The sequence below is a fragment of the Protomyctophum bolini genome (assembly GCF_963924005.1).
Source record: "Protomyctophum bolini genome assembly, chromosome: 2".
Classification (NCBI taxonomy): Eukaryota; Metazoa; Chordata; class Actinopteri; order Myctophiformes; family Myctophidae; genus Protomyctophum; species Protomyctophum bolini.
This window is the reverse complement of record NC_137863.1, coordinates 11462256-11606434: the sequence shown is the minus strand read 5'-3', so window position 1 is coordinate 11606434 and position 144179 is coordinate 11462256. Positions and strand designations below refer to the sequence as shown.

General features: G+C 43.8%; 1 protein-coding gene across 4 annotated transcripts; it reads left to right on the top strand.

Annotated features, from left to right (window-relative positions):
* The first annotated feature begins 33098 nt into the window (after nucleotides 1-33098).
* Nucleotides 33099-141833, top strand: pdzrn3b (PDZ domain containing RING finger 3b). 4 transcript variants are annotated; one of them, XM_080778038.1, is made up of 10 exons: nucleotides 33099-33918; nucleotides 38248-38334; nucleotides 41200-41307; nucleotides 134758-135014; nucleotides 135961-136048; nucleotides 137428-137526; nucleotides 137641-137703; nucleotides 137996-138097; nucleotides 138799-138915; nucleotides 139475-141833. In XM_080778038.1, exons 1-10 carry the CDS (start codon nucleotides 33205-33207, stop codon nucleotides 140951-140953), a joined length of 3114 nt encoding a protein of 1037 aa, XP_080634164.1. In that variant the 5' UTR covers nucleotides 33099-33204; the 3' UTR covers nucleotides 140954-141833. The 4 variants fall into 4 exon arrangements, with proteins under 4 accessions (XP_080634164.1, XP_080634163.1, XP_080634165.1 ...); XM_080778037.1 differs by having other exon boundaries at nucleotides 139472-141833; XM_080778039.1 differs by lacking the exons at nucleotides 38248-38334; nucleotides 41200-41307 and having other exon boundaries at nucleotides 139472-141833.
* The last annotated feature ends 2346 nt before the right edge of the window (nucleotides 141834-144179 follow it).

Sequence of the window (144179 nt, the reverse complement as noted above, 5' to 3'; positions counted from 1 at the left end):
GCAAATTGGCCCTTAGATATCCTCCTGGCAAGTTGTCAATCAATTGTTATTGATCTATCTGTGTTCCCTGTATGATGCACGTACAATACCACAGTTATTCCTCCCGACAGAAAATAACACCATCACCACCATTAGCTGCCATTCTAGGACTCCCAAGTGCCTGCATGTGTTCCCAAGCACATCTCTGACAGAAAGTTTGGTCAAGAATGAGACAAATTTAAGTTCAGGACAATGAATTGAATGACACCTCCTGTGATGCTCCAGAACACATCTGCACAAGCATGACACAGACAGCTCATAAATCCCTATGGCCATGAGGCAGAATCTAAAGATGGATATGATGATAGACTTATGGACCCCTCAGAGGCCAGAAACCTAAAGATACACAGGTATTAACCACAAACCCTATAGGCTTGACCGGGGTCCCCCAGGGGTCTATACTAACCCTAACGCTATACCAAATATCTTTCGAAAAAAGCCAATCTACAAGCTCACAATGTGTTTTGCGAACTTCTTGCGTACATCTGCAATATTTGCTGAATGTTCACACCTATTATTCGTTTGGCATGCTTTGAGAAGCATGTCAAGGAGCTGATCAGTAGCGGTACAGCTTACCGGCAAAATAGATGTACAGTGTGAATTCTGTTTATAGACTACAGCTCAGCATTCTACACTATATAGTCTTCTCCAGTCTCAACACCAAGCTCAGGTACCTAGGACTCAACCCCAGCCTGTGCAGCTGGATCCTGGACTTTCTGTCAGATCGATGGCAGGTGGTGCTCTATAGCTGCCCCACTGACCCTCAAAACAGACGGGCGCTCCCCAAGGTTGCACTCCAACCTCTGAATCCTGGTGGTCTCTCCGTACAGTAGAGTAGATGAAGGTGAAGACCCCCCATGTGCAAAACCAGAAGAGAGACTGAGAAAAGACATGATTATAGACTGTGACGTAGTGGTGGATATTGCTTGCAATCTCACGATACAGAGGCCACGATACAATATAAATCGATATATATCGATTATACGTTTATTCCAAATTATGACCATGCTGCACAAATACAATAAAGCACTTTCAGGCCCACAGAGATCTTTAAATTAAAATAAAATGTCTAAACATCCTAACAAGGGGTCTGGGAAGGGAGTGCATTGCAACTTGCAAGGGGTGCTTTGATAACGTCAAACAGATGTATGTTTGTCAACACTGATCACCCAGATAATTCATGCCGCTTATTGCCATATCGTTAACAGCAGCCTCTCGATCGATTCACCTATCGTCCGGATGTTCTATTGATATATTGCCATATTGATTAATTGAATGCACCACTAGTGTGACGTGTGTCATGTATGTGAACAGTCATGTGTTTTTGGTTGTTTGTATGAGGACCAAAGTGTCTGAGCAGAGGTCTCCGCCAGGACAGGTAGTAGAAGTCAATATTAGCCAATCAGGATGAAATATGAGAAATCAGACAGGTCTGTCTTGATAACATGATTATAGAGTTAATGTGTACCGATTTGCATGATGTTTGGACAACATCTGTAGGAGTAATTAGCCTGGGAAGCATTCCTTTTCAGATTTATGTTCCGCTCAGGAGCGGATGATGTCTTACGTCATGTTGTAGTCACTGGTTTGTACTGTAGTTATCAGGCCGGAACCCTCAAACTGGAATAAGAGTACCAAAAAGAATTCCCCGCGATCAGGGCGTCATCATTTTAGGACCTACCGAATAAAAGCCTCGTCCCCCTGGTGGCACTATAACAGGCCAATGTGACATTGGCCTGTTATAGTGACATATTTAGTCCTGGATTTTATTGGGTCTTATTCTCGAATTGTACTAACCTGTGGTTATTGCTTTTCAAATCAAATCAAATGCGGATGCAAAAGCTAAAGTACAAATGGGAATAGTTCCTGTGTGTATTCGTAGAACTTCAGTTGCTTTAAGTGGCTGAGAGGAGTCAGGATGGCATGATCAAGTGTTAACCCCTCTCCTCCTGAACTCCAAGTCAACAACTTCAAATAATATTTGAATCATCTAAGGATAAAAACAATATGTTAAATGTAGCATAATTTACAATTTGGGCATTTAGGACACATTGTTATCTAGACTATAGAGTGAGTGACTCAGAGCGATTTACATGTGCAAGATTAGAGTAAATGGCTTGAGCCCTATCAACAAACGACGCAAAGAAAAACAATTTAGTGCTTCAAAGAAACTATGATACCATGTTAAACATCAAACCTATCAACCTATTTTTCTTTAAATGGGCATTTACACACTTTTCTAGTTTTTTTTCTTATATGGAAGAGAAGTATGCAAGGCTAGCCATTGCCTCAGGGCAGCTTTCCTAGAAGGTACAGTAATTATAAGATACACAGTTTACAGTTTTAAAGTGTGGGAGCCTTAACCTGATTTTTTATTTAGTCATATGCCGGAGTATACATTAGGCATTAGTATATTCAGTGGAATACATAATAGATCCATATTATGTATTTCTTTGCCTGATTTGCATAGGCATAGTCCTAGCCCCAATATGTTCCCTCAGTCCCTACGCTCATTCTGTAGCTCCGAGCTACAGAATGAGCGTAGGGACTGAGGGAACAGATTAGGGCTAGCATAGTCCATGCCTGTACTGGTAATGTTAGATTCCACACACTTTGTGCAAGAGGAATGCTCCATATCTTCAAATGAAAACCCAATGCAAAGTTGAGTAAATCCAGCCCTATATTTGTATACATTTTACCAAATACATATTTGAAGACTGAAATAGAATTTCCTTACATTTGATCACTTGCTTATCCAAAATTTCGTGTTTCTATTGTATATTCTTTTGGTTGGTGTGGGACTGGGACAGAATCTTTCCAATCAGTTGCAATGATGATCAACAATGTTGGTCACAGCCTGATACCCACTTAAAAAGTGACTTCCTTCTGCAACTGAAGTGATTAAGAGCTTCTCTCCTTTTCCTCTCGCCCAGTGTGGCTCTTCTTACAGTATCATTACAAAACGGTTGCTTCCTGATCAATGCCTCCTACACTGGACATGGTGATTATCAGATTTCGGTGTAGCCCCACTTGATCCTCATGTAACATATCACTGCAATACTGACACCAAAGAGGCCAGACATAATGGTTTTGAAGGACATCTGGGATTTTTGTAGAATAAACAAAGGACATCACTGACTCGATCAATGTAAACATTGTTGCAGGGCAGAAGTATGCAAGGTTAGCCAAGGCTGAGGCGGAACAGCATTACTACCTGTCAAGCTCAGGATGCAGTTCCCAGGGGTATGGAGATTGATGCAATGTGCATAAGCTTGTGAATGATAGCATTTAGATGAAGCAGGATACCTGATCATCAGATAACCCCAGAATCTGTCACAGTTCATTTTCCATGGCCTGGAAAGCTAAGAACCTCCCAAGTGAGAACAGAAGAGAAGTGAAGAAAACTATTGAAGCACCAGCCACAATGATGGGCTAGGTCTGAGCTTTAACTGTCAGAGTATCAAACACGCTTCCAGCCTTCAGCAACCCATCGCTCTTTTCTCTACTCCCTGACACTAAGTGGAATTTCATCTCACCCCAGCCTTGAATGTTTAAATAAAGCGGATGTATTCCTCCTCTCAGGAAGTGCAGTCTAATGAACTATGTGGAATGCAATGCTGGTCTAGTTTAACAGCTTCACTTGAATTCTCAAATTGAGAAATTAATGCAAAATTGTGTCTGTCATAATGGCCATTTATTAGGCATAGTGATCCACTGCCTCTGCTCCGATTTGGTTGAAATTTCTGTTGTAATAAAAAGATGCTCAAACTTTTCAGGCCGCGACCCCCCCCAAAATAATCATATTTGAACCGGGGACCCCCCAAAATAATATTTGAACAGGGGACCCCCCCGAAATAATTATATTTGAACCGGGGATACCCCAAAATAATCATATTTGAACTGGGTGGGTGTTCACCCTGACAAGAATTGTACCAATCAGGTTGAGAACCACTGATCTACTGTATGCACACTATCATGGATGTTGTTTGACTTTCCAGAGAGAGAGAGGGAGAGAGGAGGGGGAGAGAGAGAGAGAGAGAGGGGAGGGGGAGAGATATGTTTGTGTTTCTAGGCCAATGATGCATGACCCCTCTGTCACACCCAGCTGATAGTTCACTGGGTGTATGTACATGCAGAGGTGCTAAGATATACCCTTTATATGGAGCTCTTTCACTGCCCTCCAGTGGCCCTCTAATAATAATACGGCTTTAGTGTCACTGACATGCATGCTCCAGCCAGCCAGGATGCCACACTGCCCTTGTTGATTTCATCAGCACAGTGATGTCCCCGAGCCTCATGATGCTACCAAAATGACAGGCTACAAGAAGAACATCCAACAATGTTTACTTTTTCCAACACTATCATTAGTTCAAGTTGATCTCATTTGGCATCCCCGTAGCACTACATAAATTACATTCAATGTAATTATGGAAGTAACCAATTACAGTCCTTGTAATTTCGTCATACACTTTACATATAAGCAGCACAGCCTTCCATTTATTACTTGAAGACTATTTTTAAGACCAATTGGAAAGTGGGGAAAGATTTTTGCAAAGCAAAACCAGATGTGGTTCCTTGGACCGCTCCAAACCAAACCTTAAGGAATGCATGGCTCTGGCTGGCTTTGTGAGAGTAAATGTGGTGAGGAGGAGAGGGTCGAGGGGTCGAGGAGTTCATTATCATGATGGGTCTACATGAAGAGTGGATGAGTCGTGGGGTCACGCACCACCCCGAGCGAGGCACAAAGCCCAACCCAGAGGCATGGGGCCAGGCGCGGGGTTGGAGCAGGGGTGGAGACGGCTCTCAACAGCAGGGGGCGACATTGTTTTCCGATTAGGACAGGACTCAACATCCAACAAGATGCTGTATAGACTACAGGAGAGGGTTCATTCTGTGAAAGTTGGATTCAACTGCAACTGAATGACATTGGCAGTTACTATGAAGTAACTTAACTGACTTTGCTGACGCCAGACACAAACAAGAGGATTTGGGAAGAAAGGTCTTTTGGTCAGCATGATCCCATATCCTCTACACATCTATAAATAGATAAATGGTCTGAAACATTGATGGCATATGCCATTTCATTTAATGAGTGTGGTTGAAAATAAACACACACACACACACACACACACACACACACACACACATCTACGCACATGCGCACACACGTACAGCCAACCTATAAATGCAATTGAGGCTGAACATGTTGCCGTGAATGCCAGAATAGGATTATCTGGTTGGAAGTTCAATTTACCAACCCTGTGATTAAAAGATCCATTCAGAATTTCCAAAAGAGTCCCTTCCCACAGAGGAAAACATGCAATTTGTTTGATTTATCAAGTGATTTCTTAGGTCAGCAATTATTTCATCCTTTCATTCGTCATTTCTTTCAATGGCTAATGAAGTGGCATTCTCTTTTATACTTTTCAACATCAAATTAGCATTATGGAAGGTTTAACATGGGTTTATTTCTCAGCTTTCTTTGTTCTATCGTCCATTTAGCTGGCCTTCTTGTTGCAGAAATGGTGTGTAGCCTATGGCACAGATCTGGAAAATGTCAAAGCCCTCCCCTTTACTGATCTAAGGACTGCCAGGTGTTGACCTAGAATCCATTATCTCCTATTAGGCTCTGTCTCTCTTCTCACTTGGACGTGGTGTGTGTGTGTGTGTGTGTGTGTGTGTGTGTGTGTGTGTGTGTGCTTGTGCGTGTGGGGTGTGAGCGGGCGAGCGTATGTTTTAATAATGTAAGCATCATATAAGTTAGGCATAGTGATCCACTGCCTTTGCTCCGATTTGGTTGAAATTTCTGTTGTAATAAAAAGATGCTCAACCTTTTTAGGCCGTGACCCCCCAAAATACGTATGGGTACGCATGGGTCTCTATGTTTAGGCCAACATTGCACTTTAGTCTTTTTCTTTCTTTCTTTTTCCGACGGTTGTAATGGCCTACATCGGTGCAATTCTCAAAATGCTTACAAATAATATAAGCATCATATAAGTTTAACAAGATATGTGTTGCAATGTTTATAGGCTATCAAATATATGTTACTAACTTGTGTTAGAGGGAAGAACTGTCTCTTGAGCTTTTTCAATCCAAGTTTTCTCCCTGCACCTGGTGTCTGTCAAGCGAAGCCAATACAAAAAGCCAACTGATGCATATCCTTTTAGTGGGTCATGTGTTCAGATTTCCTTTCACTTTTCCCCCCTTGAACTTCTGAAAGGTGTGCCTAAAAGCCTCTTTCTGAGACGGTCAGTGTATGGAAGTTAGTTACAGTAGCCTATCTTCCATTTGCATTTGATCCAGCGAAGCATATTTGTGAGTTGTCAAACTAGTGAAAATATCTTAAAAAAAAAAAAAAAAAATTATTTTGTAATAAAAATAAATAAATAAGGAAACAGAAATGAAACGAAACAAAAAGGGATATTTACTCACAACCCATAAAAATGGGTCCGCGGCCCCAAAATGGACCCTGACCCATTGCTTGGGAAACAGTTCTTTACACTCTAATGTTTAGAGCAAGCCTGGGCCATGTAAAAGCGTGGCTCTGACAGGACTGTCATCTTGCTTGGCCGGAGAGAAGGAGAGGTGTAGGAATGTGGTGTCAGGAGGAGTTGTGTTGATTACAGGCAACAGCAGGAGATCCGCTGAGAGACGAGTGTGTTCCTTCATCACACACTTTCAATTAACTCTGTTGGGCTTCTCTTGTTCTTTGGCTGCCTGAAGCCAAGCCGAACAAGCCTGCCTTTTTGCACACCAAATAATGGGTGATGGCAAGCCAAGTTGAAAGAGCAAGAACCGTGTAATGTCCTCATGATTCCTTTGTGCCACGTCAAGTAGCTACCTGTGTATGTTCGTAATGAGAGCATTTGTGCAATATGTTATACCTGTTTCAAGATTAATTCATATTCAAAAGGTTTTGTTTGTCACTTTCAAGTATACATGTGCAGTGACATATTGACCTGCGCTACAGACAGTCATAACAATATTAAACAAGATATGGTATATATAATTATATATGGTTTCATGCAACAACAAAAAAATGCACCACTCTGTCCGTGTGTGTGTATATACGTATGTCTGTAATCCAGGCAACTCGAGAACCGTTCGCATTCAAATTTGATGGTGTTCCACACCACCACAGGGAGTGCAGTGCCCGGTGGCGAGTCCGTCGGATAGCCGGTTGTTCAGAACCAGCAAAAAAGCCTCTGCCCGGGCTCTGGTCAGGGCCCAAATTAGCCAATTGATCACACCTGTCCTATTTCCAGCCTCTGCCATGAGCCAATTGACTGCCATGGCACTGCCATTTGATTACTTAACCAATTACCAGTCCGCTTTTCACAGTCAGTTTGCACTCTTCAGACACAGGCAGAAAGAGATCTCCATAATCATATGGGCACAAAAGGGACAGACAAGGCGGTTAAAACGGGTATATGGCAATGGGTATTGCATCCCAACTTGCGTCGTTCCCAAATAGGCCGGTGGCCGACAGGCACAGGTCTAGTAGCAATAGCCCTCTATGACATTTTCTCTCAGTCTTTCTCTCTTTCAGTCTCATGCTCTGTTGTTGGAATATTTCTTGTTATTGGTCTCATTATTATACTCGTCCTTATCACCACTGTCATTTGATCATCATTACCCTAATCCTCCTTATCACCACCACCACCACTGTCCATCATTATCATCGCCATCATTGCCATCACTGTAATTTTGAACATAACATAATTGTACCATCATTTAATTATCTGCAGCATTGTCAGAGTCAGCAGGACCTAATTCTTGCAGCACAAGTCTGATGTTCACATTTAGCTTCCCTCAATTTAATGGCTTTCAGAAATGAAAGGATATTAAATGGCATGCCTAATAGATAGCCTGGGAAGTATTCCTTTTCGGGTTTATGAATCGGTCGTGAGCGTCATGTTGTAGTCATTGTTTTGTAGTCATTTGGCGGACTTGGCGAAAACTAGAGTTCACAACAGGCCCGGAAATTAAGCCCTTAATAAACCCTACCTGGGCCCTCATCAAACCCTGTACACTCAAGACACTTCCCCCGCTGCCACGCATAGATCTCCATATATGGATCTGACCTGTTCTGACATTCCATATGTTGCTCATCAAACCCTGTAGACTCAAGACACGCTCCATATATGGCCAGACCTCATCAAACCCTGTACATTGAAGAAACACTCCATATATGGCCATATATACATATATACATACATATACATGTATATATGTATCTGAGGACCAAAAACGTTGGGGAAAATGGCATTTATACAAGAGTGAATAGTGTGTATCTCCCCCCCTCTTCTGTTTTGCTTTTTGTATTGATGATGAAAAAATATATATACCCTTATCAGTCAAAAATCCACCAAACAGCAGAACTAAATACATTCAAAATAACTGATCTACTGTACAAGCTCATTACGTTCACGTTATTACATGATAAAACATCTTCGTGACATGGCAGCAAGCATCTATACACAGCAAATGTTTCAGTTTGAAATCTTTCCCACTCGACTTTTCCCCAGAGCCTTTAAACACAATCCATTTATGTTCAACTACAGTATATTTGGTACAACGCACACTACAGTATATTGCAGCCCTGAAGCAAAAAAGTGACACAGTGACTTTAAGCTGCATGTGTGCTTCTTCCTCTAACTTCTGTTCGGGCATGTTGCAATTTCTACCTCAGATCTGGCTATGTGCACTAGAGGAGATTCCAGGATTCCTCCCTCTTTCCCTCCTTCAATTTTTATGGATTCTGCCATCCTGTTCTTTGTGTTTTTCAGCCCAGAGTCAGGTCAGCGAGATGGATGTTGTGTAATGAGTGTAATTGCGCTAATCCTTCCGTTTTCACAGCGCTTTAATTTGTTCATGCTGTTACCTAATCTTTATAGGGCCATAATTTGTATTCTGTATATGATTGCATTTCCTCTACCAGTGGTTTGGCAATTATGGGGCTTGCGCACGCACGCTGGTATGTGCCGTACCTGGCATCGTTACTTTGACAGCGATTTGTAAACAACAACATGAAGATAGGTTAAGAAAGGGCATTGAGAACGATATTCTGTAGAAACAAATCAGTAAGAAATATCATCCACACATTTTCCCTTTACTTTGTCATTTGACTACTAAACTATAATGACATCTTTTACTTCTACTTTGTGTCTGCTTGTTTAAGCCATTAAAAATTTGCTGACTTATTTTCTTTTTTCAACAACTTCACATTAAACAGTCAAACAGGACAATTTAGGTATGTAATTTAGTGGTTTGTGGACTTCTGGGTTATGCCGTGTACAGTAAGTGTCTGAGAAGGCAGGGACTCGGGGAGCTTTTAGGTCAATAGTTTATTTTGAGAGATCTCCAAAAAAAGGGGGAGAGAGAACTCTGTCACAGAATCAGAATACGTGGCCGCGGATAAAACATCTTGATATTGTCTCTTCTCTCCATTCACCCTCCTTCATGTATACTCTTGCTTGTGTAAATAGCATCTAGATGTCAGTCCTGTTCTACTTCCGTGAGCGTGACACAGAATGTCACGTGTAATAAATTACTACAGAAATATTTACGACATCACTCGAGTCGGAGCGATAACACCACTCCTAAAGTATATGCTTTAGGTGGGTATTTTGGTCGCCCTTCCACCTCAGCCTGTACCTTGTTCTACCGATGCAGCAATGTATGGGAATGGGACAGGGTGCAGTTGATGCCCTGTTAGACTCATTATCATCAGAGGCACATTCTTCCTCAGCTGCGCTGGCTTCAGGACCACTAATCTACTCCATCTGATTCTCTGACTCCTCATTTCCCCACTGATTCCTAGAGGAAAGTCCCTCCAACGTTATCTACAGGCTCTAATTAAGCTGTCTGTGTAGTCCGTCCAATCTCTGCTCACATGCGAGCGACTCAGAGGAGGTGGCTGGGGCTGGATGAAGAAATGATTTGACCTGGATGTTCATGTACAAGGCAGGGTGGAGGAACAACATCAAATCTGCTTTGAATAATAAGCCGCTCTCGGCTTTAAAACCCCTACAAAGAGATTCTAAACTGGACCGTTCAGCTCGTGAAGAATGTTCGTTTTGTGTTTCAACTCGACTTTGCATTTGCCGACTAGCCTAATTCACAGACGCATGAAGTACATGTCAATTGAGTGCAGATTACGTTCAAGTCCTCCTAATGCAGCTTATGTAACACAAATAAGGTATTCAGCCAGCAAGGCGGCCTCCATCCACCTCCCAGTGGCAGTTTTTTAGCCAGGGGGCCAGAATGTCAATGAGGAAATGTGCCAGGTGCATGGTTTCTGAGAGAGAACAGCAAGCATGGTCATTCTTTTGAGCTTTACCTCATGAGACGGGTTAGCATCAGATGGATGGAGACCTTGAAGTCAAGAACAGAGGGTTTTTGGAGACCATCTCAGCCTGGTCTCTTACTGTAACTCCACTAACACGGTGCTTCTGTGAAATAGCACGAAGAGACCTGGACATTAATTGTCAGCATCGTGAAAGCACACAAAATCTGAAACCTCAGAGTTTCTGCACAGTTCTGTTTAATCCATTTAATGTATGTGCTGTATGTTTCCAGCTGGTTAACTGATTTTCAGAAAATATTGCAAATGATGTTACACAGCAGCACGATATAATACAAAGCAATAACATTTACACACAAGCATAATATAACAGAAGCCTGCATTCACTACACCTAATGGTGATTGTATTACTGTTTTGTGGCTTAATGGCTGACAGGACAAAGTGTTTGTATTTCTTGGTTTTAATCCTTGGCATCTTGAAATGGGTGCCAGAGGGTAGGTAGTCTAGGAGTCTTGAGATGCAAGAGATGGGCCATGTCCAAAATATACACAAGAGCTCTTCAAACGACACACGATGCCCATCTGCTGTAAGTGCTGTGTCATATTTAGATATGCGAGTCGCACACAGCCTTGAAAAAAAAAATATATATAATACCGTAACTTAACACAATATTTTTGTTTAATTCAGATGATACGACAGCAAAGAGGTCATGTGATATGACGCCATGATAATATGAAGATTTTTCCTTAATGGGAGTCCACTCACTTGAACGATGCGCTCCATTCTCGCAAGTGTTGATTCTAAACAGGACCAGATGCTGCTTTCTGATGCTGGAGGAGTTGACACTGGAAGCAGACACGTTCTGGTGTTAAGCATCATCGCCTTGCACTGGGAAGCCTGTAGGCTACCGGCCAGCATCAAAATGCCCAGCATCTGGTCTCTTATTTTATCATGTTTAAAGGGACCGTTTATGATTGCTTTCATTCTACTAGTGTTCACTCATCATTCTCCATATGCTTTTCTGTGAAAGTTATTGCTTTTCAGAAAGAAGACCTTCGTAGCAATCAATCGTTTAAAAAGCACACATCTCTTAATCTTACTGCAAATATGGAAAATCACTGTGAATCAGGTACCAACAAATGTGAAATGAATGCTAAAATGAGATGAAAGTTCTGAGATGGAATGAGTCAATGTTCCAAGGGGCTTATAGAAACCTTGCCCTTCACACACACACACACACACACACACACACACTCTCTCTCTCTCTCTCAACCTGTGCTGGAGGGGGGGGGGGGGCACTATTCTGTTTTTGCTCATCAACATGTCAGTAGTAAGTCTTTTGACCGTTGCAAACGATTGACCATGCAATGTGACAAAACATAAGAAAACATCTGCTAGAGATTACTGCCCCAGGGTGTTGATTATGACTGGCATTTCTTAAATGGAGACCATGATCAAAAGCAATCACATGGCTCATGTGTTTATATTTAGTATGTTGTAAACCCAGGGCTGACTCTTTATATTTAATGTCCTGGCTAGACATTACACTTCTTCATGTGAAAATGCAGCCAGTTTAGGATACTTTTATAATGCTTTGTTTTAAGACAAAATGCAGACTATATGTTATCTTATGCATAAATGAGAATAATTATTCAGTTGTTTCGGCATGGACAATGGATTCTCTCTCTCTCTCTCTCTCTCTCTCTCTCTCTGATTTCAAAAGATATCTACAGCCTATATAGGACAAATGAAAATATAACTACTCACGGTCACTACAATTTATCACTTGTCAGCCGAGGTGACTACACTACGTCTGTGTCTCATGGGAGGGCTGTGGGCAGTTCAGTAACCGTCCACCAGTGAAATCATTGATGGGGAATCCAAGCTAATAGACACTGCAGGCTTTCTATTCCTGATAAAGTTGCCTTGCGATAATGGAAGCCATCGTTCTCACGATAATATAATTCAAAATATTGGAGAAAATAAATCTGCAATATCACTGGTGGACAGGTTTCCGAACTGCCCAGAAAAGAATTGTGAAACTGAAAACTGTCCTCCCGCTTTCACTAAAAACAAGCTACCCATCTGTTTCGTGTGTATCACTTTCTTTCTGACAGAGAAAATGGTTCAAGTTTAGGATGTAAGGCTACTTATGTATGGAAAACTGTTGGCACTGATTATCAGACCAAGCTGTACATAAAAGCACACATGTGGATGATATTGATTTCTGGTTCAAATATGCCAGTGCTTTGTTTAAACATGTAATAGATGCAATATATTGCACAAAAAATGTCACCATTCAATTGTAAAAATGTTGGGCAGAAGCATGAAAATACGTTTAAGATATTTCAGCTGTCTGTGGCATTTCTTAAACAAGTTACATCTAGACACTGTGATGATCCTTAACCACTTAAACGTTGACCGGGGTACCCCAGGGGGTCGTACTTGGCTCCCCCATTTTCCCTCTACACCAAATTTCTTCAGTAAAGATAATTGGTGAGCATTCGTCTAAAATCTACAAGATCACAGACCGTCCCAATGCATCACACACTGTGAGCTTGGCTATTTTCGCCGAACGTTCACCTATTATGACATGCCCAGAATAGGGACTCTAAGGTTCATGTGGTTAACCCATTCTGACCTGAGATCAGATTCATACGAGGTTTCCACGGGACACACACTGGTCTGATTAACCCATTCTGACCTGAGATCAGATTAAAAAAATGTCAGTCGTTCTTCGAATTTTTCAAAAATAGCAGACCTACAAGCTCGTATCGCGCCACTCGGTGGCGCGATATGAGCTTGTAGATCTGCTATTTTCAATAGCTAAAGCATAACATGATGCCAACACCAAAATGGGTGCCCGGTCAGAATGGGTTAAGGTTCATGTGGTTAAACCCAACCAAACCATAGTGGTGTGAACTGTGAACTGCCCCACATTGGCATCCTTAGATTCTCACAGGCTTTAAATTGAATTATAAAGTGCAAAAGTCCCACAATTAAAAACTAGTTTTTGTTTTAAAGTAGATTACCTTTAAAAACAGAAAACAAGTGGAAATTCTGGCATAAGGGTGGTGCTAGAGAAAAGGTCAAGCGGTCCCAAAACTCTGTAGGAATTATCCTGCAATCTTTGTTAGATTATGAGATACAACGCTGACATTTTGTCCTGAGGGTGGTGTTACAGGTCATGGGGTCACTCAAATTATTAGGGCTCTGGCCCGGGGAACATGAATGCACTCAGTAAGTGTCATGGCAATCTGCCCAAAAGATTTTGAGATAAATATTGTGTGCAACTGGAAACTCTGGCCTGAAGGTGGAGCTACGGGAAAGGCCATGGGGTCACCAAAAACCAGTAGGGTTCATCCTCCAGGGAGCATGGCTGCGATCAACAAGTTCCACAGCAATTTCTCCAATCGGTTTTGAGATATCTTTTGTGCAAGTGGACATTCTGGCCTGAGTGTGGCACTAGAGGAAAGGCCATCAAAATCAGTAGGGTTCATCATCCGGGGAGCCTGAAAGTTCACACGAAATCCATTGCTATGCAAGGCAGTAGTTTTCCAAAAGTGGTGAACCCACAGCTGACCTTCCTACTGACCGATGGTGATGCTGATTTTTTTTTTTTTAAACATATGTTTATTCATTTTCTTTATATTACAGAAGTATTTTCAACAATTGACATATATTTTTCCCCCCCACATCCCTCTGGCAGCACAAATACAAACAAAATCTTAAAACAAAATGAATTGACAATAATAAATACAAAACAAAAATAAATAATGACAAAACAAAAAATAAAACGAAAATAAAACACATTACATACAGTTAAACAGATTCACAATGTCCATCACAGTTCCCTACCCCCACCCCCCAGCTGACTACTCAGATAACCACTATACATCCAAAGCCTCTTCAATATCACCTCGCCTAATGAAGTTCAAGAAATTCTCCCATATCTTATAGAATACCTCAGGTTTCTTCCTAATTACATAAGTTAGTTTCTCATGTGCCAAACTGGTTGTTAAATTCCTCAGCCAAAAGCCGATCGTAGGGGCATTGACATTCTTCCAACATAGCGCAATTGAGCGTCTGGCCTGTAACAGGCAGAGGTCGGTCATTCTTTTTTCATTACTATTTAGTGTACAATTTAATGGATAAATACTGAGTATACATAATTTAGGACACAGAGGAACTGGACCTGACGTAATCTGAGAGACATAATGGACCACGGACCTCCAAAATGTTTTAATCTCCTCACATTCCCATAAGCAGTGGAACAGTGTACCTTTATGTTCCCCACATTTATAACATAAATCAGGAATGTTTGGATCAAATTTATTTACTTTCTCCGGGGTTATGTAAGTTCTCATTATCCAATTATACTGAATTAGTTTTAATCTAGTATTGATAGTTTGCGTTTGTGCCTTGGAACATATTAAACCCCAATCAATTTCTGAGATTTCCACTTGAAGATCCTGTGTCCATTTTTGTCTTATTTTCTCCGAGTCATCTTTATGAAACCCTTCTAGTATACCATACATTTGTGAGACCAACCCCTTTCCTAAACAATCCTGTTTGGAAAACCTCTCAAGCACGGATAAAGGAGGTTGTTTTGTATTTTTGACACATGTAATAATAAAGTTTCTGATTTGCAAGTATTTAAAGAAGTGGTTTTGCGGTACATCATATCTCCTCCTCAGCCCCTCAAAAGACATTAGATTGCCATTCTCGTATAGATCCACCACTTTCTTTAAGCCTTTATTGAACCATAATTTAAATCCCAGATCCCTTCTAGCTGGAATAAAATGTTCATTTCCCCAAATCGGTGCAAAGCAGGACAGCTCTGGGGTGTTTCCCATGAATTTATGGATTTCAAACCATATATTTATAGTATTGATGACAAAAGGGTTAGACACACTTTTCCTTAGGTTTTTAACTGGAGCTGAGTATAGCAAGGAATCCAGAGATAGATCTCTTGCGGATAGGAGTTCAATTTGGACCCAGGATGGCTTATCATTTTCAGTGAACCAAAACATTGAAGCGCGTAGTTGAGCCGCCCAATAGTACCACTTGATGCTGATTTATACTTGGCAGTGGCGTGTTGCACTCGAAAATAGCAAATCTACAAGCTCACAATGCGTTGCACTGACTACTGAGGCGTGTTGTGAGCTTGTAGATCATTTTCGATGCGTTACTGGCGCATAAATCAGGTTTTGAAGAATGGTCGCTAGTGAAGAGAAGCTAAAGTTTTCTGCCTGACAATTAAGGTTTTCAAGAAAACAAAGACGTTTGATTGATTGATTGATTGTTTGATACTTTATTAACAAGTTTGCAAAAAATGATATGTAGCTTACAGAGTTAGTTTAGTCAGATATACTTGAGGGGTTTCGTGCTGTGCTCAAGGGCGCATACATATACTCAAGTCCCCTTTTTTAATCTAGCTCCTCACCACTCCTACACACTTCCACTTGGTTTGGGCATAGACATATAAATAATAGAGACGGCACCGGAATTCCCCTCCCATCCACTTGCATTGCATTGTGTCTCTATTATTTATATATCTATGCTCAAACCGAGTGGAAGTGTATAGGGCGAGTGGTGAGGAGCTAGTTTCAAAAATGGCCAAGGGGTTAATATGCTGCATTACTATGTGGGTGTATTCAGTGTGTGCAAGACCCACATGTCATTCGCTGATGTGGCAAGCTATCCTAGACTGCATGCTTCTTCCTTAATTGGTTGCAACCTGCCATTAAATACAAAGAAGAAGATGCTTCTTCCTGCCTTCCTTCTGCATATGGTTCCTGCAGGTTGTTGATATATGTGATGTTTGCTCCCACCACCACCCCAGCACCACCGGTGGGCTGTGTTATTTCTGTTCCCCATGGGGGGTTGTTATTGTATCTATCTCCCTGCTCTTAATGTTTAATAATGGTGTTTAATTGTGCCGAGCAGGGAGAAAAATGTAGCAGAGCCGAACGCCAAGATAAAATATTATAATTATGCACACTTGCATTCTCATTCTATAATAAATATTGGTTAAATCTATTCTATCTGACTGAAGTACAATAATGTTAAAAGAACACACAAAGCCCTGCAGGCTTGTTTCCATTATGGTCCTATTCAATTAATCTAATACTATAAAATAAATCATCAATGCTAGGAGCAGTAAAAGTAAAACAGCAAGGGGTAATTTCTAGGTGCAGTTGTAAATTGCAGACACATGCTTTTTTATGGCGGGTTGGGAGTCACACTGTTTGATGGCTGGTAGTCGGGCATGCCACATTTTGTTATAATGTGGTATAATAGTAGAATGAATTCATCCCCAAAATTGTGCCCAAATGAAATGAGAATGGAATTAGATCAGTGGAGCTACCTCTGATGTTGTGCCTGTGGGCTTTTCTCACTATTTTGAAGTTGCTTGAATCAGAATCAGAATCAGAAGACTTTATTGCCATTACATGTAAACATGTTAGGAATTTGCTTTGGTGGACAGCAGAGTGCAGTTACAACATTAGGACAAGTGCAAAACAGGACAAGACAGTGCAAAAAACAACATAGTGAATAAATATAAAGTGCAGGTACAGGTACATTGGCACTGGTCACTTGATTATTTTGAAAACCAGGCCCAATGAATTGCATGAATTCTTCACTCCTAATGATAATGTTCAATGTCTATGAAGTAAATCATGGAATGCCTCTAATTAATTGTCCTCCTTTTGTTTTGGATAAACAACCATACACAAAACGGGGGGAAAAACAGCTATGACAAATTCTTTGCCGCATGCTTATATACAGGCACAATGATTAGTGTTCAAGTGACAATTTGGTTCTGCTGAGTGTAGTGTAATTGTCTTGTGCAGGACGTTAATCAGCCAAGGCTGTGGAGCATTTTATTCCCCATAGAACAATCCAAGCTTCCATTTCACAAAAATCAACCCCTTGTGGCGAAAATTATGAGCAAAAATAATTTTAGTGTTTTTCATATTAGTGAATAATTTGTATGCAGAAATGATTTCTGTGTATCATTCTCTGCTGTGGCCTATGACATCCCAACAGCCGCATTCTTTTTTGTTATTCCTAAACTTTAATTAGTCGACATCTGAAAGCCTGACTGTGACTCCACTGGTATCATCAAGTCAAGCACCTCCATTATGGCTTGTCACCTGGGACAGTAGTGGTTACTGTAACTGTTATTGTAGGACAGTAGTGGTTACTGTAACTGCCCAGCAGCCCCACTAACCAGGGTAGTTTTATGAGGGCACAAATACATTCTGGTTTATAAGATCAGTGGTGGAAAAAGTACTCTGTTTTACTGAAGTAAAAGTATCAATACTGTAATATAGAAATACTCCATTACAAGTAAAAGTCCAGAATTCAAAATGTACTTGAGTAAAAGTATACTCTTGGTACTTTTTTCAAATGCCTGAAATGTACTGTTATATAGCGCTGGAGTGGTTTCGTTATAATAATCAAAATCTATAAAGTAACTATTAAATAAAGTTTTCAAATAAATGTAGTGTCGAAACAATACACTATTTGCCTCTGAGATGTAGTGGAGTAGAAGTAAAAGTACTGGATATTGGAAATGGTAATAAATAACTCAAAATAGTACTTAAGTGCAGTACTTAAGTAAATGTACTTAGTTACTTTACACCGTATAAGACCACTACTAGTTAGCATTATGGGGGAAAGAAAGTTAATTTGGAAGTAGGCTAAATATTTTACATCCTGTTAACATATTCTGTCAACATCTAGTTCTTGGAGAATAGTTTCTCATTTCTTCAAGCAACCAAGGCAACCTAGAGTTGTGCATAATTGAAGGTGAATTTCAAAATGCATCATCTCTTTAACACGACATTGCGCTTTGTTTTCCAAAATCGGCGCAATGATATTGGACTTTATTCTTCATTTATATTTGTGACACCTTCTCTAGAACAGAAAACAAATGTCTCATTAGACAGGTCAGGGCCTGACTGATGGCTCCTTGTCTCCCAGGATCTCTCTTACCTGACAAGCAGCTTTCAGCCTGCAGGAACAGACGTGCCCCGATTGTCCCGCATGCATCCTTGCGTCTCTGTGGATACCATGCAGTCAGAGGAGATAAGCCATTTGATTTTCTGGCCTGGGAACAAGCGAGTGCTGATGTTTCTCAAAACCATGCCGCGATAAGGACACGCGATAATATGAAGCAGCCATGAGAAATGGTGATAGATTCCTCTCTACCACACCATGCCCTCTGCAGAACTTGACGTAATTGTTTTCATCTCATGGATTTGCAGAAGAATGCTTCTGCAATTGATCTCTTTGAATCCATATATGGGTATTTTACAATACCACAATAGCATTTCAATGAAGTTCTCATTATGTTGCATCCATCAACTGACTTGACAGCAGACTAGAGTGTGTCTCCTCTCCATTACTCAACTCAAATCCCCCGGCAGTTGGTCCCTCTGAGTAGTTCACTGAGCTAAGCTTTGTAGGAAGAAAAGTTGTGTTTGAACATAGTTTATATATAATCTACAAACCCAGCACCGTGCAAGGCAATAGGTCATAGCACGAGGGGAGACAAACACCAGGGGATGCTTCAGATGTGGCTTTGATACACTGTATGAGTTCTCAGTAGAGGACGGGTTCCATTTCCACATAACCTGGGCCCCATCAGCGGGGGTCTGTACCGCTTGACCAGATTTCCTCAGCTCAACAGAGATGTTTTCTGACCGACATACTGTTTACATTGTACACTTCAAGTAAACTCTTTCCGTGTACCACTTTCCTTTGCAACCTGTGATGACACCCTCCACCTCTTGTTTATGTATACTGTATTGTTCCAGATGTTGGGAAATGATTGAGAATCGGTGTTCTCAAAAAGCTTTTGCAATACAGTTATGTGGGAAGCTTTCAACAATGACACAGATCATTACAGTTGCAGTTTGCTTCTGTATCAACAGCAGGACATGAAGTTGTAGCAAAAAAAGGCAAAGGGATGATGATGATGATAGAGAAGGATATATCAAACTGATATGGCTATCAACAAATTTCAGAGCCATAATGCAATTTGTCAATGTGAGCTGTTGAATGAGACTCCCTCGGGCTATCGATCAAAGGAGCAACAGCTCATTTCGACCACATCAAAACAGCCAAGGCAGAAAGATGATTTAGGATATGCTGTCGCCTTTATCTCTTTGTTCTTTGTTTGCAGAGTCTGTTTTTCGGACAAATAATTGCCATTAAAGGCATTGGAAACCTACGTCTGTGATCTCCTTTGTCTATTCCTGTTACCACTCAGGGCTAGAGCAAACTCTAGAGAGAAACACAACACACATTAAGAAAATAGTTCTAAAAGACAGGTGACTTTTCTGCAGGTGGGTTAAACCAGTCTCATGTAAACTTGTTTTACAACAGTACAAATGTCGACCACATCACAGAGGCACAGACCCATTTGAGACTATTTACTTCCAAGGAACCTTCAAACTATGTTTAAGGATAGAGAAGGAATGTATGACCTGAGAAGGAAAGAACATTTAAAACAGCCATATGTCCGTACTTTAAAAGGTGTGTATTTCAGTCTGCAGCGTGACTCTTCTTAGATGAGGGCAATGGAATTTTTTGATGCTGACTGAAATGTTTGAGTGTGCATTGTGAAGTTCTATGTGTAATTTTGTTTCTTCTATTTTTGTCTCATAAGATTTGTGTTAATATCATGAAGGGGTGGTAAGATATTGTAAGCATTAGCTTCTTTCTGCTCCTTTTCAAACACATCTATGATTTATAGTTCATTGAGATTGTTGGATTCGTTAGTAATTTATTTTGTTACTTTTATTGTTTTTTTAGCCCACTATAGTATAAATCAGGTATGACGTTGTTCCCATTTGCAATAACATTAACAACACATTATCCCTCTTTTCAAAGCATGGGATGTTTAAAATGCACCGCTTTAGAGTCATTAAGAAGGTTTAGAGATTTTGATCAGAAGGCGTCGAGTTAGATAAACAGGCAGCCATTGTGGGTAGTGATACTGATTAGACTATACATTCTCTCCACAAACTGTATTATTACACCAGCTGTCATAAGTCAATAACAAGCCCACTAAGTATGGCAGCTAATGTCACTGTCTGTCCATAGCCTTTTTATTTATTTATTCCCCAACATGATTGTACGTGGCTCAGTCTGGATAATATCAATGTCTTTCGTTGGCAGATGTAATTAGAAAGACAAAGTTTAGAAGATTAACAAAATATAAAGAAAGAAAGAATAACAATTGTAAATTACATCTTTTGTCTTTTCAAATTTACCGGGTGGCAAATAGATATAGCCAATTAGCCATCTGTGATGAGAATTCTTTATTTTTCTGTGAGAGATTAAATGAAAGTGTTTGCTTGAAACGATGTCATCCTACACAACTAACTGAATGGAAGGGAAGACAGTTGATGCTTTGCTAGTGTAGCTGGCAGCTACACAGTGTTTAAAAGTATCCAGGCATGTGTCTGTTAAAGATGCTGATAATGGTAATCAGACCACCATGGCTGTGACATGTGTAGTGATATGGTTGAAGTCAGTCAGGCCTGTGTATAGTATACCTCTCACTATTCCATTTATTATGAAATAGTTGTGTTCCTTCTAAATTCAACCCTGAGGTTGTTTAGTTAATAATTATTCTTGAAACCAGCTTAGTTGGTGATAAATCTACATTACCAATATTTCTTGGCACTTTTCTACTAGAGAATGAGTGAGAATTATTACAGTACTTTGAGCACTGGATGAACATAATGTAGCATATTATTTAACAGAGGCAAGTTATCACATTTATTATGACTTTAGCTCTAATTAATCCTGCAGCCACCAACTGTGGTAGTATTAGTGGCTGAAATATGACCCATTTTCAGCCTCCCAGTACGGTCTCTGACTAAGACATTCTTTAGATAAATAGCTTTTCAAAGAAAGCTCCCCTTTCTGTGGTAAATCCAGCAGCACTGTTTTTTCCTTCTCTTTCTGACAACTTTGATGGTCAATTATATTTAATAAACAGTTATGGTGCAGAAATAAATCAATTTCAGGAGGACCTAATCCTCCTCTCAGGCAGACTGTGAAGCCACAAAACCTGAAGAAATGTTTGAAAACGGACCGTAATGGAACACATATGTCATGCAACAGAGGCCTCTGGGAGCCCCATATCCCTTACTGCGTGCTGCCTGCTTGAATTAAGCGAGCAAGGACCAGGGAGTTCTTTGTAACACACAAAGAAGAAAAAAAACAGGCTTCATTCATTCACCATTGTCTATTTTTCCCTTTTCCTTGAGCAGATTTGTCGTGAATTGCAGCCCTTGGTTTTGAATCCATGTCATGTGTTCAAAAGGGCCCTTTTAATTATCCTATCACCCGTGGGTTTAGCGTTTGCACACGACACCGCCAACATTTCAGCAGCAGATGCCCGACTCCACACGTGTGGTTGGGACAGTTTACAAACTGTTGGGCCAGAGGTTTAGTTCTTTCACCAGCCTGGTTAACCCAGGGTGGATCTGGTAGACACTCAAGTGACTCTTATATTGTAGCTCACATACTGTGCAGTCTGCACAGTATGTGAGTGCAGTCAAGGATTTCTGGAAATATACCCTTCGCAAATCATTGCAGCAAAGCTTTGCAGTCCTGGTGTTTTACTGTTCACTTTTCATTGCTTCTTTTTAAAACAGTTTTCAGAACCCTTAATCTCTTTGTTTATATAAGTATCCCTGATGAAGCCCGTACGTTCTCTGCATCCATAACAGTGCAAACGAATATGCGATTGATTTTGTGAGTATGTTTCGTCATGCTTGATTGATTCTCCATTGCTAGGCAACGATGGACAAGCAAGGTCGCGTTTGCTTGCTGGTAATGTGGTTCGAGGAGGTTAATGATGAGGCTTTGACCACTGGGACTCCACATCTTTCCTGCATGTCGTCTGTGGTTTTAATGCTGAAGTGGTTTTAGTGTGCACACTCAGATTAAAGAAGCACTGAGAGAAGACATTGAACCATGCAGCTGCCACATTTCAAACACTAATTGCAGGGCACTATGCACATTGAAGAACATTATGTTTTGCAGACATTCGTCTTTCCCCTTGCTCTGTCGCTCTTTTCCCCTCTAAATAATTGATGCATGAATGAATTATTGGTTTCCAGTTAATTGCCTACTTATATTTTTGTGGTTTCTATGACAAAGATGTGAAAATTGATTGAGGTTGATTTTAGTTCTATTGGGGATAATAGAAATAGTTGATTTGAAGAAGAAGAAACGCCTTTTCATTACAGTGACTAACACAATTTGTTCTCTTTTACATCAGGGGTCTGTCTTTGTTCACTCCGTGCACATACAATTTACACCAATTACATGAATAACATTTAGCTTTTTCTCAGAATCAGAAAAGAACCAGCATTTGCAGTTGTTAGTACTGATTTGCATTTACATCCTAGAAGACCTAGAGGGAGTGGAATGTGGAACATGTTCAAGTCAAATCTAAATTAATTCATTATATGAGCATCTTGTTCAAATTAGCTATAATTTGTCATCCAAAAATCTGTACTCACTGAATGTGCATACTACGATTTTCTAGTCTAGTGGGAATGCCTTCCCCAGATCCTTATCCTCTCCTTGACCACACAAGCCAATGCCTAAACTTAACCAACAGTTCCCAACCTTAAATAAATGTAATTAACTAAACCCAAGCATATCCATTCTAATAGTGTCAACCTAACTAAACTCAATTAATTAAACCCATGTCTAAAATAGCCATACTAGCAATGCCTAAGCTTAATTGTACCTGCAACCAATCAAAACAGTGTAGATGTGCTATGGACCCAAAATGTGAAAAGTTACATAATACAATAGCAAACTTTATTGTGGCCTCCTGGTGTTACCATAATAGGCCAATGTGAAAAGGTTGCCATTTCTTCTTGCGCCTTTGATGGCAATTCGACATTTAAAGTCATGATTTGAGGCATTTTGGTCCAGAAATGTGTTTTGTAAAAGTCCACCTGCTGGCGCTATAACAGGCCAATATAAAAAGGGTATTTATTCCTCTGCCTAGTAGTAATGTGCGTGCTAGCCTGACCCAGCCAGTGTCCTTTCTTGTCTGGAGGGGCGCGTGCGCATGGAGCAACCACTGGAGAATATTGGTTCACCGATCGCCCGCCCATGCCACCAAACGTTGGCCTCCTGGTGGTGCTATAAAAGGCAGATGTGAGGTCAAAGGTTTTTCCTTGGCCTCTAGGGATTGTGCAAATATACAGATCGGTGCAGTTATAGGTAAAAAGGCTGATGTGAACATTTTCAAGTGGCATTTCGTCCTCTGCCTAGTGGGAATGTGCATGCAGAATTTCACATAAATTGCACTGTGTTCATGATTTGAGGCATTTTGTTAAGGCAATCTTAGCCAATCGGAACGGAATATGGGAAATCGATCAGATCCGTGTTGATCACATGACTATAGAGATATTGTGTACCAATGTGTGTGATGTATGGATAAAATGTGTACAGGTAATATAAAGAAATGTGTTTTGCAAAAACACATTATAAAAACTTTGATACCCATATGCGTCTCCTCATGCCGAACAACTTTCATGTACTGACCCAGTAATTCACTTACAGTAAATTTTTCACCAAAGGTTTTTGGGATCTCTGACTCTGCTACAGCTAAATTTTTCACCAAAGGTTTTGGGGATCTCTGACTCTGCTACAGCTAAATCACACAAAACAATACAATCTGACCTGTCTGGGCACCTAGGCTGCTGAGCCAGCCTAAAGGGGTGCCGCGGGTTCGACAGCCTTTGCTGCGTGTCTTCCCCACATCTCTCTCCCCATTTCCTGTCAGACAACTTTCATCCTATCAATAAAGACAGAAAAAGCCAAAAAATATCTTTAAAAAAACAATACAATCCATGCCACATACAGTGAACATGTATTGCTTTATTTATCTATGTGGTTGTAGCGATTAAAGATAGTTTAATCATGATCTGGTTCTTATACTATCTACTCACAGATTGATAGAGTTGCAATACTTCCCTTGATTATAAAGAAAAAGTGTCACCTTGATGTGAGGGCAAACCCCTTTAATCTGTTAATTAGGTTCAGTTATTGTGTGCATTCCCTCCAAACTCCTAACATCTGACTCCAGAGGACTTCAATTCACCACAGCTGTCATGGTTGGGCGAGTATGCCATGTGGTTCTCTGCTGTTATATATTCAAAGAACAAAGTCTAAAGTGTTTGAGCATATTTGTAAGTGGGGGTGTGCAGTTGTTCTACTTTGTAAAACCCTCTTGCATGTCAAAGCCATACCTTTCTTGTGGTTTCTCTGTTCTGGCTAAGCAAGATATTGACATAGGCCTATATGACAAAAGCCCTTACTGTGCCATAGCACTGAAGAGTATGACATCATTTGCTGACTTAATCCACTGCTGAAATACTTCCAGATAAAAGTTCCAGGAGATGTGAGCCATTTAAGGTCTCGGTATGTGTCTCTTTTTATGTAGACTTAAGCTTTTGTTGTATGTGGCATGAATCAGGAACATATACACGTATGGCTAGAAGACAACATTCCATAATATAATGTTTTTTGGGGGGAAGTGACATTTGAGCAGTGTCAGTCTCCAGGATAGATACCATGGATGTGTAGGCTGACTGAGATCAATGAGCACAATGAAGCAATTTAGGGTCAGATTTCAGGACACTGGGGTGGATAAAGGACATAGACGTTAGTAGGCTATAGTGAAACTATCTACACTTGATTTGTGGGGTTTGGACGGAGTAATTAATTAATTACCTTGTGTAACCTACATTTCCATTTAGAAGAAAAAGCTGTTTGATTGAATGTGACCTCACTGACCTGAACGGCTGAACCCCAGCATTGGTACCATAATACTGAAAATACCCTGCTCAGGATTATCACCTGATGAAAGGCCCAGTTCTTAGCAAAGACCTGTTTGCTTTGTATCATTGTTTTTTCTTTTGTTTTTTAACATATTATTATTTGACATTGTACTCTTCAAACATAATTTGACCTTATACTGTACCATGACCAGAGTCTGTGGGGGGAAGAGCAATATTTCCAGATAACTGCTGTAGTCTCATCAATGGTCTAAAAATGAATACACATTACACAATGTAGGCTACTTTGTTAATGGTCATGCAAAGTAGCATTAATCACAAGCTATCCTCATAAACAACATGGATATAAATATAATTTCAACAAAATGAGTTAAAGACTATTGTTAGCTAATTTACTCCGTAGTAAGTTAATGTTTATTCTAAGGTTGACATTGAAGATACAAAACAAAGTTTCTATTCAAAAGTACATTGCCCTAAAATGATGAGTCAACACTACACTAGTTACATTGTGATTATGGTATAAATGGGATAATCCACCGCATGCCTTGTGGTTATTGAAAAATAATCGAAGGCAAACCCTCATGGAGACAAATCTGTGTTGTGTACTACTTTCCAATGCTCGTCATGGATGATGCCTTACATATAGAAGACTTTTGATCCATCATAGGTTTACATTTCATACAACATCCAAGAGCTGGATTAAACACTTCATTGCGACTGTAAGTCACAGGTTACTATGAAAACCTGCAAAACCCGTCCGTCGTTCCATCACGCCGCCATATGGGCATCAGTCCCTCATAACACGTCACGCCACCATATATGGCTGTCAGTGGCCGTCTCCATATATGAAGATCACAACACTGACCTCATCAAACCCTGGATAGCCATACATGGAGAAGACTGGATCTGCATATATGGAGCCGGGCAAACATTTTTTTCCTTACCCGGCCCAAAACGTAAACGACTCACTGGCCTTGGAACGTCTCGGGATCCCCCAGGAGGAAGTCACTAATGTTGCTCTGGAGAGGGAAGTCTGAAACACTCGCTGTTGTCCCCGCGACCCGACTACGGATAAGCGGTTGAAGATGGATGGATGGATTATGTAATACTGGTTTGAAAAGTTGGATATAAATAGTTGCAAAATGTGATGTACTGTAGAGTGATTTAGACTATAAGTCACGTCTGCTAAACCACCATTTCGAAACAACCTTAAGGCTAATGTTTTTTCATCCGTATCCTCCTACGCTTATTCAATATTCATTGTGTCATGTAGGTCTAAATTGACAACTAAATGGGATGAATTAACATATTTTTGCAGGCAATATTCTCATGCATATTATCATAAACCTAACAACATACACTACATTCTGTTCTGAGGTTTGTCGGATTGCCTTCTCCATTATCCTCATCAAAATAGCCTGCATCTCCCATTATCAAAATACTTATCTGAGCTTCAACACAAGCAGTCAGATGATAGAGAGAGAGAGAGCGTTCTCGGTAGATGGTTTACATGAGCGCTCTCCTCAGCTGTGGAATTCTGTTTGCTTTCACACTGCGCCTGACTGTACGAGCAGCAGATCAGTATCTCCATAGAGCCGTAGAGGTCTCAGTAGATCAAATGGAGGCCAGGTATTTGCCTCTTAAGGCTAATTTAAACTGAATGGGCGGCCATTTTATTATACCCACAAATACATAATTATTGTTGTATGATTGTGCGAGAAAGCAAAATTAACATTAGCCTTTAGGCATCATGCTCCTGAAGAGGTTTAGTGAAAGATATACAAATCTACAATAATTCTATTCAGAATGGATTAGCCTACTACACGTTTTCACAGTGTATTAACTAGTGAAAACTGAAATACAAATACAATGTGACAATGAAAATGATGCTAGGTGAAAATTACTACAATCATTTGATTATGTTATTGTCCATCACGATAAATACCACACTTACAGTTCTTGAGACTATAAATACTTCATTTCAATAACCATTTAGATTGAATCAAGCCTGGAGCGGCACTCCCCACAAGGGAAAGCAATAACTATGACCTCAGTCTGTTATTTTGGTAATGGCTAATTAGAAGGGGCTTGTTTCCGATTAGCTCCTAATGTTACTTACACAGACCATTGCCTTGTTTCCGTGTATATTGAATTATCCCTCCATGAGCCCCCTGTCAGTGGCCCACTGCTGGGATAGGAATACCTGCTTTGACTGTCTATTTCAATAAGGCTAGTGGGTTGTGGCTCTGATTCTTTACCACTGGAATTCGTAATCCCATTTCCAGCCACACAACATGCAATTTCCAATCAATAAAGTGGTTCTTTGAAACAGCATTGTGAAATTCTCTGGAAAAGAGATTGAGTTTTGGACGGGTGCTCTTGGTTGGAAAGAATCTTTTTTGCATGGCCCATAATTTAATTTCCATGCAGTATTTATTTGTAATGCCAGTGGTTTTATACATCCATATACTGTTTGATGAAATACAATTAGTATTTGCAGGATTGTCTCAGAGTTTGTAGGATTAGGCTTGAATTTATTTATTACACTACCACATGAAACTAACCATTGCAAACAGGTCACATATAATTGTTTATCCCAAGGGAAAGTGTCTCTTCAGATCTAAATTCATGTGACAACAATATTGCAGTAGAGACTAGACTAACCCCAACTTTATTTTACTTTAGCTTCATTCCTGTGGAATAGTACGCAGACAAACCCATGAGTAACCCATATTCATCATGAGTTGACCTATTTGTAAGATTACCATGTCATACAAAAGAAACTCAAACCAATGCAGTCATTTCATGAGCAATCTGGGATGAATGTGACTTTTCTCTGGGTTAGAAAGACAGATAATGCAATAACTATGATCAGATAATTGCATCTCGATAAAGTCAATTTGATAAATAATTACTTATTGTGTAGTATCGATTTTGAATGTCCAAAATGCTCCATTTTCAAGTAGTCATTAGTGGTGGCATAAAACGACAACCTCATAACAAAGCCAACCAAAGGACAAATTGAGGACAGCAGAGATAGACCACATGTATGCTATGCTGCTCTGCCTGTTGTGTTCACTGTGACACATCCCTTCCCCCGAACCTGGGCAAAGACCCAAAGTACACAGCTGAAAACTGGTTCAACCTGAAGCCTACGCTATTCCGCTCCGCTTGCCCAGTGCTGGACTGAGCAAAAAAGGCCTATGGGCATAGTGTGTTGTTTTGATTTGTTTTGTGTCATTACTTCTTGGCATTTCCAACACGTATGCAAACGATTAGCACTCACGAGTTGAGTTCGGATCATTTTCAAAACTAGGGCCTCATAATATACTGTTATGCATGGCATGTTGGTAGCAGTGAACAAGTGTGAACGGACCCCGTTTGATGGCTTGTCAACACTGCAGTCACGGCCTTGTTGCTTCATGGTCACTGTTCTCATTATCAGCAAGCTTTCAGCGTGGCAGCATATCTGCTGTGCCAGCGCTGCTGTCACCCTGTCTTAGGTGTTAGATGGTACCATGGAACAGCTCCCCCGACAAGGCCGACCAAGCTAGAGCAGATAATGTTCTCACCTCTCCCACTGATAAGTCGTTGCTCTGGCTGATATGGTTCCAGTTTGAAAGAAAGAATGCAGGATGCAGTGACACGCCCAATTCAGCCAATGTTTTTTTTTTAACTTTAAAATGTACTTTAATATTATGTATGACATTTTTTTAATTCGGAAAAGGCCGTTAATCATAACCTCATACTTTACTTTTTAGGTTTCCACATTTTTGGTATTTCACAAGTCATGACAATTCTTCACTTTGTGTGTTGTTATTATTATGTATGCTGTGTGTACAGAGCTCTCACAAAATCAACAATGACACACTTGTGCTTCATAATGGAACTTTTGATTATTTAGCTCCATCCTGTTTTGAATGGTCTTGGGTGTCCTTTGACGCTGCAAAAGGAATCATCTGTTTCTCATACTACACACTTGTCCTTTGGAAACCTCTGTAACTAATGCATTAGGCCTGTCCATCTGCCAAAATGCCAAAGGCTTTATTCAAGATCTACTCCAGATCACATTCTACAGATAAAGCTTATTTTATATGTAGATGTATAGGCCCAAAAACATTTTGTTATATGTTACAATATTGTACAATATGTATTATTATGATATATTCTTGACCTATTCGTTGTTTGTCTGACGACTCATGACCAACATTATTCTCTGTCTAAAACGCATGCGGTCCCGAAGCTATTCTCTGCTTGATCCGGACATATATCCTAGAGATTTAATTAGCTACTGTATATGTGGTCAGATTTGGTGCTTACACTGCTTAGACTTTGGGACCTTTCATATTAAATGGGGATTTTGATATCCTTTCTCGCATTTTTTAAAACTTTTTGGTGATGCTGCTCCTTGCATTCCCTGGCCTGTACCCAGTCTCTTAATAGGCGTTATAATAGGACAATATGAAAAGGGTGCCATTTCTTCACACGCCTTTGACAGTAATTGGACGTACAAATTCATGATTTGAGGCATTTTGTTCCAAAAATGTGCTTTGCAAAACTCCACCTGCTTTTGGCACTATAACAGGCCAATTGGAAAAGGGTAGAATTTATTCCTCTGCCTAGCTAGTAGGAATGTGCGTGCAAAAGTTCACGATAATTGCATGCTGCGTTCATGATTTCATGAAAGAGATAGTGTGTACCGATTTGCCTACCCAGTCTCACAGAAATACATAAATATGTACGGAATTGCAATTCTGTACGTACACTCCTAGAAAACCCAAAAATCCATACATATGACACTGAAATCCTCCCCATAGACAATGACGGAGGGGTGCCGTCTCTGCCGAACTTGAGCCACGGGAGACACCACAGAGCGGCCCTCCAGGGCCGTGAGCGTTGCGAAGTTCGGTAGAGCCGACTCAGACCTGCCCCCGTCCAAGTTGTAACCCGATATGGACAGAATAATAAATAATGTCAACCCCGAACTCACCCAGCCTAACCCAGCCACGGTGAAATAGCACTTCCGTACTAGTGAAAGCCTCCGTCGCAGTCAAAACAGTAGTCCTGTGCGGATTTTCCTCTAATTGAGAGGATAATGAACTGCTAAAGACATTGAACTTTCTATGGCCGTGGCTAGAGAACATCAACTCATGCAAAACCTTAATTCTGGACACTATTAGTTTTGTATGTGTGGACAAAATATTTATTGACCTATGTCCTATTAGCTCTTTGGAACATTAAGCACCTTTTAATTGCAATCTCTAAGGTGACTGTAATCACAGTGCAATCCTATTAACAATTGCAGTCTTTTGTGGAAATCAGTTGTGTGCTATTTTACAAAATCCTGATCCTGAGTCTAAATCCAGTCCACCACCATCATGTCATATAAAAAAAAATCTTTAATGACAAAAATACTAAGCAATAAATAGAGAATTCAAGGCGTTGTTGCTTCTAACACGCGTTGTGCAATCATTTCAACTAACGTGTTGCTTTGTTTAATGACTGTGAGGATATTCTGATGGTTGAGCTGCTGTTCATTGTCATAACGAGCGACAGGACCCGGATGGTTGTTCGGTTGGAACCATCTGTCAGCAGTGTCCTGAGGGAGGTGAGCGTGGCCTTGTCCATTCCCAGCCTTGACCTCAGCTCTCCTGGCTCTGCTCTGAGCTCTGCTCTGAGCCTGTCTGGTCACAAGGTTACATAGAGTTCACTAGAAACATGTTTTTAGAGTTGGATATTGGCCACTCAGGAAGCACATGCACACACCGCAAAACTGAAATGATCTTATGAAAAGGCTAAAGTGATTGTGATTTGTAAAGGGGCAGTGCGCATATTGTATACCAGTACCCAAGATACTACTCACACTGCGTTTGCAATGCATCGCAATGCGATGAGATTCTGAACATTTTTGCGTATAATGACATGGCAAAAAATATGGATGAAATTGTGAAATTGTACGGTGAAATTGTTTAAATCTTTCAATCTAATGTCTTAACCCACTGTTCAGTGTTAACACAGACAATACCACTGAATTGTGAGAGATTTGCTGGAGCATGGGAACCCACATGGAGAGGGGGTAGTGCGTTCCGTTTGTGAGTACACCATGTTTGAGTGTGACATGGAAAGACATCCCAAAAAGCAATAACTCATCATCGCAGTTTCCCTCATAGCCCTCATGTGTTTGACATAATCTGAAAATGGGTGGTGATGATTACCAAATGGCTCCAATCCAAAGCGTTAGAGAGCACCCTCATCGCACATGCTGAAACGTAGATCCATGTGTCGCTTTTTACAACAAAGGCATAGACGGAGAGGATTCAGCAATGAAACCCAAAAGTATTTTATCACTATGATGTAAGGCAATCATGCACCTCTTCACAGTCATATGAATAGCACACCTTTAACAATGTGCAAATTTCCAAGCCTCGGGCTCCCTTGATGACAAATAAAGCAGTCAGAATGATTTCTGCCTGCAAAGAGATCTGGGACACTGAATCATCTTGGATCATTAAAAAAAACAGATTAAAGATGGCTTTTAAATGAAGCAACCAAATAACATTAAAACACTTTCCTGTGATTCTGTAATCATTTTTGACCATATATCCAGCAGACCCCTGCCATTTAGCACATGAGTTGAATAAACCAATTAAAAATAATTTGACCAGTAAAACTGTAGCATGATTGGAGTCAGGTCTGGTGGGAGCAGTTCCAGCCTGTCTGCAGCCTTCACTCACAGTCAGGAGTTGGAGGTTTGGGATTACGTCTTATCTCCACTGGGGCATTGACGGTCTTTAGGCCCGGAGTCAACATGGAAATGTCTGAGCCCCCCTGTTGCCACCTCATCCAACTTCATGGGAAACGGGCTCAGATGTCGTCAACAGAGCATTCCTAACCGCAAGAGATAACATATTCATTTGATTTGGAAAAACTCCTATGTTTGCATTTTTTTTAAGTAGCCTATCACTGGTAATTTATATTGCTGCTGACTTGTGTGGAAAAACAAAAACAAAAAAGAACGACAATTTAAATTATACCAATACACATGCTGGTTGTCTGTGGGTTTTCATATCCACTTCCATTTTGAGAACAAATATTTCATTTAGGTTGGGATAAAAGACAGAATAAACATAGATCTCACAGTAAACAGCTACAGAGCCAGGTTGTTTGTTCCTGAATTGAAATAATAAATCATGAATGTCAGTTGATTGGTTTTGGTTTGGTTGAATAGTTGATTTGATTCCCCAGCACTGACTGAAGGAGGAAGCCTATTCTAGTTCTAGATGGCAACAGCGTGGCTAGTATTTACATGTAGGCCTACAACACCAACCGCCAACATCACTGAATCATCCTAGATCTGTAATAAGACTACTCTGGGTTTAGTTTTTGGTTATAGGCCTACTCACAATGCAGAGAGATTTTATTGCACATACTTTTACTTAGAATTAGGCTATTTGACAGTAAAGTGACAACCAATGGGGATTAAAGGCAATCAATAACAGACTGTATGGCATAAAAATAGACCACATATACTGTGTGTGTGTGTGTGTGTGTGTGTGTGTGTGTGTGTGTGTGTGTGTGTGTGTGTGTGTGTGTGTGTGTGTGTGTGTGTGTGTGTGTGTGTGTGTGTGTGTGTCCACTGTCTACTCCTGGTTGTTTTTTCCACCTAAAATGTATGAATTTGACAAATTAGTATAAGATCATTCACACATTTATTGTTTTATTATATGTATTAATTATATTTATGTATCACACATAAATATACGGTAGTCAATAATTCGCAAAACTATCTGCCAAAGTTCTAACATTATTCCTGCGCCGTTCATACGGTAGTTACGGTAGAGAATTCCTGCACATTTCCCCCCCAAGGAAGTCTCGGTCAATTAGTTTAGACACTAAGGAGAGCTTGTAGTCAGTCTGTACGCGCTCCACCAATGACAAGCTAAACAGCCACTGCTCCTACTTTCATTTGTGGGAATCCCGAATTTTCGGATTTTACTTAAAACATGGGATTTGAGCTGGACCGGTTTAAAGGGGATGTGGACCCAGATTTCAAATGCAACTTGTGCAATAAAGTTCTTGAAGACCCGCTCACAACTCCGTGTGGTCACGTCTTCTGCGCCGGCTGTGTGTTGCCGTGGGTTGTCCAGCAGAGCAGCTGCCCCGTCAAATGTCAGAGAATCTCCACCAAAGAGTTGAACCACGTCTTGCCACTGAAAAACCTGATCCTGAAGCTGGACATAAAGTGTGACAATCATGCAAGGGGCTGCGAGAAAGTGGTCAAACTGCAACATCTGGCAGAGCACACCGAGATGTGCGATTACTCGCCAGCCAAATGTAGGAATAAAGGATGCAACGAAGTACTGAACCTAAAGGACATGGATGCTCATATGCGTGAAACGTGTGATTACAGACCCGTCGGGATATGCGAGAATGGATGTGGATTGATGCTCACTCACAAAGAGCAGAAACTAAACAACCATTGTTGTTTGAAAGCCCTGAAGGCGCACAACAGTGCACTGCACGGGAAAGTTATCAGCTTGGATAAAGAATTCAAGAAGCAATCTTTGAAATCGAACAAGAGAGAGAAGTCGCTTCTTGCGCAACTCTCTGCGGTTCACAACGAGCTTCAAATGACAGCACTAAAATATCAGAAGAAATTCACTGAATACAGTGCAAGGATCGACTCGCTCACTAAAACCCTTGCGTTCCCATGCAAGGTAAGTAACAAAGTTTCGAATTTCAGGGCTTGTTGTTGTTGCACCCCCCCACCACCAAACCATGTTTATTCGTTATTTGCTTTTCACGAGTTGAGCTTTCTTCTCAGTAGTTTTGATATGATATTCTCTCCTAGCTGTTAGTTGGACCGTTACCTATGTACATTAGTTACTATGGAAATGAAAAGGTCCTGTTTGCTGACAGGGTCAGGGGTTTGCTATGCTGATCTTGAACTGCTGAAAAGTCTCGTGTGGTCAGTTTACATGAAGGAACTTTTGTTTTTGGGCCAGTCCCCTTTGAGGAGACTTCCACCCCCCCCCCCCCTCACAAGTTCGTTTCTTTGCTGTCTTCGCTGTGAGCCTGTGAGGCATGTATGTCAGCTGCGCTTATGGCCAGCTGGCAGTCATGGAGGAGGGGCACATATTTACTGCTGTTCTGTACACACCGAAAACTCAAGCCCCAATTAGCCTGCCTGCTAGTTTGAGACATTCTGTGATCAGATGTTCTTGGTTTCCCTGGTAAAGCCACAGACCTGCACGAATGTTACAGGCAGCAGTAAGCTAATGCCATTGATTTAATTGTGTTAATGCTTTTAAGGGGGCCCAGGCAACAAATTGTGTGTTTTGTGGTGCAATAAAAATATAATCTGGTCCTGCTATAATTGATCAATTCTAGACATTATAAAGTAACTGGAAGTTCACAAGTCTTTACTTTGTATTTGGTCGAACTTATTTTAATGAGCATAAATGCAGTGCCATATTTAACACACTGCCACAATGATCTTGTCAAATAGTAATTAATTACAGGTCTTTTTTTTCTATCTTTTTTCACATAATTAATTATCGAAGTCTCATTTGTATATTTGTATTAATCTGCACTTCCCTGCTAATGACTGACTTTATAAACTATATACTTTATCCAACTTTGTACAGTAGCAACACTACAGTAGTACAGTTCTGTGCTTGCAAAGCTATAGGCTACTGTACTTGTCCTCCCTTCTAAGATTTTGTTCCTAATGAACTACTACATTTGTTGTCATCACATTTCAATTATATTCTGATCACAATGCAACGCTAATGCATTGCGTTATACTCTATGTAGGCATAGTATAACTCATCAAAAGTGAGAGAGACAAGAAAATGGTAAACACTTATCCTGGGGTTTGAGCAACAACACTCACCAGGGAGCACCACTGTTCAACCTCATGTATTTGTCTGTAGATGAAAATAGTCAAAATACTAAATGATCTCTGCAATATTTTAATATGGATAATAGGGGATTTGCTTTGGACTACATGCTAGATTACTAAAGTATTCTCAAGGTCAATAGATGAATACACACACACACACACACACACACACACACACACACACACACACACACACACACACACACACAGTCCTACAACTCCCCTCCAAGAAACGTGGACAGGACATGGGAATAATTTCAGAAATGATCCGCGACAGAGAGGTCTAAAGAAAGAGCACATTATGTGGACAAGATGGTTCCTTTGAAGGTTGGTTTGATGGTTTGAGTCCTTCTTTCAAATCGATCTGCTCAAACAGTGGATTGCTTGGTGGGAAAACCTGAACACATGCACATGTGGGCTGTGAAATGGAATAACACAAGTGGGATTAGGCCGAGCTGTGGGAGGCAGGCGACGTGCAGACTGCATCTGTCTCTGCACTGGAACTCAGTTGGAGCCCTGGCCCATGCAGCACCATTTGCACTGCACTGATCAGTTCTTGGCTTATTTAAAATTTGTTATGACACATTTGTACCTCAATCCACTACTTCGTGGCAGGGAGGGGGCCATCAATTTGTGTAACTTCTGACGAGTAATCTACTTTTTTTATGTTAGTCCAGTCTGTAAGGGTCTGGGTCAGGCTCTGGTTTACAATGGTTGTCCTCAGTGGAGGGTTTCAATGTGTTTCTGTGACAGCCAGGTGGTTACTGAGAAAGACACATGAGGATGACCAGGCCATGTGGAATGTCTGACTGAATGGAACGCAGTGTTTTCACTAATAGCCCTACCACTTTTAAAATCAGCTGAACGTGACCAGAAGAAAACAAACTTGAGTTCCTTTTGCACGCACATTGTTGCATACTGCAGTACGGTAAACATTTACAATGTTGCTTTTCATCTATATTTTCCAGCGCAGCCCTATAATCTTTTGAGAGTACATGCATATATTTCTTACTGCAAAGATTACAGTCAAGCTTCCACAGTTTTGTACTGTACAGTTTTGTTGGTGACAATGTTTGTTGTTTCTGGATGTGATGACGAAGACATAAAAATAATGCCATTTTACAGAATCTGATTAATTAATCACAGACTGATTAGTTTAATGATGGTCTAATTGGTAAACTAGCCTGATATTAGACTAATTTCTGTCACATTGCCATGGGTGCCAACTGCCAATGAGTTGCGGCAGAGATTTGATTTTTTGGTTGTTAGCCTAAACAGCAAGGGTGACTGAATATAGCCTAAATCAATTCCAGGCACAAAATAAACACACAAAATAAACTTGAAATCGTATTTGATGGCCTGAGCTAAATTTGAAATTGACCACATGATTATCCCATTGTGTGTGTCAGCCTATTGTCTAGTAGCCTATGTGGCGCCCAACTAATTGTTCAGAAAGCAATCATGTAATGCCTTTCACAAGCTTTGTGAAATACATTAATACAACTATCTGTGTGGTTATTAGGTCGATATTTTTGTAAATCTATTTCCCAGACCTGTCTCATGCACTAGGCACAACGTGTCGTTTAAGTGTAGGTCTGTAAGTTTGTGAAACAAAAATATTTTCCTGTTGGACTATTCTTGGTTTCATTCAGCATTACCTACACTGTAATTAGACACGCTGTTTTAAAAAGACAGATGGATGGAAAGCAACATAATGGAGGTACAGACGGCATTGGAAATTGTGACTAGTAGTGAAGTAAAAGCTTGAGAAAGAAAGTGACCAAGTCATCGGCCTGTAATATGCTCTGATTCTTTTGAACTATTCTCTCTTTGCTCATCACAAACTCTTGACAATAAAGTAGTTGAAGTTGTCAAAGTTACATTAATTTATATTGACCTAATGATCTTTTTCTTCCACTTAATCAAAGTTGGCATTTTTCAGTGGAAATAATGAGTTTATGCTTCATGATTGATATGGCCTAAGCATGATTAACAGTTTTGTAAAATGGTCACCTGAACCTATGTCTTTCATACATTTTTCAAGGGATCAGATTTGAATTGGGGTGTTGTTCACAGATGTCCTTAAATGCTGACTAATTGTTCAGAATTCCCGTGAATGGCTGAAAAAGACAACACTCATCCAGCTCTGTTCTCTAAATCAATGGTTCCCAAACATTTCAGGCCACGACCCCCCCAAAATAATTATATTTGAACTATGGGCCCCCCCAAGCACTTGGAATTGTAGGCATTTCATTTAAGTTTGACTTGGTCCCCCCCCCCCCCCCCCCTCAGATTGCTCTTAGTGCTCTAAATCAATCCTTTCATTAACAATCAGGAATCAAATTGATGTGTCCAAACTGTCCATGATGTGTCTTTAATATCTCCTCTGTAAAAAGGCCATTACTACTTACAATAAATAATAGGCTGCCGTTATCATCGTCACATGGAAACATGTGCTGCTGATTTTGCTGTGACATGGTCCAGCCGTGCACATTCCTACATTGCCTAACATGCATTGCACAGCATGGTCTCAGCCTATATGTCAGTCACTGCACTGTACATGCCAATAATATCTGGTTTATATTTAGTTTCTGTACGTTAAAGAATACTGGAATGACAGCTGAAATTATGTTTCTTAGTACTCCCCCTATGTTTCCCCTTTATAAAAAGGATTAAGAGCTGACTACATTGGTTTCCCAGCATTCTTCATGTCAGCCCGCCATTCACTGAGAGGCCTACTGTATACACATAAGGCTAGTTTGTCTGACATTCTTTTTTTCATCTCTTTCACTGAGGAAAGGCATACAGAATGCAGTAGGTTAGCTTTCCAAGGATGAAAAATGGAAGTGAATCTACAAATATAGTAATCAGTGTTAATTTAACTGTTAAATTCAATCCTAAAGGATGATTTTTACTGTGTATTGTCCATCACTGCACTGACCTTATTACATTTCCTCCTGCTCTCGTTTATTACTTGGCTGTATTTGACTCTAATGGTTGATGATTTGTAGTTCTTTTCCAGTTCTGTTCTGGTTTATTTGAATCAGTCTAGAAATATGACTGGAACTATTAAAGATTATAGATTGTAGCCTATTGCTGTTTTCTCTGTTTCATATGTCTTTGTCTTGTCATGTCTCTGCAGGAAGGTGAGGCGAAAAATGTCACTGTAATTCTTCATCGAGAGGGTGGATCTCTGGGATTTAACATCATAGGCGGACGACCGTGTGCGGTAGGTCCAAAAGCGGAGACTCTTGGAGGTTTCATCTCAATGGTCAGCCAAGTGTCATATGGCAACCCAGGAATGAAAAGCACATACTCCCAAGCACCACAAACTTTCTCTGTACTAACATATCTCAGACTGTCACAGGCACGCATATGTTTTCAACTCCTGTGGATAGATGGACCACATCGATCACGTTTTATTGTGTTGGTATGTCTGTCTGGTTTAGAGGATTTGGCATTACAGATAAAAAACTATAATTACTTTTATGAGAGTCAAATCTAAGATTACGACTCTGACCACAGTTGTTTTGTCTCTAATTGAGGGGATTTTGATTTTGGTGAAGTAAGTACAGCTGTAAAGGGGGGGGGGGGGGTCTTTTATTTTTATCCCAGCCTGACGATGACCTGTCGGTCACAATCGGTGTCATACTGCCGAAGAGAACCATTAATGATGTCACAGTTTCTGGTTAGATGCAACTGAGAAATCCATTTTATTTCAACATACAACTGCATCTTACACACACACATGGTGTGTCTTTCCACAGAGCCATTAAAATTTGGTCTCCATATCGGTTTCACTGCCTTGCATTTGCCCAAATGTTTGAGAGGTGTTTTCCTAGAACCACAGTGACGCACTTTGCTGTCGCAACAAGGATTATTACACTAAAACATTTTATAGCAGGAAACTATAAAAAATGTCCCGAGATCTTTTAGATTCAACCATTAGTTTCTACCTCTTCTCACTGAACATCCAAGTCAGCCTCTACTCCTCAGATCAGAGTACAAGACCATACAAAACTTTAGTTTGCAGGGTTTGTCTTAAAAAGCGAATTGTTCCCAATTCCATGGCAAGAAACACTTGGTTCAAATGGAAATAAAAACAAAATAGGCCTCTCTAACTTGAGGGCTATAACATAAAATGTTTACATCAGCACTGTTGATGGGTTCGGGGGGTTTGACACAGAAGGGTAACTGGTACAGCTGACGTTAACAAACTAAAAAGGTGAACCTAATGGAAAGGGACAATCCGACACAATAACACTGGCTTTCATTGGATTTTATTTCACCATATTTACGGTTATGTGATTTTCCAAATAAAGGGGAAAATGTAGTATTTATTCTACAGTTTAGATATGGCTGTCATTAATCAAACTTGCACATTGTCAGTGGAATATTGCTGATACTCCCACGATAGCAACACCACATCCACGGTGATGGTTCAGGCTCACAATATTTGGGAATATCGATTCTGACAGGAGAAGAGGAGATTATGTGAAACTCAGCGCAAACACTGTTTATCAGTTAATTTACTGCCCTAAATCTAGAGGCCTATTGACTATTGCATGCGTGCACGGCTGCACGCCTGTGTGCATGCTTGCGGGCGTGCGTGCGTGACCCATTAAGACCTGAAGCCGATTCTACGAGAATTGCCTTCTAAATTGTAACAGTTTTATGAATAAACGTATGTTGCTAAATATATAGCTAAAATAAAAATGCTTTCTCGGTTTTAATGGGTTACGGTAGCTGCACCACACCGATGGTGGCCGCGGTAAGTGTTGGAAAGCATCTGTTGCTGAAAATCTGCTGTTGAATGGGCACACTGTCATGTTGGGTCGCAAGTTGTAGGGAAGCGTCAAATAGCAGCAGGCTTGTTGTTGAAAAAGACATCAAGGCATAGGCTATTTTTAGCCATATAGTAGCCGTCTGTCAGTGTTGGCTCTCAGGCGCTTTCAGCAACTTTTTTTCACACTTACAACCTACTGATCGTCCCGACTTCAGTGTGTAGTAGTGTGTTTGGTGGAGAGCCACCCTGGCTTAACGTCTCTCTCATATATCTCTCTCTATCATGGTCGTGTTACAAATAGTTTGAATGCACCACAGGCAACCTTTGGCCAAAAGGTCCAGGTTAAGCACTGCGTAAGATGCAAAAACAAAAGCATAGCTGAAATAATTTGCAGCAGTCACAGCATGACCTTTGAGTTAATTAAGTGCCCCATTAAAATGTAGCAGTTTTGCGCAACTCTGTAGTAGTGCAGGATGAATTTGATGTGGTTTTGAAGAGAGGAGGGGTGCATATCTTTGGTCCGACACGCAATACCCTACCCCACCCTACCCCAAATCCTAACCTAATCCTAAACGCACACGCCATTAAGCACTGTATACTATACAGGAGTAGGTAGTTTCGAGGAAGAAATCTGATTGGTTGAAATAGCCATCTACCCGTGCTTCAAACGAGTTCTATCGTACAGTATATCATAGTTACATTGACATTGAGTTGACATGTTTTTTTAGGGTAACGCTCGAGGCTGTGCTTTACTGAGGTTATTGGCATTTCAGTGATGCTTGTGGAACTCGGCGAAAGCCTCGTTCCTGACCGCATCACTGGCGTGCAAATAATTACGGTAAAGCACACCCTCTCGTGTAATATTGCTTAAACATGCACCTGCAACCACTTGTCAGCCACTGCAGGCTGTTGAGCCCCAGAGTCAGTGGTAGAGTTAACCAGGACATGTTGCTGACTGCTGTTTTGTTGTTTGTACATGTTTAAAAGACTCTGGGATTAGTCACATGCAGTTGGTTAAAACAGAAAGGTATTTGAATTGACTACATAATATCCTTGGGGTATTTACTACTAGGTTTTAGAGTTTTGATCAGAGTTTAATAGAAGGCAAAACCTTATTTTTTGCAGAATGCTATGTCAAGGTAAACTAACAAACACTCGGGAAGCAAACATATAATTCACATTTGAATATTCTTTGTATTATTTATTGTTGAGATGCGAGATTCCAGATGAGAATCTCTTTGGACAGTAGTTACAGTATCTTACCTGGCTAAACAATTATAATAATATAATAAGTGTTTTTCTCCACAGGAGGACAAAGACGGTACTTCTAATGAAGGCATATTTGTATCCAAGATCGTTGAGAGAGGCGCTGCAGATAAAGAGGGAGGACTTCAGATCCACGACAGAATAATAGAGGTATGTGGCCCCCGTTGGTGTGATAGAAAAAAGCAGGGTTTGGTCATGCCAGAGGTCTTGGATTATGAGACAGCTGTCGTTTTCCTAGTAAAGATTATGACTGCATATTCATAAAGCCTTACAGCCTTAATGCAGTACATGTGAACAACCATGGTGCACCAGTGACATCTGAATGAACCTTCAGTTCAACATGAAATGCTGACATGCTGTTTCAGCATTTATGTTTCAGTGTTACATAATGAATCCTATGGAAGAAAAACAAAACAAAACATATTTCTCTGGCATATAGTCCTCAAGCAAACGGCTATATATTAAGTAGTGGGTGAAATGAAATAAATCAGAGGCTTGGCTGCCTGTCTTTGGTTTTTGAGAGCCCATGGTTTACACCCTGGCTGACGAATCTCACATGACATGACGGCATTGTAGCCGCATCTCCCTTTGCCTTCAAGCTGAATGTCGTGTGGAAAGGCCATGTCACCGTGAGGTCAACTTGAGGGGTGCTTTTTTGGGGGAAAAAACATCATAAAGGCTCACATTATAGCAGAGTGTCAACCAGAGGCTTTCACAAAGGAAGCATTTAACTTTAACACTAAAGTGTATATTGCTGTATGCCACAAGATGACAAATATGGTTTGTCACAGGCATTATTGTCAAACCTCAGTTAAATTGTACCAGAGCAAGTTGACCAGCACAAGATTTGTGTAGATGTTTGTGTGCTTCCATTTGAAAATGTTGTGCAAGAAGAGAAGACTCAAACATCTGGACTATATCGATCACTGTATCGCTTTGCCTTCTTACAGATGAATGCCAGAGCTACTGTAATCACCAGAGTAATGATAAAACAACATACAAGCTTTCCTCTGTCTGTCTGTCTGTACTTACTCACTGTGTATTGTCAAAGCTGAACCTAAGATGTGATATATATATACTGTAAGTCCTTGGTCTTAACCTCTTCAAGTATCAGAATCAAGCGTCTCAAAAGGCCTCTGCTTGTTGACATTTGTCATAAGCTCCCTTAACAATGGCGAGATTGAGCCTCCGAAATGTGATTGTGATTCACTCGGCGCCTGGTGACTTAAGGCTGATGAGGCCTCCAAGTGGGCCACTAGCTGGTGTGGGAGAGGGGATCTGCTCATGTGTCATATGGATATACCACTGAAACTTTGTATAGGTGTGGACTGTATGTGTGTGAGTGTGCGTGAAGGCTGGAGTTTCCCATTAATGGACTAGATACTCAGTTACCTGAGAAGTTGAACTACCTTTAATGTAACCATTCAGCCTTTATCAGCTTAAAAGAATAGAGATTTAGCTTAAGGATGGTAGTGCACTTATGTGGGCAATTTTGTCCTCATATTGTCTTTGAGCCATTGTGAGAGAAGTCACCAAATATGTCCAAAGAACAGAAAACATGAGCAGAAAGGAGATATATTAGGCCTAAGGACACAGCAAAGGTGTGACCTTTAGAGGGTTTACTAGACAAAAACCATCATTAATCATTCAGCCATTGAAATGGTGACGTATATAGACAGCTCATAGTTGCTGTTTTCCCTTGGTGTTTCCCACTGTTTAAGAAAACTGATACTGGTGGTGGTGGTTCAAATTTCGCTGAGTCTCTTTCTGTTACTTGGTAAAAGAAAGGTTCCTTGTCATGTTTCTCAAGCCATAATAAGGAATGCTGCGTCACGAGGAGAGGCTTGAAATTGCTTAGGTTGCATCTTCTACCTGGGGTGATGCTGCTTGTGAACCCATTCCACTGTATAGTGGTGAACTGAGGGAAAAAGTCATACCAGTGTAGAGAACTTCTGTGCGTTGACAAAACCAAACAGCCTGTAGGCCTGTCCTACTTTGCATGCTTTGTTAGACACAGTGTGAATGTGCATTTTAAAGATCTGGTCCACAAGAATCTGAATGCTGTTATTCCATAACACTTCTCGCTCAGTTTATGCTTAGTGCTTCAGTACCAGAGCTGATCTGGAACCTGAAGTGAATTTATTCAAAGCCAGTGGACGAATGTGTCGCATCGCTTCCAGATTTGAAACTCACGAGTCGCGTCACATAGCTGGTTACTTTGCCCTGTTCTCTCCATTCAAAGACAACGCTTCCATATAAACGCTTTCATTTCAATTTTGAAGCTTGCAAACATTTGTAATTTTTAATTCTGAAAACTAAGGTGACTTTTTTCACCTGAAGCTACAAAAAAGAAAAAGAAAAAATGAAATAATGTAGAAAGCATTGAGAGATCAAGCTGGGCCATAGGGGTTGTCGTTATGATGACAAGTTCACCATAAGCAGTTGTTTTCTCTTCCTGTAACGGAGGTGTTAGTTCCAGTAAGTCTACATGGATGTAACATGTACATGATGATCCGTGGCTAGCTACATGTTCCCTCTATAACAGGCTCTTAGCGGGGGAGTGTGATAGCAGATGGCAGTCCTCTACCATGCTACAGGCTGGTATGAATCAGTGTATGAATGCCTCCTTGTTCAGCCAGGGACATTTTTTCTCATAAAAAAAAAAAAAATCAAGCCATGTTTGCTTTTGCTAGCTGAAAAATCTCTAGCACTCTAGTCAGGAGCTGCCTGTTTCCCCTACAAGGTTTTGATAAATACATTTTGCTGTAGTTTAACACTTGAGAATAGAGATTTGCGGACCAATCTCAGTGCACGTCAGTCAGGTGACGCATGATCTCCGTGTTATTTAAACCATCGTAGAAATATAAATTATATTCAGAAATGTATGTCATTGATTTCAAGAATCAACCCTTTACATTAAAATCTTAGCTCAGATATTTCTTGTGAAATACACCTTTTTCCCTTGTATCATTGGTCACAATTTGAAACCCTGTCACATGGTCACAGACAAACACCTTCCCCTTTACCCTGACTGTGGGGAATGGGCTACAGGCCTGTCGGGGTAAAGGGGAAGGTGTTTGTCTGTGACCATCTGACTGTGGGGAATGGGCTACAGGCCTGTCGGGGTAAAGGGGAAGGTGTTTGTCTGTGACCATCTGACTGTGGGGAATGGGCTACAGTTGTAAATGTCACCTTGTAACTCCTCCTCTGGAAACATACTCGGGTCACAGAAGGTGGACAACAACAACTCCTTTAAAGTAAACCTACATTGAGAAGATGCCACGTCCAATGTGAGTCAATGGCCTGCAGAAACCTGTCCCCTACAGCTTGGTTTTGACAGCATTGTATGCATTTAGAACAGGGATTTTCAATCCTTTTCATATCAAGGTCCATTGTTTATTGGGCATTTGAACCACCATTTGATGAGATTTAGCCGCTCAGAAAATGTAGAATATTTTGTTGTCATTGGATAAGATTTTGTCCACAATTCAATGCTGTACTGATGTGGTACCTAATTCTTCTACATTCTCTTCTTGTAAATTAAGTAATGCACATGTGGCCTGGGCCAGCCTAGTGTTCCGGGCACCTAGGCTGTTAAAGTCTGACAGTGTGTCACCGGTTCGACTCCCGATCCTGACGACCTTTGCTGCGTGTCACTCTCCGTCTCTCTCCCCCCATTTCCTGTCAACTTACTATACACTGTCAAATTATTATTATTAATGTATTACTATTATTTCTTTATTAATTTCTATAATGCAGACATTTAACAATAATTTAACTCTTGAGTGTAAATGTATGCTCTCAAGAGTTAAAGATCTATAGGGGTCCATTTGGTTACCAACTCTCCATCATTTAGCTGGGGACCAACTGGAACTGCCTCAAGGACCACTGATTTAGAAGGCTTATGGAGAAAGCAGTGGTGCGGTTGTAGTGCTAAAGCCAGTTGGTTTGGGAAAAGTAACCACTGCTGTTCTGTTGTCATTGTTTACACTAGCTGGTTAGAATAGGGCTGACCTTCAAATTGTCTTTGGGACGAGCTCGAGCTGCACTCCTCTTGTGGCTGAAATTGTATTCTGGACTTTTACTTAAAGTAACGGAGTATTTTCCACATTGCAGTATTGATACTTCAGTACTTTTTCCACCACTGATGAGTTGCAGCATTAGACCATGAATCAAATCATTAATTAATAACCAGCTCAGTGGCCTTGTGGTTAGAGCGTCCGCCCTGAGACTTGGAGGTGGGTGTTCAACCCCCAGCAGGGTCATAGAGCCCCTTTCATGACGACGACAGGCCCAGGAAATAATTCCCCGTGCATTTTTCCCATAGACATTTGAAAAAGTATTTATTTAAAGATCTGTAAGCCTGGAACAAAGCCAACTCGGATTGTGACAAATCATGACAACATGAACAAACACAATATTTTGGGCCGGACAAATAATTACAAAGAAGAAAAACAACAAAAAAAGTGTTGTAACCTGCCAGTGCCTCCCTGCTTGGCACTCAGCATCAAGGGTTGTATTGGGGGTAAGTCCCTGCGACATACTAGTGTCATGTCCAGGGGGTGTACTTCTTGTACATCAAGCTGCCTCAAGCTACAGAAACAGGAGATGGGCTCCTGCCCTATGGGCCTCATGGCCCGGCAAGGCTTACTTACAAAATATTAATTATAGATGTTGTTGTGACTGGAGGTCGCAGTTAACTATGAAACCTTGCATTTTTGACACCTAACCCACAATCCCCATCACTCTGTCATGACCCCCAAGTGCCCAGGTCAGGCGGATGCGTGCACACGCTGATCTGCCCCAGCAGTACAACCTCCACACTCTCACGGAGGAGACTGGCCAGAACTAGAGATCAAACTAGAGTTCTCAACAGGCCCGAAAATTAAGGCCTGGCCCTACCTGGGCCCTCATCAAGCCCTGTACATTCAATACACTGCCACCCTTAGATCTCCATATATGGAGCTGACCTGTTCTGACCTTCCATATCTTGATCTGACCTCATCACACCCTGTACACTCAAGATATGCTCCATATATGGCCAGTGCACGTGACCTCGCCCTCAGGCGTCTTACTGGTATAATTATGTATGATTATAGAACATGTTTTTAAGATTGTTTTAAATATTTCCAGTAGGAAATAACACTCAAGGCTTTTCAAACTTCCAGGCACAGAAGAGTGCCTGGAAATTTCTACTAAATTACTACCTTTTTGGACTATTGAGCACGCCAGACCTTTTCAATTTTGTGAATGTGTTCGATTAACGTGTCACATTTGCTGACATCCAGCAGTAAATCTGTTTGATTCTAAACCTTGTGTGGATATCAAAATCCTTTACAGATGTATGGCATGCTCTATAGACTATATACAGATGGACACTATCATGTGATCCGCATTGTCTTCATCACTGCTTATCATAATGAGCCATCTCCGTAATGTATGATACTTGCATGTCTTTTTACTGTTTCATATGGTCAACCTGGCTGTGGAGTGCTTTTCAATGTCTACATTGCCCTGCATGTCACTTGCATGCGTTTAGCGCCAAGGTCCTCAATATTACATTCAATCCATATTGGCTTGTTTAGGTGTGTTGTTGCTGCTGCTGCAATTAGCCTAGCTTTTAGCCACTAGCAGAGTGTACCGTACCAGCTCCAAGTAAACATGCATGGTAAACTGAAGTTAATGATGAGGAAAAACATACAACATGTTGCATTGGAGGCATGGCAGTCTTGTTACAGTTAGACGAGAGAAGGGGTTAAATAAAGAAAAATTAAAAGTAAGAATATTCAAATATACAAATGTTGTGGTTCAAATCCCATGGTTCTGAACAAAGCAAATCAGCACAAACTTTGGGCATAATAATTGCTTTAAATTTTTAATTCTGTTAACAACTCTATATCATTTTGATTTACACCATATGGCATTAATCTAGTGTTTTTCAAGGTCTTTCCAAGAAATGCATGTGTTTTTCCACTGTGATTATTCACCCCTGTAAACTGGCTGCACAATTTAGCTCCATGGGGCTCAACAATGCATCTTAAATAAGGGACTCTAATTTGTGACGGTACCATTAGTGTTCTGTACCAGATGACGCAAGGCCAATTCACTGGCAATTACGTCTGTTTGTCTAACCTGTTCGAGATGCATAATATATTTCTGCACGATTGGCTCAGGAGGAGGAGGTGCGTCGTGGAAAAATGCCACAGGTCGCAATCAAGCATGTATGAAAAAGAGCCCAGAGCCTGCTTTAATTACAATGGTTCTAAGGCAACATGTCTCTCTAATTAAAATATGGTACAATCTGGTGATCAAGATTAAGAAGGTCAATTATTGATTAAAACATTGTCACAGTACTGCAGTCAGTGCAGTGCAAACAATGATTCATCCTAGAAGGATGACACTGATTTGGAAGCATCTAAGTAATTACACTTAAAATTAAAGATGAAGAGACGATGCATAAATCAAAGTTAGACTTTGGCATGTAGTGGCTCAGCTATGCACTATGGGCAGCTAGCTTTCCCATGTTGCTTTGTTGGTGTTGTGGCGGCTTTTCTGCATGGGGTTGCTGTTTTAAACTTGGAGAAAATCTGTTAATTGAGTTGTTTTAAGTAGCAGCTGTCAGTGTTTTGAATTGCTTTCGCTTTGTAACAGGGTCATTGATGTACAAGTTCACACTTTTGGCTGTGGAGCTCTGTGGGATGACTTGCATGACTTATCTACTTTGGAGTTGTGAGAGGTAACCCTGTGTACCACTTAACACCCCACACCTCGCTGCAGTGTGTTTCATACCAGCTCACCAGGCCAGAATCACAAACCTTGCCAACCACCACGTGTGGAAATGGTGGCTGGTGATGTGTGAGCTGTGTTAAGGGAAGATCCTTAATTCTTTCTGGTCTCAGGGTATTAGTATTTCTCCTCCTCCCATGCAAAAGGGGACTGAGTTGTCTGAAGAGTTTGGTGGAGAAAATGAGCAAGAACAATTAGCGTTGCTAGCTTCCAGTATTGTGGCATACTGACTCTGTCACTTTTTCCTGTAAACACTCCAAATATTGTTCTAATCGTTGGAAAATTGTGACCACCAAAAGTTAAATATTCATTACTTCTTTTTTTATTCAGTAACTCCTGTGCTGCTTTGCTGTTGGTGCACAGGGCCTTCAAACCCAATTTCACGTAGGCCTACACAGTACACTGCAAGGTCCTTACTACTGTCACTAATGGATTGTCACAGCACATGGCATCCTCAGCAGGACATGTGCTGCAAGTTCCCCAGGCGTTATTTCTGACCTGGAGGGCTATGAGGAACAGACATGGCTGTTATTTCCCTAAGGGGGATCACATGTTATTTGGCATTCTGCAGCAAGAAGCAGACCTTTGTTTGGCCCTTTATTGGATTTTGGGCCTTGTGCAGGCAGCCTGTCTCTTACCCAGATGGGGCAGGCTGGATGAGTGTGGCTTTGCTCTGCACTGCTGTCAGCCTTCTAGCCAGGATGGATCCACCCTACGCTATGCAGGCCAAGCCTAGCAGCAAGCCACATTCCTCTGCCCCGTGGACCAGCTGAGGAAAGAGCAGGACATTAAATCAAATCTAACTTTAAAGCGTCCATAATCAGCTTCTGGTGGTAGCCGCTGTGCTATGCAAGGGTTAGTTTGAAGAAATGAAGACAGGCACATCTTTGTTTTCTGCTGCTCCATATGGGGGGGAAAAAGAGATGGCCGTTTTTGTTGTTGTTTTTTTAGGCTGTGGAGTTGGTTCAACTCTGAGTTGGTGTGAGGTGTGCTACGGCTTGCTTGAAGCCAGAAGGCTCCCTTTGTCTATGTCCCTCGCCACACACACACACACACACACACACACACACACACACACACACACACACACACACACAGTCACACACACACACACACACACACACACACACACGCGTACAACATTGTATTTTCCACTCCGTTTAAACAGTCTGCATCCTCAAAGGCGAGCCGGCACTTGATGATTTTCTTGGAGACACACAGTCTGGCCCTACTGTAAATGTGTTTGCTCTGCTCCAATATGGCCTCTTTATGGTCGCTCCACTGGCTCCTTATTCATCGGAGCTGCTGGGTTAATTTATGGCTCCTAAAAGGTTTTTTTTTCTGGGGGGGTCAGAAATAGACAGGTGTAATTAAGGCTAATTTGCCTGCCAATCAATCATCGGTTTGTGTAAATGGATCAGTTACAATCGGCTCAACTTGCCCTCCCAGCTGCTCTGCTTGTCAGTCCCTGACCCTTACGCACAGACTGCCCACCATCCCCTAATTAACTACCCTCAATTAAACCCTAATAGGCTGATTAACAGACCCTTGGCTGTGCTGTAATGGCGCGTCGTTTCCTCTCAGAATCCCCCTCTGAAATGTGTCCCAACTGCAGCACGTTAATCACTACCCACTCCCATATCACTCTACCTCTGTGCCTCTCTCTCTCTCTCTCTCTCTCTCTCTCTCTCTCTCTCTCTCTCTCTCTCTCTCTCTCACAAACCATAGATGCTCCACTGCTCCATCAATGGGCTTGTGCACTCGTTTCTTAGAAGAAAAGTTAAAACCAGTTACAGATGAGTTATTGGTTTAAATCAGGGACGGCTCCAGGGGGGGGGGGGGGGGGGGGGGGGGGGTTTAGCTCCCTCTGGTGGTGGCTTAGCCCTCCCCCTTCCCCACAAACCCAATTGACTGACTTCTATGTAAACCAAAATTAATTAGCCCCCCCCCTCATCCTGGGAGCTGTAATACAGTGTGCGGACTGTGTTCCTTTTCCCTGTATGATATGATACGATACGATACAACTTTATTGTCAGCTGCCTTTCACTGAAATTTGCTTTGCGTCCATGACATCACCGTTCAAGATACAGACAGGACATAAACAATACATTACACAAGGTACATTACAGTACACAAATCACAGAAGCAGGCCCAAGCGGTGGCGTAACCGTCTGGGCACCCGACTGGTAATCCAGTCGCAGTGTGCCGCGGGTTCGACTCCTGAGCCCGACACGGCCTTTACTGCATGTCTTCCCCCATCTCTCTCCCGTTTCCTGTCAGCCTACTGTCTGTCCCTTAAAAAAAAACCAATAAAAAAAAGGCGTAAGCCGCAAAAAAAATAATCACAGAAGCAGACAGGAACAAGAACAATAGAACATATCCTCTTGGTTTGCCGATTTTGGTTTAAACGTACGTATCTTTTTGTTCAGCACCTGTAGAATGTTTTAGAGATGTGTGAACCACCTTTTCAATTCCCCCTCTAAATAGCCTACCATAGTCCCCCCAGTCACACTTTCTGGAGCCGTCGCTGGTTTAAAGAGACAGAGATAAGCTTGGTAGATTTGTCAGGTTTAGTAACAACATGGTGGCAGTTAATCACACTAGTGTTTGGTATATAAACTGGGTTCAGTAGAGTGCAAATCTCCGACGGAGGCATGCCCTATTAATACTGTGAAAAAAGTAACATCAAACTATCTATCTATCTCTTTCTCTCTCTGTCTGTTTTTAGGACAAATCGTCAAACATTGTGCTTTGAAGTGGTGTCATTGAACCACATAATTGAACACATTATGTCAGATGATCAAGTCTGCAAAATTCAAAATCTGGATGCAACACTGAGTTGTCATCTAGTCACAAAAACAGAAAATGATTTTGTACAGTGGAAACTAGAAAACTGCACTGCTCAGAGTGTCTCTGTGAAGCTGGGTTGCTTAGCTAGGGCTGTGTATGTCAAGAGTTGGCGGCCATCAGAGTGCGAGGAAGATGGGGGGAATAACATTTCTGCAATGCACGGTAAAACCGTCTGCAGTTGTGGTGCCCCCTATGGGCATAAGTGAAAGTGCTTTTGGAGGTGCGCTCTGGAGCCCCTCAACATGCGATTCCAGATTGTGGTTGATTGGAAGTTTCGTTCATGACATGACATTATTTGTAAGAAATGGGCCCCTCCCACTCATGCTTGAAGCCAGTTACAGGCAAACAGTATATGATATAAAAACGTGTTTGATGGTCATTGTCTTATGACTCACAAGATCCTGTGTACCTAATTTGGTTAAACAAAGCATCTTTCTGCAACAAACAGTGACATTTGTAGCATTTGTGGAACCCCCACCCCCGGGTTGTTTAGAACCCCCCAATGTGTCATTCAATGTTTGCTCTTTGCTGTAGATTGGACACGTTATTCATGATTTTTGTTTGTCATATAGAAATAAATTAATAAATAAGCCCCTACTAAAAAATGGCCTGCTTACAGCATGCACACGCAATATGGCTCTGATCGGCCAATACACACTCACGCACAGGACCGAATGAATCTCCTGGTGGACTGTTGATCAAGGAAACACTGTGTAGTGTTATTAGACAGAAGCTGTAGCAGTTGACTTCATATCAGTGATTGTTGGCATGACATGCATGGCGTTATGCACGCATGGATTTAGTTGCAAGATTTCTTTGCCCGAGTTCATCAAAGTCCCGTGTTTTGAACTTGAGCTTAACCGATGGCATCACAGATAAATACTTCTCCCACAATTTGGTGCTTGTGAGATGATTATATGACCAACTCCAACATTATGGCGATGTACATGATGTGACTTTCCTGTTTCAGTACTTGGCAGGCAAGCAGCAACAGCTCTGATATGTTCCTGTATGGCGATATGGACCCATAGTGGTTACAACAACAACATGATTTTGTGTCACTTTTTCATGATCCAACATCACCCCTTTTATCAGACTGTGGGATATAGAGTTCCAAGATATCTGCTCTCATATCATAAATCAAAAAGGATAAGACTATTAATTTCAAATGGATGCTATGCTCCAGTGAAACTCTTTGTTACACACACTATCAAACTCAGTTACACATCATCCGTTGTAGGCCTAACACTCCCCTATATACACTAAATGTGGTTCAACCTACTGCCAACAGATGTTAGGATTATTTCTATATGGCCCCATTAGGACATTCCATATCATTGCTGGCGAGCAGAGACAGTGCATCTCCATATTTCAACTTTGGAATGCCCTATGTTTTGCGTTTGACAGAGTGCAAAAGTAGCAAATCGTGAGAAAACATGCAGAGCTATATAATGACATATAAACCTACCCAAAATAGGGATAGGACAGGTTGAAAGTAGTTCATTCTGTCTATGAGTTTTATAATTATTTAACCAATGAAAGGTGTTATTATCAAGAACGCAATCTGGGAACCCATTCAGAAAAAAGGTGAAAAATATTTTTAGTTTTTGCTTTGGGGGCACCACCTCCTTTTTGTGTAGAAACAGGCCCCTTCCATATTTAGTCCACTTCCTCCTTGGTGCTACTGTGTTTATTTCTTACTGACAACAACAGTACATGTTTAGGGCAGTGTTGCTTAACAGATTAGCTGTTGACAGAATCTGTCTTGAGAGATTATCAAGAACGTAACATTAACTACATTCGATCCATTGAAACTTTTTTCATTTCCTGAAAAGTAACAGAATTGGACATACAGTACAAGGTTTCTACCTAACGGAGATGATATGCAAAAGAGGGGGAAAAAGCATAACATTGACATCACCATGGATAATTCACCCCACTCTGACTAGAAGATGTTAATTTATGTCGGCGCTAATTGGACTACATTGACATCGACACACAGATGTTACGGATATGTGTAGATTTAGAATAACATTGATGTGCAGTGGATCTGTGATGCAAAAAGAGACACAGCACACCTGCCATATTTCAAGTCGAGCTTGGAGAGCGAATTGGTATCATTTGACCGTTGAAGGTTTGTGTCTCAGTCGGAGTTCTTTGACGAGTTACAAAAGTACCAAAGCAAAGGCCAGGCTTCTATTGTCCAAATGTTTTCTTCCTTCCACCAACTAATCTTGACAATACAGCCAGCTTTAGAATGTCTCTCATTCTTCCTAGCTTTGGCAGATTTTTCTTTTTTTCTTTTTCTTTTTTTCTCATTCAGTAAGTGGAACTGGTGACCGCTGTGTTGGCTTTTCTGATGCAAATGTGTGCAAATAGAAGCGTGGTTGTAGGCCTGTGTTACGCCGCTTTTTCTCTGGACCTTTTCCGTGGTCCCCTGACAGAGATGTTCCCTTTCAAGTGTTCATCTCTCTGTCTCATTCAAGACTTCCTCCTTCCTTTGACGAAAAGTGCAATTTGCGAGGTCTGAGGGAGCAGGGAGAGCAAGGGAGATGTAGAAAGAAACGGAGAGTTACAGTATGTCCTTGCAGCCGTCTCTCCCCACATGTCTCCATTTATGTCCTGTGTTCTCAGAGGCTGTGTTCTAAAGCGTGGGCTAACTTTCTCTCACCCTGTCCTCCCACTATAGACGAGGATACTTACAGTACAGCTGCTGCTGAGTCCCTGCAAGTAAACTCTTCCTTCAGGACGAGTACTTACTTATGCAATGTGTTTGTTGATGTCACTTGTCATGTATCATTGCTTAATCAGAAAAAACAGAGCTGTTATTCATTACTGGATGTTTGAGAACGTAATGGAGGCAAAACAACCGTCATTGTGAATTAGACCACACTGGCGATGGATAGCCTGTGTTTTTTAAGCTCTACTGCAGGCTTGTATTACACTAACTGCTAGCTGTCATAGGTTATTAGTGAAAACCTCAAGGACACAGGGGAAAATAGTCTATTTTTGAATCACACCCTCAGCAACAATGTGCTTATTCCAAATCCACCAGGGAATCTCTCACTATTTAGTGAAAATCCAGTTATTTTCTGTAACTTGTGCTTGCTGAGTTAAATTTAAACTGGACTTTAAAAAAAAGTTAGTTTAAAAGCACAGTAAAGGTCCTTGACTGAATGCGTTTTTCGGAAAAACTCCGAAAAACGCAGCAGTGTGCAGACACCTTAATATAACTAGTGGTTTTTGGGGGTCATATGCCAACCCCCCCACCCCTACCAGTACCTACCCACACCATATGAGTAGTGTTTACTTGAAGTTAAAGACGTTGTGTCCACAAATTCTTGTAGATTATGACACATGATAGTGTGAAGGTAGGGCATAACTAGCAGGCTCAGGGGAAGCCATGGGCCACCAGCTGAGTGTCGAGAGCCTGGTTCCAATGTCAACTTCAAAGTGTCAATAAAGAAACCATTGCCAACTGTTGAACTCTGATTAGAACATCTACAATGACACCTACCCACAGCACAAGTGTCAAGACAATCGGACAATTACACCAGCCTAGAATGTCAGCCATTTTGTCTTTATCTTGGATGGAGATCCAAGGAACCACCCCCCCCCCCTTATTATTCCAAAGGATTGCTGCTTGGCCAGATGCACGATTGATATGTGCAGGTGGTAAAGGATATCCCCATGAGTAACATTTCCCAGCGAACTTGAAAGGGAGTATTTCCCCTCTTGCCATCTTATGAAAACAGTAGTCTCCAGCAGAGAGATAGGAAAGCCCAGTAAAAGAAAAAGAAGCGTATTTCAAGTACATTGTCCTTCATGCTTGACAATAGTCCACCCATTGTAGATAATGCTCTTTTTTTCACTTCTTTTCGGTCTACACACCATAAGTCTGTTCACCCCAAGTTCATTTAAAAAATAAGACTGTAGCCTGTTCTATGTGTCAGTGGGGGAGACAGAACATTATTGAACTGAAGTGCAAAGCCGTCTCTCCTCTGTGTGCACCGCCGTGAGCCTATACATGTGCTGTGGCGCAAGGCAGAGTCTTCCACTCCAACTTCAGCTTCAAGTTTATTGTCAAATCACAAGTTTATACAGGTGTACAAGCGTGGGTAAAATGTACAATCCCCAATGATTTGCAGTTAAAGTAGGTGCTGTGAGACATACCTGCTGTCTCTCTTTGACCTTAGAGTGGGTGTAAAAAAAGAATACTGATGCCTTCCTTCCAGCAGAAGTGGGTCAGAAACTCAAGTTAGAGATAAAATATATTACTGTTTGAAGAGCAGAGGCTACACAGAGATCATGATGGGGGCCAAGAGGACACAGATTTTGGATTTCAGCTGTGCAAATTGGTCAAGGTGGGTGATCTTAAATAAACCTCCCGGCGGCAACTGTAGAGGCCCTCAGAGTGCTAACACATTGACAACGGTGTATTTCTGCTCTTACTATCTTCCTCCCTGCTTTTTCCATTTCATTTATTCATTTTCTTCCCAGACGAGCTTTGCTCGCATGTGCGTGGTGGTCGCCACTTTCCTTTCAAACTTGGCCTAGATTCATGTCAGATATCTTCTCTTTTGTTTTCATATCATATGCCATCATCCAGCCTTATTCTGCCAGGACATGCACTCATAGGGATAAGAAGAGGCACCAAGCAACAAGGCAAATGTGAGATTTAGGAGCTTAGAAATCCAGCCACCTGATGCAGCACTGATGAAGATAAAGTAAGAATAGGCCTCATGTGTCCTACATTTATTTTACGAAATGCTTGTTCAATTGTAAATGTTTGATTGAGAGTAGGAACATTTTCCTCAATCAATTGGCAAAGCAGCTTGTGTGACTCTCAGAGAGAGAGAGATAGAGCAAGTCTGGTTTTAACACCATGGCCCCTCTGCTTTCCAGCCATGCTATATCAGGCCAGCAGCTGCTGTCTCTCAGCAAAGGCATGTTGGCTTCCTGGGCTTGGCTTCCACGCACGTGCATGCACACACACACACACACACACACGCACACACACACACACACACACACACACACACACACACACACACACACACACACACACACACACCGGATCTTAAACAAGGCCCTTTATTTTTGGGGTCATGGCTGTCCCACAAAAAAAGAAAAAAACAGTGGAGGGGGCGCAACATCTTCTGCCGTTCTCGTTCGATTCCTTGACATAACTTACATTTTGCACTTTTCATTCCGAAAAGCTTGGATTCAATGGCTGCAATAATATTTTTAAAACATTATCACCCCGTGTTAAGCTTGCTGTGGAAATGAGTACCACATGGTCGGACAACACTCGGCACATGTGGGTGAAGTGAAATGAAAGCTCCTCTTGTCTGTCCTGGACCTCCAACTTGTCCCTTACCTCCAAGCAGCAGACATGCTACTGCAAACAAACCACAACCACAGTACATAAGACAGACTCACCCAGCTTCCCCAGAACACATTTTATCCTCTTTCTCTCTCTTACGCACACGCTAACACACACACACACGCTCACACACACACACACACACACACACACACACACACACACACACACACACGCGCGCACACGCTCACGCTCACACACATGCTCACACACACACACACACACACACACACACACACACACACACACACACACACACACACGCTCTCACACACACACACACACACACACACACACACACACACACACACACACACACATGTCCCAAGCAGCACATAACTCAAACAGTAAATATAGGAAACGTTCACAGCACCAGCCAACACTAAAGGCATTGCAGGTATTCCGCAAGTTATGGGCTGTGTTCTCATAATTTAGTCCGAAAGTGAAGTGGTTCCAGACTGTTAATGTCTGTCACAGCAGAGTCAGAGCCCTGTGATTATTTTGGTGCAAAGGTCCAAATAAACCCCTGTGTGGGTCATGACCCTGCTGATCTGAACCAAATGTGCCATGCTTTCTGACCTTTCTTGAAAGCCTTACTTTGCTGAGTAGCTTGATGTGCGCAGCACAAAAAGTCCTGCTGCCCCCCCTCCCTCTCGCTACTGCTGTCCTCCTAAGCTCTTCCTCTGTAAATGTTGCTATAAAACATTCCTCTGGTAAGAACAGAGCACCTCACAGGCCTCTGGTTTATCCTCCATTCAGTTTATTTGCACAACATCATTTGTCAGGTAGTCAGCAGGCAGGTTTTTAGACAAATATACAAATCCTTACTTGAGCCAAGCTTTTGAAGGTCCCTTCAAAATGTGTCCAGCCAAATGGATTTCACATCGATCATATGCATCGGAGAGGGTGATGTAGGAGGATATGGTCTGCAAGCGCTGCTTTTAAATCAGTTGATGTGGACAAACATTTTCATCACAAGCCAGGGGATTTCATTTTGAAGGGCGAGCGATTAGTCAAGTAGTGATAGTCAACACTTTCAAACACCTTCAAAGCCTAAAGGACTCTGTCAAGCGTGTTTCAACTATCTCTCTCCTTTTCTCCTGTGGAACAATTTACACGGCCCTCAAAAAGCTGGTCAATATTTATGTAAGCGTGTACATTAGGGGGCAGGCAGGCGGAGCTCTGATCAAACATCTCTTTCATGTGTGACCTTCCCCTGACTACACTCACAGAAGCACCTAACCAGGCCGGGGGTAATCAGATGTCAAGCTGGGTGTTCGCCAAGGAATCAAGCACTGCCCCGTACATGGAGGCCAATGCTACTGCACATCCCCCATGGTCTACCCATCTGACTTTATATTCGCTCTCGGCATGAATGATTGAATGAATGAATTTATATAGCACCTTTCCAAACATATACCGGTAGTTACAAAGTGCTTTACAGACTTTAAAAAAGTAAAAAAACGGCAACCATCAAAAACATCAGAAACAACAAAACCTTAAAAATAACAAAACATCAAAGACAATCGAAACAATAATATAATAGGACATTTTAAAACGGCATTTATAGTCGGCTGGTAAACAAGTTTGTGCCTAAGAGCCAAGGGCAGGGTGTATACAGAGCAAAGGTGCCCAGGCCACAAAAGCCCGGTCCCCCCGGGTGACAAGGCGAGTTGTGTGAGGATCTACAATAGAAGGCCCCTATCTGAGGATCTGAGGTTGCGCACAGGCTTATGGGCTTCCAGCAAGTCTGTAATGTAACTGGGAGCTACAGAAGTCCATAGATTCTAGGGCTTTAAAAGTGATCAATAAAATCTTAAAATCTATTCTGTAGCTCACTGGGAGCCAATGTAGGCTAGCCAGGAGGGGTGTAATATGCTCACGTTTCCTTGTATGGCATGTCTCAGGAGCAGCAAATGGTACATTCCTTGACACGTACTATTGCATTCATTATCAGACGTGAAAAGACAGAATCATGGAATATCTGTTCAGAAATGGCTCAATCCTTTCTTGTAATTATGACATGTCTCAAATGTTATGACATCCTATTAAGGATCCCTTAAAAATAATTGAAAGGAAAGCATACATTCTCATGTGCAGATGCAAGAAGCACTTATTTAGAGGTCAATAGCCATTGGAGTCAGCACTGGTGCCATTGCGGTGAAGTCTTCCCTATAAGATCACACTGTAAGTGCTGGTCTTGAGTCGTAATCCAGGACCCTATTCTCAGCAAGTAGAAAGTGGGTAACTTTGCTTTTACAATTACTGGGAAATGTTTTCTCTGAGGTTTTGAGTCATTTGTCAGGCAATATAAGTAACCACCACTGTCATTCATGAATGCTTGTATGTAGTTAGCTATGTTTGAGCTTTGTTTAGCCACGTTTTGTGGCTTATGATTTAAAGTACGTAACAGAACTCTAGGGGGTGAGCAGACTGGAGACTCTGCTCACTCAGCAGTGAGAGGCACTGAAAGGCACTGAAATCCCATTGGAAGTGGCTCTGATGAGGAGTAGTTTTTGACAGCATAGTTACTTTCTGTCTCTTTCTCATGTCGCCTTTACCCAAGTCTCTTTTTTTATTCATGCTATTCTCTCCTCCTCTCGAGTACTGTCTCGTATTCACTCATTCCTCAACCTCTGATCGATGAAATGTGACTCTTGTTGTGTTGTCTAAATGTCAAATCTAGCGGGGATGTGATGGATGACATAAAACACCATTAACGATTAATTGCCCTCTCATTAATTGTCTTCTTAAAACAATACCTAAAGCTATCTCTGACAGGTAATCGTTGTATACTGTTACCTTAAGACCTATAACAAAACCTGGCAGTAAAATCAGACCAGGTCTGGTTGTTTCGGTGAAACATAACATTGACATGGCACATAACCACAACACAACCAGTTAATCCACATTAATGTGTGCAAGATGCCTTCTTATACTAAAGGGTGGAATAGTAACTGTTTTCGTCTGTTATTACTGGGTTATTCTACTGAATGCATGGAGTGCTTTTTGAATTGGAAGGACTCTCCCACTTCCCCTCTTGAAACCCGCTCCCTGTACTGCTCTCAGAATCTGCTCCAACGATATGTGAACAGGCTTAACCCATTCTGACCGGGCACCCATTTTGGTGTTGGCATCATGTTATGCTTTAGCTATTGAAAAATAGCAGATCTACAAGCTCATATCGCGCCACCGAGTGGCGCGATACGAGCTTGTAGGTCTGCTATTTTTGAAAAATTCGAAGAACGACTGACATTTTTATAATCTGATCTCAGGTCAGAATGGGTTAATCAGACCAGTGTGTGTCCCGTGGAAACCTTGTATGAATCTGATCTCAGGTCAGAATGGGTTAAAGCATGGTATGTGGGTGGGACAACCAATGAACAAGTGAGGGCCGAGTATCGTCAGTATTTTATATGTATTAATGTAACTCATACAGGATGGATGGCACTCGATTGAAGAGAATAAGTATTACTTATTACAGAGAGTATTACAGAGAAACTAGGGCACTTTTGTAATTATAAAAACTCAAAAGGTTTGATACATTTTCATGTATTGATTCGATGGCACCTATTCTGTGAAATAACTGGACTGCACGCCAGTACTTTGTATGGAGACTTTACTGTCGTATGCATCCATGACTTTCTCATGAGGAATGCTCTTAAAGGACCACTTCACCACTTTTCAACCTATCTTCATATAATTGGTCCTCACTAATAATTTCTACTCTGTCTCTGTCTCATAGGAGGGATGTGGGCAGTTTAGAAACCGTCTACCAGTGACATCAACATTAGGCATTCTTTTTTTTTTACAATTTATTTTTGTGAAAATCTAAACATTTAATGTTTAGATTTTCATTATCGTGAGAACGATGGCTTCCATTTTCGCATTGCAACTTTTCAGGACTAGAAAGCCTGCAGTTTCTATTAGCTTGTATTCCCCATCGATGATGTCACTGGAAGACGGTTTCTGAACTGCCCACAGCCCTCCTATGAGACACAGACCAAGTAGAAAAAAAATTCGCCATTTTTTTCATGATTATTAGTGAGGACCTAGTATAATATGAAGATAGGTTTAAAAGTGGTGAAGTGGTCCTTTAATAGGCAAGGCTGCCTATTAACTTACGGTATACATTTTGTCTTTCACTATATTTGTGGTATGTGATATTTTACATAGGCTATTCAATGTACAGTACGTTATGTACACCCTTTTTCAATTATTTTATTCTGCTGTCATGGCCAGGTCCCTCTTATTAAAATATACTGTATCTGTTTGAAGAGACTTTCTGATCAAAAATAACGACATGCCGTGATCTTAGCGTATGCTGCTCTTCAGCTTCATGTTCAGGGCCACCATTTCCCATATCATTGCCATTGCAGAGACTGTCTGTTGCAGGAGCGGCCATCTTTCCGTTGAGACGGTCAGGACCCAAGAGGACAGTCACAGAACTCAGTCACTCAGATGTTCTTGTTTGCGGCCCCTTGAGGCTTTCCCAGCTGACTGAGCTGCTTTTCCTGTACCCCCACCCCAACATCCCCTCATCAAATCACTAGAACAAGAATTATCCAGCTGTAACTTGAGGAGAAACTCTTGCCTGGAAACACATGATTCGCTTAGGCAAATTAGCCTCTCCATTCAGCGTAGCCTTTTTATACCTCCTTAGAAAAATGCCTTGCTTTCGTGCGCCTCATTCCAGAGGCTCATCAGTAATTGGTAAACAAGCGAGTTTTGAGCAAAAGCACAGCCCGGGACCTGAGGGAGGGAGAGGATGAGAGAGATTAGGCTTTTGGAGGCAGATAAAAATATCTTTTCACATTTTAGGGAAAGGTTGGAGCTTTGACTCACCAGGAATTGGGAAGGTTAGGAGTTATATGTACACCTGGAACAAGATGCATACGTACGGTACATACACACATCCACACAATATAACTACACACAAATTGATATGCCTACTGATTTTACAAAAGGCAAAGACATTGTATCATTTATGAAGTTTGTCCTTGAGAATACAAAGGTGCTTTTAAATAATGTCAGCTTTTGCATATGTCAAGCTTAATCAGTAATACTGTATGTCTGCTCGGTATAACTCCATTGCAATTTGCAGCTCAATATGGAAATCAGAATGGTGAGGCATGCATGCACAGTAAAATCATCAATGTTAATTTAAAAAAATATATATAATAAAAACATGTCCAGTTAACACAATTTGTATTACAATTTCTGGGCCCTGTTTTGGGTTAACTGGATGGGGCGGGTCAATGGACTTTTGATATTTTCAGGACCTGATTTGTGCTTGTGCTCACTCATCACAACCCCAGAGTCCACATTGTTGTGAAAGTGGAGCAGAGCAGAGCTTTGGAAATGTAACTTCTCCCAAAAGCAAACTGATGTCCTTGTGCTTCAACTTAATGACAGAGCCTCAGACAGACCGCCAAGAGCAGATGATGCCAAATCTTCAGAGGAATTACCAAATGCAGTTAATATGTCAGGCACTGGTCCAATGACACATGTTTCTCGTGTAATAAACGGATCAATGATGAAATGTATAACGTGGAATTACTGGTATGTGTAAATGTCTTGACCAATCAGTAAACATGTACAGTATTGCTTTCAATATTCTCAGTGGATTATGATGCACAACCTGTAGAAAAAAATCTTGCTTGAGGGATTCATATCAAAGTGAAACAGACTAGCATAACACAGTATTTTACAGTAAGTGGGTTTTTGTGATTTTGGAGATGAAGATAGATGGCACAATTTGTGTACCTCATTGACACCAAAATTGCAATACGCTACTATTAACAAACAACACTCCCACTGCCTCCAAAATCGGTACCCAATGAGTCCCCAAGTTACTGTACCAACTACACACGGATGAGGCAATGAACACTGAGGATTCTATTGTGTACATAACTCATAAAAGAGCTTGGTTGGTATTGGCACACTGATGTGTATAACGGCAGGAGGATTTGTGGTCTGGTACAGTGTTAGGAGGATTAAACTGCAGTGTTGAGGAGCTGCTATTCCTGTTAGAAATTAGCAGCCCTATGTCAAATTGTCCCTCTATTTACTTTACTCAAATGATGTCATTGACTTTCTTGATACAGTACTGATTTTGCGGCACTGATTTGCGGCTTGGATTTGAAGAAAATTATAGTTTTTATAGACATTCTCTGTGCTTGAATTGATTAAACATATTTAAATTGTGTAAACACTTTCATCCTTGCAACATACGATGCTGTATTTGGTTTTTGCTGAAAACGGAAGGGGTCAAACACAGCAAATTGTTCGCTTGAATGACAACTTTCCAACCTATTATCTTGGATGTTTAAATGTGCAGAACAGTAAAGTCTTTTAAGATACAGTGAAGGATTTACAGTGATCGGTTCTGCCATGCAGGCAGGTGCTGCACTGATTAGCAAGTGTGAGATCACCAGCTTGTCAAGTCGGTACAAAGATTATGTGGACTGACTAAAAGGAGCTTTGTATAGTAAAGGACATGGAGAGACAAAGGAAAGGAGTAATAGAAGTAAACTGAAGGGAATCCAATATCTCTCTCGCTTGCTCTCGTGCTCTCTCTCTCTCTCTCTGTCTTTCTCTCTCTCTCTCTCTCTCTCTCTCTCTCTCTATATATAACCGACGACCATTTTTGCAGCTTAATTTCATAAAGCTGAACGACACCCACTGCTAAAGCCTGCAGGTGTGGTCCTTCTGGTCTGTCTGTTGGCTGGCTGTCAATCTGCCTCGTGGTTCCTTCTTGAGGGCAAGTCACCCTGGTTGTGCTTATCTAAGCACATCCAATCTGGTCCAGTTTTGACCCACTGCTCACATTCTGTTCCAGTGTTTCCATTGAGGTGGATGTGTGGTCCATTGTGAGTGCAGTGAAACGCTGGCAGCGTGTAGACCACCAGAGTTAAGAACGGCACAGTGAGCGACTGTGAGTTGAGACCAAACAAACTTCACACATAACAGGCACTCTATTTTTTTACTTTGACCAATGGGATTTTATTGTTAACACATTTACCCAGGATAATTATTCCTCTCTCTCTCTCTCTCTCTCTCTCTCTCTCTCTCTCTCTCCAAGCAATATAGCTGTATAACTTTTCTTAATCTTCACTACATAGATGTTAACCATTTTAAACCATGTACTTTGTTGACTGGTGTCCCCCTGGGGTCTGTATTTGGCCCCCTCCTTTGTTCCCTCTACACGGGATCTACTAGCTCGCATGCGTCACAAGCTTGTAGATCTGCTGTTTTCGCCAAATGTTAGCCTATTTTGGCATACCCAGAATAGAATAGGGACGCTAGAGTTCATTTGGTTACTGTAGCCTACAATGGATCTGGTCAACATGTTTGGCAAGGTCGCTGTCTTGCTGTATGACAGACCTACAGTGTCTGATGATCCAGTGAGCGGTGTTCTTCATTTTCTCGGCTCACTGACTCATCCGGCCAGCGTAGCATGAATTTGGAACAGCTGGGAGTCTCACATGACACCAACTCATTACTAATGTGTTATTGCAAGGCGCTGCCAATGGAGATTTTCGTTACCACTCTGCGCCCATATCACCGCTCTGCCAAGTTTCATCTCTCTGGCACGCTGAATAGTGCACGGCAAAAAGCCTTCGCAGGTCCATTTCAGTCCATTTGTACACTCAAGAATGTGTTAATTGCGAGAGCAATGGTATTTTGAGGACGACACTATGCCATCTCACTTACGCAAACAGAAAATAAAATAATAATCTGGCTGACTTTGTTCACCTGATGCTGTGATTACGAGTTTAGAGAAAACAAAAGTCCTTGGCGTTGTGTTAAAGGCTCTTCACTTTTACATTATTTTTTTCTGCTGTCAGAGGTGCGTCCCATTTCTCAACGGCAATTTATTTTACGAGTCATCAGCCTTTCATTGCAGGGCTATAAACTGGGTTCACTTCTGGCAATATTTTAATCAGAATCTCAAATAAATTCCCCACATGTACAGCTGCAACACAAAAAGACATACATCTTACACGTCTTGCAGAAATTGCAAAAAAGGGGTGTTGTATTTGTGTCGAAAATCCCCTGCTAACATGGCGAGTCAGCGACTGTTAGCCAAGTTGCTAGCCAAAGAACGGCTAATAAAGTGTGCGCTAACACGAGTGCACAAGATATCGCTCCTGTTATATAAATAAATAGGTGTTTGTTACCAGCTCTTTGTTGATGTTAAACATGGTGAGCTGAGGGCCCTACCCTATATTATACCGTGCTACTATAATATAAGATGGTACATATCATCAGCCCCAGCTCATGCTAACCGCCGTGATGACACAGGCCCATGTGACACCCTGACATCCATTCTCTGATACGTGCTCCTTGTCTTCAGAACAAGAGAGTGCAATTCCACACATTCCTCAGCGGAGCCTCTGTTCTCTCTGGATGACCTTCAACTTATCTCTTCATCAGTGCATGTCTGAGAAGGAGGAGAGGGAGCAGGGTGGTGGAGGATGGGAGCAGGGGAGTAACATGGGACAGGGGGTGGCGGGGGCTTTTCGTTCTCGCTGAGTGAGTCGGAGCTCTTTCGTATTCGAGAGCTGGTCTAGCTTTTTGGAGAAAGCCCACAGGAGTGCCTCAAAGTATTTGTTTGCAGGCGTGTGTGCGTGCGTGCGTGTGTGCGTGCATGCATGCGGAGATTGAGAGAAAAAGAAACACAGATGGACACAGCCTGCTCGGATGGGGTTCTATCCATGGATAGAGAGAGGGCCCAGATCGGATGATCTGCCATAGCACAGGCCATAGTTTCAGGTGACCTTGGCACTGTGGATTGGACGGGAACAGCTAACCATTCCCAGTCCTTCAGATGCAAGCTTCAACCCTCAAAATGTCAGGTTGACTTTATTAAGTAATTTGGGGCCCATAGCATCTAATGAGAGTGCTAAATCTGTCACTTGGCTAGCCAAGAAAGTATTGTGCTGTCCTGCTAGTTCCGCACTGGATATCGAGATTCAAAAGGGTTTATTCGTCACTCACTCATACAGGTACAAGCAGCGAAAAGTTGGTGACAAGTTTAACCAACCCCATCCAACAGGTCACAAAGTTGACTTGTACCAACTTCAATTCTGTATAAAATCTACATTTTGACAAGCACAGCGCTGGACTGTGTTGATGCTAGGTAGGGCTGCATGATTAATGATACAAATGATTTCAGGATTGCAGGACAATGAGCAGCATCTTAGAGTATGTGTATGTTACATTTTTTTCAATCACAGTAGGTATTTATAATTGAATTAACATATTAGCATTCTTTTTAATTATGGAATCTAGAATCTTGACTGCCAAAATAAATGTGCAATTCTTATTGTCAAACAGGGTGCGGGGCGTTGGGGTGTCATAACCCCACTTACTTAAAAAACATCAACTGCATGCTCGCAAATTTCCAACACACAGGAGGTGGGACCCTGGCCTTTTCCACTGTGTCTTGAGCACGTCCCACCCATTGAGTCAGGGTGGGAAATTTGGGCTAAGAATGAAACAGCCATGCTACTTTGGATGCTATTTCTGTGTGCTGTGACTCACAGCCTGTAAAATACGGCATGCTCATGTCAGAGCCAGTGGGATGTTGCTGAGACCTCTTGATTAACCCTGCTTTTGCTCTGCCACTTTGTTCTGTTTTATGTACTACGCCTACTTGAGGAGACATGGTAAAGAGTAATTGGTTGACCTGAATTGATTGGAAAGACTGCAGGCTTCTGAGCCGTTCCAGGTATACCGCAGTAGAAATAGCCTAGCTAGTAGTAGCTAGCTACATACTGTACAATCTAGGCTAGCTACTGCCTTTCAACATTATGCTGAGATGAGTCCCAGAGCACATTATGCGCTCCCAAACCACAAGCAGCTAGTATCTGAGCTTAAGAACTTCTCAGGCACAGATTATGCCTACTGAATGCTGCCCAGACGGCTGCTGCTCCAATTTCCCCCAGTCATTCTCACTTGGAGGTGACTCCAGGTCCAAACAAAGCTCAGTATGGATTTGAACATACTGAGCTAGCTACCAATAAGCTAGCTACCATCTATGGTAGAAAAACTGTTGCACATGTTTATTCTGTAGTGTAGTCCACAGTCGTGGACCTGAAAACCACTCAGCCCCTAGCCTGCTGCTGTTCTGCTCTGCTAATTAGCTCCTCACAGTCCCAGTCATGATTTAGGTCTGGGCCAGAATCCCCCTTATTCCCCACTGGAGACCGTAAATCTCCTTAAGGCTGCCCCAGACACCATGTCGGGAAGCACGACCGGGTCCATGTACTGTACCGCTGTTCACGGGCGTACAGACGAGCCATTCTAATTTCATTAGCAGACTAGGTAATGTATAGGTATGCGGCCACTGCCGCCCGTCTCCACCAATATGGCTGGAAACGCCAACAAATGGGTGAAATATTACGTTTTCTTTTGAGTGTGCTGATTTAGAGAGGTTCTGATTTAGGTGCTGTAGCAGCCATGTTAAGCCTGGCCGTCCCGGGCTGTGCTGGGCCGGGGGAGCGGCTGACTGGGTTTGAGCCAGAAAACTTGCTCTCGACGTTGGAAGCATCCAGCTGGAGCTGAGCTCATTTCACATCTCTGACTAAGGGCTGATTGCAGAAGCAGATGAGTGTGTGTGTGTGTGTGTGTGTGTGTGTGTGTGTGTGTGTGTGTGTGTGTGTGTGTGTGTGTGTGTGCGTGTGCGTGTGTGTGTGTGTGTGTGCGTGTGCGTGTGTGGACGCCACATGCTGTGCTGTGGGATCAGATGGGGAGAGCTACATTAACAGTCATCAGTTATATCTGCATGACCTGGGTGGTCACATTGTTGCTGTGAGACATCATTCGGCCCATCGGGGAGCGCTTTAGTATAAAGCGCAGCTCTGAACTGTAGAAACTCTGAACCTTGAGGCTTGGAGTGCCTCGCGTTGCCTCTCTCATCGTAACACTCCTCTTGGTGCTTAATATGGACATGATCTCTGACATCTTGTCAACCTTTTGTTGACATACAAGTCTTTCCAAGCATCTCCCATAGTGAGGAATTTGAACCGCTTGCCCTCTGAGTATCGCTGATTTTACCCCGTTGAGAGTTAGGAAACATGAACTATGAGTTTGCTATTAAACTGCGAGTCCTGACTCCTTGTCCTGTCTCAGGAAAGCGATTCTACTCATGCACTGTATTTATCTCCGGCCTGTATGCTAGACACAGCAGTGCAATCGTGTCACGTTCGCATGCAATCTGAGTGTTATGATATGCTGTTTCATGCGAGACACAAACGCGCCATTTTGTCGTGCATCTGTGACTCCCACGAATCCACTTAACAGGTGGCATGGTATGTACTGCAGTCTCATCATGATAAGCCATGCATGTTTTAGCAGAGTTCTTGGTCGTTCCCTTTGGCTTGGGTTTTTTCTCAGCCTCGAGTCTGTGGCTTGTTTGCACGCTCTTGGGCTGGCATGAACATCCATTGCCGTCCAAGTTGGAGTAGTATATCAGCCTTTAATTTGGCATGAGAAACTGATCTGTTTTATCGCCATGCCCGGGCGGCTCGATGTGTAACGGCAATCAGCAGCAGTGGAAACTAATAGCGTTGAAGAGTGCACTGGCACGAAACTTCATCCCCAAGCCAACGCATGCCTCCACGTGGATTTACGCTGATAACCACCAACATAAACAGGCGCTGAGTGCATAAAAATCGCGTACGTTTTCCAAGACGACGCGCAGCGGCTCATAAACGGTCTTTATTAATAGCCGGTCCTCAGGTGTCAGGATTCCATCTGTACAGGAATTCACTAGGAGGTCTTCTGGGTGGTTCGCCTGCTGTAACACTGGCGCGCTGTTTGCTCCGTAGGTAGCCCAGACATATAAACCTGCTCCACTACCGCCCGGTTATATGTTTATCCTGGATTAGGTCATTTGTATCCTTACACCTTGGAGGGCCCGCTTTTAGCCAAGCACTAGGATGAAAGTGAGAGAGCAATAGCCAAGTCTAAATGTTTGCAGTTTATCTTAGTAGGTTGGCGTACAGTAAGTGACACTGTGTGTGGCTGCTCTTTCCCAGCTCTGTCACGATTGTGTTCCCGTGTTTGTTTACATCCTGCACATGAGCCGGCACACAGCTCAACTACAAACATCCTGCATTGTGACATGGGGTTTTAATTATGTCTTAAAGTAACCTGTGTATGTTTACACAGTAGGCAAATGTGGCTTCTAGTGTGTGTGTGTGTGGCTGCTGTGTGCACGTGCGTCCTGCACGCATGCATTTGTCTGTATGTGTGTGCGCAAGCCTGCAGTCTGCACACCTCTGCTTACACTATTTGTGTCTAGTCTACCTGTGTTCATTCTTGTGTGTGTGTGTGTGTGTGTGTGTGTGTGTGTGTGTGTGTGTGTGTGTGTGTGTGTGTGTGTGTGTGTGTGTGTGTGTGTGTGCGCGCGCGTGCGGTTTAACTTGCACTTGGTAAAGGTCCACATTCATCCACTGAGGCCCACTAGTACCTAGCAACTCCTTGGCTCTACAACAGAGTGCCTGTTGTGTGATCTGACCAGAAGTGCGTCAGCTCCTGAAATGCAAGAATTGCCTCAGTGAAAAATATACTTTTAAATAGGACATTTAAGGAAGCCCAAACCTGGACTTTGAAGGCCAATCAATCATGGGTAATAATAATGAATGACCCATGAAACATACTGTTGTACAGAGAATGAGAAAGATGTATTTGATCAATGTGAGACGTAGTCTGTACCAACCCCTGAACCCACCTCATCACACAACTGTGTCCATTAGGAACAGAAAAGTGACTGTTGTTATTACAGTCTTGCAGTAGAAAACATTTCTCAACGGGGATAGTAATGTGCTAGAAGAAGCAATCTTCTTTTCTTTTTTTTTTAAGATATTCTTTGCTGCTTTTTTGAAGGGACAGACAGTAAGTAGGCTGACAGGAAACGGTAGAGAGATGGGGGAAGACATGCAGTAAAGGCCGTGTCGGGCTCGGGAGTCGAACCCACGGCACACTGCGACTGGATTACCAGTCGGGTGCCCAGACGGTTACGCCACCGCCTGGGCCATGAAGCAATCTTTTTTTTGTCAAATACGATTTTATTGAACAGATTATAAATTATTACAAACATTATGATATGAAATACTTTTTTATGAAACAAAATGAAAGAAAGAAGACAAAAAAGAGAAAGAAATCCCTTAACCCTCCCACCCATACTGCTCAGTGACACTGCATACGATATAATATATATAGTGATAATAAGATGATAGAAAGCTCATGGAAAACATCTGAAAAGAAAATGGCGTACAGTCAACCATATCAATGGTATCCTGTCTATTAATTGTTTCTACTCAGGTAATGGACAAGGGGCAGCCAAACCTTATCGAACTTATTCTCTCAAGATGAAGTGTACTAGTCATTTCATTTAACCAGTGCTTAAATGCAGGAGCCTCCTCATGAAGCAATCTTTTTGACACAAATGCATATTTCCTGCATCAAGTCAAACAAACATACCGGTAAGCATGTTTTGACTTCCGGCTTTCAAAATAATAGCATGGTCAGGTTGTACAAAACTATTGGTTGTACAAAACACTGTTTAAAGTTGTCTGTCTGTTTGTCCGAGAATTTGCGCTTTGGCCTATAAGCACTTTTTGCTGCCTCCTACAGATCTTGTCCAGAACTCGTGTGAATTGGTACACATAATTTCTGTGGTCACATGATCATGGTGGATATGTCAGCTTTTTCACGATTGGCTTTCCAAGTATGCAGGAGGGTCCCGTTTTGCACAAAATGCCACGAATCGGGAACATTGCGCCTGATTGCCGTGAAACATTGGCAGTAGGCCAAGGAACAACCTCAACCCCAAATGTTTCAAATCAGACTCAGATGGTGGCGCCATAACAGCACGTTTCATATTTGGCCTACAATCGAAATCTGGAATTTCCCTGGATTCCTTAGATCATGACACAACTCCTCATATAGGCTACTTGTGCCAAACTAGATTTTCCGCCATTTCACGTTTTCTTCTAAATACATGTTTGTATGCTTCTCCTACAAATTGAGTGCAAATTCTGCAAAAGTCACAAGAATCGGTACATATTATCTCTGGAGTCATGTGATGAAGATGTATCAGTCATATTTAGCTGATTCCATTCCAATTGGCTCTGACTGCCTTCCAAATTTTGCGGGCCCTGGGTAGTCGACTTGGCCTGGCAGGGATCTGCACTCTGAGGAGCACACTTTTCTTGTATTGTATATCGTATTGCTTGGATTATATATCATACCGTGCCAAAAATACTGATTTTTGGCATGAATATCTAGATGACATTAGACCTCCTTTCATTTTCTAATATGGCAATCAAGTGGGCACGGTTTGTGAATCTATGGCCAGATGGTGTTAATGGAGTTTATGGTAGACACTGGTATGTAGGTCTAATACAGCAACATTATGAAAACATATTTGTTGTGTTCCTATCCAGCAGCCACAAAGCTGCTCATCCATACTAGGCTGTCCATTATCGATACCAGTTTGTCCGTGTCCTAGCAAAATATTATTTTCAATAGTTTGTTGAAAAATGCAGATGGCCTAATAATCTGTGTAAAAATGTCAAATTACATAACAACTTGGGTGATTTAAAATAGAAATCTTAATTTATAGAAATCTTCACTAATAATGTTCCTCGAGATTGAGAACTCTTCAAGGTACCATGACAAATAAACCATTGTTGCTGTCTAGACATGGATTTGCAAACTGAGAACCGAATGGACTGTGCTCAAGTGAGCGCATGATGCTCTATATTATGGGTGGAACCATTCACAGTATAACCGATTGAAGGAAGGTCACAGATAGATTTATTCCTATGCCAATATTAACTCATTCACTACCAATGATGACTTTGGACGATTTTGGAGCCCACACATTTTTTTGTGTTTTGTGTCTACATAGGAACCAGGACATCACTTGGTCTAAAAAGAATACAGCTCCCGTCCACTCCCACGCTTTCTAAAACACTCCTGTATCGTTCCCCCACCGTTGCATTTTCAACGGACCATAACAAAGGAACGCATGAAGTGTTTGACAAGCGCCAAACGAAATGCTCCAATTATCAAGGGTCGGGGGTGCAATCATGCCAAGGAAATATGAAAGTTAATGTGATTGTCCTCCTACGTAATGCATGAGGGGGGATGTTTTTTCAATTGCTTTTTTATGAACAATAGTAAATGAAAAGAATAACGGTTCTGATATGTCTGGGAAGACAAGACATGTTATGTAGACAGTTGTGTTTCAGTTACCTTCACCTGTCCCTTGTTGATTAGCAATATACTTTTTATTCCAAGCCCTCATTTCTGTCTTGTGAATACAGGAGCATTTGGCATACACTTGCCATACTGACCCTGTCAATGCAATGTGATTGGCAAAAAAGAGTAATCCATAAATCTCACCCCGGACGTCCTGTCCTCCAAAAGGCGAGACAAAAAGCATATTCCAGAATGTTTGGTACAGTGACTGAACTTGTCAGTACACACAAATGATTGGAGCACATCATAACTTTCCTAGATCCATTCCCAATAGGTGACAAAGTCTTCTAAACTCAGTCATCCATTTGGTAAACTTTGACACCAGTTACATATGGTCTGCTTCTATTACAAGTGTCAATCTACCTCAGAAGTAAAATCCTCTGTGTTAATTTGTCCATTTGTCTTTTTCGCCAGTTGTATGTGAATTTGGCAGTGACTGTCGTTTTAATGCACACCGCACAGCTACTGCTGTTGCCCTGCAACGTCCCCTTATCATTCACTAAACTCACCCCACACAGCTACTGCTGTTGTCCTGCAACGTCCCCTTATCATTCACTAAACTCACCCCACACAGCTACTGCTGTTGTCCTGCAACGTCCCCTTATCATTCACTAAACTCACCCCACACAGCTACTGCTGTTGTCCTGCAACGTCCCCTTATCATTCACTAAACTCACCCCACACAGCTACTGCTGTTGTCCTGCAACGTCCCCTTATCATTCACTAAACTCACCCCACACAGCTACTGATGTTGTCCTGCAACGTCCCCTTATCATTCACTAAACTCACCCCACACAGCTACTGATGTTGTCCTGCAACGACCCCTTATCATTCACTAAACTCACCTCTCACAGCTACTGCTGTTGTCCTGCAACGTCCCCTTATCATTCACTAAACTCACCCCACACAGCTACTGCTGTTGTCCTGCAACGTCCCCTTATCATTCACTAAACTCACCCCACACAGCCATCAGTTATTTTGTACTGAATCAAATGAATGTTTACTTTTTACCATAGGTTTACTCTCGAACTGGCGCTATTTTTTTGTGGCACTGGGCACTGGCTGATGCTGTATCAGCAACAACGTGGCTACATAACAGGTGACGTTATGACATATACAAGTCTGCTGCTTGCTGGCTAGACTGAGTAGTGAGTGACAAAGCAAATCCACGGAAAAGAGCGGATCAGGCTGGAACCCAGACTAGTTGTCATCATCGTTGACAGGGATGTGCAGTGCAGGAAATCGGTGTACAGTCAGCAAGAAAAATAAGAATCTGGAGAAAACATTAGAAAACCTATGTTGTGTTTCAGTGTTTTAACCCAGGGGGAACATTTGGACGTTTTATGACATGGCCGCTGAACCACTCACCACCAAACTTTGGTATGCACTATGGCAGTGGGCCGCAGCAGTACCTCCACTTTATTTTCATATAATGTTTAGAATTATTTAATATTTAATTTCATAATGGAAGTCGATTGAGCTCTGATAAAATAAGAAGTGCTTGAATGGACAGAACGTGTGCTGGCTATTATTTCGTATGTTAGCCCGAATCTTTTACACACATTGAAGATATCTTCCGTTACGTGTTAACGCTATCTTCCATTTCTATGAGCTCCAGGTCCCCATTGGTTTGATTTGTATCATATCGCTCAGCTTGCTACAATGGCATAACTCTTCATGATAGCTGGATTTCAGCTAAAGCTGCTGTCAGAATGGGATATTTGGCTATGTGTTGAGCAGGCTTGCCTCAGCCAGGGGAGAGAGAGAGAGAGAGAGAGAGGGGGGTGGGTTGGTAGGCGGAAGAGAGACATATTAAGAGAGAGGGAAATAAAACAGGACAGGAAGGTAGAGAAATACAAAGTGAAACCCTCAGTGAGTTCAAAGAAGTTGTTGGGAGTTGTCAATGCTTTGATTGGGCTGATGGTTTCAGTATTGTGCCACTGTTTCTTTTCTCTCTGTCCCCTATCTCTCTCTCTCTAGCTCTCTCCCTCTCTCTCTCTCTCTCTCTCTCTCTCTCTCTCTCTCTCTCACTTACTGGGTTGATGGTAGAGCACAGCTGCGCCCACAGCTGTGTGTTGGACCACAGCAGACCGCACTCTTTATCAGCCTGATTGGTCACATCTGGCATCATTCAGACATGCAAAAGTGTAGCTTTTCGGCGAAAATCGCCGTTTTTATCCCAAATATAGGACCTGTGTGATTCATGCAAATCCGTTAAAAAAATGTTTGGGGGGGGTGAGGGGGTCTGTGAAGCCCGAGCTCGCTGCCCGGAGAATTATCTGACAGACTACTCTCGTGAGTCACTAATGATTCTGAGCGATATTTCTGCTTGCATCTGGGCGGCATGATGTGCGCAGCCGCTGGTCGCTCCGCGGAAAAAAAACCTGTTTGTGTGGACTCGGCATGAATTTTGACACACTGTCTGTGACTCGCCAGTCGATCCATTAGTTTAGCTGCTACAGTTAGCATTAGCAACGTTAGCACTTTGCGTTATACTGTCTGTGGTGTGGACGCGCCGGCGTCAGTTTCTCTCGCTGTGTGTGTGTGTGTGTGTGTCTGTCTGTGTGCTCGTGTGTGTGCATGCATGCGTATGAGTAAATAAATAAAGCACGCGCGCGCGCGCGCGTGTGTGTGTGTGTGTGTGTGTGTGTGTGTGTGTGTGTGTGTGTGTGTGTGTGTGTGCGTGCGTGCGTGCGTGCGTGCCAGGGCTTATACTAAATGGATATATTAAAAACGAAAACATGCAGCTCAACTGTTGAATAAGGAGAGGATGTTACTCTACATGTCTTAAATTGACTAAGGCTAAAATAATGAAGTAAACTGACCCTGTTGACTAAACCATCCCAAAACATTTTATTTGTATTATAATTCATTATTTTGCCAGTGAATATAATTTTCTATTTTACATGATGTGAAGAGTGTAACTGTAAGGGATTTTGAGATGGGAGTGTGAGTGCTGGACCAGTTTCTTTCTTTAAATCACACCTGTGTGAAGTGACCCTTATCATCATACATCATCCATTCATTGTCATTTTTGTGACAATGAATGTGTAGGATTGTGTAGGACAAAAATAGCCGATATATGACAATTCATTCATTGTCAATGGCATTTAGGACACAAATATACTGAATATAGGAGGGGCTAGTGCTCCTCGAGGGGCTAGTGCTCCTGTTGGAGTAAATTAATTGTTCTATGACTATCAGGACATGAATGTTAACATCTTGCTCAATACTGACTAGATTTGTACTGATTTAGTAAATAATCATCTGTCATTTTTGAGTGGTGCAGCCACTCAACCACACTATAGACAGCTACAGTATGTGTCCCTGTGTCTGTCCCTGGCTGGGTCCCTGTGTCCCTGGCGGTGTCCCTGTGTCCCTGTGTCACTGGGTCTGTTCCTGGCTGTGTGCCTGTGTCACTGGGTCTGTCCCTGGCTGTGTCACTGTGTCATTGGGTCTGTCCCTGGCTGTCCCTGTGTCACTAGGTCTGTCCCTGGCTGTCCCTGTGTCACTAGGTCTGTCCCTGGCTGTCCCTGTGTCACTGGGTCTGTCCCTGGCTGTCCCTGGCTGTGTCCCTGGCTGTGTCCCTGTGTCACTGGGTCTGTCCCTGGCTGTGTCCCTGGCTGTGTCCCTGTGTCACTGGGTCTGTCCCTGGCTGTCCCTGTGTCACTGGGTCTGTCCCTCGCTGTCCCTGTGTCACTGGGTCTGTCCCTGGCTGTGTCCCTGTGTCACTGGGTCTGTCCCTGGCTGTCCCTGGCTGTGTCCCTGGCTGTGTCCCTGTGTCACTGGGTCTGTCCCTGGCTGTCCCTGTGTCACTGGGTCTGTCCCTGGCTGTGTCCCTGTGTCAATGGGTCTGTCCCTGGCTGTCCCTGGCTGTGTCCCTGGCTGTGTCCCTGTGTCACTGGGTCTGTCCCTGGCTGTCCCTGTGTCACTGGGTCTGTCCCTGGCTGTCCCTGTGTCACTGGGTCTGTCCCTGGATGTGTCCCTGGCTGTGTCACTGGGTCTGTCCCTGGCTGTCCCTGTGTCACTGGGTCTGTCCCTGGCTGTCCCTGTGTCACTGGGTCTGTCCCTGGATGTGTCCCTGGCTGTGTCCCTGTGTCACTGGGTCTGTCCCTGGCTGTCCCTGTGTCACTGGGTCTGTCCCTGGCTGCCCCTGTGTCACTGGGTCTGTCCCTGGCTGTGTCCCTGGGTCCCTGGCTGTGTCCGAGCACGAAACATAGCGTTATAGCATTTGTTCACCACCAAGTGTCACTGTTGCACAGCCTAACACACAGACACACAGGCCGGGAGGAGGGCTAGTACAGTGTAGTATATACTGTCCCCCATGACACCCCCCCCCCCCCCCCCCAAAGTGGGTTTAGTACCGATAAACGCTTAAAAGATTTGCGCCGCGGTTTTGCCCGCGGCACAGCGTTGGCCCCGCACACTGTCACCTTTTTCACCTTGGGCCTGTTTGCATGCCTGATCATTACTTCCACCTTAGAGTTGTCCAGCACGGAGGAAGAGGTGGGGGTTGTGTTAGCGACTGAGGGGGTTGGAGAGGAGACTCAGACCTGGATGTGACGACTTTGGCTAAAAGTAACATGGATGGCTTTGTGTTTCCTATAGTCTTTCTAGTCTAATCTAGCTTTTTGCCTGTCCTCCCTGGAACGCCATTGCGCTGCCCTGATGGCTTTCCACAACACTCCAGACTGTCTCCACCGCACTGCCGCTCCTTTTAATCAGGGCGTTCTGCTCCAAGTGTCTCGTTTTCTGCGCTTCCTATTGTGCTTGGGTGGAAATTAGCCCCTGGCGTAAAACGCCAACAGCTGTCTCTCTCTGCACAGATCGCGCCAGGAGTCAGTCACCAGTCGCTACAAACGGCTGTGTGGAGAAACTCAAACAATGACAAATAAGATCAAGACAGTTCCGTGCACCGGGTAACGCGTTACATGGAGGGCGAGTTAAATGAAGGGGGGGGGTTAAGCCTCCAAATGCTGCGTAGCCAGCACTAATTCCCTGCACATGTGGTGAGTAATATCCCTCCAGGAGTGGAGTCGTAAGCCAGATGCAGATAGAACTCTGCTCTGAACTGAGCTGACCTCCCTGTGGCACAAGGGTCTGGCGTGCGTGGCAGGGGACTCGTGTGCCCCATGCTCCCCTGGTCGCGGGTGAGAGTGTTATTGGTATAGGAAACGACAGTGATGACAACACCGTGCGGGCGTAAATAGGCCACCTACTCAAAACGATGAGTACACGTTGAAAATCATATCTGCAGTTGTGTTGAGCGAAGTCTGGAGAGGAGGGCTGCGGGACGTTTCTCTCTCACTCTGTGAGGCTATGGAGTGTGTGTGTGTGTGTGTGTGTGTGTGTGTGTGTGTGTGTGTGTGTGTGTGTGTGTGTGTGTGTGTGTGTGTGTGTAGACCCCCACCCCTCCTCTCAGAGGAGCCCCGTTTCCTGTCATGCCTCTGCGTTGAAATCAGATCCCAACATCGCTCGAGCCTTGTTTTTCTTGGCTCGGGCCGCACACAGACACTCACACAGAACTCTGAAGCTCCCAGAAACCCTTTCCCTCACAACCCACCACCTCTCTCTTTCTTCACTCTGATCCTTTGCCCCACATCTATGCACCTCTGCTCTTCATACTGTACGTTTGCAAAGACACCGAGGTCTTTTATCATTTGGCCAGACTCTGGGTTTCACACCACTGGGGAGTAAATGTTGACTGGTAAAACAGTTCTGGTGCCTCTGGTCGTGTGGAAACCAGTGGTGAGGACGGGCACAAGATTTCCACGCTTCTTCAGGGGGGGGTAATCTGAGCCCACAGCAGTTCACTCAGCACATATTTTAATGACATTTAAACATCTCCAGATGTAATTTGAAGAAGACAAAATATCTCTCCTAACTAAAGGCTTTTAAGATTATATTGTTGTTGTTGTTGTCAGTTTTTTACCATACATATGTTATGAAAGTTACTTGTGTGTTGTGTTTGAGTAATGCAGTAAACTCAAAACTTTCTTCTTTCAACTTTCTTCTTTCGATGTTGGAAAAAAAAGAAGAAAAAAAAAACATCACGTCAGATAGAAAGTCTTCCTCAAGTGTTTCTCTTCTTCAACACAGCATTCCTCTGAGTTCAAGTACAGGGTTTCTTTCTTTCTGCTTTGGAAATGTGCTACCCGCCCCCCTCCGGCTTGGCTGGAGTGAGCCGAGCCTGACAGTATGTGAGTGATGCAAAACCAGCATGTATTGTTTTCCAGCGTTGCTCTGCGGCTTGTGGGAAAGGAGCTGTAAAGAGGCTCTGAATGACACAAACGTGTGCACTCTGGTCAGTCTGCTCATTGTCGTCGCCTGGTGTTTACACGCCTCCGGGCCCACTGCGGTACAGGGCCGTTCAAACTGTCTGTCTGTCTCTCTGTGAGTGTGAAGAGGTGATGTGTCTCGTGCATGTGTTTGGTCCGACGGGTTAGTTTTAACCTGCCACGGGTTTGTTTTAACCTGCCACGCATGTCGGGAGCCACGGTGTTGTCTGACTAATGTCTGTCGGACTGTTAGTATGTCTAACCAATGTATGCACCCCCTGTGTCTCAAGGGCTGGTAAAGTGGAGAACAGGCATGTGTGCTTTTCATGGATGGATAGTGGATACACAGGCCTCGCATTGTATGATTGCTACACTCTCAAAAGAGTTGAGGATTTGACTGTGTCGAAGGGGAAGAGAAGGAGGAGGCTATATACAGCAACAGGCTCATTGGTGCCTCTAACAGACCCATAACTCATCAGGAGAGAGCGAGAGACATAGAGAGAGAGAACAGACCTGGCAATTGCTCAGTATTTTCACTCAATTGGAAGTGCTTGGAAGGTGAGGCAGCAGTCCATCAAACGATTGGAGGGAAGTACCTTTCGCACAATGACATTAAATCCACAGTCTGTCATCCTTGAGACTTTAGTTTATCGGGGGTGCTATTAACTCTCCACCCAGAACCTCCGCACACCACCATTTCTCTCTTACCTACAGCAGAGCCCAAATGAAAGCCATATGAACCGTCACACAGGCTTTGTGAGTTACTGAATCGAAAAATGACCCCTGCGTATGCATTTTCATCAAGTCCCCACTCCCCATGCAACGTTTTCCACTGCAGTGCTACAGTAGAAAGAGAGAAGAAGGATAACAATGGGGAGGGTATAGGAGGGAGGGACGTTCTGTGGCTTTGAGCCCCTCTGTTGGTGCACATCTCCTCTCCCAGCCCCATTCCTCCAAGCCAATTGAGTTATCACACAATTAGGGCTGTTTGAATAAACAGCCATACCATGTGTAGTGTAAATAGCCAGCATAGTTGGACCGCAGGCTTCTAACTCCACCATAGTCTCTGTTCCAGCCTTACTCATCTGAGAGAGAGAAAGAGAGAAAAGGAGAGAAGCCTGGTCACAACTCACAACCTAAGGCAGAGAGTGCAAGTATCGGGCCGGAACATCCGTCAGATGTATTTACCCCGGATACGATATTTTCCGACCAATCACAACACTTGTTGTTTCAGAGAACGTTAACAGATTTGTAAAGCGTTTCTTGAGCTGTACTTCCGCCCAAATCTCGCTACTTCTGCAAGCTCTGCTGCTTGGCCGTCTCCGTTCCGCATCTTTTGTTCCTTTTTATTTCTCCAAAAACCTCTGTCACAACCTCCCGGACGGTGTTTTCGTGTGTTTCCGATGTTCTTTTGTTGGTTCAGTCACTGTGTTTTGTTATGGCTTTCCACTAGCTCCAGTTAGCTCATAACATTAGCTTCTATTAATCTGTTGCCACTCGCTTCGTCCATCCAACGTCACTGTGTGAACACCTTACACAACAGCAGCCAATGCGGTTTCACATTGAGTATGGGTTTTTATGCCGTTCAGACTATGGGTTTTATGGGTAATTCTCCCATTGGCTTTAGAAGCAGCCTAGAGGCAGCCAATCATAAGAAAGTGTCTACTAAGGTCATCACTAGAGAAGTAGAAAATGTAGTCCACCTGCTTTTCAAGCCCCTTTCATCTATCTTCACTAGTGGGTCCCGGGCAAATGTCCAATTTCTCTTTTGGGTCATGAGCTAAAAAGTTACTGCTCTAGTCCAGGTGTGTGTACCGCCCAGAGACACCACTTGTTAAATAAACCCTCTTCGTACCCTTCTTTGTTCCCTTTAATTGAGCACCAAGCGGATGTTACGGCATCATCTCTCTGAACATCACATCACCATGACTTGTTCTTTGCTGTCGCAAATGTTGTTGTTTCCCCAGCTTTCTCATGGCTGGTAGTGGTAATTAGGGGTGTGGATTGATGGGGTGTGGTTCGGGATAAGACAAGACCCTCCTCTTCCCACCTTTCCTATCATTCTCTTCCCCTCTCCTCGTCTATTGGCCTCCCCTCCCCTCTAACCAACTCCCCTCTCCTCATCTATTCTGTCCTCTCCTCTCCTCCTCCCTCTTCTCTCCTCTACTGTCCTCCCATCCCCTCCCCTCTCATTTCTTCATCCCACTACCACCTCCCCTCAGTGCATGTCCCTCCAGCCAGAGCTAAATTAAAAGCCTTTGCCACTGCATTCACATTCAATTAAAAGCTCCCCTCCGTGGCTGCGGAGAAACATCTGCACAGACTCCACGCTGTCTGTTGTTCCCCTCCGTCCTTGTTGCAGCCTCGGCTCGCAGGGAGGGCCGGAGCCCATCTCCTGTATGAGGTTTATACCCCTGATGTAGGAATACACAGAGAGAACCCTTGTTACACACAAACTACACACACATGCACAGACATTACATATGCTAAACAGCGAAAAAGAAACAGACGCTAGATAAAGAGAGTCAAATCACATCCAAATGTTTACATGAGAGGCGGTTGCCCTGCTTCTCCAGCCCTTATCGAGCCGCCATAATAAGGCACAATTACAGAATAGATAGCACAACATGGACAACAGACCGGCAAAGAAAGGGAAGTGAGTAATGGCTTGTAAACCCATATTCTTTGATCAAAAGGACTCGTACCTCGGAGAGCTGGACGAACCCATGCCGTAATTATGCGTTATTTTCTGATTTGATGCTCGTCAGACTTTCCACATCAGAAGCGCTGATAAGAGTATCTCACTATTATCATTACCTCAGCTTGAACTGTTGTTTATGCACTGGTAAGTTACACGGAGAATAGTGAGCCAATGAAGCTGGTGTTTCTAGAAGAGTGCATTGTTCTGTGACCCTTTTAAGTTTTACAGACATTTATCAGCTAATTCTTTTGAACTGTTGGATCCACTATCTACTTGATTTATTCATTTAATATCTTTTCTTTGGCTTTGGCTAACAAAAAATTCATAAAATCTCTTGCAGTTATCTCTCACAAAAACGTTTCAGGTTCACTTTCCAGAACGTTTCGCACTTAGGCAGTACCACGACCAACAATATGGTCCCCAACAATGTGAATTCCGAGTATACAGTCTGTTGTTAGTGTTATAACTTATAAGTTACCGACGTGTGTCGGCAGTGTTTCCTCAGTTCCAGACCTTTAAAACGATTTGACCTTGGTGGTCACCGAGCCAAGTGTAGTATATTACTGTGTTCTTCAGCAGGATCTCTCCCACTGCTGTGAGGTGAGGACGAAATGATAGCACATTCTGTGAAGGCTTTCACAAGTATGGCTGGCTGGCTGGCTGACTGGAGGGAGAGGACCGTGGCATCTTGTCTGATCCTGCCTAAATTTAAACCTGTGGACAGACAAGTCTAGCCAGCAGCCAGGTTCATTCCAGCCTCTGATGAACCACAGCAGAGGGTGAGAGGGGAGAGCCAGCCCTTTGAGTCTGTCCTCCTACTCTTCTCACTCCCTCTGTCCCTTCCTTCACTGCCCTCATATGTGTCTCCCTCCCTGTCCTCACACTGCAGCTTTGAATCTAGCATGGCAGACTGTTCTCAGGTGAGGGACTGAGAGGCTTTCTGTTGTTGGAGATAAAGTTGGGATAAAGTTCAAAAGCATGCATACACACACATGTTTACGCACATAGATAGATGCCATGTGATGCTGTTATTGTTCCGAATGTGCCTACCTAATTGTGCTAATTGATAGTGTGGAAAAGGTTGTTTGTGCATGGCTGCACATTTACCGTAAATCCTCAAGTGCAGTGGATTTGAACTGGGACTTGATGGCCATTAACCTTCCCAGATCGGGCAGGGTTCTCATTAACCTTCCCAGATCGGGCAGGGTTCTCATTAACCTTCCCAGATCGGGCAGGGTTCTCAGGGTTCTCGGCAGATCTCAACAGGGAGCCAAACGAATGAACCTTCCAGCCTCAGACTGTCGAGAAGCGCCACACTTTTGTCATGCTGCTTCCCTTCCCGTCTTCCTTTCCTCCTTCCTTACTTCCTCCAGACTCTGCCCCTGTCTTTCCATAGCTCTCTCTCACTCCATTCTTCTGCTCCCTGTAATCAGGGCTCTTTGAAGTGGGCCGGGGAGAGGGATTAGAGCGGGACCTACAGGGTCTGTGACCTGGGGTGAGCCAGGGACGAGTAATTAGACAGGGAATTAAGAGGAAGCGCCCCCTCTTTATCTTTATCTCTATTTGTCTTCTCTCTCTCTCTCGCTATTGGTCTCTATCTTGCTCAAGATAGAGATTAGCTCAATAAGGAATCAATTAAAATGTATTGCAAATTCGCCAAAAGAAATGCAAACGTATACGTGTTTCCAAACTTTCCATCCGTACTCTTATGCATTATTACAAGCACGTTCATGAGACAAGCAGTAGGTGGCACTATTTTTTCAGGTGAGACTGATATTATTAGACAGGAACTGAGACGTTATTATACGACGCTCTTTTGTCTATACGTATTTTTACTTTTCCTTCAATCAGGCTGTCTGGAAATTGGACGATTCACGTACGACAGACTTGAATTGGGTCGGTACTCAACCTGTACAGAGTACCATTTCTACTGATTATTTCTCCCACCCTGAGCACCCTTATTACTATTACTATGCATGGAGAAGCCACTGTCGTTGCACTTCCCAAGGTTGCTTCTCTTTGTGACCACCGCGCTCTGACTCATATGGTGTGTTACCCGTTCAAATCATGCAATAGAAATAAGGGTGATGGGTCGCACGCACACACCAAGAACTGCTTTAGTTTTTATTCTTGCATAGTGAATTATAGACAAACGTTTTGGCTATCCATCCAGCTATCCACTGATAAAGGCCGGATAGCCGAAACATTTGTCTATTATTCACTAAATTCGCAAGAATAAAAACTAAAGCAGTTCTTGTCCACGGTCACCTTGACTGAAGAATCATGCACAATTAAGTATTTTATTTGGAACAAACTGTGACATTAGTTTCAAAGTTGGATAAGGTTATCCAACAGTTATATGTAGCAGTTATCCACTGCTCCATATAAGGACAAAAACATCACTTTAGTCTACAGTACAGAATGAGTGGGCATGGGTGAAGGCAAGCCGCAGTGAAAGAAAGTGGCGGCACGAAGCAAACGCAATGTGCCTGTGGAGGTATGAGTACATCAGATAATAACAGAAGTTATTGCACAACAGGCATCGTTGCTGACTTGCATGACCTCCTAGTATAGGTTTAGTATCTATAATACTACTTTAATTCAAGATTCCTTTTTCATTCAGGTTTTTTATGCACAAAGTACGCAAGAAAACTGGTCGATAGTACCTTGGAATTCCAGTACTGTTTATTAATTGCAATAATCTATAAATATATAGTATATACCGGTACCGCCGGTATATGAAAAGTGGGATGTGTGGATGGGTGTAAACTTGGATGTGCACTGTGCATGCCTGCCTGCGTGCGTGTTTGTGCATGTGAGAGTGTGTGAGAGAGTATGGCAGTGTAGTAGGGGGTGTATGTGTTGTGTAACTGTGTGATACAGTGAGGCCCCTGTGTGTGGGATGAGCTTGTTGGAGATAAGAGTTAACTCCAAGGAAAGAGGAATTCTGCCCGTCAGCCGAAGCAGCTAAGAAGCAGGCAGGCAGTGTGTTATTAAACAGAAACAGTAGAGGGGAGCGCCCACACAGCCAAATATGGACAACCGTTCACCCTCTGTCCAAACCAACCGCCTGACAATTGATGTGCACAATACTATGTGTAAAAGGAATGCGTAATGGCCTAACATTCTCTCTCTCTTTCTCTCTCTCTCTCTCTCTCTCTCTCTGTTTCTTGCTCTCTCTATCTGTCCTCTCTTTTACTCCTGCAGGTAAGAGGAAAGTTGTAGCTGTTAAAAGCCTTTTGTGAAGTGCCATGTAAGTAAAATGTCAAAGTATGAAATTCTCCTGTTCTCCTTAATTGTGTGCGCGTGTGCGTGTATGTGTATGTGTGTGTGTGTGTGTGTGTGTGTGTGTGTGTGTGTGTGTGTGTGTGTGTGTGTGTGTGCGCGATATCCTCAGGATACCTGTTGTTGTGACAGGCTCTTCACTTGAGTCTCGTTGGGAGATAGTGCATGAATTGTTAGCAGGAAGCTCCAGTTCCCCGCCGCCTGTCATGCTAATAATCCTGTGCGTCAGTCAAACATAGCCCGCTGATTACCGGCACAAGCTGATGCTATCACTAACCCCCACCCCCCTTTTTTTCTTTCTATTGTGCTGCCTTTACAAAAGGAGCCCATTTACCGCGGGCAATTTAGCACCAGGGAGTATTGGCTCGGTGATAATAGAGACTTAACCTATATTGACTTACTCTTTTGCATAATCCTTGAGCCGGAGCTAAAGTGTAACTTCCAGTCGGGAGAGGCATGCCGTTATTACGAGGGCAGTAGCGTAGAAGTAAACAAGACAGACGGGTGACACAGCACAGTAATCCTTACTGAAGGGGCCTCTGTTGTCCGAGGCCCGAGGTTGCAGAGAGAGAGAGAGAGAGAGAGAGAGAGAGAGAGAGAGAGAGAGAGAGACACTGGACTTGGGTTAGGGTGACCATATTTTCAAACACCCAAACTGGGACCCGTACATGAATGTAAATATTCATGCATGTGTGCATGCCATGGTCATACCTGGATGCACACGCATAATATGTGTGCGCAGATTGCACCATTGACTTTTTTTCTTCCATGATGATGATGAGGAGGCAATTCTTTTTGTGTTTAGCAGTCCTAGTGACTGAACCTTTCAACAGAACAGATCAGATCTATGCAAGTGCTGAAGGCAAGTATAATTATTGAAAACCAGGACATTTTTGTTACTGTATGTTGAACACTGGGACATTTGAGTGTATTTGCAGTTACCTGTCGCTATTCGGGTCACCCATGCTTGAAACCAGGACAATCCCAGACAAACTGAGATGCCTGGTCAGCGTAGCATGCAGGCTCCTTGGCACTCACGCAGTCTCTAGAAGGCAATGGTCATGGCCAATAGCAACTAACAGAGGTTTTTGTCTGGATGTGCGTACTTCCCTTTGGACTCTATTTACAATCCAATCCAATCCAATTTTATTTATAGAGCACGTTTAAAACAACAAAGTTGACCAAAGTGCTGTACAATTAGGCAAAGCAAAACATAATACAATACAATACAATACAGTAATAAAAACATAATAATAAAATCAAACAATCAAGAGTACACATTATTCACGGTTTAAAAGCCAGGGAATAGAAATGAGTTTTAAGATGTGTTTTAAAAACAGGTAGTGTTGGAGCCAGCCTGACGTGGCTAGGAAGCTGGTTCCACAGTTTAGGAGCAATTACTGAGAAGGCTCGGTGCCCTCTTCTCACACACCTTGCCATGGGGATGACAAGGAGCATTTGATCTGCTGACCTCAGTGACCTAGAGGGAGCATAGGGTTTTAGGAGATCGGAGACATAAACTGGCGCTGATCCATTTAAAGATTTAAAAACAAACAATAAAATCTTAAAATGGATTCTAAAACGTACTGGGAGCCAATGGAGTGCAGCTAAAATGGGAGTGATGTGTTCATATTTCCGGGTTCCTGTTAAAAGACGTGCGGCAGCATTTTGAACAAGTTGAAGGCGGGAGAGGGAGGCTTGGGTGATGCCAGCATAGAGGGCATTACAATAGTCAAGGCGAGTTGTAATAAAAGCATGTATCACTCGCTCTAGGTCCTTAAAAGATAAAACTGATTTGATTTGTGATAAAAGCCTTAAATGATAAAAACTAGATCTGACCACAGCATTTATTTGTTTATCAAGTTTAAAAGCATTATCTATTTTAACTCCTAAATTGGAGACCATGGGAACCACAAAGGGTTGAAGTGGGCCTAGGTCTAAGGGAGGAGTGTTGATGACACTTGGTCCGAACATTATCACCTCAGTTTTGCTTTCATTTATATTTAAGAAATTTAGGGCCATCCAGGCTTTAATATCTTTTAAACAGTCAAGGAGAGGGGATAGGGGGCTGTTGCTATCTCTATTTAGGGGCATGTATATTTGGGAGTCATCTGCGTAAAGGTGATAGGAGATTCCGTGTTTTTTTAAGATGAGTCCTAGGGGGAGAAGATATAGCGAAAACAGGATGGGGCCAATAATTGAACCTTGGGGTACTCCAGATGACAGGGGGGCGGAAGAAGATGTATGATGACCAAATTTAACTGAGAAGGATCTATTGCATAGGTATGATTTGAACCAGTCTAGGGCGGTATCCCTGATACCTACACTGTGCTCCAGGCGTGATATTAAAATATTATAATCTAATGTGTCAAAAGCAGCAGTTAAATCTAAGAGTAAAAGAATTACAGTGTCACCATTATCTGTGGAAATGAAAAGATCATTAAAAACTTTGAGCAGTGCCGACTCGGTGCTATGGAAAGCTTTAAAACCAGATTGAAAAGTTTCAAGGATGTTGTGCTCATTTAAAAAAGTCTGTAACTGTAAAAGTGCTGTTTTTTCTAAAAGTTTTGAAATAAATGGAAGCTTAGAAATGGGTCGGTAGTTGGATAGAACAGAGGTGTCCAGGTTGGCTTTTTTGATTAGGGGTTCCACAACTGCTACTTTAAAATGTGCTGGTACAACTCCTGTTGTAAGACTGCTGTTTATTATGTTATGGACTGAAGGTCCAATAGTCCCCCAGACCTCCTTGAATAAGCGGGTGGGGATGGCATCTAACGGGCAGGACGAGGGTTTAATTTTTGCAACAATGTCACTGAGAGCTAAGAGCGACACAGGTTCAAAATGATTAAAAACAGGAGCATGAGTATTAACCGACGTATTAACAGACGTCGGGGGGTCGAGAACAGGGGGTGGAAAGAGGGCTCTGATAGAGGCTATTTTATCTATGAAAAATGAGAGAAAACTTTCACATACCTCCGGGGAGGCTTCCAAACATGTAGATAAGGGAGGATTTAACAATACTTCAATGGTTTTAAATAATACTCGTGGTTTATCAGCATTAGTTGAAATAATATCAGAGAAATATTTGGTTTTTTCAGCCTTGACGGTAATTTGGTACATTTTCCAGCAGGTTTTGAGGGTGTCATATGATGCTTGGAGCTTGTCACTTTTCCACCTGCGCTCCGCCTTTCGACATTCTCGTCTGGCGGCGCGAGTGGTGTCATTGAGCCAAGGCTCAGCCTTAAGTCGGGGGCGCATGACTTTTAAGGGCGCCACGGAATCAAGGGCGCTGGTACAGGCGGACAAGAAGGCAGATGTTAATTGCTCAGTGTTCTGCTGACCCTCTGAAATTACAGGTTGAGCTGTGCTCGTGAAAACTGAGCTAAAATGGACAGGAGTGGAGGGTTTGAGCATACGACAGTGACGAATAGGAACACATGGTTTTAAAATATTACAGGGTAATAGAAAATCGAATAAGACAGGCATATGATCAGATAGAACAGTACCACACACTTGGACATTTGAGATGGTCAGATTACACGATAAAACAAGGTCTAAAATATGACCCCGCTCATGCGTGGGTTCAGTAACATGTTGAATAAAATTAAAAGCATCAAGAGTGTCCATAAATTCTTTAGCTAGGGGCTTTGAGACACAGCAAAATGTATGTAAATTCATATCACCAACCGTCAGAAGTCTATTGTATTTAATTACAACACCGGAAAGGAACTCTGAGAACTCCATAATAAAGTCTTTGTCATATTTAGGTGGGCGGTAAATTACTGCACATAGGACAGGGTTTGAGCGACCCAGCTCAAACAGGCTTAGTTCGAAGGACGAGAAGGAAGGTGATGATAAAGGTTTGTAATATAAACAATTTCTAAAAATAGTTGCTATTCCTCCACCACGGCCAGTGGTCCTGGGAGAGTTAATTACTGTACAGTCAGGGGGTACCAGTTCAGTGAGGGCCACGGACTCGCCCAGGTGTAGCCAGGTTTCTGTTACAAAGAGAATGTCCAGTGTTTTCGAGGTAAATAGATCCTTCAAGATAAACGACTTTTTATTTATTGACCTCGCATTAATTAATGCACATTTTGTTAATACTGTGTCTAAAACAGGGACATCAGGTACGGAGGACACCCGGGGCAAAGGCTTAAGATTCAATTGGTTTAGACCCCTGGAGATGTGGATGGCTGAACAGCTGCTTATTCTATTGATCACAACAGGGATCAGTGATGGGTGCTCTATGAGTGTGTGTGGGGGGGTGCAACTGGGCGTATCTGATGTGGGTAGTGGTCATACAGACGAGAGGTGGTGGGAGATGTTACTTGCTAGGATTCTTTTCCCTTCATGATTGGGGTGCACTAAGTCCCTGTAAAGTGATGGGTTCTTCCAAAAGCTGTCAAAGTTAGTGATGTAGCCATGGCCGCAGGCTTGACAGAAATTTTGCAGCCACCTATCTGCGCAAATAACACGGCTGAAATTTTCTGGGCCTCGAAAGAGAGTGGGGATTAATCCTAAAAATATGACGGATTTATTCAGGTTATCAAGCGCGTCTGCCAGGGCCTCATAGTCAGTCCACATCTTAAAGGCTTGGCGCTGCTTGATATCATTTATGCCCACGTTGATCAAGACTGTGTGAGCGGAGGGGTGACGTTGGAGAATGTCTGGAATGTGGGGGATCAGATCAATAATCTTGGCACCGGAAAAAGAATAAGTAATACAATTCGAGATAGATACCCCTCGAATCACGGAATCACCTAGGAGAATGTAATCAGGAGGAGGGGTAAAACAGTGGGGGTGTGTGTTATCTGGGGAGATCGATGCAGCTGATCTCGTATGGAGTGACAGGGAGTGGGACGCAGCTGGATATGATGAGTGTGGTGGTGGGGGACGGGGAGGGGGAGGGGGCTCTTTACTAGGAGCAGCGCTGATCACTTTACCTCGCGCTGGGTGGATAATCGATAGGGAAGTGTTTGGTTTGGGTTTACTAGGTGAACGACGACAGGGTCGTTTACCTGCACGACCCCCGTCAAGCCTGGGCTTGGGAGTCGAGGTGAGAGAGCAGGTAGAGCCAGAGGAGTCCGGGAAGTTTCGCTTCGCTGGTCGGGGCATCGAGTCTGTGCACTGTGCGTTCCTTGGAGTCGGAGTAGCCGTGGTCGATAGCTCCTGGAGCGGAGTGAAAGCATTGGAGCACGGGAACATGTCTACTATGCTCCAGGCCTCCGACCCCGATGGGTCATAGAGAGGGAACCCCCGATTATTTCCCTTGACCGCCGAGGACCAGGAGTCGGCGCGGATGGGTCCCGGTATACGCCCGCCGGTACTCGCAGCACTGCACCCCGGCATAGAGGCTGCCACGGCGGACACCCGGGATACAGCGCCGGCACCCGGGGTTTCTAGGGATTTCAACCGGCCTTGGAGGAGCGATTTTCGCAGGAGGAGGTCTTTCACCAAGTTTGTAATGGAGCGGAGCTCATTTTTGATACCTCCTATTTCCTCCATCCTGGGAGGCATATTTGTGTGGAGTGTGGCGACAGAGCTGAGGGTCCAGTAACCAGTCACTCTAGTGGAAAAACCACGACTGGGACTATCGCCCACAGCAACTGGAAGCGGTGAGTGCACTCCAGTAGAACACCAAGAAGTGTGTAGGTGACGATTAAACTAAAACTTTGCTAAAACGTTAGCGTCAAGGCTAAAGACGAGCCACAGCCAACTAGCTTTTTAACTGGCATCTGGGTTAAAGGCAAACCAAAGCCAGCTAGCAGTCCTACAATGCAAATTCTTTTTACTCCGAACAAATACAGAAACTCTGATTTAGTAGACGGACAAGATTCAGTTCATGAAAGGATTTGACTTAGCGTTCCTCTCTGACAGCTGTCAAACCGGCGTCTGACGTCACCGGTCACACTCAGCTGCGCAGTAGTCCTCAGACGGGATCAATCAGACGGGAACAATGGCAACTACACACAGACATGCACCCACACACATCCATAACCTTTGCTTACATAGGTAGCCCACCCTTAGCACTGAAGCGGCCCCCACCTCCACCAGACACCACCCTATAAACAGCAGGAGAGGTGAAGGAGAGAGAGGGTCTTAAAGAATCCAGCACCTTAGAATATGTGCATATGAGCTTTCATTTGGTTTATCATGAGCTTTAGAAGCTCTCAATGATAAGGACTGCAAAGAATAAATACAACAGAAAAGTATGTTGTTGCATTCTTGGAACATCCAGTGTATTGTCAACAAAACACAGAAGGCCTTTGCTGCAAAGTACATTCTTCACTCTGTTTCTCTTCGTTTGGTGCCTTGCCAACAGCTAATAATATCAAGTTGGATTACAGAATGTTCCAGAATAGAAACAAGACAGGGTTTGTACTCATTCTACTCACAATTTTACAGGGCCACCGTCTTGAGTGTACATCCACTAGTGTTTGACTGCACCCACAGGGATTGTCAGACGTTTATTGGCTAAGATGCAATGGTCAAGAAGATGCGGGTAAACAAATACATTAGGGGTTGCAGCAGTCGACCATCCTCAACTGGAGTGTAAGCACAGAACACCACTGAAACCTCCTTAGAGTCAGAATAAGGGCTGTCCGGGACATACAGTAAAGATGAACAAAGCACTTCTGCTGCTCAAGCATTATTTGGGATGGAACAGAAACATTGGCCCCTGGCAAGAAATGGCCAAAGATCTGGCACGTCTGGCCTACAGAAAAAAAACACAAATTCCATTGTACAACTCTGATCCAACCATGGTGACAAGGGAGGGACTTTTCTCTGTAACTGAATTCAGCAATTCTATCTTTACGCTGCTTGATTTGTCTGATGCCTTCAGTGCACAAAATGTGCCTTTCACTATAACCCCCTCTCCCTCTCCCTCTCTCTCTCTCTCTCTCTCTCTCTCTCTCTCTCTCTCTCTCTCTGAAAAACAGCTGCGTCACCTTAAGGTCGAGGGTGTATTTTAGTCCTCTTGTTAAACGGAGCATCTGATCTGGGTTCTGTGGGCCCAGACAGTCCAAGTGTTGAGGAAACTGAGCATGTTGTCCAATCTCATATTCAACTTAGTTCCCCTTCCAAACCTTCATCCTCTTTGCCCAGACCACACATCCAAAACGTTGATATTTCTGTAACTGGCTTGTGTGTATAATCTGTCCCTCGCACACAACCACACAATCACAACCTCCAATAGGGATCGCGTTGGACCTGGCTTGGCCGTTATAACTACCCTCAGTTTCAGTTACGTTGTACAGCGGCGCACAGCTTGATGTAACCCCACAGTATTTATAAACATCTCTGATCACATTTGCTCGACTAAATGTTCTGGGAAAACGCTGTTTGTCTGCAAGGTCGACAGAAACATGCCCGTTGCGAGCACAGGCTCACGCCCAACATCCTCTGAACTGATTCTTTCTTTTCTCTTCTTTATGAGAAGGCAGAGTGTGGAGGTTTGCCTGCATGGTAGGGTGAGGCTACGGAGACATGACATGATAAAACAAACTGTGGACGTGTGGTGGGGCAGGCAAGTCTGTCCGCTACACGACCGATATATCCACAGCCATCTTGGGGCTCTTTATGCTAACAGGAACAGTTAGTGAGCAAGGTCATTTTCAGAACAATTTAATGATAGTAAGACACTGTAATATTCGCTGTCTTGTGCTGATTTTGAGGGTTTGGCTCTGAAATTAAGTTTTGTATCTGTCTCTACTGCAAATGCCGGGACTATCTGGTGGGACAATGAAGCATGGATGAAAGTAGAAAAGGATTTCTGGTCTTTTTTGTTATACTCGTAATTGCCCAGAATTATTACTCTATCACAGTCATAGCACATTATAGAAGCAGCTATAGCTTTATGCCCTCAACCTTGAAAACGTACAAAAACATATTTTCTCTTTCCGTGCAACTAATTAGAGAAGAAGAAGAAGAAAAAGATTACATATTGTTTAGGCTGGTGTTTTGTTGTGCTGTGAATTGTCAAACATTGTTGATAAGTGCTCACTATCCAGAGTCAGAGGCCAGCATAAGCAAGCACACATATAAGGTTTAATAGAGGGCAGATAATTAATCCTCAATGGTTAGACAATTTCCGAGTGACCAGCTTTTGCCATCATGGTATCAGATTCCTATTAGCTTAAAAATAGCCGTAGCTCTGTCTCTAATTGGAGTGGGCACTGGTATCATATCAGTGATATAGAGGGCAAAGAGGCTCCATGCCGCGTCACTGTATGAGTCCATCAGAAAGGCAGAGGGTTGAAGGGCCCTGTTATCAGAAGGGAAAGCGAGAAGTATTTGAGGAGGAGTTGAGCGTTGTGATAAATGCCAAGTGATGCGAATAGAGAAGATAATGGGGGAAAAAAAGGTTCCATTCCACTAATGCCATCTGCCACACTGATGGCACTTCATCTGTGGCATGGTGGAACACTGTTTCCCTCTTTGTCTATTTGTATTCCTGTCTGTCTGTCTGTCTGTCTGTCGCTCTTGCTTTCTCTTGCAATACAATCCACAAGGTTTTTCCATAATTAACAACCGTAGGGATGTAACAATACCAACATACTATGCATATTCCGATTTCGCACTTTCGCACTGGATAAGAGCGTCTAGTAACTGGCTGAATTGTAAATGGAAAATACTCACAATATAACACGATAATATTTTTTTATTTTGATGACTGAAATCTGTCGAACACAATTTTCACTTCCTATTCACAGGTCTTATGTTCAGACTGTAATATAGCTCTGAGGTGCTTGTGAAGTCCAGTCATCTGTGCTTAATGAGATGCACTGCTTGTCTGAAGCAAAATGACACTACAACAAAACAAAATGACACTTTTAGCTTTTGTCTCTTGGACTTCTTCCTCACAGCTTTAGAGCTTCTATTTTCTGGGTGGTGATTGCCCATTGCATTGACCGTCGTCCAAAAGTGTCTGCATACAGTGTTTTTTTTTTGCCATCTTCAGTTATTGAAACAGGAAAACCAAAGGACGGGACAGGAGTCTTCACAGCAGTGATCTGTGCAGAGTGATATTTTCGCAGTTTTGCTGATCTTTATAACATCTAAGGTTTATTACTGGAGGGATGCAAAGATCAGTGAATCTTCGCAAACATCCACACGTAAGATCACTGTGTGAACACAATCGATCGCTCCACTGATGTTCAAACGAAAACAATAACATTTTTGGCCTGAAATACCTGTTGTAGATGACATTTTTGTTATCGCGATATCGCAATATTGACAATATCCTTACAACGCTATCATGGTGAAAGGGGCACGGTGGCGCAGTCTCCTCACAGCTACTGTAGAAGGTCCCAGATTCGAGTGAATCCTGATGGAGGGGAAAGGAACTGGTTGGAATAACGTGTTACTTCTACGTGCATTGAAGGAAGCATGAGCTAAGTCCGGGGCTCTCCCCAGGTTGGCAGAGGGAGAGTAGTGCCCAGGGGCCTGGATTACAGCATAGGCAATTGGCACCGGGTGAAAAATGGGTTACAAAAATCGTGGGATAAAAAAACAAAAGGAACTGGTGAAATAAGGGTTTAGAAAACACCAACGCTGTAGCTTTCTCTCTCCTGTCTTGTAGTACCATCCATCCTCTATTTTATTTATTTTCTTCCGTCTCTCCGTGTGGACATTTGTCATCAGTTTCTCCGAGGCCCCTTTCTCCCCTCTTCCTTTAATTTCTCATTCTCTCTGAATCCCTCAATCAGCCAAAGGCTGACCCAGAGGGTCAAAGGCACAGGGGTTATGGATGAGTTACTGTAGCTAAGCCGGCCCCAACTCAGGGCAAATGGTCAGACATGCCTTGGTGGTCCTAGCAGTAGGTTTTCAGGGTGGCCATGCAAAATCACAGCAAACTGAACTATAAACTGCACATTGCTACAAACTTATGCATACTTATTACAGTACAGTAAGTTCCAACTTCCCCCCCTCTGAAACTGTCCTAGCTATAGCCAATGAATCATACTAGCGTTCTCTAAAACAAATGCTATGTCACTGCCATTAATCTGGATGAACATTTGAATAGAAAATAGGTTAGAAATCGCAGCATCATATTGCATGGTCTTTTAAACCATTTTGGGCGGGAACTCCTCTTGGTGTTTTAAACATTATTATGTTATAATTTAGCTATTGAAAAATAGCAGATCTACAAGATCACCGAGTGGCGCGCTACGAGCTTGTAGATCTATAGGATTTCGAAGAATTAAAAAAGAATTGAGGTCAGGCCTAAATGGGTTAAAGAAAACCTGAAGACTCAAGGGAGAGCTAAAACAGCTAGCGCTGTAGTGTTCCATTAATAACCCTGGTGTGCTGCGACACAGCTGGAGGGATACCATACAAATACCCACTGGAACGTTCTATCGACCCCCCCCCTACCCCCCCCTCATCCTGAAACCCAGAGTCGCTCATGCACAAGAGTGCATTCCACTTACCCAGGGCAGAGATTGGTTGGGAAAACCTTTACCCTGTTTAAGAGCCCGAGTAACTGAAACTGCACACACATACTGAAAACTAGGTGTGCACCTTGCATGTTGTTATGCGTTATGTGCACGTGCAGTGTTGTGTATGTATGTGCGTACTGCCATCCACAGTGCAATGTCAAACATGCCCATCATCCCTCACTGCTCTGCGTTTGAGCAGCCAACCACAGCTCTGTCTGCTACTCTGGTCATCTACAGTATATGTATTTTATTCAAGTCTTATTCAGTCTTATTATGTTTTGGTTTCATGCTTTCAGAATTCAGACCCCTCAGCGCTCGCACACACACACACACACACACACACACACGTCTCTTCCCTCCAATACACACAAAACCGAGTATCAAAAGTGCGCATGAGAAGAGGATTCTTTCCTGACCTTGTCTTTCTGCCAGCCTTGGCTCGTCTCACTGATGAGAATGTGAGAGCAGCTTTTGGTCTATACACAATGCCCTTTGACCCCCCTGTACTTTTACCATCACCTAATGTCCCTGACCCTTACTGACTCCTCTGAAAACCGCCGGTCCTCCCTGACGTCACTGGCCTTGGACGTCAAAATCGGCTAGACTTTGTTTGACTTTAAGGAACCTGATTCAGCTTGAAGAGTGCATAGTAGAGAAAGGGAAGAGGAGAAGTATCAGAATTTAAAGCAGCGCCATCTACTCCAAGGCCTCCTTATCAGTATAGGCCTCTGGGAGACATTTGTTTGTGGATCTTGATCCTGCAGGGCTCCTACTGGGGAATGCCTCAAATGCCCCCAACCCTGAATACCCTCACCACCCCCCCCCCCCCCCCCCCTCTACCCCCCCGCCAGACTTCAAAGGCGATGTGGGGAGTAGCGGCCATCCTTTCTTTCATTACCCAAAGCTTTGCGCTAATCTGCGGGGGCACACCTGACATACCCCACCACCACCACCACCCCTTTCCTCTGTGAGAGGAGGACTACAACTAAGTGCTGTGTAATCTGTGTAGAAAGGAGGGCTTAATCCTCAGGGGCAGGGGTCGCGCACTCCTGCGCTGCTACCTGTAGCCTGGATCACTTCTCAAGCTCGTTAATTTGTTAATCAGAGCCGGGTTGGTGTGAAGTCCGAGCAGCGGATCAGAGGATGAGCCGCGCACACGGACACATGGGATCATACAGACATGCTAATCCGTGGAGTAATTAAGACACACATCCGTACACATACAAATGTATAGATAGACTCACACAAGAACACTTTTTTCTTGATGCAGCTGTTTGCTGTAGCAGTGTACCTACAGTAGTACTACATGTGCAGTGAGACAGTGACTTCTGCTACCTTAACAAGATGGCAATGAGAAGTTTATCGTATGTGTTGGAGAAAATGGTTAACAGAGAGCTCTCACTCACACTGGAGTTTTAACTTTTCCACTCGAAGTTAAAGAATAACTCATAATCAAAACCAATAGAAGCTTGTTGAAAGATACAGTGCCCTGAGCCTTCTTTGTTTGGATAGAGGTTTGAGTGCTGTGAGAAGCAAAACGCCAGTTTATTGCTAATTGGCTAGTAGCAGTGGCGAGCTCCTCTGAGACTTTGCTGGATAAAAAAGGAGACAGGCGAGTGGAGAAAATACACAACGCCATGTCTATAAACTATAAAGCCTTCCATTCTCATTTACCTCAAGGGATTCTCTCTCTTTCTACTGTGTCTGCAGATTTCAGTTTGAGAGATAGTTCAGTTTCCTTTGTCCCTTAAAACCCACACACAACAGTTTTCAATACATGCTACTTTAGGTCACACTTCTTTGGAAAGAGAGTAGTAAGGCAAAGGTTGGAATATAAGAAAATAATGAAAAGAAGACGGAATCATATGACGATATTGTGAACTTGGTGTTAACCTGTCACCAGACTGACTCTACCAGCCAAGTTCTTTCAGCAGATTGGCTCCCACAGTAGCATGGGAGATGATTTGCCAGGGGCCTCTGGAGCACAGAACTGTTCCTAAAGCTCTCTGGGTACAGAGTGCAGTGCAGTCAGTCGGTGTGAACTGTGCTCACCACTACAGCCGTCGCTCCCAGGCCTGAGTTTAATTTCCTTCTCTGGGACTCTGTGGCAGTCAGATAACGATCGATGTGAGGATTGGAAACATGCCCTCCGCACCCCCCCCCCCATCCTTCTACTCTTTCTTTTTTACTTGTGCCTTCTCTCTGCCTTGATTCATCTTCTCATGACCACCAGTAATTACAGCAGCCCCTCCAACTCCCCAGAATGAGCTGTTTACATTGGGCCACTAGCCCCTGGCTCCTGTGGCCGGGCCTCTCGTCCCCCATTGAGTCCAGCAGGGGCAGCCACACACCCACCGTTCACCAGAACGCGACCCAGCGGTCCATTTATCCCGGCTCCTGCATGGACAGTTGAGCTCCTCCCAAAACAGCTCAGTATGTTTCCCTAAGCAAACCCCCTTCTTCCTCCTTTTTTTGTAGTGGCAGCCTGCTACGGTTGGATTTCAAGTTGAGGGCCAAGCCAATTCATTGGAGGTTTTAGTGTATACAAGGGAGATAGGCATCATAGTTCAACCGATTTTTTTCTAAGCCTGGGTGTTGAATGAAATGGTGAAATGAAAGATCGGAGTCCCCTGTGTTGCTCCCACATTCAGGGGTTGGGGGGTTGGCTGGCGTTGGTTACACACTGGCAGCCAGGTGACTCTGTTAGTGCCATGGAGCCTACACAGGATCCTTCCAGTCAGGCTGACTATGTGTTGTGTTGGGTGGGGCCAGCTTAGGCCCTTGACTGCTGCCTGCCACTCTGTGGCCCTTGGGTCCAGGTGCTTCCTGTCTGCCTGTTGGAAAAGCATGAGTGAGCCCATGATGGGCCAAGTGAACCATGAGCATTACGCCACCTCTGCTCCTGCACAGCCCACTGGGACCAGCAAAAGGGGCTTTAAACATCCAACTATTTTCACTTTCTTTCTTTCTTTTCTTTCTCACTCCCTCCCTTTCTTGCCTGTCTGTTAACATTTTCTCTCTCTCTCCCTCTTTGCAATGAGTGATGGCAAATAGATTTGTCGCCCACATCTGTCGAGTCTGTTAAATGTTTAGCTACGAGAGCCTTGTAAGTGCTCATCTCCTCTGTGTCTCTGCTGATGTGTAGGCCTGGTTGTGAGAGCTGACTCTGTTGTCATCTTGCGTTTTGTTCCATGCAGCATTGTTTTCTTTGGTCTCTTTGTTTACTGCAGTTACATCTCACACACACACCTAGATGTATGTTCATAAACGTTCAAGGCGTGGCCCACGAGTGCCTTCAGAGGCGAGGCAAAAGAATATTCGGACAAATATTTTCACAAGTGAGAGGGGATTTACGTGCTTTGGTGCCAGCTGTGGCTGTTCCATAAAGTATTTATATGCTCCCTGAAATATGCATTTTATGTGTAACTGAAGCTGTTGTCCGTTAGAAGAAGAAGAAGCAAAAAAAAGGGGGGATTGTGGGTCAAGGTGCCGCAGCCGCATATTTCTCTCACAGGCTGGGTTTGTATTCGGACGGAGGCTCAGTTCTCTGAAGATCATTGCTGTGAAACCCCGTCCAGCAGCGCCCTGGACTTGATCTGCATGCCACAGCACCAGAGAGACTCCTAGTGGTCACACTGCGTTCTGACTCTGTGCTCTCACAACATCAGGACAGAAGACTTCTCACAGTCTGGTTCAGTGTTTTGGACTTTCTCTCCTCTCATCGACGTTCTTACGGGTTTATTGGCTGACTCACCCTCAATGCAGCCGGCGCGCAATGCTTGTATTTTATTTGATCTCTTGACGGAGAAACATTTAACGTATCAAGGCGTGATTTATGACTCCACTGAAAGGTATAATTTAAAGGTGCTAGTGGAAGCTTGGAGGGAAGGGGGGTGGGGTTGGTTGTCATGTGTGAGCCGTCGCTCCACTGTCAGATCATGCGGTCAACAACACAACAGCCATTCTCACATATAAGGCTTAGTCCTCTCTGTCTGTCTGTTCGGACAGAGGACTGGGGGGGGGGGGGGGGGGTAGGAGTACCACTCCTCGCAAACTCTCTCCTGTCCCCGACGGGAGTTGTATGATGAGCTGTTTGTCAGTGTGAGAGCTCTCAACAAGACAACAACCAGCGGCAACAAAGGACCTACCTACCTGTGCACACATAACAGAGTACATTAGTTGCTCATAAAATCTGAAACAACACAGTGTTTATCACCAAGTTGTTCTCCCCTTCGCCAGGCATTTCATTGGTTCCTTCCCCCAAGGGCAGTTAAGGCGGTGTTTATTTGCAGGTAAGGCAGTCTGCCCAGCGCGACGCCAGCCGTCTGTCTCTGCTGATAAGGACGGAGACGGCTGAGGGAAAGAGACAGAGACTGAAGGTTAATATACCTGATGTCTGAGAGAAGTGTGCTTTTGCTCCAGGGTAAAGTTGTGCAAGAGAATGTGCATGTGAGGTACCCATGCAAGGCGTAAAAGTATGTGTTTACAATTTAAGCAGCCTGCTTGCAGTGTGGGAAAGTAACAGAAATCTACTCCCCTTTTCTCTATAAGCTCACAGTAATATTGTATCAAAGCATTATAGAGCTGTCTCCTTTACTTCCTGAGGTCAGTGGAAGAAGCACCCCTTCTCTTCTCTGCAGTGTATTTTTCAATGGCAGACTAAGGTCAGACACTGGCCATGCATGTCTCTGTACCTGACCTCTGGTGTGACGGCCTCCACGCCTCTCTGTTCAAACTTTGGCCTTCACTGGTTCCCCCCTATGCCCAGGTTATATCTGAACCAATAGGATCTCCTTTGTGTCAAAAAGGACGGTGAATGATTATGGACACACTGGGAACGTGCCGGACAGCCGTGACCTATTTATTTAACCCTGTTGTTTGACCGGCGTTCCCCAGCCAGGGCTCTACACGGTATTTGATCCGCTCCCTTTCCCCCCTTTAAATGAAATGATCTTAAAATAGCTGATCTACAAGTTCACAGATTGGCTGGGCTTTATGCGTTTAAAGCATGGCTCACTCACCATGGCTTTACACACATCTTCATGCAGAATCATTAAATACTACATTAGTGCAGAATGTGTTTGACATTTACTTTTTTTGCTTTAATGAGTTAATAGGACTTTTCAATTAGATTTTATTTAATTTATTTTGTGCTCGTGGGTTGGGAGGGACTGGACCTAAAGAACAGGAAAGCACAGTCCAGAGGCCAGCTGTGGAAACAGAAGATAGTGACCGAGCCCGTGAGGAAGCAAGGGGGATTTAGTGTGCTGGATCCGTGCACACAGCTCTGCGGAGAGATGGAAGTTTTCATTTCCCCAGGATAGTGCTGGCTGTTTGAACAGGTGGCCCGGTCTGCGTGGGGGCTGCGAATGCTCCGGGGCTCCCGTCGCGTCCAGTCTGCGCTCTCCTGGGTGTCGCATTCCCCCCAGCACTGTGCACAGCAGAGGAGCTCAGTCAAATCCCCAGTATTAATATATCTGTGAGTGTAAAAAAAAAAATAAAAATGGACCCCAGCAGACGCCCACACTGGGGCTCCCACGCTTCTCCAACGGCAAGTCTGCTCAAGATAGGAGCTGGTCTGTTCCACTCCTGCTTCTCTTCTGGCTTTTCACAGTCACGCTAATGCTTTTCCAGTCCCCCCACACCCCTCCTGTCATTGCTGTTATTACCGCTCTGCACAGCTGGGGCAGGGGGACACGGAAATGCTCGTTAAAGGGGGAAAGTGTGTATCTGAACACACTAATTACAGGTGGGTGGGGGCTGTGTGTGTGTGTGTGTGTGTGTGTGTGCACACGCGTGTGTGTGTGTGTGTGTGCACGCTTTCGTGCACGCACGTTGTGGTGCGTGTTGCCTGTTATTTTTTACCTCAGGGGCACGGATGCACTGAGCCTGAGTCATGCTAGACTGGAGCCATCTCTCTGGCTCACTCCACCTCCTCCGTCTCCCTCTTCTCCCTGTGCCTGCATAACCAGCTGGGCTCGTGAAACATCCAGATGCGCACGCACACACAGTCACATACACACACACACACAGGCTGGAGAAGTAGTGTGTAATGGAAAGACCGAGGTGGCAGAGAGGAGTGATGAAATGCAAAGAGGGGGGGGTTGGGGGGGGCGTACAAGGCCCCCAGGCAGATTGATGGCCCTCTGTAGAATCTAGCAGGTAAACTCCAGTGTGGCCCCTCCTCCCTCCCTCCCTCGCCTGTAGGACAGCGCAGCGCTCTGGGATTAGGCCACTTGTTGAAGCCGTTTCCACTAACTTCTCAGTTTGACAACAAACTACCAACAGGTCGCTCATCGCACCCCCCTCCCCCCACCTTTACTTCAGTCTGTCCAAACTGTCTCTATCTCTGTCTGTGTTTTGTACCCTTTTCTCCCTGTTCTTTCTACTTTCTCACAATTAATATATATGTATATATTTTTCAAATAAACCAATTAGAACATTTTGTATTGTACCCACCAAAGTTTCCAGTTCATTAGTTTCCAGTTTGGAGCTTTGTGTTGTCGAGCGCCCAACAGCACTCACTGTTGCTGATCAGTTTTCTTTCCATACTTCAAAACATCACCAGTAGGTGGCGATATGACTCTTTATATCACCTCAATAAAAATCTGTTTGTTTATTTTTAGATTGAGACTCACTCTTACTTTGCCCTCGTTTGATCCCACTCTCTCGACAGCAAAACATGGTCTCGTTAGTGTTAAAAAAAAAGAATTTTGCTCTGCTGCTGATATAAATAGCCTGTGGATGTTTCCATTTCTTGTCAGGTTTGTTCACCTTCTCTTTTTTATTTTTCATCCTGGCTGCCTTCGTTATACTGAGAGTCACTCATCATGAATATGTATTTGACGGTGGGATACAGTACAAGAAGAACCCATTCCGAAATGCAGGACAACCTGTGCGTTCTCTTACTCTCTTAAGAGTAAGAGAATTAGAAGGCATGTGGAGATTCTACACATGCCTTCTAATTCAGTGGTTCTAATTTAGTGGTTCTCAAACCTTTTTTGCAATTCAAAATCATTAAAACATTTTCAGATTCGATTTTTCTAAAATGTTCAAAAATATCACATGTACAAGCTCGCAGCGGGGCACGAAGTGGAGCGCTGTGAGATTGTATGTCTGCTATTTATTTTACGTCACCATTACATCACCATATCATAGCAACATGAGTTAGACTTTAATATATTAGCGCCCCTCACTTCTCACGGGTGTGATCTTTTTGAATAGCCAAGGGTTAGTGGCCAGCAAGGACATGACGATCAAAAGACATAATGGATGTCAGAGAGTAAAAAAAAAGTAACCTGATTTGATGTGATTTGATGCACCCCACTGCATCCAGCAATCATTACGGGACCCAGACATATGTTGCCTTCATCACAGGGTAATACATGACACTGAAGAATTTCCCCATGCACTGGCATCAATCTATACGCGTTACACTCACACTTGATCACTTGAGGATTACGGAGGTGTGTCTCTGTCATATGGTAGACAGATTTCACTATGTTCTGGCTCCGACCCAGAATTGTAAGTGACGGTAACCTTTTTTTATTTTTCGTGGAATTACACGGAAGAAATTCTTGAGAGGGACACAGTAAGACGATTCATTTTTAAACCCCCCCCCCTTCTCTCTATACATGTGTGTGTATGGGATGACCTTGTGGACAGAACTGAGGAAGGAGTCTCAATCTATCCTTCTCACATTACATGACCTCTGTGTTGAATGAGTAGATTAAGTGAACCGGGACAACGGGCTCGAAGTGAACGGAGGTTTGTTTAGTCTGGGTTGCAGGAAGATCGCTGAACTCCAAGTGGCCTCTCGGTCTCCGTTTCACTCTTCCCTCTCTGTGCGATGGACGGTCTGGGCTATTGTTTTGTTTATGTTTGCATAGCTAAGTGGGCCTGTTGTTTCCACATCGCTGGAGGAATGTGTTGCTATGCTGTCGCACAGCTGTGCAACAGCATAGCATGTGCAGCTGTATGTGTGCACACGTGTCTCTGTACTCCGCATGCATACGTGATAGAGGGAGCGGGACAGAGCGAGAGAAAGCACAATATGACTATTACAGTACATGTATTACAGATGTGTGTATTATTATCAGTTCAATCCAAATCTCCGGTGCTGTATTGGCATGATGGGGTGACGGTTTTGTGCAGATTTGTGATGCAATCAGTAGTTAATCTGTGCCCTGTTGCTTGCTGAGAAGTCCCCTGAGCCATGCCCCCCCCCCACTGCACAACTCCCATCTGAACCTGTAATCTCATTACTGGAGTGAGCACGCCAAGAGAACAAAAGCTTTGGTTCACCTGAACCCTTGTACTCATTACACATGAAGAGCAGCATTAGAGTCCACAGGATGGAGTAATCACATTGTAGGGCCAGATCAGGTTGCATAACATGACTATGGAGGCGGCTGAGCCGGCTGAACGGCTACCAGGGTTGGAGACGAAGCCAAGTCTTCTGATCTGATGACAAGACTATGGACAGGCTGGTCGATGTGTGCCTTTTTTTTTCATTTGGAAAGTAAGACACACATGACGTTTAAAAAAAACTCTATTTTCTTAAACACTTTCACTTTCAAAATGTTTCAAACTAAGCCTAAATCTATCTACAAGCTCACAAATAATACCTTCCATTTGTGCTCCTGACTAAAGTCAGAATGGATTATCTGCATATGAACACTGTTGTGACCTCATGACATGCTTTAGACTCTTACAACACTCATACTCAAAGTGGGGTCCTTGAGGAACTAATGAGGAACTATTTTGAAAAGAGCTGATCTACAAGATTACAACACTTTGGATTACAATGTGTTAATATAGCTGATAAATGTTTCTACATGTTGACAAATTTTCTTATGGGGGTCCCACCCTTGCACAAAAGCTTTTCAAATGGGTGACTGCGGTCCTTGACATGAAAATGTTTGAGAACTAGTGTCTTACGCAAATGGTGCCTGTGCAGAATTTGCAGTATTTCCACTGATCTTTAACCAAGTCTGCACTAATTTCTTCATATCTAGTTATGAAGACGGTAATGTTCCCGTAAGAGGGTCCACAAATCCCTTCACACATTTGGGATGCCGGTTGCCATAGTGACAATCAGAAACAGGTTCCGTTTCCTTGGCGACTGGCGTCCTGCTCGGAGTGTGCATTAGTTTCCTTGTTAGCCTCCACTCAGGCTGATGCTCTCTGCCTCCCTCCGTGTCGGCGTCTGCACTCCATTCAGCAGCACACTGACACACAAGAAAGCTGCGGAAAGCTCAGAAGATTCACACAAACCATTTCCAGCCTGTATCATTCATATATAGGCATATACTGCCTTCACAAATGGCTGGGGCAGTATCCCAAGCCCACTGTGTGCTTGTGGAGAGGAGCAACCTATGGAGCACATCATAGAAGTTTGTCCTCTCCAACTGCAGACCAGGAGGCAACTGCTTGGCTTAAGGACTTTGCATTCGCTAAATAAACTGGAAATGCACTCTATCGAGCAGTTTTTAGTTTTTAGATGTTGTAGCCGTCTGGTAGGTACTCTGACAAGGCCTCTGCGGTGTGACGTAGGTCCCAAGCCTCTGGTTTCTAAAACCTTCAGACTTAACCACTTTCACTTTCAAAATGTTTAAAAATAGCCTATCTACAGATTGCCTAATAGATTGCCTATTTTCGCTACTTCTGCGCAACATTGTTGTTTGCCAAAGTTGGGCATTCATACATTTAATTTAGAACAACAACATTAAAAGTTTATGAAGATCGGTCCTGCAGTTTGCGAGGTTAGCTCACAAACAGACACACAAAGTATTTTATAGACAGCAAGCCTCCTACAGAGCATAATAATAAATGCCTTAATAACCACCACAATAAAGACGGACCTTATGACTCTCCGTCCTGCTGAGTTCTAGTGAGAGAGACTCTGTAATGGTTTTCCTCTGCTCACCTGTTGGTACCATTAGGGGCTGGTGTCTGGTGAGGCATGAAGGAGACAACAGCATCAAAGCAGAGGGGGTAATGAGAGGCCATGTCAACCTGTGGCTCTCAATTAGGGATGAGGGAATTATTACCTTACGAAGGCTAATGACACCCCACAGGGACCTGGGACCCCCGGACGGGAGCAGGCTAGGCAGGATAAATGAGACATGACAGGTGGGAGGAGGGTTTGCTTTTGGCAGGTAGTGAATCTAAAAGTGTTTTCTTTTCTTTTTATATCATATATATGGTTTTGTTTTTTTTGTTTTTGCAGTAAAGACTTTAGACAAAGAGACATACCATTCTCTTTGAAGCTTTTACGACTTGTGGTTTCATTATCTACAGTCTGGGAAGTTAACTATTTGACTTGTACACTAGACTGCAAATACTGGTCAAAGACAACTCAAACAGGGGTTTTGACATTCTTATTCTCTATTCCATTCAGACACTGCCACTGTTTATCAGGGCCCCTCAACCTGTATGATCTCACTTACCCTCCTCCTATCCAGTTCAGTCCTGCCGCTCTGTTTGTGCTGTTGAGCTTTTTTTTGCGTGAGTGCCTTGACCGGGGATGTCCAATGATGCACAATGCAGTCTGAATGCTAGTGAGTGCTAGCTGAGTGCCAGAGATAAGACTGTGGCCAGTCTACACAGTAGATCCAGAGAATGGGGATTCAGAATCAGATTCACTTTTATTGTCACATCAGAGGTTTACAGGTGTAAAGAAGAGGGTGAAATGATTTATCCTCAGCAGAGGATGTATTCTCGTCATATGTCCAGCTCAGTGTCGCAAAGCCACGCTATTGTCTCTGGTCCCACTTGGAAGAGGCCAGCCTCTGAAGGTGGTGGTGTTCAGAGTGCAGGTGGTTGGCAGTATGCTCAGGCTCTGCCAGGACTCCTTCATGGACGATTTGAAGCGACCAACCCCAGTACGGAGGCGGTTCAGCAGGGTCCAATAGCAACATGGTAGATTGATTGAATATTGAATAGTTTTTTGAACATAAATTTAAAAACAGATGTTCTCCTTCGACTCCATCTACCGGGTCTTGGATGTAGAGGTGCAGGTGTGTGGGCTCAGCCAACTCACATTCACGCTTAGAAGTTGCCAGCCATGCCCTTGTAGACAGGTCCTCAGAGATGGAACCAAGCCATGCCCTTGTAGACAGGTCCTCAGAGATGGAACCATGCCATGCCCTTGTAGACAGGTCCTCAGAGATGGAACCAAGCCATGCCCTTGTAGACAGGTCCTCAGAGATGGAACCAAGCATCTCTGAAGGAGGCAGAAAGTCAAGATGGGCGGTCTGGTGTTGCAGAGTTGCACATGTAAAATATAGATTTTAACACAGTTACAGTTATTTAACACATATCCCCTTAACCATTATAAGCCCTATTTTATACTTCATTGTACAACAGTATTGTGTGAAAATAGCATCATAGTGTGAGTGTGACTTATTGTGAACTTGAAGGTCTGCTATTTCTCAAAGTTTTTTTAATTACTTGCCCAAAATAGAAACGACATGACAGTGGTTAAAAGATGAATTTGTTCTTCTACATTCCAGGAGAATAAGCTAAGAGAACAAGCTAATACAGTAGGTTCTGTGTTACAATCATGAACATGCAATCAAGGTGGGATATCTTTGTGTCACAATGTCACATGTCCTCTGGATAAGATAGGACCCAGTTTGTTCTTGGGAGTTCTTGAGGCAGCCTGTGCACTGTGCAGCCACAGCGGAGGTCTTTTAAAATCCACAGTGCATATCATCATTTAGCATAAATTGTCCTGTCGTGTCCCAGCCAGCCAGCTGTTCAGCTCTTTTCATTGTTCAGTGCAATGTCTTTTAGGGCACAGGGTTGGGTTAGAGTCACCTGCTGTTGGGGACTGACCCTGTGCGTTGGGACCTCTCACCTCGCCCAGTTCTAGAGACACGCTGCCAGATCACAGCAGGTCTCTCCATATCACAGCTTGACTGACAGGTACAAAGTAGCCCCCCTGCAACACGGGGTCGCGGAGAGCAGCCACAGACTCACCCGCTGTCAATCAGCTGTCCAGGGACAATACGAGGTGGCCCCACCCCTTGACCTGTGTCCTTATTGAATAACTGCACGAGTAGGCTCTGTGTACCCAAAGTAACTGAAAACATATGATAAGTAAGGAGTGGCATTAAATGGAGGGACATGTGCTTGCTATGACATGACAGCATCAGAAGCAACGCTCAAAATAAGTACTGTAGTTGTCTTTTTAACCTTTTTATTATATATATTTTAATGTTTGAAGGGATTGTCCCAGGCTGTGAAGTCATGTTCCACAAGTAGAACATACTGTAGCCTTTTAAAGTGCCTCCTAGACTATGAGCCTCGTGAAGAGTTCTGCTGGGATTGTCAAAAGCTTGTACACTTCCTTGCCCACTGCCTGAAATGAGAGTAAAAGTTGTCACATTGAGTAAAGGCCTTCCCATAAAACCCAATGAAGTGTGCATTCATTGTTTGTACTTGCTAGCAGCTAGGTACAGTATGCTGGTTTTTGCTTAGTTGAGGTGTTGAGATCTGTCTCGATCCATCATAATCTATATATATAATATATATAATTGATCATCGTTTACAATATATCAGTATCTATAGATAACTTGGCTCAGGCGAAGATGATGTATTCTCTGCGTCTGCTAAATCTGAACTCTTTCATTGCCATAAGTTTGAATTTGTGCCAATCAAAGTGTTTTCCACCCTCAAAAGCACAGTTTGTACTACATGTTATACCAAAGTGGGGCAAAGGATAGACATCTTACCTGGGGGGGGGATTACCCTCAGGTGTTGTTCGACATGCCTGTATCTGTCTGGAATGGCCCATTTCTGTCATGGGAGCAGAACCACACGCAGAATGGTCATAAGACAGCACACACACTTGACAGTCACACGCACGGACACACATGCAGGAGAGTGAGTAATGTGCAGAATTGTTGGTTTCGGGGGGGTTGATGCCCCAGCTCATGAATGTGTGCCCTGTTGTCATTATTCCCTTGATTACCTTAATCCTATGTCTGGACCAAGGCCTGTCATACGCACCAAGGGATCTAGGGGTCAAAGTTCAAAGCATCCCCCTGCACTCTTTCAAAATCACTGTCTGCTCATTAAACTACAGAGCACCCCCCCCCCCCCCCCCCTCCCCCTCTCTAGTTCCACTGTCCATCTCCAAGTGCGTTCCACTGTCCGTCTCCAAGGGGCGTGCGTCTCCAAGCGTCCCCCCGTCCCCCCCTATCTGTCACTGCACTCCTCTTCCAACAGAAGATGGGTCTGACCATCCTTACACTCTCCATGGACCATGTCCTCTTAGCATTGGCGGCATTGTGTTCAGTAATGACAACACTGCCAGGCACTGGCAGTGCAATTCATATTGGAATTGGATGAAAATTATAGGCTTTGACACTATAAAAGCATGTGCATTTTTCTCCCTCCTCAAGGAAGAAAAAGGCTGAGGGAAATGTGTCAAATGTTAAGGATGTGTTTTTGGGAACAGTCTAGAGCTCAAGAAATTACATTCTGGTGAACGAGGCACAGGCATCAAAGGAGAAATCTAGCTATACACCAAGGTAATTTTCCAATTTGTGGTGAAACACAGAGAGAGCCCCTTTGATGGCACCGAAATGAAATGGCCTCATATTCAGTTTGTGTTTTCCCACTCGGTTTGTCTGTCTCCACAATTTTAGCTCTTAACAGCTTGTGCATTTTGAAAGACTGAATTATCTTCTATTAGAACCACTAGAAAATCTCAGCTGCACAGTTCTGCAATCAGAATATTCTAATTTCTGATTTAAATGGGGATGAAACCCTCGGCTGACTGTGTAGTTTGTTTTCCTGTTTAGGTTAAACCATGGCATGCTGAACTTACAGTTGTGTAAGCAACATATGCAAACGTAGATACATGTACTGTATGTACTGTATATGGAGTATCTACATTGGAGCGATGCTTCATCGTGGCTGCCATATTTAATGCACCTACTGTATGCCCCATGCATGTCTATTGAAGAGGTCTCTCCTGAGTGTCACGTGGTTTGGTTTGTTACAGAATGTCAGACATATCGTTATTTTATTATATAGGATACTTGGTTAAATAACACCATTATGTAACATAGAGATAGTATCTGTAATGGTTATAAAACAGAAAAGGTTGTAGTCTCACTTAATCCATTCTGGGCGGGAACCCATTTTGATGTTAGCACTATGTTATGCTTTAGCTATTGAGAAATAGCAGATCTACAAGCTCATAGCGCGCCACCGAGTGGCGCGCTACGAGCTTGTAGGTCTGCTATTTTTGAAAAATCGAAGAACGACATTTATATAGAATCTGATCTCAGGTCAGAATGGGTTAATCAGACCAGTGTGTGTCCAGTGGAAACCTCGTATGAATCTGATCTCAGGTCAGAATGGGTTAATTATATACGACTCTGGCATAATTTGTTGCAGTAAAGTTATGACAAGCTGCCATGCATAATATAGGGTGGTGTTGATGTGTGGCGCAGTGGCCAACAAGGCATTTATGTATGTGGTGCCATGGATGTGTGCAAGGCAAGCACATACATGGCACCACATACATACATTCTGGGCACACCTAAATCTAATGCACCCATTATTAATACAGCTGTATTGCTTACTAGCCTGCCTTTTTTTTTAATTCATCTGCAGTTTGTAACCTGTACAGGAACTGGATATACAATATCATCATGTTGTATCAGAAGGAAAACAAAAATATAATGTTACCACTTCCAGTGTTTGGTTTCGTCTCTGTGAATTTCCGGCATGGGTCAAAATAGGGACACACAATGAATAGACAGTAATCGAAAACTGTGATTTTAGGTTTTACAATTATGTAATTTTGAATCTTATTTGGTCAGCTGTTGGACTTTGCCCTCGTCATTACACAACAGTTAGTAGAGTTATTATCCTTTGTTAGGAAGTAGGAACTGTATTGTACTTTGATACACCACCATGTGCGAAACAAAATTAAATGGAGGTATTGGACATTGTTTTGTTTTGGTTATTCTATCTCTTTCATGCATTAACAGTCTGTCTAGTTTGCTTTCCATCATTTGTGTAGGTAATGTACCATAAAATAGCCCAAAGTGTTTACATCTTGCTTGTGCATCTTTGTTCCGCAGAGGTGTATTCATGTGCACATAAGGCAGGCGGTGGTGACTATCACTCATTGTGACGTCTTCAAAGTTGTATCTGGCAGCCAGCGGGGCCTGACGAAGAGGTGCACCGTTTGCTTTGAAACAGTTCAGTGGCTGGCCAAGCAACAGGGAGGCTGGGAATGAGAGGCTGGTCAGGTCACTGCCTTGCCTAATAGGTCCAGGGGTCATTAATAAAGAGATTTACTGACTGACCAAGACATCTTGTTGGCCCCACTAACAATTCCATCAATTTCTTGTGAGGAGCTATAGTCTGGAATGTTTGGAATAATGTAATTTCAGCAGTAGGTCATTCATCACAGCTGTCTCTGAGTTGTTAGTCAGAGTCTGGTACGTCCGTCTGGGTTATTGAGACGCTTGAGTGATGTCACCCTAAATGTCACTCACTTCACGTTGCCTTTCATAGATGGCCCAAGAGCACTTACTTGGAACTTTTAATTTGGCGGAGCGTGGTAATGTAATGAGATGGAGGGCTGAACCCCTCGGCCATAATTCACCTTTCATAGATGCTCAGACAGGTGCAGAAAGGCAGGCATAGAATAGATGGACTTCCCTGGAAGCACAGAAATGCATGTTCTAGATTCATGTGAAGGACTGTGTCCCGGAACTTCACTTCTTCATTCTATGTCATTGTCTCAGTGTTGTTTTCAGCCTGCTTTGTCTCAGTGTGAAACCATTTCAGCTGCCACGGTCCTGTGGTTCCGTGTGCTGTGTTCATTAATACAGTGTGCAGTGTAAGTGCACCCATTCTTTCTCACTCTTCACCCATGTGCTGTGGACTTTGTCGGTGACTTCGGCTGCCCATGTGCCAGCCAAGTACCACAGGTGCAATGATGGCTCTGAGAATTAGATTGAGACAAGAAGAACCTGTGTCCATTCCCAGCTGGCTGGCAGAGACCATGGAAATGGTAAAGTGGTGCTTTTATATAGCGCCTTTATCCAAAGTTGCTTTACAATGTGCATTCGTTTTCCCATTCACAGTGGCAGAGGAAATCATGCAAGGTATCAACCAAGCATGCAGTCAGGAGTTTCTTGCTCAAGGTCACTTCGACACTAACTCAGGGAGAACCAGGTGTGTACTGTGTGCGTGTGTGCGTGCGTGTGTGCACGTGCGCGCGTGCGTGCGTGGTGATGAAATAATTATGTAGTCCTTTCGATATCCTAATAACTGTGTTGACAAGAGCCATGAGTTACCTTCGGCAGGAATGTCGTGGCATTTGGATAATTAGCTGTAAATGGTATTTTATTACACCTCGCCATCATGCAGTCATCATCTAGGTTTTTATAGTGCTAAAGGTTAGGTGGCAATTTTACTGGAGCTTTTATGTCCCTAAATACAGGTTGATCCAGAGGTCTGTGGTGTTGAAGGTGGCACTGGTTTGCAGCTCAGCAGGGACTGGAGTCACTTACGGTGTCTTTCCCCCTTCATAGTCCTGACTCGGCACACCATGTCTGCACTCTCATTTTTTACCTTTCCATTATTGACTGACACATTTTTGTAAAGTGTCAATGTCATTTCCTTGAGCGGCCAAAATCGCAACCGCAACTTCCTCCCAAACAAATAATAGCGTCTACAGCGTAGGTCTTGCACAGTGTGGCATGGAACCATGTAGCTAACTGCGTAACTAGTAACTGCGGACAAGTTTAGAGGTCTTTGGACTCTTTGCACAAATATTACACACTGGTCAACACTGAAGCTCAGCGACAAGGAACTAATGATTGAGTATATTATAAGTTCTTTGAGTGGGTGTTGATGGCAAATGGCAACAGAGAACACGCATCCAACATTTATATGTCTGATGCCTGATGTCTCCATTCGTGTTTCCTCTCCCCTTCCATGGCCTCCAGTTGTTTTTTAGCTCATGTGCAGTGATGCTGCATCATCATAGCATTTAAACTCACCACTTCCATTAAACGTCTCTCCACACTGGAATGCAACTGCCGTTGCATTCCAGTGACAGTGATGGCATTATTAGTTGTTCGAGCATCCAATTAAACTGTTGTGGTGGCTGTCACTCCCTCTGGCTGGGCTCCCTGTGGGCTCAGGATCTGGCAAGCCAAGTAAACAGGAGTACAAAGCTGACAGCTGTCTAATGAATTATGCACAGCCTAGTGTCCCAGAAGTAGAACACACACACGCACCACACACATCCTCATGCACTCAAACCCCAGCGGTACAGTTGAGGGGAACTGGAGAGTCATTAAACTTCTCCCCATTCTTTGTTTCTGCTTTTACCAACACCTCCAAACCACCCCTTACAGCAGTAGCATCACCACGACCACCACCACCCTCCTGATCATGCCGTCTCTCTCTCACGTACACACACACACACACACACACACACACACACACACACACACACACACACACACACACACACACACACACTTCTTCTTACTGTTAGCACATGCAGCCTCTCTGACTTTCCGTCTGAAGATGTGAAGTGTGATGTGACTGGGCATCTCACCTGCTCTCTCCATTAGGAGAGTGCTGTCTTAAATCAACTTCTTTCTCTCCTCATATCCTCTCTACAGATTAAACGGCTGATAGCTAGAGCTCAATTAAGCCCAAGTCAACTCAGTGTTTGGGCCAAATCAAGTCAGGCGATCCTACAGCGAAAAGCCAAAGTCAAGTGAGGGAGACGATGCTAATCCCGTTTATCATGGACCTGGCTAGGGGGAAATGTGAATTACCATATCTTCTTGCCCCTCCAATGCATGGCCTTTGAATGTAGCAGCCAAGTCTATTGACTTTTTAATGTTTGTTTAGAGCACTTACGACATACATTTTTTGACAGTCAAGTCTATGCACTTTAATGTTAGATAGAGCACTTATGACGTAAATCACTTTCTCTATGGATTTCATGCTGCATTCACATGGGCTTTTCCTTTATTGCCCAGAATGGAGATCTCCATCTTTTTTTAGCTCCTATATACAGCTTTTCGTCACATTTGCAAATCAAATCAAACAAATCAAAAAGGATAATTTACGTCATATGTGGACGAGCAAATTGACTTTTCTAAACACAGTGCAACTGTTTTAATTCAGCTCAGGGCTTATATATATATCTCACATATATTCAGTTGTCATCTTACATTTCATATATCTTGTGGTGAAACATGTCAGATATTTCCCAGTTACCGCTGCCAGCCCTATTTCAGGAACAGCGCAAATAGCTGATCTACTGTATAAGCGGGCTCCCATCGAGTCCCGTGGAGCAGAAGGGCAAAAGCCAGCTTGATCTAGATTACAACAAGTCTCTTTGCAATGCCTTGAGATCTTGTAGATTTGTTATTTTAGAAAATTCTGAAAGGTTCTTGGAACTCACGAAGAACATGCTAATTTTGTGGTAGGCAAATTTTGCTCACAATGCTCACGTCACAACATATAACGCTATTTCACTAGGAAAGACCAAACATCAGACATGGGAACCCTTTAAGATGGTTTATTGAGAAGGGTGGAGTATGGTCATTTGCTGTCACAAATGCCAAGCACGAAGTATAAATGCAGGGTATGGTTGTCTATGGGAGCGTAGCATGCGCAGCATGGGACGCGCGGCATAAACGTTCATGGCATTACATACATGGTGGGCCAGCATGGTCGTCTATGAGTGCTCCCATGCGAAGCATGGGACGCGCAGCATAAACGGCCATGTCCTGGAATACATAGTGAAGCAGCATGGTCGTCTATAGATGCGCCGCATGCGCAGCATGGAAGCGCATCATAAACGGCCAAGGCTTAGGATACATTGTGAAGCCTGCGTGGTCGCCTAGAACGGGTCGCATGCGAGGCATGGGACGCGTGGGGTAGACGGCCAGGGCGTGGAATACATAGTGGAGCAGCATGGTCATTTATGGATGCGCCGCATGCGCGGCATGGAATGCGCATCATAAACGGCCATGGCTTAGAATACATTGTGAAGCCTGCGTGGTCGCCTAGAACGGGTCGCATGCGAGGCATGGGACGCGTGGGGTAGACGGCCAGGGCATGAATACATGGTGTGACCAGAGGTTCGAGGGGGGCGGACCCAGATACTTTGGCTTAGGGGTCGAGGCGTAGGCCTGAGTGGTATAGTAGAAACCCCAAAAGTATCTTACCGCTTAGATTACGAGACCATGGATCGCTGGGCGTTGTGCAGGTCCTGGGCGTTGGTGCGGATGTAGCCGTGGTAGGCTAGGGATGACCACCGGCCGAGGATTTGGATGACATGGTCCGGCACCCCCTTGCTTGATGCGGTGGATGCTGCTCCGATTCTGAAGGAGTGGCCGGAGAAGTGCTCTGGGGAGAATCCCGCTTTGGTGAGGACTGAGCGGAGGTGGGAGTGGAACCAGTTTCTGGTGGCGATTGATCCTCTGTTTGTCACGAAGAGGGGATCTGAAGGCGTTGCGTGCTGTGCGCGTCGGGAAAGAGTGTAGTTAAGTAGGGGCTCATAGGGGCTGAGGAAGGTATTGAGTTTGTAGAGGAAGATGGGAGTGGTTTTGCCGAACTGGTCCGTTTTGCTGTGCTTGATGGTAAAGATGAGGGAGGAAGTGCTGTGGGTGGTTAGGTCGACCAGCCTGGGGTGGAGAGCCGGGTCGAACCTGGAGTTGGAGGAGGTGAACTCTGAGCTTCTCAGGAACCCAAAAAAGGCTAAGAGAAACATGGCCTCGAGCGTGGCGTCGGTGTGGGGGTCTGAGTAGCCGGTGCGGAGGACGTGGATGCAGCTGGTTAGGATTTCGGCTGTGAGGGGTTGGCGTTGGGGGGGAAGTTTTGGCTCGATCCTTTGGAAGCCTTTGAGTAGCAGGGTGATCTGGGGATGTTGGATGGATGGATGGGGGGAACCGGTGACGAGTTTGATGAAGAAGTTGATGCCGCACAAGTAGACTCGGATGGTTGCTGACCTGGTGGCTGAGGAATGGAGGTGGCTGATGTAGGAGGAGAGGGTGATGAGGTCCGATGATGGGAAGTGGACGTGGAAGAGGGTGTGGAAGGACCGGAAGTTCTTCCAGGCTGTCCAGTAGGAGGAGAGGGTGGATGGGGCGATACCTTGCAGGACCATGTGCCGGGATTGTGTGAGGAGGTGGTGGAATGGATGGTTCAGGGGAAGGTCATCTCCGAAAAGGGTGGAACCGGGGTTGGTGTTGGGTCGGCTTCTGGCGCCAACCTCCTGAATTTCTGAAAAGAAAAACGGGAAAGGGAGTCAGCTATTGAATTTTTATGGCCGGGGATGTGTGCTGCGCGGAGGATGAAGTTTTTTGTGACTGTTATCCAGGTGAGTCTGCGGAGGAGGGCCATGATGGGGAGTGATGAGGATCTGCCTTTGTTGATGATGTGCACGGTGGTGAGGTTATCTGAGTGGATCAGGATTGACCTGCTGGCCCACTCTGACCCCCAGAGGGAAGCCGCCACGACGATGGGGTACAGTTCGTACAGTGCGGACGAGTGGACGTCGCTAGCTGACTGGGCCAGCAACGCCTGGGGCCACTCGGCGGCGAACCACCGACCACCGAAGTATCCTCCGTAGCCGATGGAAGGTGCTGCGTCGGTGAATAACTGTAGGTCTTCTGGTGATGTCACAAAGTCTTGGTAAAAGAAAGAAATGCCATTCCAGTGGGTCAGGAGCTGGTGCCACATTTTCAGCTCGGAGAGGCACTCCGGGGAGAAATGGACTTGGTGGTGGAGCGAGGGGACTGAAGATGCCAGTAGGAGGAGGTGGGAGATGAAAGAGCGGCCTTGGGGGATGATGCGGATGGCGTAGTTGAAGTGGCCGAGGAGTGAGAGAAGCTGCTGCTTGGTGCACTGCGGGGCGGCGAGGTGTTCGGAGATGAGGAGTAGGATGCGGTTGAGCTTGTCTGGGGGGAGTGAGGCTTGGAAGGTGACGGAGTTGAGAGTGATGCCGAGGAATTCTATGGTGGTGAGGGGGCCTTCAGTTTTCTCTGCTGCGAGGGGGATTCCAAGGCGGTGGAAGACGGACTTGAGGGTGGTGAGGCTTCTTGCTGGTGGTGCTGAGGGGGGGTCGACTGTGAGGAAGTCGTCGAGGAGGTGGACCAGGTAGGGGAGTTTGTAATTGTTGGTGAGTATCCAGCAGAGGAGTTCAGAGAGGTTGTCAAAAAGTTTTGGACTGCTCTTGCAACCGAAGGTCAAACGGACGGCAAAGTAGAATGAATTGTCCCAGCGGACGCCAAACAGATGCCAGGAATCTGGGTGAAGTGGCAGAACCTTGAAGGCGGCAGTGATGTCAGCTTTGGACAGCCAGGCGTTGCGGCCGGCGAGACGGATAAGGTTTATGGCGTGTTGGACTGTGGCGTATTGGAGGGCAAATTCGTCGCTGGGGATGAGACTGTTGATGCTGGGGATGTGGGTGCCGTGGGGGGATGAAAGGTCGATGATGAGGCGTTTCTTGCCGGAGTACTTGCGGGTAGCTACCCCGATGGGGCTGATGCGGAATGTGGGGAAGGGGGGGGAGGGGAAGGGGCCGATCATGAATCCATTCTTGACCTCCTTCTGGAGGAGGGAAAGGACGGTCTCCGGATCGGTGGTGGCGGACAGGAGGTTGTCGCAGGTGTGGTTGGAGGAGGGTAGGGTGATGAGTCTGGGGGAGAAACCGTAGTTGAGGCCGTCTAGGAAGAAGCGGATGAAGGTGGGGTTGGGGTGGTTGGTGAGTTCTTGGGCTAGTTCCGGGATGATGATGGGGGTGCTGAGATGCTTGGACAGTCAACTGTGGGATGGGCGTGATGCTTGCTTGTCGGTGCAGTTGGGGCGGGAGTGGGAGCCGCCGCAGAAAGTGCAGATGTGGAGCATGCGGCATGATGACAGCTCGCAGCCTCCGTCATTGTAATTATTGCAAAGCATTTTGCTGCCGACAAAGACAAGCGGGCGGCCACGCCTGTCTTTCCCTTTGGAGGCGGCGGGGAAAACCTTGCTGGAGGTGGTGACGCTCAGGAGGGGGGGGGGAGTGTAGCTGGATTGATGCGCGGTGTGGGGGCGGGGTACTGGAGCTCGGAAGGTGCATTGGGTGGTGGGATGGGTGGGGCAGCTGCAAAGACTGCACGATTCTGAGGTTTTTCCGGCGAATATCCTGCAGTAGAGCTCCAGCTCGAGGGAGCCCCAGTAAGTTGTGTTATTGAATTGTTGTAATCTGGAGGCGGCCCTGGCGGAGAATTGGCGGTGATATTCATAGAAAAGGCTCCCCCCGAAGCGTGTGCAGAGGTCCATGCAGATGTAAAGGTGGTCGTCTAGTTCTTGGCGGCGGGAAGGGAAGGAGGTGCATATGATGTCCCGGAAAATGGAGAAGGCGAGGACAAATTCAGTGGGTGTGAGGACGGAGGAAGTGGATGGGGTGAGGTCACGGAGTGTGATGGAGACTCCTCCGAGGTCTACTGACCGGTGTTGGGCTGTGCTAGCAGAGGGGCGTATGAGTGATGAGAGGTCAATGTCCATACCTTGAAGGATCTGCGACCGGAGGTGTGATGGGACCATGGGGGCGTTGAGGGCGATGGCTGATGGCGGGATGGGTGCTGGCGTGGCTGTGAAGAGGGAGAAGGCAGGGGGGGGGGGGTTGGGGAACACTGGGTGGGGGGGAAGAGAAGGCACGGTGTTGTGTGGGGCGCTGAGTGCTGCTGGGGGAAAACCTAGGGGAGGTTGAGCTTGGAAATAGTACGGGGAGGGGAGGGAGGTGGGGTGGGGGGGGTAGAGGTGGGGTGCTGCGGCCTGCTGGAAAAGGGGGGGGGGGACAGGTTGGGCATGGGGAAAAGACCCGGGTGGATAATGTGATGGGGAGATGTGTGGAGGCTGGAAAACGCTAGCAGTGTGGGGGGTAGGGAGAGCTGAGGTGGCTGGAGCTCTTTCAGAGGGGGGGTGGGGGGGAAGAGGGTGGACATCTGGGGAAAAAGGCTGCCTCTGGAAGGTCACTGTGGCAGCCTTCCTCTTGCTGCGTCGTGGCAGAGCGGCCTGCTGCGTTACGACGCCACCTTCAGGCTGAACGGGCGCCTGCTGGGCTGCTCCTGGAGGACGACGCTTGACGTCACGTCGGTGCGACGGACCCGCGATGGCTGGCGAGGCTGGTGTTGTTGTTGTGGTGCTGTCGGAGTGTTGTGCGCTGCGGGTGGTCGTGAGGAGGTTGAATAGAATGGGTTTCCTGGCGGTCCTGCTAAACGGGATGCCTCTCGTGGTGAGCGCGCGTTGGAGACCGACGACAGTCCAGTCGGATATTAAGGTTGGTGCGGAATTGGAGCCGCGCGAGGAGGTGACGGCACGGTTCTGCTGTAATACTGGAGAGGTGAGTGAATCCTCGCGGAACTCCCGGGGTGTCCTGTTGAGGGACGCGGCGAGACGAGGAGGTGCTTGGACGGCTGCTGACCTGGAGCCTTGCTGGTCCGGTGGCGTGTCGGGCACCTCGTTAGCGTCCTGGTGGGTCGGCATGCCGAGGAAGGGGTCCTCGTCCTCCTCGGCGTGGATGTGGAGCAACCTGTTGAGGTCTGGCGTTCCTTGGTCTGACATGCTGAGTGTGGTTTTTTTTTTTTAGCTGTTTGTGCTAGGCTGGTAGCTAGAGAAAAATGCGCGATTAATCTCTCGGTTGTAACGTAGGGTGTGCGTGTTTACAAGAAACTGGCACAGTGGCATTTTTTGCACTTGAGTTTAAGTACCCACGGTGATGGGCGGCGCAGAAGTGGCCAGGTTAGTTGTAGGTGGGTGAGTGGTTGGCATGGTTGGCAAGGGTGGAGTTTTGGTTGGCAAGGGAGGAGATGGCAGGCAGGTGGGTTGTCTCATGCTTGGCCAAACCTCCCGAAGTTTAGTTGTTCCAACTCCATTTCGTACTATTTTTGAAAATCCTCTGAACGTTTTCACTCATAATAACATGTCCAACAAGGCAACGCAGGGTTTAAAGTGGTGTAATGTTTGGTTTGCCCTTCTGCCCCTTCCTAATCTCCCATTTCCCCACCCTTCCTTCCTCCTCAACCGTCTGTCTGGACTGTGCAGTGGAGTGGTGTGTGTGAACACCTGAACGTCATGCGTTCTCTCGTGTTATCACCTACAGCCATCATGCTCATGTTTCTTCAGATGTTACCACGTCATCACCTTCAGCAGACTGGCTCAACGTCGCCATTTCCCTGTTCCTCTCTCCGATAGCTGAAGTCTGCCTCGCTCAGGCTGGACCACTCCCACCACTTTTCAACAGCCGAGTGCGAGCAGATGGAGCGATGGATGGATAGCTTGGCATTTTGCCACGGAGCGCTACAATGTCTAGGTCACTACACATTAACCTACCTTGGTGCGATGACAACCCCCGGAGTGAAATATACGCCAACGTTGTCTCGTGGCCCCGCTACAACGCTGTGGCCGCTAAGCCCTGCTGAGGTCCACATACAGTACACTGTTAACCCTCTGATTTCCACCCGGGCAAATTCCTGTAAATGTTAGTCAACGGTGCCAACCAATGACAGAATGAGCCACAGGCAAACTGCATTCAATTCTTCACCTTATTATTGTGACCATAATATCATTTTGTGACGATTGATTTTGATAGAAAAAAATGGAAATGCAAAAATAGCAAATCTACAGCTCATGTTCATGAATATGTGTCTTTGTGTCAATCAAATCATCAATCAAACTGTGTCACAATGTGACACGCTGTGATGTTTAAAAGAATATCCCAGACGATCTCTAGTGATATCTCGCCCCGCCCTACATTCAATCAATGCAGACTGTTATGAGGTCACATTAACAGAGATTTTGTTAGTGAGTTTTGTGAGCGACTTAAAGCGATTGACAGGGAGGAGAGGAGACAAAGGGTGAGTGTTTGGATGGTTACAAGCGAGCCAATGTGTGGGCCACCTGATCCCTCTTTTGAAACTACAACGGTTAAACTGGGCCCTATGGGACACAGGGACACCGATACAACACCACCATGCAGCCCCTATGAATATGAATGATCCAGCCAAGCATAGATCAAATGCATAAGACCCCCCCCCCCCACATATATATATATATCAGGGGATCACGTTGCCAATTAGAAGGGATGCGGTAACCCGTCATCTTCCTGTCACAACGCAGCTTTGCTCAACCCCCCTGACAAAGAAATATTATTACCTTTTTTGTTTACCTAACTTGTTATCGGAACCCACTGAGACAGGAGTTTGTGTGAGTGTGTGAGTGTGTGAGTGTGTGAGTGTGTGAGTGAGTGAGTGAGTGAGTGAGTGAGTGAGTGCGCGTGTGAGATCCACTGCCAGGATGAGGGAAGAGATGTGTTCTAGGGTAAAGCAGCAATGAAATCAATGAATGTCCTGGCAGACAGACGCTGCCTGGAACCCACAGATCCAAAGGAGAATCCAAATCCAAAGGAGGCTGTTGGGATTTTCCCATTTGCACATTTGACTGTTGATGATCATTCATGAACAGATCCACTCCTTTCAGTATCAACAACAGACTCCTACGGCAGTCATTCACGTCATAGAGCTAGCTCTGTCTTGTCTCCATGAATGGGTATTCTCAGTGTGAAAGAGAGATTAGCCGAGCAAGAGCCCAGACTAAATCCCTCCGCTGATCCCAGCCGCTAGGCACAGCAGTAGAGCTAATGGGAGCATAGCATTGGTTTTCATGCTACTCGTCAAGAAAGATCCCACCTAGCACCCAGAAAAGAATAGCTTACCCTACAGTAATTGTGAGTAGTTGTAAACTTGACACAGCTGTACTCATAGGCTGCCTGGGGCAGCGTTTTCTCAGCACTGGATCCATACATGCTTTAGGATTTATTTTTTCAAATGAGCCAACATGCCCGCCAACACCTTGTATCCAAGGTTATGCAATACCCGGGTTGTCAGAGTACCCGTTGTACCTGTCTGTGTCCCCCATTTGAAATGTCTTTGCTACCAGGGACCCCCATACAATATTTGGGTTGTTAAAATGTTTTTCAATCCCAGATTTCTTGAAAATAGCATATATAAATTACAATGATATGATGTTGACGCTGTAATAACTCATTTTGCTGGGGACCCCCTGGGAAAGAAGCCCTGGGCGTCCCCGGACCCCACTTTGGGAACCACTGGTCTCTAAGACAATCGAAAGCAGATGGTTGACTGGGGGAAGAAAAGGGCTTATTGGAGTCCTGCAGTTGTGTCCTGGGTAGGGACTAGATCTCTGGGAATGTTGATTGATACGGATCAGTGAAAGCGTCACAATGGAAGAAGCAGTTGGATTTCTCATTGTGGATCGTCTTTATCAGCACAAGTCAGTGCTCCCCAGACGCCTGTCCAGGTATGCAGGATTAGCACCAAGGAGAGAAAGAGAGGAGCAGAGCAGATATAGCCTGGCTAGAATAGATGATTACATTTAAACATTTTAAACAATTAAAACATTCTGAAGGGAGACAGTGGGTCAAATACGAGTCAAATAAGTTCTTGATGGAAACAAATAAACATTAGGGGTAAGGCTGATGAATGGGTTCTCTCTCCTGGTTTTGTATTGGTCTGTATAGGCCTCCCTGAACATGTACTTTTTGTTTACTAAAGAGCTGTAGAGACGGAATTACTCACGCATTTGGCACCATATACAGTTGTCTTTCCTTTGACATTAATTAAATTTGTTAACTAGTATCATGTTTAGAAGTTATATTATCAGTCTTATATACAGTTATTTATACTTATATGCAGTATACAATACATTATGTTTGCATTATACAGTATTTTTGGTTGTTCCAACGACACAATTTATACACTTTTATACGCGATTGTAATTTTTTTATGTATTACTTTTGGACAGCTATTTCCAAAAATGTGTATAGTACTATTATAGGCTATAAAGTACATATTCTATTCTCAATGAACTCAATAGATATGAACTAGAGTGTTCACTGCTTCCCACCCAGTGCAGGCATGGCGGACTAAAACACTGGAGCAGTATGACTGCTACACTAGTGCAACGCGACATAAGCCGTATTTTGTTCTTAAGGAAAACACAGTGCCATCAAGTCGTAATAAGAAACATAAGCTGCAAGTGCCCTTCTTTGTGGTGTGTAATTGGCATTTACGTGTGGTTGGCTGTATGACACGGATGGCATGCCAGGTCTGCAACATGGTGCGGTGCCCTTTTTAAAAGGGCATTCAAGGATGCAACAAATGACCTAGAGCCTAATATGTCACTGAGCATCAGTTATATAAAGTGTGCCTTTGTACAGAATAGTGTAAACATCTTTGCCCTGTTAGTTTGGGTATTTGGCTGTGGGATGAATGTAGTGAAAGAATCCCCAGTGTCTCTTTGTTAGATCAATATATTAAGCCATAGGTCAATGTAACAATAACAAAGCCCCGACTCAAATGGGGTGTGAAAACTGGCCTATTTTTGAACGAAAGCTATAGAGCATAGAATTAGACATTATGAACAAAAACAAACATGTGCTTAATCTGCTGTCAGATTAATGCCTTTTTGTAGCACAAAATACACATGGGACCAGACCCATTGTCTCGCTGCTCTGTGATTCAAATTAAATAGCTGGAACCGTTGCAACTGACAAGCTTCACCAGCCCCTTGAGAGTAAGCCAAATTTTATTTTTCACGAATGGGAAAGGCCTTCATGTCACTCACTTTGTTTCCAAACTACAGACATAATGATGCTTAATAATTAGGAATTCTCCTCCTTTTTAAAACCACCATTCACAATGTACCCCCCCCCCCTCATGAATATTTAATGAGTGACTGCTTAATAAACATGAGGGGGTGTATAACTGCGCTTTGGCAGTGGCCCCTGTTGGCTCAAGCAGAGAGCAGGAGAGTCGTGCAAAGTGAGGGAGTGTGTTGGTTGAAGGGGAGAGCATGTCAGAGTAACTGAGAGAGAGAGAGAGAGAGAGAGAGAGAGAGAGAGAGAGAGCGTGTGCTCCCATTCAGACACACAGGCAGGCACAAGACACAGCAGTGACAGTCTGGATGTAAATCCTGACACACAGAGAGAGAGAGAGAGAGAGAGAAGCAGAAGAAGTCATAGAAAAGTGAGCTCCATGCAAGTCAGTTCAAAGAGAGAAGAGAAAGAAGTGAAGAAGAGAAAGAAGTAGAGGGGATCTCCTGCCTGTGTGGCTGGAGGGGAAGCCTACATGGTGTGATCTCGTCCATCATGGGATGTAACCTCTGTACACTGCAGAAGCCGGTGGAGCACTACAAACTACTCTATGAAGTCTGCCAGGTACGCTGATGCGGGAAAGCTTTCTCTTTTCATAGATAATGTATTAGTTTGTTTGTTCGTTTGTTTGGCATAATGTGTGTGGGAGAGGGGTTTTGTCTTGCCTTTTCGACCATTATTAATCATTATTCACGCACTTGCTGAAAAGCAGCCAGCTGATGTTGGTCCCTTGGTGGTTGTGCCAGAGAGTGAGAGTGGCTAAGTGGGGAGTAGAATAGAGTTGTTGTTGTTTAGACAGAGCCTCTGCAGCTGAGCTGCCTGAACTCTTGGCATCGGGGTCAGAGAGAGGTGGTGTGAGAGTTGCTTAAAGGACCGGTGATGAAGAGGTGACAGTTGACTCAATGCGACTGCTAGTGTGTGAGGATCACTGCCCACCTCCTCATTGTCAACGGAATGCTGACACAGACCCATTTGCTTTTAACCCCCATTTGACTTTCCCTTACGTTTATGTTTAACACTCAAGTGCTTATTTTGCACTTTTTTTTCTTTTGGTCAAAGGAAATAGACATGGGCATGTTATAGACAACTTCACTAAAGAAAAGCTGGAATTTGTTTTCATGTCAGAGCACCGGAGAGCTGTTTAAATTCCAAAACAAAGTTTGCTCAGACTGCCTTCAAACAATAAACAGGTCCAATCCTATTATCCGCATTCCACTCGGTAGTACACAGTATTACATTTTACATGGAGAATCTATCCAAAAAGTAAAATATACTGGTAATAATTAAACAGGACTCCAGTGGATGTGCTCGAATGGAATGTTTAATAACCAAGATTTGTTCTTTGGCGTTTGAGGTGGTAATGGAATGATAAGCCACTTGGTTCTGCATAGTCATCTAACACCTGACTTAGTTGTGCATTGTGTGGTCCCCCGGAAATAACAGATCTACAAATTCCAAAAATTGTCGCGCCGTGACACCGCTGTGAGCTTGTAGATCAGCTATTTTCGGTGCACCACACCGGTGCTCAACCATGTATAAATCAGGCTTAACAGTTAACACCTCATTGTCCACTGCATCCTGTACGTCCTGACCCAGCTCTGTCCTGTCGAGTAGCAGCTCTGTTCATGTCACTACCCGTAACTCTCGTGTCTCTATTTTGGGAAAACTTTTCAAAAATAGCCAATAAACAAGCTCACAATGTGTTGAGTTACGGCCCATTTTTGCTCGTAGAATGGCAACTTTCATTATTTGTCGTACAACAGAATATATAGGGCTTCAGTGGTTAAGGTTGGGGTACTGCTATCCACTAATGGCTGCTTTTAACACTAGCATGTCTGAGAGACCATTTTGACCGTTTTTATTTAGATTTTGAAGTTGATTATCTTTGCCCATGAAGCTTTCAGAAGGTTCCCCTTCCATTTTCATCATCCATCACCATTCTATCATCTCAGACATTTTTGACATCTGAAACATTTTCTAAATATGAATTTTTAAGCACATGCTACTTCTGTCTGATTGTACTTCAGACATGCTAGTTGAATGTCATGATCAAACTCCTTCTGAATATCCCTCTTTAGACCCCTACCCACCCATCAATGCCCCCATTTCCTTTTTCAGGGAAGATGGCAGACCGTGTCTTTGATCATGATGTGTACAGGGAAGGGTTGTAGAAGAGTGGCATGCTAAATGGATTATGGGTTTTGTAAATCTGAATGAGACCAAAAGAAAGACCTCCACTCCCTCCTCCTGCTACCCAGTTTTTCTCTGCTCTCCACCTGGAAAATGACACTCAGAATAGTGGGTGATGGTAAAGGAAAAGGGCATTCAGTTCCTTTGTCCTGCTCACATCGGTTGCATTGAACATGTCATTTTGCATGTGTCAGTTATGCATTATAATTGACAGGCCGTTGATTGACACAGGTCACAGTTTGCTCTTTCATGCTGTGGCTCTCTTCTCTTCTGCTGGCCACTTCAACCATGACAGCCAGCCACCTGACTGGACTGAGGCCCTGCTGACAAAGCCAGTCCGCTCTTTTCTCCATTTGTCATTTGCTACAGGTTCAAACAGAACGCTGCATGTGATTCAGTGAGATAAGCTGTAATCCACCTTAAAGGACAACTTTAGTTTTTTCAACCAAGGTTCATGTTTTAGGTTGTTATTAGAGAAAGTAAAAGAATCAAAGATGTGTGTTCTGTTTTTTTCTTCAATTGCTGCTTTCTTTTGTTTTATGGATTTTAGCTGTTTTTGACAGGGGGGGGGGGGGGGGGGGGGGGGGCATTCGAACATGGGGCTAATTTTGTATTTTTTTACAAAATATTATGGAAATGTATTTTTCAATTATTTACTATAGTCCTACTCGACCCCAAGAAATTACATCTGGCAACAGAAGATCACAGGATCTACTGAATGTGAAGGTAGCCTACTGGGGGAAGCCACACTGTGTGTCATAGGCTCAATATGTCAGTTTGACACATTCAGTAGATCCCGAGATCTTTTGTGGCCAGATGTACTTTATTTGGGGCTAGTAGGACTATAGCAAATAATAGAAAAATAAATTGCCATAATATTTGTCACTGTCACTGTCACTGTCACACACACACACACACACACACACACACACACACACACACACACACACACACACACACACACACACACACACACACACACACAGGCCAGGGAGGAGAGCTTTTACAGTACAGTACAGTACAGCACCACTCAGTTCAGACAGGTCTGATTTTTCTTTCGAGGACAGTTCTTTTCTCATTTTGGGATGTCGAAGGTCGTTATGATAATGACATTATTAACATCTAATTTGTAGTGTAAAATATTATTTCTACAATTATAACAACTTTTCAGATGCATACCTCCCCTTTTATTTAAGTGCAATATCTATTATTAAGTACATCAAATAATTCACTTCATAAAATATATTTATGGGCCAACAGTGTTGAACTTAAATTGTTTAGTTAAACCAAGCCTCTTCTCTTCTCTTCTCTTCTCTTCTCTTCTCTTCTCTTCTCTTCTCTTCTCTTCTCTTCTCTTCTCTTCTCTTTTGAACACCTGCTTTTGTCAACAGATTGTTGACATGGGCAGATTGCCCATGGTGAGAAAGCTGTGATCAAGAGCACATTAATCCTCCACCATTAATCCTCTAATTGAGAGGATAATGAACTGCTAAAGACATTGAACTTTCTATGGCCGTGGCTAGAGAACATCAACTCATGCAAAACCTTCATTCTGGACATCCAGTTGGTTGACAAAATGCCTTAGTAGTCATAGATGAGGTCATCATGAGACAACAATCAATTAGGACAGCTCAAGTGAGAGTCACTCACTCTCTCTGTGGGTGTCTTATATGAGTCTGCTGATGCACATTAAAATGTATGTCATTTTATTTTTTTTTATGTTTTTTTCTTTTTGGCTTTCGCTTTATTTAAAAAAAAAATTAATGGAGGGACAGACAGTAGGCTGACAGGGGATGACATGCAGTAAAGGCCGTCGGGATCGGGAGTCGAACCCGCGGCACACTGCCAGACTGGATTACCAGCCAAGGTGCCTGGGCCAGTGGGCCACTGAGCCACGGCCCAGGCTAAATTTATGTAATTTTCATGTCATTTTTCTGTCACTGCCGCACTGCTGCACATTTCTGTCACTGCCGCGCACACACAGTAAAATACTAAATATTGGCACTGGTGGATGTCAATCAATGGGGTTTGTACTGTAGCAGCAGCTGTGCAGAGAGAGTAGAGCTGGATTTGGTAGTAGTTTTGTTTCATATCAACAACAGCACACAGAGATCCCCTTGATCTGAGCTACTGGCACGGTGCCAAGTGCCAACACTGACCCCCCTCTCCAGGGGGTTAATAATCCTTGAACACTTGAAAAGTTTCCACTTCATTACACACCTTAGTTCCCGAAGAGACCATGGCAATTTTGCCCCGTATCTCAAGTATCAACAGAGTGCATCTCATTCTTTCCTTTCTTTTCAAAAATCTTTTTATTCAGGTTTTTTTGTAACAAGCCCAGGGGCAAGCATTAAAAGCATTAAAAAATAAAACTCAATTCCCTATCCCACCCTCCCCCCAACCACAATCCCAAGGATAGTCAGAAATACAGTCTGGAGGAGAATAAAAAAAGAATATATATATCTATATACACATATACCCAAAATACATGCATACATAATTACAAAAATAAATAAAAACTAAATTAAATTAAAGCAGATTTTCTTAGCAGAGCATATTTTTTTTCTGGCATAAGCACGGCACACTATACAGTTTGTGTGTTGTGGTAGAATGTCATAAACGGACCCCGGGTCATGTATTCTGGAAGCATTTTTAATGAATCCATAGTTACATATTTGGAAGTAGCCATTGTGTTGTGCAGTTTGAAACCTCAGCAGTATCTTATGAAATCAGCTTAAAAGCTAATTATTTTAACCACAAGCAAAAAGAAAACAAACCTTCTGCATACATACATGAAAAAAAAGAAACAGTAGTTGGTGGTTTTTAATAACGCCTGAATGGGAATCTTCAGAGCTAACCTCTCTTGATCGAGCCCATTAGAACTCTGTGTTGGTCTTGCCGGTCTCTTTTAAACTTGAACCCTATGACAGCAGTGAACCTTACCGTGTGTCTTCAAAGCTAAAGGTAAGCACCATGCCGAGATGTAAGCTCAGCTGCTTTTGTCTGGACGGTTAAAGCTAGAGGGCTTTGAAACTCTGTCTGACAGTCCTAGGGCTGCTAATCTCCCCACAAGTACCCTATAATGGCTGTGGCGCCTTGCTGTGGCTCTTACAATGCCCAGATCTTAATTAGAGCCTCAACACAAGCCGGCCATTGAGGCTCTGGTTTCCGCACGGCACTAATCTGTGTTATTGTCCCTCTGGTGCAAAATCTGTCTTTCTGTCCATCGAATGATCCACTTCAAGTCTAGAGACCGGGTTGTGTGTTGTGTGTCCTACAGTACATGTCAAGTGCAAATATATCATTATAGGCCGCAATTTATTATGAGTGACCGGGAGGTGGAAAATGCAAAAATGTCACCCGTGGTTGAAGAGGCCAAGTTGTCCCCGCCGCCGTCCGCCAGACAGTCTCTTTTTGACATCTTTTGACATCTTTTTGACCAGACAGAAAATGAGATGGAAATGTTTGTACAAGAAGAGCAGCAGCGCTGACCTCCTCCGCTGCCTGGAGGAGCCTCGTCATTATATGGCCGAGTGTGATGACCAAAAGGGAACGGCAGTGCTCAGTATTCTGTCCGCCCCTTGTTGTAACGGGCCTTGACGGAGACAGCATGGAAGGACAAAAGGCAGAGAGATCAGTGGCTACTGGGAGAGGCTGGGGAGTCTGTGTGTGCGTGTCTGTGTGTGCGTGCGTGTGTGTGTGTGTGTGTGTGTGCGTGCGTGTGCGTGCGCTGTAATAGAGATCAGCCCGGTGCACACATCACATCTGTCAAGCATTGGAGCAGGTGGCTGGCAGCCACAGGGGTGCCCTCAGAGAGACACAGTCAGTCAGTGACTCAGTACATACAGTACTGTACATACGGTCACTGCTAACAGTGAGGCACAGCGCAGACACATCACAGTGCTGGCCCCCCGAGGCCATGGCAGAGAATTTAACCCATTCTGACCTGAGATCAGATTCTAAAAATGTCTGTTTGAAAATGACAGTTTTCTGAAAAAGCTACAGTATGTTTCTATGTCAGTCGTTCTTCAAAAAAGAGCAGACCTACAAGCTCATAGCGCGCCACCGAGTTGCGTGCTACGAGCTTGTAGGTCTGCTCTTTTTAAATGGCTAAAGCATAGCTTTTTCAGAAAACTGTCGGGACGTAGAAGACATTTTTAGAATCTGATATCAGGTCAGAATGGGTTAAAGACTAAATTTGATCAAACTTAGACATGAAGATTTTGAATATTGAGAAAGTTGATCAGATCTTCAGCGGTTCAGCACCATGCACTGTGTCGACCATGCTTACTGCTCCACCCTCCACCACGCTGAGTCCTATTGTGAAACTGTGAAGCATAACTTTTCATTCACTTTGGAATGGCAGGATGTGAGCTGCCTCCCCCCCCAACCACCACCAACAACGAGCAGAATTGACAAAACAGAGATTATACCAAAGAGTCACAGAGATTATTAAATTTGCCATTAAGGCACAGGGGCTTGTTTTCCAAAATAGACATAGCAATTTTGGTCCCATCTGGGAACCACAGATGTTGTTAGTTTGTATCATGCAGGATGGGCTCACGGTGCCCTGATCCTTTTACACAGAGCTTCCAATGGGATTGTGTGGTGCTCGTAATTGTCTGTGTGCAGATGCATCAGGAGATTAGTTGTATTTTATTTATTTATTTTACAAGATTACCTTGCAAGATTGTAAGCCTTAAAAAATATAAAGTATTATCAGAGGGCATACATGCCTGATGGATGCTTTTCACAGTCCTTTTAATTAGAGAGGTGGCAGATGGGTAATTCATAAGTGAGCTAGTCATAGTGTATCATTAAGAGATAACCCTATATATCATTAGCCAGAATGTACACTGTGAAAAGGCTACACATCCACTGTATGTGTGTGTGTGTGTGTGTGTGTGTGTGTGTGTGTGTGTGTGTGTGTGTGTGTGTGTGTGCGTATGTGCGTGTGCTACCTAATGAATAAAACATCTCAGCAGTGGACAATAAGCAGCTATTAAAGAACTCCTCGTTGCTGGGGCCATTTAAATGCAGATGATTGAGGATCATTATTCCTCATTATGTCGCAGGGGGGGAAAAAGGAAAATAGGCTCCTTCCCCGGCCAGCGTGTTCCAATCATTCCCCCAAAATGAGACTCTATGATCTCTGAATTCTGATCTATTCTGTGGAGATTTTACATCCAGGGTGATGTGTGATCCTTTTTTAATAATGTATTGCCTTGCCTGTTTGACATTATCATCAGCCCACATGGTCTGTTCTGGTGTTTGCACCATGTAGGCTAACTGCTGGGGCAGTGCATGGCTGTTGCAGCCTTGTTTGATCACTTTGTTCGAGCTTGAACTTGACTTTGCTGACTGTAGTGTTGGACTGTCCAAATTAGGTAAAGGCTTCCTCCTCATTGTAGACTACTCCATTAATTGGTCGGTTTGGTCTTAGTCGACCAAGACTTTTTCATTAATCCATTTGATGATTATTTTGTTTTGCCCCCCATGCTGAATGAGGCATTTCCTGAATAAACTAAGCTAAAGAGGTGCTTCTGCATAAAAATACAATTTCACAGATTTGTAAATTAGATAAACTATTTGTTTAGTCAACATTGACTACTAGTAGTTTACTAAGAATTTCCACAGTTTTGGCAGTGCAGGCAGTGCAGTCTTTTGGAGTGGAGGTCACAGCCTTCCTCACAGGAGAGGAGACATGTCTCTGGATGAAGAGGGAGAGGGACTGGCTCAGTGCAGAGAGATAACAGGCCTAATCAAGGGTGACACCACTCCACGGTCTGGAGGTGTCACAGGTCCATACATCCATATCCATCCCTTTCCTATCTTCGCTGTGAAGGAACAATGGAAGACGTTGCTGCAATATTATCTGCTCAACTTCTCTGTGCATTCTAAGGTTTGCGCTATTATCATTTCAGTGTTTACTGATGCAGAGATTGACCCTACCTGCCCATGTTTTACCTGTATACAGTATATATCTAGAGAAGCGGTGTCTTTCGTTTATGTGTCCAGTAGTCAATAGAATGTTGTTTGCAGCACTTTCTTTGATTAAAACCTTCCGTTGTGAATTGAGGAGGGCAGTGTAAAGCCTACAGGAGGTGATTCGGGTCCTTTAATTGATCTGGATAACAGAATGTCCCATGCTTAAATCAGATTAGAAAAGTAAACAGTGGTGTCTTTTTCATGCGGCATTACGTTTCTCGCCGTTTGTTCTGTAATCCTCAGTAAGCCTGCATGCTGCGCAAAATAACGTCTGCTGTGGACTTAAGTCTAACACTACAAAGGGTTTCCTCTCCAGTAAGTAAAAAAAAAAGAACAACTTGTACACTTAAATACACACAAAGTGTACAAATACACCCGCGTAAAGCAACGCGTACACACAGATACAAAATAGCTAAATGTGAAATAAAAGAGGGATTAATTGTTTTTCAAAGCTGAATGACCCATATTCAGACTGCCAATCAAATGCTATATAGGCCCCCGGATCGTAAGTCTTCAAGCTTTCATGCTCTCTATCACGTCAATGCTTCTCTCTGTTCCACAAATACAGACTTTAAAGAATTTGTTTAAGGAAGTGTATCGGACCAGAAAGAAGAGGCAAGAGCCCTGGCTCTCAAGGCTTCCTGAATGCTCGTTTATGGTCTGAAGTTCCCAGGGCTTTTCTGCCCACCAGTGAAAAGCACCGTTAGCCTGGCTGGCAAAGTTTCCACTCTATTCACTTCGTTGCATTTCCCCCAGGAACAGAAACAGTGGCTCTTTAATGATGTGCTTTGCTTTATAAAAGGATTAGCTGCAGATTCAATAGCCTTATCAAAGACTAATTTTACACAATGTGTCCAGTGAATTTGGCTAGCATTCCGCAAAGGCCTTTCCTATATGATTTCCATATGATTTTTATAATATGGTAGAAGTGAATTATGTTATCATAGCCCTAGTGTTTCTCCACTGATGGAGTTCACCTGAGGTCCTCCTCCAGCTATGGCGATGACAGTGAGAGGGACTGCTCTCCCAATCTCACAGATAAGCATCTTTGGCAGCTGGTTGGCAATCAGGGAAAAGATGGCATGTGCATCTGACACACACACACACACACACACACACACACACACACACACACACACACACACACACACACACACACACACACACTCGCAGATCAAGGTTTCAATCTGACGTGATTTGCATTCCAGGGATGATGGCGAGTGTGGAATTGAGGCATGGTTGTCCCCTGCTGGCCCTAATTATTACCCACAGGATGAAGGCTGGCGCATATCCATCAAAGATCCCAGTGATAAAACCGGCCACAACCTTTAAATATCCTCAAAATAAGCAGAGCCAAGTCTTGCACAGTAAGACTTGGTTTATATTTCATTCCACTTTTAATGCAACATTTTAATTAAATAATACTAGACCAGAGATAGGCTCTGAATATGAGATAGGCTCTGGATATCAAACCCACAATTTTACATTCCACACACCACACTTGCAAATCACCAACAGACATATGATTCAGATCACTTTAATATGCATTTAAGGCAGACCTTGCCGCTGTCTTCTCATTAAATGAGTTCCTCCTCTCTGAGGAGCCACCAGAGGAGGTTGATTAAGTAATTCCTGCGTCATCCAACAGCTCTTAAGTTTCGCAGGGCATTCACAAACACCAAACTAGTTGCTGAAAACCTGATTTTCTTAACTGTTGTGTTCCCTGCTCATTTGCCACATTGTAAATGTGTTTTTCGCTAATCGCAAGTGCTGAAGTTGAGCTGAGGTTGTGATTTAGAGGAGCAGGGTTAATTCACATCGTTTGGGGAGCACAGCGGTGGCAGACAGCGGCGTATTGTGTCGGGAGAGCACTGTGTGTGTTTTCCCAGTGTGCTGCACAGGGGCCAGGCTGTGTCAGAGGTGAGTGTTGTGAATGGAGGCTGTGGGGGGCTCAACCCTTTGAGGGCACTGAGGCAGAATGCCCCTCCGGGCTCCTAGAGAAAGGGGGCTAATGCTTTGTCTTTGGTTTGTAGTCTTCAAGTGGTCCTGGGACTCCTGGCAACGAGGTTTGTTTGTTTGAGCCATGTATGGAGAGAGAGTGAGGACGAGCAAGAGAAAGGCACTTGTGTTCCTCTCAGCTGATGTGTAACATCACAGCTCGAAATGGTAGAGGTGCTGTTATAGAATATTGAGATTATTGTGCATGAACACAGTCAGCCCACTTCATATCAGCGTTTTCAGTAAACACACGCATGCATTGCACACACACATGCATGCACATGCATACACGAGCGCATGCGCGCGCACACACACACACACACACACACACACACACACACACACACACACACAATGACTTCCATGCAGAAACAGGCAGCACACAGTAAAATCCTCTGTGTTGATCTAACCCAAAAGAGTTTACAAATGGAACCATTTCTTGATTTTGTTCCATTTGTTATCTCTTCGTAGTTCAAATGAACACCGAGGATTTCACTGTGCAGAAAGCACAGGACATTAGTTTATGTCTGGAGGCTGTTAGACGTTGCGGTTCCTCCTCCTGGTGTCGAGAGGTGCTAACTAATGCTATGAATCAGAATGAGACCAGTCTAGCCAGGGGCAACGTACGGTAGCAAGCAGCTGTATGTTTATCACCAAATGAATCCTAAGATGTGGTGGTGTTTGCACTGTACTGTGTGTGTGTTCAATGTCAGGGTGAGACGCTAAAGATTAATAACATGGCTAATGAGCTGGAAAAGCTAAACGCTGGACCATGCAATTCTTTTGCATCAGTCAGGTCCTTTTAAATAGCAGCATTATTCCTTGCATGTTTACAGACGTGTGTGTGTGTGTGTGTGTGTGTGTGTGTGTGTGTGTGTGTGTGTGTGTGTGTGTGTGTGTGTGTGTGTGTGCGTGTGCGTGCAGAAGGAGAGGCTATGTGGAGAGCCTATGAAATGAGAAGAGCCCCTGGCTCAGATCCTACCAAACAAGAAACAAATTCCAAATGATGTGATGATTGAGAGCAACGGTGATGCTGTTCAAACCCTGATAAGCCAAACTGACTTATCTCCTCCGCGATAACATGGAAGGGTTCACGAAGGTATGGGAACCAGTCTTAGATACAGTGGACCCTTCTAGACTGCGCTTCAATGTAACTTATTGAACGGTAGCGAATAACAAAGACTCTGGAGGATTTCACTGTGCAAAAAGCCCAGGACATTCGTTTATGTCTGGAGGCTGTTAGACGTTGCAGTTCCTCCTCCTGGTGTCGAGAGGTGCTAACTAATGCTATGAATCAGAATGAGTGTGTGTGTGTGTGTGTTAGATACAGTGGACCCTTCTAGTCTGCGCTTCAATGTACATTATTGAACGGTAGTGAATAACAAAGACTCTGGTGACCTGTAATGTACAATCATGTACTCGTTTTGTCTTTTTTTTTCTTTTTTCGTCTGTGCATTGTAATGTCCGTATTGTGGTACTTCGTAGTTCAAATGAACACTGAGGATTTCCATTGGTGGAAATCCAAAAATAAAATGTAAATTAAAAATATAATTTCGTGAACCGAAAGGGCAGCTTCCTTGCTCGGACTTCGACAGGTGTCGTCCCAGACTCTATGGCTTTTGGAGATTGTAGTCCCAGACTCTATGGCTTTGGACAGGTGTAGTCCCAGACTCTATGGCTTTGGGAGATTGTAGAATAGTTGTCTGGCTACACGAGACCACCAGAACGGGGACACTAGGGTCCATGTGTGGTTAGTGGTTACCCCCAAGGTGCATTAGATATAGTATGTATGTATTGGTGTGAGAGCGAGGACTGATTAGCACGTGAGCTCGTCTTTCATCGCCGCCACACAGAACCCTTAAGTGGTTCAACCAAACTTAATTAGCCTCTTCACTATGGCATGCTGCAGCCTTTTTTCCCAGGAATTAATCTTCCCAGGTTAACACACTGCAGTGCACCCGCTCCATTGTCTCTGACGGGAGGTCAGATTTATCCTCCTCTGAGAAATTACTTAGCTAAATGAGGGCTCTTCCATGCAGCCCTCGCTAATGACCTTGATTAATTAAAGAGAGACTCTTTCTAATTAAGGTCTGATTCTACTTGATCCGGACTCTGACCCTGTAAAAGAGTCCGGGGCACTAATAATTCACTGAAATCAGTGAAATGGAATATATCGCTGCTGCAGCGTTTATGTAAGGGGACAAGCCTAAATGGTGTCATGCTTTAGTCACTCACTAGAGATCTGATTGGATCAGACTGATCCAATCAGATATCTAGTGAGTGTTTACAAGATTACAATAAGGACTTTAATGGACTTATCACACAATGTGTCAAGTTCATGTAAAACATGAATTAGTAATGTTTTGAATTAGTTCCGTTTTTTTATCCAGCTGAAAATGTCCCTATTGTAGCTGGATACGTTTAAATATCTGTTAACCAATAGAATAATAACCAATCCAAAATTGTGGAAAAGGTGCACATGGTATTCACGGGTGATGTTTTGCAGTTGGATGAAGTAAAGGGTCTGGTCTGATGAAAAGGTTTTTGCGCGTGCGTGCGTGCGTGCGTGCGTGCGTGCGTGCGTGCGTACATATAAACCATCCTGTGCATACATTCAGCATGCATCGCCTCCGCCACTGTAATGATTAACCGTGCATTGCTCTCTTGTTGTCCCCTTTGTCTCCATCCAGGTCAATGGAAAGGACCTGTCCAAGGCCACCCACGACCAGGCAGTAGAGGCCTTCCGCACAGCCAAGGAACCCATCATGGTGCAAGTGCTGCGTCGCGCGCCGCGCCCCAAACCCACCGGCCCCTCTGCCGACACGCACGTGGCCGACATCTGCACCCAGACCGAGATCACCTTCCAGCACATCATGGCCCTCGCCAAGCTGCCTGCCTCTGCACCCGCCACCATGGCGGTGCTGGAGCAATATCTTCTTCCTGAGGAGTGAGTACTCACTGACGGCACCTTCCTTTTTCTTATTTAGAAAGGGACTTTTCAGTGAGATGCTGTTAATTCAGTCCTCCTGCCGGAGAATGAGTTCTAAGTGAATGAAACATCTAATGGAAGGTAAAAAAAAAGAAAAAGCTTTCAGAACTCATCAACTCTGAAAAGGTTGTTTCACAGCCACCACACACAGCCAACCTGTCATTCTCTGTAATAATTAAGACAGGGACATCTTGTCTTTTCACAAGACCATCCGCGTGTCATCTCCAGTGAGCTTCATGGGAAGCCTTCTGCCTGTCACTTACAAGAGATGGAGCTGCCATATCCCAGGGCACACAAATGCACCATGACAGTGATGTTCTTTTACATTTGGATATGCAGTCAGGGTTTTCGTGTATTGTCGCTCTGCGTGGCCCAAGGGCATTGACAGTCTGGGTACTGCTTTGCCCACTGTGCCAGAAGCGGTTGTCCTTTCATGACCACTCATCATTTATTTATTTATTTATATGACTTCAGACATTAGCATGGCGTGTATTTAATTTGACTCTGATTAGCCTCTGGGCGTGACATCTACATTGAGTCCTTATTATTTTATCTCTGGTTTGCTTGCATCTTTTTAACCACATGAACCATATACTGTATACTTTGTTGAGTGGCATCCTTTTTCACCCTCTAGTCTACAACAGATTGGGTGCAGAGGGAATATGTCGAATGTAGATTGGCTATTTTGACTGAATGTTCACCTATTTCCTCTGAATGTTGTTCACCTATTAGGACCTGCCCCGGATTGCTCATTTCAAGTGGTTAATATTCTGCTTTGTTTTATTTATATTCTGTTTTATTTAAGAACCCTTTTTACATTCTTTCCACCCAGTGTATCTGAACTGCTGAACTGGTAACACTGCTTTTGTATCTTACATATATTGTATCTTGCTTTTTTTCATAGGCATCCACCAGGACATGCGTATTTTGACCCCAATGATTTCCTAGAGGGCATGCAGCAGGACATGGAACGAGAGGAGCTGGAGTATGAGGTATGACATACTCTCCATTTCAGCGTCTGTCCTTATCTGCTGCCTCCTCAATGAAGATGTACGCTCGGACGCAGATTCCATTTTGGTCCATCAGCCGGTCTGATTTAGCCTCTGTGTCTCCAGCCCAATGATGCTGCTGGTCACCGCAATGCTTGCTCTCTCCGATAGATCACAATAATTGATGTGCCCGGCTCCCACTTCCCCCCCCCATATAACGACACTCACATGTAGGACAGACAGGAATCGAGTAGCTTGTTTGTCTGAGCAGATGCACGACTGTGACATCATTACTTATTAGTGACAAGGTGTAATACGTCTTCCACAGGAGATCAGGCCCAGCGGGTAATTATATGGAGTAGTAGATAATAGCTCTGCCATGATGGATCCCATGTTGTAACATTAACAATGCCTAGATTCAGGACATGATGAGGAGGATGTGAATCCCATCCCTTTGCTGATATTCATATGACCCCTGCACCCCAAAACACGCGCGCGCGCGCACACACACACACTGTCTGTCCCTCACTGTGCACAGCAGAATGTATACCGGTACATGTTGCCTACTGACCCCATCACAAAAGACTCACTCAAAATGCTGATATTAGGCTTCTGTTTTAAACTAAGTTCCAGTCTGACCACTGTCCTTTCAAAGGCCTATCGCCTGCTGTTCATTTGCTTTAAGGACATACATAATGCAGTGCTTTAAGAACTTAATGCTGTGCCACAACAAAGGCTTAAGCCTATCTGGACATGTGACCATAATTCATCTGGTGGCCACTTTGCTCTTAGTTCATCCACCATGAAGTAAGTGGCCACCGTGAATATGGTTTATTAAATAGAGGTTACCGGCAAAGAGGTCCGTTAAATTTAAATCAGTTAAAGGAAAACACTGGTGTAGTATACTACACCAAAAAAAGTGTGTTTTGGAAAAAACCCTTGAGGGGACATTTCTGCTAGTATTCTATTCTTCTGCAGCATTAGAAAGGATTCCAATTGCCGGGTTAAAATGCTTTGAAACATTTTCGGTTTGACCCATCCCTACCTACCCCGGCTACTGGAAGAACGGTGCCTCTTGTATCTTTAGCCGGATCTCCTAGATTACAGGTGTTGACAAGTGACAAACGTGACTCTGCCTGGCTGCAGGCCAGTACATCCTCCCTCATGCTGTCATTGGGCTTATAAGAGACACAAAGGCTTCTCGGCATCTAGCCAAGAGTGTCATGACAGTGATTTATGCATCATTGTTGCTCTATGTGTCCTTATAGAAATCTAAATATCAAACGAATAGTTCTTAACCCAATTTTATGAAGAGAAAAAGAAACCAAATGTCAGATGAAGACAGAGTGAGGTGTAACCTGGAGCACATGTCTGTTTTCTAGGAGGTGGATTTGTACCGTGCCAACATCCAGGACAAGCTGGGCCTGACGGTGTGTTACAGGACCGATGACGAGGATGAGACTGGGATATACGTCAGTGAGGTGAGTCCACTGAAACTCCTTCAGGATGTGTTTATGGCGAGGCTGTGGAAAGGAAATGTACTTCTTTTACAAAGTCTTCAAATGATGAATTCAACCTTTCTTTTCTTGCTTTAGATTGACCCGCACAGTATTGCTGCAAAGGACGGCAGAATCCGAGAAGGGGACAGAATCATCCAGGTACATGCTGCTCTATATGAGCTCTGAAGCAACCATCTTAGTTTGTTTTTGGTTTAACTTTAGGCTCATAATTCTGTACCTACTGTACATACCACTTCTCTATTGTTACGTTACTTTAGCTACTTGGCAAAGACACACTTATATCCAGGGATTTGTTTGACTTATTGTTACTTATATGTTGTTTGTGCACTGTGTTTATATTACTGGTTGCCTGTGTTGGTGAAGCAGTATATTACTTTGGAAAACGGACTAAATCCTTACAATGTAATCATTCATCCTTCCTGTGTCCCAGATCAATGGTGTTGAAATCCAGAACCGTGAGGAAGCTGTAGCACTGCTGACCAGTGAGGAGAACCGCAATGTCTGTCTATTGGTAGCCAGACCAGAAATTCAGGTAACAAAATATTGAATTGAAAGATAAATACAATATAAATCATATAAGAATAATAAAGCCACAAAGCAATGATTTGGGGGTTCAAGCACCGCAGACTAATTTCCAACACCTTCAATTATTATGATCGGACAGACACAAATTCATTTATGGCCAAATTAGTTCCAGGCTAGATCCATTTTCAATGGACTAAAAATATTTTGTGTACATGTTTCAAGGGCTTAATATTAATCAAGATTGGTGGTGTTTGAACAGTCATTCTTGAGGCATATTTGTATGCCTCATATAAACTTTCCCCAGGTGCATCCATGCAATGTTTTTTTGTCATATCTCTGCTTTCGGGAAGAAACCACCTAACTCCAAATGTTCATTTTCCAGAAAATGAAAAATATAACTTTTTCAGGAAATGAAGAAAACCATATATTTTGAACAATACTGCCTCATCAAAGTTGGTGTTGTGACTTTACGTATTGTCAATTACTTGCATGGGAGGGGGGGAGAGGTGGAGGAGACAGTTTGAGGGTCCAATGGAGTTAAGAGGTTTCGTCTGGGTGTAAAGGGTGTTCAATAGCACGGCTTTGTGAAGAAACAAAACCCTCAAAAATGAGGTGGTTTCCTCCCGACAGCAACGATGTGATGGTTTTGGTGTAGGACCTCAGCTGTAGTTTATGATTGGCCTCTAACAACCCCCTGTTGTGTGTCAGCTGGACGAGGGCTGGATGGATGATGACAGGAACGACTTTCTGGATGACCTTCACATGGACATGCTGGAGCAGCAGCATCATCAGGCCATGCAGTTCACCGCCAGCATGCTGCAGCAGGTACACACACACACACACACACACACACACACACACACACACACACACACACACACACACACTCACATCAATCACATGTACACCCACAGACAAGCATTCACACATGCACATGTGTGCGTGCAGTGCAAACAGCGTGAAATGACAGGCTATCTCAATCAACCAAGTCCACAGAGTGTAGCAGCTGTTCAGGTACAATTAATGTTGGAATTCTCCCAAGTTTATCATTGTTAGTAAATATTTTAATTACAGCGTTTTCAAGACTGTGGTAAACCTACAGACAAAATGAATTAATACTTTTTTTAGACGACATTTGGTCTAAGGTTGCCTAAAGTGTTCAGACATCAACATCATAATAGCAAACGATACCAGTAAGTAAGTAATTAAGGTTGATTTAATAATTTCCTTTCTCAGCAGACTTTTTGCAGATTCTGAAAACCTGATAGTTTTCCTCTGCTACTACTACTACTGCACACCAATACCAATAATACAGTAACTATAGACACCTAGTAGTCAATGAGGCATTATTTCTCACCCGTTCTGATGTCTCTTGTACTAGAAGAAGCACGAGGAGGACGGCGGTACCACGGACACGGCCACACTGTTGTCCAACCACCATGAGAAGGACAGCGGAGTGGGCCGCACGGACGAGAGCACGCGCAACGACGAGAGCTCGGAGCAGGAGAACCTGTGCGACGACCAGACCACGGCCTCCAACACGCTGGGCAGCCACAGGAAGCTGACCTACAGCCAGGACACTCTGGGCAGCGCCGACCTGCCCTTCAGCAGCGAGTCCTTCATCTCCGCCGACTACGCCGACACCGACTTCCTGGGGATTCCGGCCGACGAGTGCGAGCGATTCCGAGAGCTCCTGGAGTTGAAGTGCCAGGTGAGGAACCCTGGAGGTCAGGGCGTCTATTGCCAGGGCAGCGGGGCCGGGGGGGTCCAGGAGGCGGAAGGAGTGGACAAAGAGCTGGAGATGCTGAACGAGGAGCTCCGCAGCATCGAGCTGGAGTGCCTGAATATTGTCCGCGCCCACAAGATGCAGCAGCTGAGGGACCAGTATCGAGAGTCGTGGATGCTGCACAACAGCGGCTTCCGCAACTACAACACCAGCGGTGACGCGCGCCGCCACGAGCTCTCCGACATCACCGAGCTACCCGAGAAATCAGACAAGGACAGCTCCAGCGCCTACAACACTGGCGAGAGCTGCCGCAGCACCCCTTTGACCTTGGAACTGTCCCCGGACAACTCCCTCCGCCGGGGAGAAGAGAACCAGGGTCCGGCAGGGGCATCGAGTTCCACTGGCCTCAACGGCAGGGTGCTCAAGCCCCTCCTGTCCCCTGTCCAGGAGGCTGGAAGCCCCAGCAGGAGTAGGGCCTCTTCCAAGGATGGCGATGGAGGTGCGCTGCCAGAGGGCAAGGACAGGAAAAAGACTCATTCACCGTATAAACATGCCCACATCCCGGCCCATGCTCAGCACTACCAGAGCTACATGCAGCTGATCCAGCAGAAGTCGGCTGTGGAATACGCCCAGAGCCAGATGAGCCTGGTCAGCATGTGCCATGACCCCAACTCACCTGACCTGGACCCCAAGATGGAGTGGAAGGTTAAGATACGAAGTGACGGCACGCGCTACATCACCAAGCGGCCCATAAGGGACAAGCTACTGAAGGAGCGTGCGCTGCGCATCCGCGAGGAACGCAGTGGTATGACCACGGACGACGATGCTATCAGTGAGCTTAAGATGGGCCGCTACTGGAGCAAGGAGGAGAGGAAGCAACACGCAGTGCGTGCCAAGGAACAGAGGCAGCGGCGCGAGTTCATGAAGCAGAGTCGCGCTGACAATCTGAAGGAGCAAAGCAACCAGGAGGACAAGAAAGACAACATCATTGAACTGAGCAACAAAAAGATGATGAAAAAGAGGAACAAGAAAATCTTTGACAACTGGATGACCATCCAGGAACTACTCACCCACGGTACCAAGTCGCCAGATGGCACAAGAGTCTACAACTCCCTCTTGTCTGTGACCACAGTCTAGGTCCACTTCTGGGCCCCAGTCAGATCAGGAGAGCCTACAGTTGGATGTAAAGTCCTGTAAATAGAACACTACCAGTTGAGGTAGAGATTCCTGCCTCGTTCAATGTGGCAACATTTTGTAAATAAGAAACAAGAAAGGCCTTTTCTGAAGGACCTTTTGACCTTGCACTGGTCGAGAGGTGGTCTGGTGAGTGCTCTGTGGTTGGACGTTTTACACATACATCGGACGTGGCTGCGACGAGGACGATTTGAAAATGTTTTTTTTCTTTTTCAAATGCTTTCAATAACCTTTTCTACCTTTGTGCTTGCTCTTTTGAATAATATTTGAGTAAATGCAAGATTCTAATCTTTTAGAAGGTTTTGAAAGTGTGTAAAGACTGTGTGCCATAAGTAAACAGCCAGCATTTACGCTTTTGTTTTATTTTGTTCTTAACAAGTATCTCTTATCAGTATTTTACTGTTATACATACCCTATGCCTATTGAAAGACACAATAATATTTCCCTACAAGGTGAACCATATAATCCTTTTTGAGAGGACTTTTGTAAATTTAACAAAACATGTTTTTTAAGAAAAAGACACTTTTCACACATCTCGGACGGTGCTGTTTTTGTAAATGTTACCATTGATGTACCATGTTCCATACTGTAGACTGTCATCATTAAGTGATATCATTGTGTATGCTTGGGGATGACATTCCTCACATCATTGAATTTAAACTATTTCTGCGTTTATTGTTGAAGCACATCATAGCCACCTTTGCTTTCGTAGGGATTCATGTATCGAGCAAAATAACACAGCTTCATTAATCCTTAGCTAGCCACACAATTTGATGTCTTGTAAAATGAGAGAAATAATAAATTATTGTTTTATATATGATGAGCTTTGAAATGCTGTCTGTATTTGTTATTTATAAAAAGGTTTTCGATGTGGCATGCGTCCAGGAAGATACTACGGCATGTGAAGAAAGGAATCCACATTGACAGAGGTTTTGACACTTGCCATTTGTCATTTGTCACTACTGTGTGCTCTACCCATCAACTAGATGAAAAGGTTCAGCCTAAGTACACAAAGCAAAGCTCCTATACAAACACTACCATTTGATCGGCACCATTAGGCATAAAAGTTTAATGCTTTATCCTGCGTGATCTGGAAGTCTTAATTCTCCAGTTTTCTCAGCCGGTGTAAATGATGAATGCTAATATCATTGATGTGACGTCGGGCAGAAACCTCATGTCTAAATGAATACCTTATATTACTTCATCATACAAGACAAGAAGCACACAGCAGTGACAAATGGCTAGAAGTGAAGATAGATTTGCACGCTCACAACGGTAAGTTAATAAATACTGTTTCTGACAACTTGTTGTTACATTCCAAAATATCCTTGGGCGCATTCCTTTTTGAGCGGTACTTCCGTATAGAACAAGAAAGACTACTAATGAATGTTACACAGTTATGACTTTCTGTTCTGCTGAAGCACCAGCCGGAAATAATCTTAAAAGGCAGCAATAAATTGTGGATTGTGTATCAAGATTTGCTTGCAAATGCGCAATTCCTGAGTTTGACATTTTATGAATTTCAAATACTTAATACTCAGTTTATGTTCTGTAGTAGTTAAGGATTGTGTCTGATACACTATCAGATTTAGAGAACTCTTTCTTTAATACCTTGTGAATTAATCTGTGAGAGCACCGTGCTAGTGTCTGTGTTGGAGTCTTACTTTCAGGATGATTATGATAATGAGAGTAGCCATGGGTGCAGGATCAGCCTCTTCCTCTATGTCAGCCAGTGTATAATTGATTGCTCCTCTCAAGGCCTGAGCGAGCCAAAGCCTTGTGATTTATGTCCGAGTACAAACTGCGTACACAGTCTTTTAATGGGAGATAACAATATGGCAGGCAAGCAAACAAAAAAGCACTCCCAATCAATTTTGGAATGTCCATCCTGATGGAGGGAGATAAGTTGATCATGTACTTGGCCTAGCTTTTTCCTCTGGGTATTTCTTTTTTCTTTTTTTAATCTCGTGAAGGAGAGAGAGCTTCCCATTGGTTTGACTGTCCCGTGTCGTGTTTGGGCTGAAGAGTAGGACTTGTGTTTAAATGGCGCTACAGCAGAGCAGAGGAATGGCTGACATTCCATCCCCATCCATTAACTTAGTGATACTCAACCTCAGGCCCGCGGGCCACATCAGGCCCGCGGGACCATTATGACTGGCCCACCAATGAAAATCTAAAAAAAAGAAGAAAGAAAAATCTGGAAAATGAAATAAAAATAAATAAATCTGAATGAAGTTATCTTTAATTACATTATTATAAGTAATACTATTAGAGTTGTACTATTACTCGAACGAAAATAAAAGCTTGGGGGGGGGGGGGGGGGGGGATGCAATGCAAATGAAAGACATATACTGTGTATCCCTATTCCCTGACATAATTTTATAGCTAAACGGACAGAATTCTATTTTATTTGAATGATGAAACCTAGCTGCCATTAATAGTTGGAAATGGAAATGGAAATTGCGGAAATGGAAATTGCGGAAATGGTAATTGCGGAAATTGCTCTTCACTTATAGCTATCTATTTTCAGGTAGATTGTTTTATTTTACTCAGTCAGCCATATCACTACTCATTTTTTTTCATGAAAAAGGTCATAGCTGGGTAATCTATTTTCAGGCAAATTGTGTTTATTGTATTGGCCCCTGCCCCTTGCCATTTTTGTAATGTGGCCCACAGGTAAATCTATTTGAGTATCCCTGATTAACTGATAAGGAGGCGGGGCCTCAGGCCATGCAGCTTTCATTGCGAAGTGAAGGCTGAGGTGTCTGAATGGATGGACTGTGACATGCATGAAAAGTAAGTATAAAAAGTGCTCCTCAGAGCACAGGTCTCCACCAGGTCACGAACGATTCAATGTGAATTCGCAGAGAGTATGTTCTACAGCTGTGGACTGCTGTGGTTCTCTGAGGCCTCTTTTCCACCAGGGTTGAACTGGTTCCGTCAGAGAGAGAAGGATGAGGCTGACAGGGCAGTGCGTCAGGCACCCAGTACTTGAGGCAAGTAAATTGACTCTATGGGAGCCAACCCAGGGCCAGAAGGGGAAAGAAGCGTACCACCTATGTGTAGATATACTGCGGCGCTGCACACTGCAGAGCTCAGATATAACCTGATATTAGATAGGACAGTGTAGAGGGCATGCAGCGATCCAGGAAAAATCTTCATTTAAATG

Bases quoted from the DNA above. Each gene is read 5' to 3' on its own strand.
- pdzrn3b (XM_080778037.1), top strand. From the start codon at position 33,205: ATGGGATTTGAGCTGGACCGGTTTAAAGGGGATGTGGACCCAGATTTC. The intron at 135,015-135,960 runs GTGAGTACTCAC...TTTTTTTCATAG, and splicing joins CAATATCTTCTTCCTGAGGA to GCATCCACCAGGACATGCGT. The intron at 137,704-137,995 runs GTACATGCTGCT...CCTGTGTCCCAG, and splicing joins AAGGGGACAGAATCATCCAG to ATCAATGGTGTTGAAATCCA.